Raw genomic sequence first — 144,179 nt, 5'->3', positions numbered from 1 at the left:
TTCAAGTCATGTCAGTAGATATTTATTTATATAAATAGTTACATATTTAAAGCTGGCAATGACTTGATGTCTCCTAATATTTCTTGAAGCTACGTTGGTGCAGTGGAACAGAGCTGCAGTGATGAGAAAGCACACAGTCTACTAATATTTACAGGAGAAAAGCAACACTTAACTGCATAGTCTTACAAAATTTTTTTTTGCTGCAGCTGACTAGCATTTCTTCCAGAACAACAGCAATTCCAGAAATGGCCTTGTAGCTGAAAAGTTAGATACTACATTGATTGCTACTGCCTCTCAATTTAGACCCCAAGTAACCATTCAAACATCTGTTAAATGTTTGACATTACACTCCTTATGGGAGCTATTCCCAAGGCCTAGATTAAGTCATAACACGAAGCATTGCCTTGTTTCTTTGGAGCCTAGGATTTGCAGTAATTTCAGCAGAACAAAACAATTTAGCTGGACTTTTTAAAAGCATTCTCTTCATGCAGTGCTGCTCTTTATATGGAAAAAGGAATATGTTTCAGAAGGATAAGATTCCAGTGAGGAGGAAAAAAGTAATGGAAAATGCTTTGTGTTTTTAGAACAACAGTATGGCAAAGAACAGGAAGCAAGAAAAGATTAACCCCAAACAGAGAACAGACTAAAGACTTGTGAAAAAAATCTGTGATTGGAAGGGTAGGAAACAAGTTCAGGAAATAAAATGGACTGGGACAGGGAGCTCCCACCAGAAGTTAGCCAAACAATGAAAAACTGGAATCTCAGTTTCCAGAGACATGGATGATATTCCTCTGGAGCAGGAAAGCAAGTAACTGGGTGCACAATACCTCCTAACTCAGGTCTTACTCTTGCTGTATTCTCTTTCCACCCACATTGTAAGCTAAAGAGCCTCCTTTTCACCTGGAGAGAATAAATTGATGTATAACTCATGAGATAAGAATCAAGACAGAAGAGCCTGGCAAAAATTGGTATTTCCTTGAGTTCATTTTTCTACACTGGGTGAAAGCTGAGCCTGGACACTTTCTTGCATACAAGTATTTCTTTGAGCAGTGTAGTCATGTAGCAGGTCAGCTGCAGGTTTGCATTCCAAGCCTGAAGTGATTATGCACGATTTAAAAGCCTTCTGTGGAACTGAGCTTGCATTGTCTTCCAGTGCTGTTACAATATCTGCCTGTAGGCTAACGCACAAAATCCATACTCACAAAGCAAGTAAAGTCTTCAAATGTTTTAAAGCCTGCATTCACTCCTATACCTCCTTAGTTTCACAGCTGCACATATACAAAAATAGCCCTGAAGTAGTTTACCTAATGAATCAGTCCAGTGAAAGAATACTTGACAAAGGCACATACAAAATGTATACTATCCATTTTTTTCCTAACGAAGGAAAAACAAATCTTTCGGAAACATCTGGCTTCCCAGAATCTGTAGGAAGTCTATGGTTAACTCCCTCTTCAGTAGCTTACTGAAATACCTTACTTCAGTACCTTACTGAAATAGCAGTATTTTAATAAAGCAGTAGACATCATCGTGACCAGGGAAATGGCAGTGACAGATAAAGTATTTGTGGAAAAAAAAAATGCATATGTGCCTAAAGCTGCTGCAGTGGAGAAAACAGAAGTGCTATATAAGTTTGATGATCCTGAACATCAGCGTGAGCTGATTCTGAATGCAAGACTGAAACTTTAACACAGCTCATCACATCTGTTTACAACTGATTTTATCAAAAGATAACATCTGATTTCAGTCCTACTTAATTATATATAAGTAATACAAAATTAAGTAGAGGTATATGAGGGAGAGGAAACTGGGAGGAGGAAACTAGGGAGGCTGGAAAAGAATTGTTTTTAAATTTTCATCCAGAAAGCAGTATCAACAAATCTCCCACTTTGAACTGCATTTGAGAGAACACTGGCATTTTAGTTAGACAGTCCTTTAGCAGCTAATCCTAGGAACTACAGGTTGGTGAGCCTCCCATCTTTGCCTGGGAAGATCACGCATCAAACCCTCCTGGAAGATATGTTAAATCACATACTAGAAATGGAGGTGATTAGACAGCACAGTTTCACAAAGAGCAGATTGTGCCTAACCAATCTGTAGGCCTCCTACAGACAATGGCACTGGTGGACAATGTAAAGGCAACTGATGTTGTCTACCTGGAGTTGTGCAAGCCCTTTGACGTGGTCTTACACTACATCCTTATTTCTAAATTGGTGAGAGATGGATTTGAAGGCTGGACTGTTTGGTGGATAAAAGTTGTTTGGTTGGATGGTGGTAGGCAGAGGATTGTGGGCAACAATTCTATGTCCAGTGGAGGCCAGTCATTAGTGGTATCACCCAGGGACACCACTATGTCATCACTACTGGTTTTGGAACCAGTGCTTTTCAACATCTTTATCAATGTCATAGACAGTAGGATTGAGTGTACCCTCAGCAAGTTTGCTGATGACACCAGGTTAAATGGTGCAGCTGACATGAGAGGAGGAAGGGATGCCATCCACAGGGACCTGGCCAGGCTTGTAAAGTGAACCAATGTGAACCTGCCTGTCCAGAAAAGCTGTGGGTGCCCCATCCCTGTAGGTGCACAAGGCCATGATAGATGGGGCTCAGGGCAGCCTGAATTGGTGGGGGGCAGCCCTGCCCTTGACAGCGGGATGGGACCTGGTGGGCTTTGAGGTCTCTTCCAACCCAATCCACTCTAATTTGACGATCTGTCAGATTCAGGACAGACTACAGACAAAACTCATTTTTAAGATATTTGCTGCCACCTAGTGTCTGAATTCCTGTTTCCCGTCTTTTAAAATCATAGAATGGCCTGGGTTGAAAAGGACCACAATGATCATCTAGTTCCAACCCCCTGCTGTGTGCAGGGTCGACAACCAGCAGACCAGGCTGCCCAGAGCCACATCCAGCCTGGCCTTGAATGCCTGCAGGGATGGGGCATCCACAGCCTCCTTGGGCAACCTGTTCCAGTGCCTCACCACCCTCTGGGTGAAAAACTTCCTCCTAATATCCAACCTAAACCTCCCTGTCTCAGTTTAAAACCATTCTGCCCTCATAAACAGCTGTCCCCCCTCCTGTTTATATGCTCCGTTCAAATATTGTGAAAGGTCACAATGAGGTCTCCCCAGAGCTTCTCTTCTCCAAGCTAAACAAGCCCAGTTCCCTCAACCTTTCTTCATAAGAAAAAGGCCATCTTAACTGTCAGATTACTTTGGAAGATAAGGCAGGGACATATCAGTATGCTATTTTTCAGCTGACACTGTGGAGGAAGATTAACTTCATGTTTCTTGTTGTGCTATCATGATTCAGGATCTTTTGAAAGTAGTTATCATCAGAATCCAACAATAAAATTTGGTTTATTTCAGTGCATGAAAAAGAAATAACATTAAATGTAAGCTGGAAAGGGATGTTAGAATGTGGTTTTTTTTTTTTTTTTTTTTTCATTTGTTCATTTGGTTTTAATGTATTATCTTATCCCTCCTCTCTATTCTATACAATTACTGGAAAAAATATCCAAGTTGCATCATTTGGCAGCTTCTCAAGATCCGGGGATACGCAAACAACAAACACCAAAAGTCTACTAGTTAAACTAAAATGAAGCTTCTCACAAAATACTTTTAATTTTCAAGTTCATCTCCTAATGTGACTGTTTTTTGGTCATAAAACTTGAGGTGAATTCCTCTCATTCTGCACTGCAATTTGCTGTCCCTGCCTGTTGAATGACCAGTAGCCACTCAGTCATATTAAAGAGCACTCAGGGTTGGAAAATGCCTGACATTTCTCCTGCAACATCAAGTCTTTCCAGTACATCTGTGAATGGATATTTTTTGAAATTATGAACAGTCTAATATGTGGAAGAGAACATCTTTTACCTCTGGAATAGTTTTTGTCTCAGGTGCCTACCTAAAAATATGTAGCAGAGACAATTAAAAAATATGTAAAAGAAATATCTAACCTAATTTTTAGCAGTATTTGACTACCTCTGCACAGGAGATCAGTGAGAATAGATGTAATGAGTAATGAAATAGTAAATGCTTCCCTGCTACAGTATAACACCAGACTATATGAACTGAAATTCTAAAAGCAGGAATTCTAAGTCCTAAATCCTTCCAGACTCAGATTTTATACAAAGCATTCCTGTTATGGCAATTGTTAAGTCTAATCAAGACAAGGTAATACAGGTAATCCATTTCAACAGCGCAAAACTAAAATATTTGGACAAAGAATCTTTCCATGAGGTATTCTGGTACATCATAAAATGATGGATAATTTCAGATTCTCATGGCAGGATGTTTACAACAGGAAAATGAAAGGCGAGACAACTGATGAACCCTGGAGGGCTATTGTTAAAATGTGAGACTAACACAGATCAGCATAGCTCTTCAACAGAGACCAGTCATCAAATAAAGATGCTATAAAACAACTTTTCTTTAATGGGATAATCTGCATAGTAAGATGTGTACTCAATATTTTACTCAGAAACACAACCAGAGGCATGGAAACAGTGCTGTCTACTATGTTAGAGTGATGTTGCTTGGGCAGACTGAGCCATAAAATGGTCTTGCTGAATAGGAGTAATTTGTCCTAAATCCAGTGATCATTATTACGTTGCATCATTAATGCAGTTAATGTCTGTTCTGAGAGCACATTTGTGTAGGCTTAAAATTAGGGATTAATTGCTCATATTATAGATTTCTATTTTTGCAAATCAAAGCTGTTCTAGAGTCAAGACATGCAAAACTAAATATTAATTTGTATTCATTTGCAAATAAAGTTATTTTAAAAGAGAAAAAAAAGATCATGTACCTTAACTACTTCAAATAATCAGCTAACAACATATGCATTGATTTTTATGGTTTGGTAAAGTTGGTTATTGAAAATTTTCAATGCATTTTAATTGAAAGCTATATTCACAAATACCACTGTAGCCTAATCTCCATTTAAGAAACACTTCTAAGGTTTGCACATGCTTCAAGTATACTTCTGAAGCTTTACTACTGAGCTATCAACGTTTGCATCTCACCAGTCACACTGAGCCAGGGCTTGGACTGCTTTACAACTAATGTTCTTGCAAGTTAGCATCAGAACAGACTTGGCTCTAAGCTGCTCAGGTCAGCTGGTCACCTTACTGCTTTGCAGTTTTGGTACAAAGTCACATAAATAATAGTTTAAAACTGTAGCCAGATTGAGTTCTCCTGCAAACTCCCATCATTTCTGTTAAGATTAGGTATGTAGAATCATAACAACCCAGCCCTTATGCAAGTTCCCAGCACAGAAGGTGAGGCTGCATACAGGAGAGGCTGTTTTGGAGATAGTGGGCTGACCCAGGTGCTAACACAAGTTAGAGGTCGGATTCTGCATTTTTTCTTGGTTTCTAGGAGAAAGACAAGGCACGAGTTTTGACAGCCTGCCTGGCATAATTGCTTGCTAAATATAGTTCATTACAATTCTCAAGCGTCTGCTCCTAATCAGCTGTGAACACCAACATGCCCCTTTATGTTAGGCTCTCTTTAGGGTATTTAAGCCTACAAAAATTAAAAAAAGAAAAAAGAAAAGAAAAGGCCTTCAAATCACAGATACTTCTTCCTACAATGAGAAACACTTAAATGCTGAGGAAAGTTCCAAAATTCCAGTTCCAAAACCTACCACTACCAGTTATCAATACTGAACTTCACCATTTTGCTTTCAATCTTTTTGGCAGATTTTCAGAGAGAAAAGTAATTGTTAACTCATTTCCTGCAGGACATGTCATAATATTACAAAATACTTCTGCAAATACAAACTGCAGAGAAAGACTGGAGATTGACAACACATTTAATGGGTCTTCTCATCCTTTCTTTGTCCCTGGAGTATAGGTACTTACTGTCTTCTCTGACCTCCTTTTTTTTAGTTATATCCTTGTGTATTCTTCTTTCTCTGTCATCTCCTCCCTTCTCCTGTTTGTTACTGGATGCATCTCACTTACCTGAATTTCCTTGACTTTGTGGTGGGCAGTCAGATGGTCCACATCTGGAAGAGAATGAAAAAGATATGAGGGCTATTGTTCTCCAGACCCTTTATGTAACATTTAGCTCACCTGACAACTTCTCTGAAAAAGATGCCTTCTTGACTAAAAAAAAATATGCAGTGCTGATTCTCCCAGTTAAATTTAATTTCTTGTAATATATTGCTTTATGCATCCAGCTCTTTGCAACATCTGATGGAAGCTTGAAATCGAATTCCTTCAGTTTATTGAACAAAACCCCTACCAACCCAAGATTTTTTAACCTAGTCAGGTGTTTGTTTTGAGCTGCTCTGGACTTACAGTCTCTCTCACTTGTTTTTAGGAAAGCATCTGCGCTCGTTTAGGTGGAATTTATTAAATCTCTGCACTGGAAACACATAATAAGCACATAACACGTTGGAAATTGACTTGCTCTCTAGCTTTCTCACTCATTCCTAATCAAGATTTTCCATTAAAATAGCAGGCAGCCACTTACGTTCACAAAAACACTTCTACTACACAATCCTTGAACAACAGTACATATCCCACTATTAATACTTTTGGTAGAGGAACACTCTGACATCTTTTGGAATGTCATTGAAATGATAACAATTTACCTCAGTTAGCTTGTTTATTATGGAAAGCATTTCAAGCATCAAAAGTGATGCCCTGGAAAAGAAAATGCATTGCAAGCTGGGGAGTACGGCCCTGCAGCAAATCACTGAGACAGCCATATCCATTAGGCAGACACAGAATTATCTTGTCTCTGATGCAGATGGATTGAAAACGAGTGTCCTGTAGCCTCTGGTGCAGGTTTCCAGTGAGGAGGAATCACTGAGGCTGGAAAAGACCACTCTCTCCATGAAGAAATCCTTCCTAGCATACAATTTAAACTTTCCATGGTGCAACCTGAGGCTGCTGCCTTGCATCCTAACACTTCTGAAGAAACAGATTAGCCCCCTCCTCATTGCAGCCTCCTGTCAGGTAACTGCAGAGAGCGAGAAGGTCTCAGCCTCCTTTTCTCCAGACTAAACAGCCCCAGTTCCTCAGTATCTCCTTGTTTTCAGACTCTTCATCAGCTCTGTTGCTCTTCTCTGCGCACACTAGAGCAATATAGCATACTTCTTGAAGTGAGGGGCCCAAAACTAAACCATATTTCTGAGAGTAGTTCCTCTGGCTGGACTAAATCAATAGCAACACAGGGAAACGGTAGCTAGATATAGCTGCTGTATTTCTATTATTCTTTGAAACCCAAGTAAGAATTTCACTGAAGCACGATGAAGAATTCCTTCTCATTGCAAGACATAAAATGGTGTCTGTATTTTGGATTCCTGGTAATGGCAGCCACGCCATTTTCTCCGAGCACTGGAGGGCACTGCAGCATCAGGAAGGAGCGTGCTTCTGTTGGACTTTCCAGAAAATAATGAATGTTTGCAAATATGAGGCAGGGCTGGGGGATCTGGAGGCAGCAGAGCACTGATCATTCATTACTGCGTGGCTCAGTCCACCACCTTCAGCTGGAAGGGTTACAGCTTTATACAGCCCTGTGAATGTCTCAGCAAACCTCTACGTAGGCAGGTTCTGTAGCAGCAGATCTGTGTTCAGTGCTTCCTTGTAAGTGCATACATTTCCCTTCAATAGTTTTTTTTAATTATTATTATTTTTTTAACGTCTTACACTATGGTTGAAACACATCAGCAGTCCTACCCACTCAAAATACTGCATCCAGGTAGGCTGGAGAATGGGGTCTCCATTTTCAGCCAGTCCACAATAAACACCTCATTAAGTCATTTTTTTGCTTAGCTCAGTAATGATTTCCTTAAACCGAACCAAGCAAACAGAAACCCCCTGCAATCACACTAGTTTTTCTTCCCTCCTGAAGCCAGGTCTTTCAGCCCTGTATGAGCAGCTCCATCTCCCTACAGTGAAAAGGGAGAGACTCTCACTAGGGGGTGATTCGCTTTTAAGAAACAAGAAAAGAAAGAGAAACCAAGAAAAGCTTATCTGTAGTAGAAACGGAATAACATAAAATCATCTTAAATGTCCCCTTTTAAGAGAGATCCTTGCTGTGATTCTCACAAGTGAATCAGTAAGAGTGGAGCAGATGAGATGGTATTCCTACATTTGCAGTCAGAACATGTATCAAAAAATAGCTTTCTTTTTCTTCCTCTTTTGATTTTCTTCCCACTCGTAGCATTTACCCTTCTTTGCATCAACAGTCTCTGATTGTCTTCTGCTCAGGCACTTTAATATATTGGTATTCTGTCATTTTCCATGTTATTACACCAAGACTTGTTATATCTTTTCCCCCTTGCACTACAGTTCTGTTCTTTCATCCTCCATTGTGCTGGGGGTGTTTAAAGCCCCCCAAACCTTTTGTTTGCTATCATTTTTCATCACCTCACCTATTCCTAATCCTACAACTACATTAAGACATTTCTTTTGATTTCACCTTCATGCCTTCCACCACCCTTTTTTCAAGGTCAGACACATCTTCCTTTGTTTAGGAGCTGCTTGGCTGCAGCCCTCCCCTGGTAGCTCAGTGCTAAGATCTCTCATCAGTTAATCAGGAAAGGATAGCTGAGAGTGAGAGAAGTCATAATCACTGAGAAGTGCTTGGGATCGTGGAGCAAAGCAGAATGCAATGCTAATATGAGGAGCAGGCAGGCAGACTTTCCAGGGTGTCTGCAAAATTGCTTCCAAATGCCCATTTTACCCAAGGATCAGGTTTTAATTTCTAGGTTGCAATGACCTCAGGGCATGCACAGCCCTGATTCTGGTCTGTCCCAGGGTGCCAAGCAGTGATTTTGCTGAGCAGAAAGTTTTGCCCCCTCCTGAGAAAAAAAATGATGGCAAGTACAATTATTGACAGCAGACAGCATTAGCTCCCAGAGCCTGGAATGAGCTATCCAGAATAAAAAAGTGCAGGTGTCTTACAAACCTATGATCCCACTCACGCTGGCCTGCATACCAAGCTAAGAAAGCAGCTACACGTGCTTTAAACTTATGGCAAAGACCAAACCAAACTCTTGCTATGAATCTAAAACATATTCAGTGCCAGGTCTCAGCAATATAAGCTATTTAGGCAGAACTGACTGTGTGAAAAAAAAAAAAAAAATAGCAGAGTCGTCATTTTGATTCAGTAGTATTTATATGAATATGAACTAAAATTTCATATTCGAAGCCTCATGAAATTATTTATCGGGATAAGTAAAGCTTTTAAAATACCAGAAGGAAATCTCTGTTAGAACCTCATCCTAGAGGGAAACGAATTCTCTAGTACTTCCATTTGCTTTCTTTCACCATAGACCTAAGTTACATCCAAATGACAAAAATGTACTCAAGCTTATAAAATCTAAATAAAAATAGATTTCTTGCTGTCTGTCTGCTAGCGTCTGAGCTAATCAGTAATGGGAGGGGAGAAGAGAAGAAAAAAGCCAGAGCTATTTTTGTACTTGGAATCACAGACTCTGTCTTGTGATAACATTACGTTGGAGCCATTCACTCATTGCCCAATCAAACTCATTTGGACTAAAAAGGTCAACTAAAGACACAGAAGGAAGATTTCCTCATACTGAAGAGATGTAGCATCAGGAAAATGTAAAGTTCCACTCAGATAAAATAGTCTTCAAGAAGATGGCATGTCTGCACATAGGACTAGAAAATGAAAAACTTGTTCTGACAGAATTTTGATATGAAATTAAGAAGCTTTTCACGCTCTAACTTGCTTGATTGTGCAGGGGCCAAAGATGACCTATGCCATCCCTCTTCAAGCTAGGGTGAATAACACTGCAGGGCACAGAACAAGCAGGAGATAACACCCTTCAGAGTCTGTAGTACTCCTCGCATGTAAACATGACAGGATAGGCAGAAGGCATGCCTTGCTTCCACCTCTGAAACACACTGCAGTAAATGCAGCTTGACAGTGCAAGTTTTCCCTTCAGAGCAAAGCAATCCTATGAACCAGAGACCAAGCTATGGACTGTTTCTGTAGATGTTTGCTCAATTACTACAACACGGACTCATTTCCTGCCTAGGGAATATTGTAACATCGATGTGCTTATAAGGCAGTTCTCTGTATGCCAGATTTCTAAGGTAATGAAAAATCATCCAGGTGATAAGGCACTCCAAAATGGTGTCTTCAGTCTCATTAAGGTGTCAGATTATTCAACCAACTCATCTTGACTCTCTGGTTCAAGAGCTGTTTTTTTTTTTGTTTTGGACCCACCAAAATGTCTCCAGACAAACAAGTTTCCAGTTTGAAATGAATGCCCATATATGTGAAATATTTCTAATTGTCTCCAACTTGAAGTGTTAATACTGCAGATAGCATAACAAGCTGATCTGATTATGCCTAACATTATTCAGCAAGGGAAATGCATTCACTCAATGTTGCTAGGCTACAAGCCTTATTTACAGATAGAAGCTTTCAGGGCAGAGAGATCCAAAAAGCTTCAAGAGCAGATGTAGGAAGGAGAAATCATAAATGCCACTGATGATGCATTAGAATTAACTTCAATTTGTTTTGTACTTTGGAATCCCAGTGAGAGATGGTTAAGCAGCACACACCTCAGCATTTAAATAACCTATTGTGCTGCAAGCAATTCAGAGTTTAAGAAAGCAGAGAGCAAAAGGAACAATAACCACTGGAATCTCACAGAAGTTAAGCCTATCAACAGATACAGTTTTATGTTTTTTCTTTTCTCTTCAATTTTAGAAGTCAGCAGTTGTAATATAGATCACCAATAACATATACAAGAGCAGAAAAGGGTATCTGTGGAAGATACTATTAAGAGGCAGATCTACTTTCAAAACACAGTTAGCTGGGCTAGCTTAATGAAAGTGATCCATTTTACTTGAACTTTGTTTTCATTATTTCAGTTGAACACAGAATTTGGGCATTCTGGGGTATGACAGAATGACAGAGATAGGAAGGGACCTCAAAAGATCATCCATTCCAATCCCCCTGCTGGAGCAGGAACACCTAAATCCGGGTGGATTTTGAATGTCTCCAGAGGAGGAGATCCCACAAGCTCTCTGGGTAGCCTGTTCCAGTATGCTGTTACCCTTAACATTAAGAAGCTTTCTCTCATATTTATGTGGAACCTCTTACATTCCAGCTTGCACCCTTTGCCCCTTGTCTGCCATTAGACATCACTTTGTTTAGGTAGCTAGCTACTTAAAAAGAAAAGCTTTTCCTCCAACAAGCTTCATACAGCTCATTTTGGAGGTCAAACAAACAAAGCAAACCTACCTGCAGTAGCTAACAGCCTGTTCCTATAGTCATTTGCCAGCTTGTCTTTGCAAGGGTGCAGCAAGGGTGCAGCTGTTTCCAAAGGACCCAGGAACTGAGAACCTTCACTGTGGCACTATCCCACATATCTGGGTTCATAACAGGGTCTCTGACAAGAAAAATAGACTACACACAGACTCCAGCCACGAGCAGCAGCAGATTAGAGATAAAACCACCCACACTACAACTCAGACAGGAGAAGTGCTCAGGGTCTGAGCTTAAATGGTGCCTAGGGCCTGTGGGCAGAGGGTGTGTGGATGGGGAGCACAGGTGAGGCAGCTCAGGGCAATTAGGGCCTCTTGCTGATCTCTGTGAATTGTGTTCATCGATTCCCTAACAAATCAACCATATATGAGAGAGAGCAAATGGACTGAGGCCTGAGACTAGGTGACTGTGTGTTGGGGTGTCATTTAAGTGCACAGTTGGAACCTGAAACAAGGGAGCTTCTCTGTGCTCCTGATTTAAGAACACCTAATATGTTTTTTTTTACAGAGGGAACAATTTACATAAAAAAGAACTCAAATTTCTAGAATAGAATCACATCAAATAGAGAGCGGAAAATAATTTTTTTGCTAAGACAGCTTAAATTGTTTCCTTTTGAGGAAACAGGTACCTGAATTTTCAGAACAAACTGCTTCCACAGATAGGACTGCTTCAGATCAAACCGTTTTGGAAACACATTTCTCTTGCCATTGTTACTGAAAGATACCTAAACTTACAAGGGGTCTTAATGAAAAAATCCTGCAGATACACAAGAGTGGCTTGTTCCAGCTGAAGGAATAGCTGAGAACGTTTGCAATGGATTAAATGCTGCAGTCTGGGTGCTCACCATAGCTGCACTGTAAGCCTGATGATTAAAACATGCTGAACACTGTGAGTCATATTAGGCTGCACCTCCGTACTCTGCCTGGCTGGGCCTGTTTGTGTCAGTGTGATACAATGCTGGGGAGGAGGCAGGTTCACAGCTGAGAAAAAGCACATTAAAAAAACAAAGAGAGAAACAAGTGAAATGTGTTTACAGCCTGCTCTGTTGGCTTGCAGCTGGCACGCACCAACATCTATCACTTAAATGTTTAAAGCTCTATTACTCAAGCAGATGAGTGGCAGTAGCTACAGGCACAGATGAGGGTTTTACTCTGTTAACCCTCCAAAACCACCTGGAGTAACTTCTCAATGTCTCTGCAGTTCCTTTGTTTTAACTTAGTGTACCAAAGAACAGAGCTTGTCTCACCTAATTCAGACACACGGAAAAGAGGCAAAATGTGTAGGTATCATCATGGAGGCCATTAGTAATGGAGGGAGACATGGGGCTGTGCTTCCTTGACAAGCTCCTGCAAGCATGCTCATGAATAGCAAATCCCACAAGACTGTGGACAGTCATGGACTTGACCCAAGCATGAGCTCGGCAGCCTGTCCTCTTGGATGACTAATTTGCAGCCTCCCACTGCCAATGGTGCCCAGATAACCACTGGCATCTGTCAGCATTGGGTCCTCGTGCTACACATCCACATGGAAGGAAAATTCAATAAGTTTGAAAGGATGCAATCTTTCATAATCTCACTCAGAATCAGGGCTTAAATTTTTGGGAGAAGTGGGACTTAAACTACACGTGCCCCAACAGCATTTTGTGTAGCTTAGGCAGCTCTCTTATGAGGACTGGTTTGTCCTGCACAATTAGTGATATTCTATGGGACCTCATCCTTCCCGTGCACAGTGGTGGTAAAGCAGCTGCCCCTTCAGGGTTGTGCATGGTGTGAGTTCCTGCAAAAAAGCTGAGGAAAGCTGAAAGGTACAGGAGCCTTCCAGACCCATGCTGATTAAGGATTTTTCTGTTTAAAAAAAACCCCACACTGATCGCTGCAGACCCTTCTAATATCTGATCTGAAGAGTTTGAATGAGTGACTTTTGAAGGTTGTTTACAGCTTATCTGTGCTAATGCAGACCTTAATTTGTATGGTTGTTTCTACTGTGGTGACTAATAGGAACCCCAGGCACTACTTCTTTCTATTAGATATGCATTCTCCTTATTCAAGTCTAATGCTTGATATCACGTGCTTGAGGAAAAATGTTATTTTCTGGATACCTATGGGGAATCTTTGCTCTGTCATGTTTATAATGATATTAAAATTTAGTCAAAGATGAGAAATACGGGAAGGAAATGAATGCTTCAACCTTCATTTTCTATATGTATGGTATAAATGCCTCCAAAGAAACTAAATGTACTTGGTGAGACCTAGAGGTGTTTTCCTCTTTTTTTGATCTCTGAAGAACAACTCTGGAAGGAAGACTTTTTTCTTTACTCAATAATGACTGAAACATCTAGAAAAACTTCAGGGTTTCTGAATTTACTTAGAAGAAGCAAATTGTAAATTGATCTATTGAGTTGAGCCAAATATATTTGATTGGAAATTTATTACTTCTTAGGCCGCTTATTACGGAAAGTGTCAAAAATTTTACATCATAAAGTCTTTGATTTAAATATAGTTTTTTAAATTTTTTATAAAACTGCTTTCTTTAAGGTAAATCTTATTTTTAAGTGGCAAAGTAGAAAAAAAAAGAAAGCAAAAAGCCTGAACATTTACATTCTTTATTGGCTGTGATTAAACTTTTAACAGGGATCTGGTTTCCTGATTCAAAAGTATCAATTGATCAATTTCATCTTTTTTATCAAAACAACAGAAATCCATAATATCTGTATTCATGGGTAAAAATATCTAGTTTGGCTTTGATTCATCACTTGAATAAAGGAAGCAAATCCTTTGAACCTTTAGTGGATGTGATCTGTGAACTATCCGAAACACTGAAAGATCTGGACAATGTGCCCATAATAAACTGTTTCCCCAGAGTCCCTGTACAATCCATGCTCTTGTTGCATCCACTCACCATCTTAAACTGATTCTTGCACCTCAACTTATTTCAGGACTGATAAATCAACAAATCACTGTGAAAATACAGTTGTCTAGCAGTGAGAAATTTTAGAAACATTCAGAATAAATTGTTTTTCCTCTCTCCACTGGTGCTGCTCATCAGTAATCTTAGTGATAACAGGGTAGTAAGACTTTTTGGCACCATACAAAATGCATGTTTATCTCTTAGGTGATTTTTCAACAATTAAGACTCAGTGTTTTGAAGAAGAAAAATGCTGTTATTCCTGTGGCCTTCTTGAAGAAAAACTAGCATGATGGGATAAATCCTATTTCTAGTAGATTTTCAATGTAGTTTCATATAATTTTAAGACTATCAGCTTTCATGTAAATTCGATGTGCAGTTATCATTTCTGAAGTTTCAGGTTTTATCAATATTTTCTCTGGAATCTCTTGCATTTATTTCCCTACACCTGGCACAGATGAAGTTGTTGGACTGAGAGAAGAAATGGAAGACTTGCAGAAATTCTAGAATCCAGGTACATTTTCTTGTGTATTTCAGGCTTATGTTCTTTTGTGTTTTTGTTGTTGTTGTTTTTTTGTTTTTTTTCTGCCTGCATCTGGACAGCTTTTCCAGGGAAGAGATTCCCTTTTCTTACTTGGTCCTTTTTCTTTTTTTTTTTTCTTTTTTTGCTTCACTTTGTGCTATTTTAGAAAAGTAATAAGATGCAACTAGGCTACCCTTATCTGAAGTGGCTTTATAACTAGGACGAAGTTGGAATGAATCACTTAGCACAAACTTGCACAAATACAGATATTAATTTCTTGTTCTTTTTTTTTTTTTTTTGGTGAAATATATTGGTATTATATAATATAGGGCTAAATTTAAACAACTTCAAAAAAGAAAGGTAGTAATTATTGTTTTATACTTCACTTGATTTCAGAATAAACAGTTATCATGTTTGATTCTTATTTTTTTCTTTATGTTTTGATGTTTGCTCTGAACACTGTGGCTTTGTAATAGGCTTGGAAATATCATTGGACAAAACTCTTTTTTTGACAACAGGAATGTCTTATTAAAAGCAGACTGTCTTATGGTGTCAGTTTTACTTCTGTTCAGAAACAGCAGATGCACAGCTGTATAGGTACACAGGAGTGGGAAGAGCAAGAAGTGAACTGAAATTTTAACCTCAGGGAAAGATTATCCTGTATTTTCCGGATGCAGTCAGTGTCATCAGGCTAGGTGCCTTCCCTGTTTTCCTTAAACAGCTTTTCTTGTTCAGTCTGGTATCTCACTAACGATATCACCCTATCTGTAGGAGAGACACCCTCTTATTTTCCTCATGCTTTTGTTGTACTTCTAGGCTACAAGAAAGTAGAGCACTGGGCATACTTTGTTCCATTTTTTTCCCCCCACAACCTTGTGTTAGTGATTATCATCATCTTGTCTGTCAAAAACCCCCACAATTTGGTGGGAAAATGTGATCCAACTGGGTCAAAAGGAAGAGAGGTGATTTAAACAGGGCACTATGACAGGTCTCCATCTGTGCATTTCAGCTGTCACATGCGGCCTCCCTGGATGGAAACTAAAAGTGTGCTAATAGGCTGCAACTTCCCCAAAGTATGTAAATAGCAAATGCTCTTTTTGATACATGACTTGCAAAATATTATAAAATGTCATGACACAACAACAATAAAAAAGAGAATTTTGATGTAAATTCACGAGGGAAATTATCGAAGGGAAGTAAAGAGAACCTTAGGGAGAAAGGGAGGTGTCAAATTTGGCAGCCATCAAAGCTTCAGATGCAAATCAAATGGTCACATCTTCTAAGGAATCATCTGGAATTCCATTTGTTTATCTTCTTTATCTGTTTCGTAAGCTTGTCATCAGGAATCCTGTGCACTGCTTGAAGGAGATGTGTTCTTGTCAGTGTTCAGAATGAGCCAAATGAAAATAGATCTACTAAGGAGTTACATACTACCTCGGGTTCAAAGCCAAGTAAAAGTTTTGTGTTTCTGGACCCTGAGACATCTTTAGAGAACTCTGGAACTACTGTACTTGTCCTGCCAAGCCCAAAGGACTAGGAGAAATTTTGTACTGTTACAGGTTATGTTCTTGTAAATTTTCCTTCATAGGCATGAAACAGAACTTTTTCTCTCAGTGTAGCTAATAGCTCTCATATTCTACGATTCTGTGGTTCTGTATCTTCTGCTAGGCATCAAGGCTCAGTTGCAAAATTGATGCTCTAGCCTTTGAAGGAAGCTGAAGTGTCATATGTGACCATGCTCCTATGGGAGGTTTATATGAGGACTGTCAAAGCACATGAGGATCACTAGAATATGACAGACACCCTCGTGTTTTTGAGGTACAATGATTAACTGAAGTATTTATAAAAATGTAGGAGATAAATGTTCTCTTTCCTATCTCAGGAGATACCTAAATACAGCTTTATTTGTTTAGTCTTCGAGAGACAGATTATATTGTTTGATATTTGCTCAACCAAAAGAACATTGATAAGAACTGCTTGACAAATAGGCAGTTCATTCTTAGAAGAAGGAAACTGTGGCTGATATGGAAAGATTAGTGTCTGAATCTGAGATCTAAAGTTGCTCCTAATGAGGCACACAAACTATCTTGTGCATGCATCACCAGCAGTACTGCTGCAGGCAGAATGGGCTTCAAAAGGCAATAGAAAATGGCTTGAGATTTTGTAGTGGAACATTTGACAGCTATTGAGGCAGCTTAACTGCTTTTTTAGAAGAGATCACATTTTATTTAGAATTTTATTTAGCTGTTTTCTTATGCAAGTAAACAACTACTATATTTCTAGAGTTGCTTAAACATTCCTCTGATGATAAAAAAACTTATGAAAATCTATGAGCCTGGCAAGATCTTGCAAAGTCTTGCAACTTATATATTTCATGTTCATTAACAAGGACAGGCTGATACACTTTTCAACACTGTTCAAATCTGAATCCCAAGCTGAAGTGCCTTTATACCAATGCACACAGCCTGGGAAATAAGCAGGACGAGTTGGAAATCGTGATGCACTTGGAAAGGTATGACCTTGCTGCTAACACGGAAACATGGTGGGATGACTCCCGTAACTGGAATACCACCACTGAGAGTTATTGGCTCTTTAAAAGGGATAGGCAAGGTAGGAAGGGTGGAGGAGTTGCCGTCTATGTCAGAAGGTGGATAGACTATGAGGAACTGACTGACCAGAGGTGAAGCATTGCTGGACCTGCTGCTCACTAATGCAGAGGAGATCATTAAAGACGTTAAGGTTGGAGGCAGCCTGGGCTGCAGTGACCATGCCATGGTCGAGTTTGTGATCTCAAGGAATGTGGGCCTGGAAAAGTGTGGGGTCGGGACCCAGAGCTTTGGAAGAGCAAACATTAGGCAGTTCAAGGAATTGTTGGCCAAGATTTCCTGGGATGCTGTCCTTAAACACAAAGATGTTGAGGAGAGCTGGTTACTCTTCAAGGTGCCTTCCTGAGAGCACAGAGCTCTCCATCCCTCTGAATAAGAAAGCAGGCAGGGGAGGCAGGAAACCAGTGTGGCTCAGCAAGGACCTGCTGGGCAAGCTGAGGGCAAAGAAAAGTGCATACAAACTTTGGAAACAAGGGCATGTCACCTGGAAAGAATATAGGGATGCCATCTGGAGTTGCAGATGTGGGATCAGGAAAGCCAAGGCACAGGCAGAACTGAAATTGGCAAGGGACGTGAAAATCAATAGGAAGACATTCTACAGGTGTACTGGCCAGAAGAGACAGGCCAAAGCAAGTGTACCTCCTTTGGCTTCAACGGATGAAGAGAAGGCTGAGGTACTGAATGAGTTCTTTGTCTTGGTCTTCACTGGTGGCCAGTATTCTACTATTTCTTAGATCCCTGAGCACTGCATCCCTAAATGTCTAGGTGGGGATCAGGGGAGTAAATCCCCTCCCACTATAAGGGCAGAGCAAGTCTGAGACCACCTCATGAGACTGAATGTGTACAAGTCTATGGGGCCAGATGGCATGCATCCCAGGGTTCTGAAGGAGCTGGCTGAGGTGGTTGCTGAGCCACTCTCCACCATATTTGAAAAGTCATGGCTGTCAGGTGAGGTCCCGGGTGACTGGAAGAAGAGTCACGTTATTCACACTTATAAGAAAAGGAACAAGGAGGACCCAGGGAACTACAGGCTGGTGAGTCTCACCTCTGTGCCTGGGAAGATCATGGGACAGATCCTCCTGGATGACATGCTTGATCACATGAGGAATGTGTGTGTGATCTGAGACAGCCAGCATGGCTTCAGCAGGGGAAGACCATGTCTAACCGATCTGGTGGCCTTCTATGATGGAGTGACAGCATTGGTGGACAAAGGGAAGGCAACTGATGTCATTTACCTGGACTTGAGCAAGGCCTTTGACATGGTCCCCCACCACATCCTTATCTCCAAATTGGAGGGATGTGGATTTGATGGGTTGGCCACCTGGTAGATAAGAAATTGGTTGAAAGGCCACAGACAGAGGGTGGTCATCAATGGCTCCATGTCCAGGTGGAGGCTGGTAACGAGCGGCGTCCCCCAAGGATCTGTCTTGGGACCGGTGCTCTTTAACATCTTTATCAATGACATAAATGACGGAATAAACTGCACCCTCAGCAAGTTTGCTGATAACACCAAGCTGAGTGGTGCAGTTGACACAGTGGAAGGAAGGGATGCCATTCAGAGAGACCTCAACAGGCTAGAAAGGTGGGCCCGGGTGAATCTAATGAGGTTTCAACACAGCAGAGTGCAGAGTTTTGCACTTGGGCCAGAGGAATCCCAGGCATCCATACAGACTGGAAGGAGCGGTCCTTGAGAGCAGCCCTGCAGAGGAGGACCTGGGGGTCCTGGTGGATGAAAAACTTAACATGAGCCAGCAGTGTGCTCTTGCAGCTCGGAAAGCAAATGGGATCCTGGGCTCCATCAGAAGAGGGGTGGCCAGCAGGGACAGAGAGGTGATTGTCCCTGTTACTCTGCCCTTGTGAGGCCCCATCTGCAGTACTGTGTCCAGGTCTGGAGCCCCAGTACAAGAAAGACAGAGAGCTGTTGGAGAGGGTCCAGAGGAGGGCCACAAAGATGATCAGGGGACTTGAGCACCTCCCCTATGAGGACAGGCTGAGGGAGCTGGGCTTGTTCGACCTAGAGAAGAGAAGGCTGCGGGGTGACCTCATTGCAGCCTTTCAGTACCTAAAGGGAGCCTACAAACAGGAGGGGAGTCAGCTCTTTGAAAGGGTAGATAACAGCAGGACGAGGGGAAATGGTTTTAAGCTGAGGGAGGGAAGATTTAGGTTAGATGTCAGGGGGAAGTTCTTTGATATGAGAGTGGTGAGGTGCTGGAACAGCTGCCCAGAGAGGCTGTGGATGCCCCATCCCTGGAGGTGTTCAAGGCCAGGTTGGATGGGGCCCTGGGCAGCCTGGTCTGGTATGAAATGTGGAGGTTGGTGTGACTCTGCATGTCGTGGCGAGGAGATCCATGATCTGTGAGGTCCCTTCCAACCCTGGGCCATTCTGTGATTCTGTGAACAAAAATGTTTTTATACCCGCTATCAAAATGCGCTGTAAATGCTGCACTAAAGTCTCTGCAGTGTTGTTGCTGAAGGTGTAAGCTAACTGTGGAATAACTGCTTCGAGGCAAATCTAGCAACCTATCCAGAAAATAAAGAGAAAAAAAAAAAATAGAGAAAAAATCCTTATTCCCAGGAGATTCACTCTGAGAAAGAAATAGAACTTTGAAAGTGATATCTCTATGTAAACAAGTAAACTTTCATTCTGTTAAAGCCTCTGAACACAGGTACAGGGAATGATGAAAAATTATCCTAATTAGAAGTTGGATAGACTTCAAATCGTATAGTTTAAGATGAATGTGGATTCTAAATTTTGGGCATCATGGCAACACTTCTTTGCACTCCTTATGTTTCATAAATGATTGAATCAAGCATCAGCAGTTTACTCTGCTGAATTTTGTATGCATGGTTAAAATGCCTTCCATCTATAGTCAAAGAAAATGAAGTAACATTTTAATAATTGCATGAGCTTTAAAACAGACTTGTCTTTTAAATACAATTAGTGTTAATAGGGTGCTCCTCCACAAATATCAATGCTCTTTTTTTTAAAAAAGAAAACTGCATTATAAGGAATTACAAGCTGTAAATAGCAATCATTTTTTTCTGAAAGAAAGAAAAACAAGCTGAAAGACTGCTGCTGTATGTATGTACATATATAAATATATAAAATATAGCGAAACTTGGAGATAAAGAGATATAAGGAGTTTGAAAGTGGAACAAAACTGGAGTATGACAATGCAAACAGGAAAGATTTGAACTCTGGAAGCCAGGAGCATTTTCCCACATTGGCTGTGTTGTAATGGTAAGCAAGGGACAGTTACATCTGTATCTTGGATACAGCCCTGGATCTAACATCCAAGCTACTGCAACACTCGACTACTCCAGTCTACAGCACAGAAGACAGTTTTGACTAGCTGCCAGAAAAATATCAGTTTTTATTTCTCTGCAACATGACCAGGTTGTAATTGTGAAATTGGATCAATAACAAGAAAGATACCACAAATACATGCTTTACATGGAAAACTTTGGAAAAAAAGTTTCTTTTTGTCTCGTTCCACTGAGCAAAGAGTGAAAAAAAAATAATCAAACCACAAAACCAAAAAAAACCCCAACCCCACAAAACAAACAAACAAACAAAAATCCCATCAAGAGTACATCAAACTCAATATAAGCAGGCAGTGTGTGCTTTTAGACCAGCAAGCCATGTGTACCTTGGGCTGCATCAAAAGAGGGGTGGCCAGCAGGTTAAAGGAGTGGTTTTTCCCCCTCTACTCCATCCTCATGAGGTCCCACCTGCACTACTGTGTCCAGGCCTGGAGCCCTCAGCAGAAGAAAGATGTGGAGCTATTGGAGAAGGCCCAGCAGAGTGCCATGAGGATAATCAGAGGGTTGGAGCATCTCTCTTATGATGCCAGTCTGAGTCAGCCTTATTCAGCTTGGAGAAAAGAAGGCTCCGGATGATAATTAAGGTCTCTTCCAACCAAAACCATTCTGCAATTCTATGATTTTCTTATTCCGTGCTATAATGAATAATATTTCTATAATTTTATGATTTGGTGCAGTATTATTTTATTTTGTATCTTCTTACGTCGTATTTTTGACTGGTGATTTTTACAGCTTCTAAGATCATTTTCCCCAAGATGCTTTAAAAAAAAAAAAAAACACTTTTTTTTTTTCTTTAACTGCAATTATGCCACTAAAGCTCTATAAGCTTTTACAAAAGACATCAGCAAATTGCTGATGCCTGTGCTGCCGTGAAAGTCTTGTTCTGCAGTGGGTTGTTGGCCTGAATCACACAGGATGACGCACAATTGCCCAAATGTTTTTCACATTTATCTCAAGAACTAGAGTTTTATCAAAAGTAAACAAGTGTTGTCAGTGGTGAATAAGCTGTTCTCTGAGCTGCACTGGTGTACTTCTGGAACAGGCTATGCTTACAAAGCATTGTGTTTTCTTTCACATTACCTGTTATTCAGTAATGTTTGGGGGATAAACGAGAGGTTAAATAAAACTATTTGAATCTTTTGAAGTGCAGTACACTGACCTATTATCTAAAAATCAAATGAGATGAATAAATGTTTTCTTCTGACATTAAATGCTGTGAAACTATGAAGTGAATAACATATACAGTCTGATAATGTTGTGTGCATCATGATAGCTGTTGGAGCTGTCTTTGCCCATGGTAGCTTTCATATAATAATCACTAAAAGCAATTATCTCAAATGTAATCTCAGTTTTAAAAAAAAATTCATTATACAGATTTTCCAGCCTGATGCTTAGAAAGAAGAGCTTTAGAATAATTTCTCTATTCAACATGAATTAATATTCATCTAATGCCAAAAGATCAACATGGTAAATACCCACGCTTCAGATAACTGTCTGCAATCTACCTTATTACAAGCTGATCTGGCAAAATGAAAGGATTTCTTTATTTTTCAGTATCAGTTTATTCTTTGCAGCAGAGCTGATTACCCTGTCCAAGCAAGAATTTTGACTTGTCATGAGCATAGAGGATCTTAGGATAACTTCATGGGACTGAGGATTGACTGTGAATCTAAAATGTGCTGCTTAATTTCACTGCTAGAACAAAATAGCCACATTTTTGCACACAGTCAGAGGAGTTGCATGACAGACTCTTGAGATGGTAATTGGAGGCCGCAGCCCCAGGTTGTTTTATTCCCATCTTTTTGACTCTTGGGAGTGGGTATTTCTCTCTCCATAGCAACATTCAAAGTTAAAAACTTTTCAATGCCCTGTACAGGTATGTAATTTCTTACGGCTAAAAAGAAGCATTTGAGTGAGAGATTTTGTAGGACTACTGCAAGCTGAATGTTTTTATACAAAGAATAAATTATACACATAGGTCATTGCATCTCTTCCAGCTACCGTGCATTACTGTCTTTCTGTATCTGAAATACAAGTAATCAGTCACACCTTGAAACTGTGATCAGTCTCTGCAAATTTCACTAGAGGGTTTTGCATACAGCACTTTAAATAATGGGAGCAAAGGATAAAGTTGGAAAGCTGATGTTTCCACATTCTACTTTCCACCATGGGACAAAGCTACTAACTGGAGTGAAGTAGGTATTCACATCATTTTAACCAGTACTGTGAAATCCCAAAGGTTTTCTCAAGAGCTCTACCTCCTGTAACTCTAATTGCACAAGAACTTCAGTTTTCTAGGCCAGCATTGCAGAGAAAATAGAAATTACAGTGTGGACATATCCCTGGAGGAATTTTCTAATTACCCTCAAACTAGGACCACCTCCTTGCTTTTGAAACATTTATTTTGGTATCATTGCAGGGTATTAGGATAACTGCATACCTGTGCTACACCAAATGGTTTGAAATTGTTATATCACCCTTCCAATCTCAATATATTCAGTTGAAACCAACTGCAAGTGATCAGAATAACTCAGCATTGAAATGCTTGGTTCGTGGAATAATCTACGTAGTTCCTGATTTCAGTCAAACAGAAATGGAAATTCAACCAGTTGTTTTAATTTGTTTTATTTATCTATTGAATCTACCTGGCCCCTCCAAATCTGTTTTTCTCTAATTGGATAAAATTATTTGTACAAGCCTACAAATACTCCCCAACCTCACTAGGGTAGATATCATTATTTTCCATAACATAAACATTGTTTTATCTGTGCTCTATACTATCATAGAACTCTATGCATTTACCTCTCCTCTTTTTAAAAGTATGATCTATATACACACCATCTTTATGGAACTTGCTTAAAACAGCAAAAATATTGTGTTTTAAATGGAGTGTTCTTTTTCATAGTTATGGACTGACATGTCAAATTTAGCAGACATTTACTATATCCTTTCAAGGGAACGAAAATAAAAATCTTCATCTCTGTCTCTCTCTTTTTTATTGCTCTCCTCACCTGGTTCTGAAGATCTTAATTTCTTTGAATTATTCTTGCTTTGAGATTCTCCAGTTAGTAATGCATTTTACATTTGAATTTTCCATTACTGCTGATTAATTAATGCTGAAACATAGCCAGAAAAGCTTGCAGTAGGTGGGCTGTACAACGTTTAAATGCTCTGCATAAATCTTCCTGACATGATGCCCACTCCTTCTAAGTACATCTTCTTCTGAAGCTGCTGAACAAGGGAGGCCCTGGCCATCTGTGATGCTGATGTCAGAGGTGAATTCTAAGAAATAAAGTTAACCTTTTAAAAATTGGTCTTGATAGAATTTGAGGTTTTTTTACTGCCTACCAGATGTTAGTGTAGACTTTTTGCAATGTACAGAATTTATGGTCTCGATTCACCTGGACTGTTGAAAAGGTAATAATCACTATCTTCTATTGCTTTCTTCCTTCTCTCCTGCTAGCTTGTTTTGATTTAGAGACAATCCCAGTGATCTTAGTTGAAAATAATGTAAAATATGATGAATGGGTATTCTGAATCAAATAGGTTTGTTTTCCTCGAGACCAATAATGTATCTGCTGGCACGTTCAAGGATTTGCTAACCCCCATTAAAATACCTGATAGACTTTATGACATTTTGGTTTAAAATACATTTACTGAGTACAAAAATCAGGAGACACTGGAAATTACGGAAAGTATTACATTAATAACACCACAAGTTTTGTAATTCTTATGTGATCATTATTTTAAAAATTGGGAATTTGTTCTTTAGTTTGACCAAAGTCAGTCTGAATTAGGCATGCTAGTTGGTGGATATGTACCCATCCACATAGGTGCTGTTCCCATGCTTTTCATCGCATATCACAAAACCAGGAATTGTTTTCAGAACCATAATTAACTGTTCTCTAAGTTCAGGTATTGGTCAAATTTGAAAGAAGTATTAAGTATATAAATTGCCTTAAAAATGTCACTCAGTTCTAACAGCACTAATTTCTTGCTTAATTACGTTCCTCTTCCTACAGTTCTGTCTTCCCACCACGTTACCTACTGTTAATGAAATTGCTGTGAGCATGCTGTAAGCACCTTGAAGGTACCTCTGATGGCAGTCTACACTCTAGTCCTCAGTAGTCTAAATGACTCTGACAAAAGACTCTTTGTTCTCAGACACTATTAAGCAATCTGATAACAGCAACAACAACTCCAAACTCAAAATATCGCATTGTGTGTAAGCAGCCAGCAGATTCTTCAACTATGTTTACAGATACATCAATAAAGCTGTTACTGTGCTATGTAACATTAGATCATCTATACCTACGACAAATTAGTGGTAGACCAAGACTGCAAAATTACTGAAATAAATAAATAAAGTTGCTCTGCAGCAACAGATGCAGTGTCAGTGAGTCTGGTTTAGCTTCCAAATAGAGACTGCTCAGTGGTAGCTTAAATTTAAATCACATTTTGGGGCAACATCTTAAGAAAGTGTGCCACTAAAGGGTGTTTTCACTTGCTTAAAGTAAAACTAAATTAAAGTTGTCTAGACCTCAACATTTCAAGTTACCACTTACACACAAGTAATTTAGGAGCATTGTGAGACACAGCATCCATCGTTTTCTTACATGTGCAAGCAAAGTTATCCATGGAGAAAAGATGGACTATAGTCACTGTCTCTCCAGCTCACGTTCACTATCTCTGATATTATCTCTGATATGTGGACCTTAAAACTACCTTGAAAGAAAGCTGCTGAGGCTCAAGTGGTTTCAACAGGCTGCAGTATCAAGCCTCCTGAAGTAATTTAAGCTATTCTCAGGAGAAAAAGTTAATTGTGCTGTTGGAGCAGCTTGCCCCATGACGTCTACTAGTATTTACAGAAGTTATGCTCGTGTGTGCCTAGCACTGAGTGTATCCTGTCACTCCTTCGACATCTGGTATGCTATCAAGCAGTGGTTTCTAAAACAGCCTGTCATTGGAAGAGGTTTAACTGTTACCACATTAAGAGAGTCACTGTGAGGTTTTGGCTGTAAGGAAAAAACAGCAAAGTGCCTTTCAAATGACACAGACCAGCTAAGTGACATATAATGTTATAATAATATAAGATATTATAAAGATAAGAGAGCAGACTTCAGCCATTCACAGTAGAAGGTGGAGCACCAGAGCATTTCAGTGAGAGGCAAAAACACAGTGATTTCATTGGAAATGCAATAGGTGTCATTAAGGATTTCTAATGTCTTCTGAGAATGTTATTGTCATCTTCATTGCAGTTTGAAGCCTCTAAAAACGATAAGTGAAAATGTGTGAAAAGCGGTATTAAATAAAATTCTTAAGATAACTACAGATTATTTTTCTATATTCCTGTCAGAGGGATTTGGCAGATGACTAGTCCTTTAAGGATGTCTCATATGTTCTTACAGCATGTGCCCCACACCTCTAAAAAAGGTGTCTTATATGATCCAAACCCACATATCATTATCTTCCTGGCTTAATTCAAATGAACCACACTTTGTGTTTAGTTTTATTTCATATAAGTCAAGATTGAGTAACTACGTGTGTGAAAAATAATCAGCATCTAATAAATAGGCTGCCTGCTTTTTCTAGAGAAACTTCCAGGGTACAGGTCAGCAGCATGCATTTCATAGTCTTTAGAATCTATTTAGAATCATATGAACTTTATCCTTGCACAATGGTCCTGCACAGATTTCTGTGACAGCTGTGTCTTTTTAGACCCCAGAAAAGCAACAAAACACATGGTTGTCTATCACTTAACATCCTTTCTGTACTTCTCCCCAGCTGTGTCAGAACAAGTGCTTGTTTCATTGGGTATATGGGAAAATAACTCCAGGTGTTATATGGGAAAATAACTCCAGGTGTGCATTATTCTGGAAAAGGAAACATGCTCAGGTATACAGCTTATAAGAAAAAGGAATGACAACCTTTAAACAGTTAAAACAATTGAACCTCCCTTTGTAGTTTTCTTTGCAAATGTTCAAAATCTGTACTTTGAAGTAAAGAAACTTCAAGTTGCTGTGATTGGTTGTCAGTATAAGAAGGGAAAAGAAACACAACAAGTTCACACTACAAAAGGATGCACGGATTTTAAGATGGTTGAGATTTAGTTGAGCACACTGCTTATTGAAAGCATCTCACTGTTGTTACGGAGTGTTCTTATTAAAAAAAAAAAAAAGTTTTAAAAAACACCAAGTCGGTGTAAAGGACCCTTAGCCCTTCAGATTTGAAAGATCAACTCTCTTCCTATACTTGCAACTCTCACATGAATCCCATAGTATCAAATATCTCTGCTATTGTACCAACGTGTCTTACACTGCTGAATATTTAAACATTAGAAACTGCTTTGCATATTTCACAATAACTTTGGAATGTCACCAGAAGGCATTCCAAAACCAAACCATTCCTCCAAAATTAAGCCATATGTCCTGATGTTTTTCTTCCTTTTTTTTTTTTTTTTTTTTTACTAATAGGCACAAGTTCCTTTGAAGTTTTTTAAAAGCTTCAAAAGCTATCAGTATCTGTATCCAATGTCAATAAAAATAGCTAAAGATATAATGTAAAAAAATATCCGGAAATTCTTAGTGGGCATTGTCCATCAGAATTTTTGTTCTGATTTACATAGCTGAAGATTGTTCCTTTTTGCTTTAATTCAGTGACTAAAAGCAGACCACATTTCTGCTCATTTATAGAAAGTGAAGATAAGTACTGCACCTTCCACAAACAAGGTTTACAAAGGATTTTGTAAATGCATTCACATCAATTTTTTAGTATGATTAAAAGGTGTTAATCAGGAGAAGATAAGGTTATGCAAAAATCACAGTAGCCTTCTCTGTCCATCTCTTCCTAATGATTCCACAGCTCGTGTGGTCACCTGATCCTTTTCACTTTATATTTCAGCCATCACTTAAAAGGCTATTCTACACATTACTTATCTCTGGGAAAGTCACTCTTGGAAAATATTAAAGCACCTTGCTGATAAATTGTTTGAGCAGCTGAAGCCAGCATTCAATATATCTTGAAACACTGAAAAATTCCTAATAAGTAAATCTGCAGTGGGGGCTAAAAGTGAAGAGGGTGACCTGAGCAGCTGTAGGATGTTCAGCCTGATATCAAGGTCAAGCAAAAATAATTAGAAATACTGCTGAGGGATGTGAAGATTACTAGCTGAAGAGTGTTAGTACAATTAATGCTGGTCAGTGTGCTTGTTTCTTTTAATTGAGAATCACTCATGTCAAATAAACCAGTCTATCATATAATCATGAGTCCACTAGGAGTCTGAATAATCCCTTTAGTCTAACAAAAGGTCTTGCACTGTATATTGTAACTACAAATGGGTGAATCTTGTCTTCATGTATTCATTAAAAATATTACAACTCAGCTTCACAGTGATCTATTACCCCACAGGGTGATTAGCTTGCAGTAGCTTGTGTGATGGTGTTCCAGCTAACAAATGTCAATGTGACTTTCAAAATACCTAACTTTTGAAAATAAACTTCTCTCCTTGACATCTGTTGGCATCTAGCTTATGAGCACACAGAGATCTACTGTGTTTTTGGCGATCACTTTGCACTCTGCAGAGTTGTTTTTCATCTACTACCAACTTAATTTCCCTTAACTATTACTTCAAAACAGCAATGGTTCCTTCATATCTATTAGGCTGAACAGAATTTTATTTTTCCTGGTAGACTGAAACAGAGGTTTCATAATATTAAGTAAACAATCCAGGGAACACTGCAAAGTGACTGCAAGTCAGGGTGCATCTACGTGAGCATAGATCTGACTGAGAAGTGCAATTTGAAGGGAATTTCCGGACCCTTCCTGTTTATTGCTCTTCAATTCACATCATGAAGTGGTTTTAGAGCGTATAAAACATTTTCTTCCTGATGCAAGAGAAATGAAAGGATGCGTATTCACTCATTTACTGCGTGGATGTCAGGTTGTCAGCACCAGCTACTTTGCTCTGAAGATCTGCTGCCCTGATAGAGTTATAGTACATCATTTTGGGAAAGTGTGAAGGCTATGTTATCAAAAATTCGTTCCAACATAGGCTGTCACGGCTGCATTTTTCTATCTTACCCCTCTTTAGAGATGATGGCGTAAGATATATGTAGTTGCTTCAATGCAACAAATTAATTTAGCTGATAAGACAATTGTGTGCAAAAGGTACTGCCTTATCTGAAAAGGACAGTTAGATCAATAGTTTTGTTAATAAGGGACATTATACTGGGAATAAGAAATTAATTAATAATAGTCACAAAAGCTGCATGACCTTGTTGGCCACAAAAGACCCTTATCAGAAAATGAGATCTATGAACAATTCATAAGACTATTTGCATGTTTGTCTAAGTAGGTGGTCTTTGGATGGAGCACTGCAGAGTTTCCAGGAGAAAGGAACTTTTCCCTTGAAAATAATGGTGAGTGCATATCTCTAACTCCACAGAAGTGACTTTGGTTGGCAGTCTGAGGCTATTTCTTAGAAGGCAGCCTTGTATAAGGTAATGCAAGCATTCAAAATATAATTGTTTCAGCTGGTTTCTCATTTCAAGACAACATCTTGTCTTGAATGTCTTTTGAATCTCTTGGAAATGGACAGTACCTTCTACTGGAGTCATGTATAAATATATACAGATGGATTTTATAATTTCAGGCATACTGAAAAAGATTTTTTTTCCTTGTTCTGTGAATTTTTGTGTAAATGCCAAGAAACAATATTTTGAATGGGAGATTTTGGACTGAGGAAATCAGGTGCAGAACCTTATATGAGAGAGCGACTTGTTTCATTTTATTAAAACAATATTTACATCGGCTGTAGGTCTGGCCATTCATCTTTGATATTAAATCTGTGGGGATTTTCAGGTTTCTGAGCACCCATCTCTGCTTTATCATGACAGAGAAGAGCTGTCCTGGGTATGGACAGCCCACTTCTTCCTGGACTATCAGCTTTCCAATCGGCATCTACAATTTCAGTGGAAATTTAAACCACCATTATTTGGAAACGTGGGAAAAAAACACTGCTGTTCCAATAACCTCTTTTAAGAATCTTCATGCTTAAGTAAGTGGCTTTGTTGAATTAGATTATCAAGAGTTCAATTCTAAGCTGGCATTATATGAACTTGCAGTTTAAAAACAGATTTGCAGTGTCAGAAAAACACTATAAAAAGATACATTCAAAGTCAATTATTGTACCAACCAGAGAAGATTGCCTTTAGCTGACCTAGCTTCCCAACTCTTTCTGAGGCTGCCTAATGACTTCTGTGACTTCATTCCTAATCTGGTTCCTGAGGAGCTGCTTTTTATTGTAGCACTGAGAGTGCTTCTGCTCTGAAGTTTTATTTACTTGCACCTTTTCCCTATGGCCTGGAGCTCTATATATCTAAGAGTGGTGACTATGTACTTCTGTTTCATCATTTCCCCTCCATTACTGGACACATTTTCAGCTTCAGAGTTTTCTCCCTCTCCTACTGTTTTGTATCTGTTTTCAGAGCAATAATTCTGCTGTAGGCTCATTGTTTTTATGTTATAGTTGATTGGTCTCCGTGGGTCTGAATAGGCTCCATAGGTATGTATATCTTTCCAGGGAGACCTGAAAGTAGTCCTGGGCTTGTTCAGCCTGGAGAAGAGAAGGTTGTGGGATGAGCTCATTGCAGCCTTTCAGTACCTAAAGGGAGCCCATAAACAGGAGGGGAGTCAACTCTTTGAAAGGGTAGATAACAGCAGCACAGGGGGAAATGGTTTTAAGTTGAGGGAGGGAAGATTTAGGTTGAATATCAGAGGGAAGTTCTTTGATATGAGAGTGGTGAGGTGCTGGAACAGCTGCCCAGAGAGGTTGTGAATACCCTGTCCATCCCTGGAGGTGTTCAAGGCCAGGTCGGATGGGGCCCTGGGCAGCCTAGTCTAGTAATAGATACAGAGGTTGGAAGCCCTGCCTGCAGCAGGGGGTTGGAACTTGGTGATCCTTGAGGTCTTTTCCCACTCAAGCCATTCTGTGGTCCTATGACTCTATGATTTCCTTGATTCTATGATTCTATAATTCTAAAGTGGGGCTAGAAGAAGGGGTCAGACTCTTTAGCAGGGTCTGTTGCAATCTTATATGAGCTTTCAGCATATCTAAAAGTATGACAATTTTATTTACCCTCAATAATTATTTGGAGACATCCCGTGAACCAAAATAATCTGTTTCTTCCACAAGCCTTGTGTCCAGTATGCTAGACTGGTAGATGGACTTCATTTGAAATGATTGTATCTCTAAGATTTTCCAGGACTAGAAGCTGGGATTTAGTAGACAGCTACTGTCTTGTGGAATTTAATCTCCTTGGCAGACCTGAAATCCAGATTTTCTGTGTGGGTGTGTGGCTTTCATCTGTAGCTTTTATTTTAGTTACTTGCACAGCCCATCAGTATTCATGTCTGAATACTGCAATTTTTAAAAATCAGCTCCTGCCTACATCTCCAGTAGTCTCCATCTTTTTGATGATAGCACTACCACTCTAATGGAACTCTTTTGTCTAGTGTATTTTAATATTTGTAGTTTTGTTATAAGAAAGTTTGTATTAATAGACTCCAAATAGATTAAAATCTGCAGAATTAATCTAAGAAATAAAACTTTTCTATAATCTCTAGAAATATATTTTTGTTCCCTCCAAAAATTACACAGCATAATCATTTTTATTTTTCAAAAGCTGCCAGTTATACTGGCATATAAAAGATTTCAGATACACATAATAAAGCTTTGTAATGTAGAAGACTACAGAAGAGTGTAGCAGTGCCATTAAAGAGTATTACTGCAATCTTCTATGTTTTTGCATTTGCATTTTTCTTTTCCATTATCCCTCTCCTTCCCCAGTCAGCATAAGATGACACATACATACAGTTTAATAAGAGAAAAATGAGTGAAAAATTCCACTAGCAAGGTACTGCAAATCCAAAAGCATAAAATACTGGTTAGCTAACTAAAACCTCTTTGGAGAACATAAGAACAATTCATTGCAAGAATTCGTATATTTCATTCTCCTGTTCCCAGAAGGTTGAGTTCAGAGTCCAACAATTTGATGTTAAAAGAGTGTGTGTGTTTATCAGTTCCTTGCCTCCTTAATTCTGTGTCCTGTAGCACATTCTATGTCCTTTGGGTACAACCTCCTTTTCTGGCAAGTTTTTTTTTTTTTTTAAAAACAGCTTTCTTGAAGGTTACACCTGTGCTTCAGGATGTTACACATAGAGTTGGGTTAACCTTACCACTAGCCTCTGGAAACTACATTTATCAAGGACAAAGTTATTATTGCCTGTGGAGAAAGTCATTCCAGCTTGTCAGTCTCCATTGGAGCAGATGGGTATTGTTGCATTGTAGCTATCCACTATTAGCATCATTTTTTTCTCGTTCCTCTTTCTTTGCACTACCCTTTATCTTACACCATCTATAACATAAGTAGGCCTTCATTTCTGTAAATTGATTATACCTTTATAAAAACAATGCCCTGCCAAGGCATCAGATGCCCTTGACAAACAATACACAAGTAATCAAAATGGAACTGTGGCACCCACCCAAAAGCAGCACAGTAAATAATCATAACTCGCACGTACTGTAAAGTGAAGTACAACATGTGATATGAAAAAAGGGCTACTGGTGAGGCATACACAGCGAGTGATCATGCCATGATGTTAGCTGAGCAGAAACATTCACCTTTAGGAATATGAATTCTATAGCTGCCTAAGATAGATAAGGTTGGTATTCTAAGAAATAGCTAATTTTTTATTTCTACCAGAAATAGGGACAGACTATTGTACCAGAGGTCTCAAGATTTTTTTGCTTTTGCTTAAAAGTTGTTTAAAAAAAGCTGAGACCCTGTGTATAAATATACAGTGTTGTTGCTATCTGGTCCTGGAAAAATTAAATGCACCTAACATATTACAAATATAAACTGAGTTAAGCCATTTGTAACCTTAAAATGGCAGTGAAGGACTTAGTATGAGTTGGAGAGAATTCCAAACACTTCATGCATTTCCTTTTCTTGGTGTCAAATCTGACAATTCAAAAGGCTTTCAGGAGAACAGATATGACTCTAATGGACCTTGAAGCGGTCATACCATTAATTCTGCTTCTTGTTCTGAGCTGTGACAGGTTTCATACCAGTTACAGAATGATCTATTTCATTGCACTGGCAACAAATTCTGGTTAGAATAAGCAAAATAAAAATCTGAAGATTTTTGCATGTGCTGTTAAATTCTCTGGCTAAAAGAGAAGAATATCAGAGCTGGGGGTTCTATTCCCACTAAATAATGGCATCAACTGCTCAGCTGTGGGATTTTACACAGCAAGTAGTCACATAGAAGCAGAACTTGGCATGGAGGCAGAACAATTTTAGATTTGGCACGCTGCATGCGTTGCTAGGAAGTCAGCACTGCTGAAGAAGCCAGGGTTTGGGGCCTAGAGAGAGATTTTGGCTCTGGAGCATCACCTGTCCCTGTTCTTCAGAGTGTTACCTTCATTTGGAAGCACGAGAAGCAATGCACTGAGCAGTTGTGCAGGGCAGGGCTCTCCTCTCGCATTGATAAATTCCAGTGATTGGCCTGGTGGGGAATAGAAGCCTGTCTTTAGGATTTCAGGACATATCCAAACCAGGTTTGAACTACACTGAGTGCTGTAATATCTAGCTTTTGAATTCTCCTCATCGGGAGGCTTTTATCCCATCTGGACAAACTTTACTTTCTCTTCACATGGTCAACACAGTAAAATCCTCAAAGTGTGGCCAAATGTACTTAAAATATGCATTTCTTTTGTCACATAAAATAATGTTTGCAACTGCAGATTTTCTCCGTGTAAAATCAGAACAGCAAACTCAGTCTTGCCTATTAGAAGCTGTTGGCCTCTTTCCATGTTGCACATTATCACTTGTCATAAAAATGCTGCAAGTGAAATGATGCCCTTTTGTTAGGTCCATGATGCAATTACCTTAGTGCATTTGGCACTGACATGATTAAATAGATTAATCACCTCTATTGATGTAGGATAGGGAACGGTACTGCAGCTCATTCAGACTTAATTGTGTTGGTTTTGCCAAGGCTATACAGCGTAAAACTTTTCACCAACAGGAGCTGACATGATTCACAGTGCACAGCAGGACTGGGTTTAGTGTACTGGCACAGGCAGGGACTTCACAGATCAGAGCTGTGCATTAGAGTCTGCCTCCTGCACCTGCTAAATCATATTTATCTAGAAATGGATTCTGAAAGAACGTCTATCTCTGTCTGTGTGACATCTGCAGACCCTCTTGGCCCTTTGTCCTTGCCAAACCTGTCAGTTTGTGTAGCTTCTTTCAAAGGTTCAGCGGGACTTTTCTGTTCAATTGAATGGCTTGAAGCACACAACACAAGCACTGCATGTAATTCACAGTTCAGAACTTGGGTACAAATTAGAAGACTTGCTTTTAAAATCCAAGTGGTTGTAGACAAAAGAACTCATCAAACCGGGTCAAGAGAGGAAGATTTTGCTATTTCTCAGATAAGAAGCTAAGCAGTTCACATTTTCCACTCCCAGGAAAAGAGCAGCTTGGGCCTGATTCTTGCAGCCCCAGGCCACAGCCTGGCTCCCAGCAGGGATGGTAGGGGATTCAGAAGGAGAGAAATGTCAGGCAGATTCCTCCCCCAGATGTTGTCTGCAGCACATCGAGCAGTTGATCTGCCAATATTCTCATCTTTTTTTCCCCTCAAAAGAGATTCTAGCTGGCTTAGGGCAGGGAATACAGGTCAAATGCAATCAAGCTCAGATTGTGTTCAGATGGTTTTTTTGTTGTTGTTTTTTCCTCTCTTCTTATATTTCAAGTTTATTCCATGTTATCTTTATGATGCTGTTATGCTGCCAGGAATTGTTTTCCCAGTGTGTGTTCCTGACTAATCTGTCCAGCCTGAATTTAAAAGGAGTAGAGGGATGTATCTTTCATTTCAGAAGAAACTGAATTCTTTAGGAGATTCCTATCAAAAAAAAGCCCCCTGCTCTCTGCTCTGCTGGAAATTTGCTTGTTTTAGAATCATAGAATTGCTCAGATTGGAAAAGATCTTAAAGATCACCAAGTCCAACTGCAACCTAACCATTCTGTGACAAAATGATACACTTTATGATGGTCTTTGAGCAGAGTTAAAAAGGAAGAATTTCAACTAATTATAGCTACCAAACACAGGAAAAAAAGCTAGGGGAATGAAAATTTAAATTTATGTTAATCATGCCCTCAAACACTCCAGTGAAAGCACAGTAGCGTAGCCTACAAGTTGAAGATTCATAGTTAAATTAACCATTCTTTGGGCATCACATTAATACATGCTTTAGGAATAAATATTGAGGAAAATATTGAAGCATAACCTAAATCTTCCTTTAATTGTAATGCAGTCAAAACGCAGTTGTGACTAAGTATATTTTAGATTTAAAAATACGCCTTTAAGTGAAGGTAGAAATTTCTGTAGTTAAGCACTTCACACATTCAGTTAATAGAAGCAGAAAAGGAAATTTTTTGAAACTCATTTTCCAGGTAACGTCACAGCAGAACAACCTAGGAAATAAAAATTGCTTGCAAGATGGGCGGAATATTATTTTGATTATTTCACAAAATGAAAAGGAGCAGTACAAGATCTGCATATAAATTAATTTATGCCAAGATCTGCAGAAGGCTCCCTTACCCATTTGTGGTCTCTCTGTAGTTGTAGGTGTGCTTGTTCTCTGCTGAAATACCTAGAAGCTCTTTGTTGCAGGAATTTCTCTGGCATGATTACTGAACTTCTGACACTACATCTAGTGACAAGTGCATTTGATTGAGATAGATGCGACTGAAAAATGCTGCAAAGGATATTAGTTGCCTGAGGTTGAAATAGGAAGAGAGACTACAACCAAAAAATCCTCAGGACTTTGCACTAGCAGATAAGTCTTGCTGTGGAATAACTGATAGAAAGCTGTGAATTATTTGACAATTGTATTTTTTTTTCAAAGGGAACCTCCCAAACATTCTGAACCTGAAAGAATCAATCATGTTTTCTTCCTGTCAGGCATTACATTTATTACTGATTACTGTGCTACGCTAATCCAAGCAGGTGTCAATGTGCAGCCCAGACTAGGAAATCTATGATAAAATAACACTCCTACAGTGTGTTAGTTAATGATAGACTACGGTAGAATTCTTAAAGGAGCTAATATAATTAGATATCCATATTACTGTTAAGTGAATTGGCTATGATTAGTAGTATATGGGCAGCCTGAGAAAAATTCATGCTTACACTCTCCAAAAATATTTAGGGTAGAACTTCAATAGATAGTAGATAAATCTTCATAAACAGTGTAGTATTCTGTTGAATAGGTGAATAGCCAATGCTCAAGACTTGAGTTCTTGTGTGGCCTTTGAACTATTTTCTAAAGTGTTTTTATAGCTGTACCAAAATTTTTTTTATGGACCATTATGAGATTGAGTATTTAACAGATACTAAATATCAGTTCGTGATGCCTATGATCTTACGTTTGTTCCTACAGGACAAAGTAGGGAAAAAAGGATTTGGATGATGACAGCATGATTGAACAATAACTGAAAAGCTGAAAGACAATGCATTTTGCCTTCCTCTAGTCCTCTCAGAGGGCTAGAATTTCTCTTGTGTTCATTTAAATAACTTTTTAGAAAGATCAGTGCTAAGTAAAAACTCAAACATGTGGGCAAATACTTGAGGTTGTTCACTTGATTCAAGTTGCACGTACCATCCTACTGTTCTGCTTTCAGGATTGCTTTCTAGTGGCAGCGGTGGGTTCTTGCCTATTCATTGCTTACATTGAAGATGATTTAGAACACTGCAGTGGCTGAATTGCTACCCACAGCATACTGACTCTGCATACTCTCAAGAAACAAAACAACCAACAAAAGCAAATCTGTAACATTCATTCTGAAGGAGGTGACAAAATGACAGTAGTTTATTAGTGGTTTATATCAAGCCATAACTTTCAACTGTTAGATTTATATATGTATTCTTTCTTTCCCCTTTCATGGCTCGTGATTATTCAAGTAGTCAATTTGTTAGACTTACAACAGTGGGTATATTTAATCTCACTTAATGTGCAAAAGCTTAATGTGTCTAACCATATCTTCGCTTTTTCCTGTGACATACATTTGTTTATATACAATGCAGAGACTGAATACCCACATTAAAATATGTTTCCACTGCATATAACTATCCTTTATAGTGAATACACATTGTTTAAATTGTTCAGATCCCTGTAAATTGTGCATTCCTCCAAGGAGGTATGATAGAGCAGACAAGCCAGTTTAACTGCTCAAAACTGAAGAAAGGGGATGTGTTTCAGAATCATAGAATCACAGGATTGGAAAGAACCTCTAAGATCTAGTCCAACCATCCTTGTATCACCCTTACTACCACTAAGCTATTAAACCATATCTTGCAGCTCCTCATCCAGACGCCTCTTGAACACTGCCAGGGATGGCGACTCCACCACCTCCCTGTGCAGCCATTCCAGTGCCTGACCACTCTCTGAGAGAAAAAGTTCTTCCTCATGTCTAACCTAAACCTCCTCTGGTACAACTTGCAGCCATTTCCTTGGGTCCATTCACCCCAGCCCAGCGATCCAGCTTATCTAGATCCCTGTGAAGGGCCTCCCTACTCTCAGGCAGATCAACACTGCCTTCCAACTTGACATCATCTGCAAACTTACTGAGGGTACACTCAATGCCCTCATCTAGGTCATCAATAAAGATATTAAACAAGATGGGCCCCAGCACCGACCCCTGCAGGACACCACTTGAAACAGGTAGCCAGCTGGACTTAACTCCATTAGCCACTACCCTCTGGGCAATGTCCTCTAATTGTCATGACACGTATGTTACGTATCACTGTAAAGAATATCACCTTATCTTTGGGAACTCAGATACTGTGACATTACACTAATGCAATAATTAAAGCTCAGATGGCATTTTCACCATGCCCCTATATGAGTTCTTTAAAGGCACTCATGCTTGTTCTTTAGTACACAGAAATTATTTTGAAGACTTCTGGTAAAATTGCATTTTATTTTATGATATTTCAGCAGTACTGTTTTGGGGATCCTTACAGTAATTCTGCAATACAAATACAGTAATGAAACAAGGGTTTCTGAGAGGTGTAACCTTTTAAAAAAAGACACTGAAAAGCATTTCAGATTTAGTCACTGAGTTACAAGCACTGAAGAAAGGCATCTGGACTACGAGTGATCAAATCTGAAACGCTAAACAAGTTAACTGTGTGTATAATCAATGGAAATTATATAAAAGAATATTATATAATCAAATAATATTAAGATGTTATAATAATGAAATAAACAAGAGAGTTAGGCACAGCAAGACAAAGAGAATAAACAGGAGGCTTACCCATATCATGGGCTCACTCAGGAAACTCCAGTGGAGTGGATCTTCCAAAGAGAGAGAGAGATCCTTCCCCACTGGTAGTCAGCTCTTAAATGGGTCTAGGAGAGGTGCAGCCAGGCTCCACCCCTTCCTGCAGGTGAATTGCTTTCACCTGTGCTCCCAGGGCTGACTCATTGCTCGCCTCAGGTGACTAATCAGAGGTTCAGGCCGTGACTCAGCAGTTCCCATACACTGTGCTAATTCTTTTTGCCAATAGGCACTGGAATTTGGGTACCAACAATACTTAAACTGGTGTCAGAGTAATTTGAATCAACTCTAAGCGTTCATGGAACCTTGTTTTAGGATGTTGATTAGCTCTGAAAGTACCATAAGGAGTTTCTCAGCACCTCTGATCTTCTAACCTTTCAAATTGTCGCTTTCCCCAGAAAAGCCTTTTGAAATTAGTATTTAGGTTTCCTAAGGGATAGCATGCAAAGAAGGCTGTTATTCACCAGCTCCTCCACGTGAATGACTGTTGCATGCCACAGTCTTCTGCATGTGATTCAGTTTGCTCCTTCTGCAATTTACTTAAGCTAACCTCCGGAATGGGTGCTCTTGCTATGGAGTGCTCCTACAGAGAACAGATCTGCAATCATTGTACACTGAGTATTTGTCTTAACGTATTTAATGAAGAAAGCTTTTGTGACACGGCTCTTGAAATTTTTTCCCTGTGTGTTATTTTCTTATCTGAAGCAGAGATTCACAATTTTTAAGTTACATAACATGCATGTACGAATAATAACCTCTATAAACTGTCAGAAGTCAATGTGTGTTGAGTGACAGTAGGACTAACACTACAACCTCCTTAGCTATTTTTGATAGGAACATAATACCTCTTTATTTTCTGACAAATTAATTTAAGCTATGTTGTTTTAGATAGATTACATCTAAAGCTTATCTGATTGATGCTATTTTTCAAAAGGCAGATAACTTTATTATCAAATTAAGACTCGATAAAAATTCCATCGCGCTGCCTCCTTCATTACTTCAAAACACTGATATTATCTTTTGTCAGCTATTAGAAATTGTTGGTTCTGAATCCAAAACAAAATTGATTTGTTGTCAGTACGCTGCATGTACTGGACAGATCTGTTTTATCTTGAGAGCACAGAATCTGATTTCACTCTATTTTCCTTAGTCTGACTGCATTTCCAACAAGGAACCTCATGAACTCAGCACCCTGCCAAATAATTGGACTCTCCTGGAGCAGTTGGCATATAATTTATACATGAAGAATAGGAATATCTCAGCAGCGCAGCAGTAATCATTATTTGCGCTGGGGCTGTGATTAAAAATGCTGGGTTTTTATTTGTACACCCACATCTTTCCTTCAATTCTGCTACCAATGCTAATCAAAAAGTCAGTATTATTCGGAACTAAAAAAAAATCTGAATTTTAGTCATGGCCAGTTTATTACATAATACCTTTTAACTTCAATTTTCTTTCATAGATAACGGCTCTACTCAGGAAGAAATCTCGGACAGACATAACATTTCTTCCATCCCCCTCTGCAGTAATTTAGAACATGGTTTTGATAAAACTAGTGCGAATGAGATCAGAACAAGTTTCTATTTATACCTTTGAGGTTTTTGGTATAGTTGAACAGGCATTAAACTTGTTTTACTGAGATTATCAATTCAAATTACAGGCAGGATTTCCTTTAGCAGAGGCAATGGAAAATTAGCTATAAGCAGTCCTATATAAACATCTCTGAAAATCCGCTTAGATGCCTTCTGTTTAGTTCATTATTCACAACTTGGGTGATGTACCAGTGACAGTGCAGAGGAAGGAAGCCCCCTCACAGCGTTTTTATGCCATGGTGTTTAAGCTGTGGGTTTAAGTTATGAGAGCTTAAACTCTATCTATAGAGTGAGAGGAGGAAGAATTTACCAAGTGTCTTTTATGTTGGCTATTTAGGTTCCTCATCTTTCTTAGAAACAGTACTGGAAATCTTAAATTTCTGCAGTAAGAGAATTTTGCAGCAGCATGTTCGTTCTGCTGTCTCCTCTTCTCAAAAGTCTTAACAAAATTGTGTTTTGATAATGCTTTCCTTGGCAAGTTAGCATGAAATAGTGCTTGATTTAGTGTGTCAAGGCTGATTCAACAACATAATGAATAGTAAAATATGAGACACTGATCTAAGAGAAAAAGTGATGTCAGATCACTTCAGTTTAATGTTTTCTTTTGGACACTCACATAAGATGTAAAGCTTATTCCCAAGGAGATGAGGATGAACGAAACATGTCTTTAAACAAAATGAAAAAATGCATGACCAACACATTGATGGGGATTAGTGAAAAAAATGAAGGGCGGTACGTTAGATTTTGAAGAAAAAAAGGCTTCTAAATAAGCATTTTCTCTCTGGCTAGAGGAAATCTAGATAAAAGGACAGTATGGGAGCCACTTAAAGAATAGAAGGAGCCAGAAGTGGAGATTTAGATGTTTCTGGCTGAGTAGCCCCTATCATGTGGATGGCAATTACAGACTTATGATGTGGAATTATTTTGTCTGCTTTTCTGGAATGATGCGAAAGAAGTAAGAGTGCATGCAGAAAGATAGAGTACTGAGGTAGAGCTAAAGAAATAGAAGAGAGGGGCTACTGACCCCACTGTTAAAAGTGAGAGAAGGGAAATTTCTATGACTTGATGAATAAACTGAGAGGATTAAAGAACTGTCCCAAGGATAGCGGACGAACTACACTGTGCTCCCAACTGGAAAATCTTGATGCAGGTCACAAAGAGTGCAAACACGGGAAATGTTCCTTTCCACTCAAAGTTTTGTCTGTTATATATCTTAGATGAAGATAAATTTGGTGACATTTCAGATCCATTGGACTTTCTATTATGGGAATTCTTTTTTGAAACTGTTGGACTAAAATGCTTTATGTTCATTGGCCAGGTTCTCCAAATGCCCCTTTGCTGCACAAAACAATGCGCGTTGTCAAAAATCTCTTCTTAAGTCAGACAACAAGACATGAATCTGTCCTGACAGCCTCTGATGGTCAGGTCTTTTTTATATTTAACTGAATATCTGAATTCTCCTTTTCCGGAATACAGTGCTAAGTTTAGAAGAAAAAGCTCAGTATTGGCCATCTTCTTGCAAGTTAAGTTTTCAAGGTATCCAGTTTCAATTAAAGATAGTAGAAAATAAAGATATTAGATTGGGATAATTGCCCATTCCATTCAGATTTTGACATTTGTAATTTTAATAAAGCTGTTATCATGGAAAACAGCTGTAGTTAGTGTGCAGGTATATCTGAAATCTGAGACTTGACAGAATAATACAAAAAAAAAAAAAAAAGCATTGAGGAAAACTTCTTTATATTTTAAAAACATACTAAGAAAATTTCTCCTGCTTTGTTTTGATCTAAACGAATACATTAACTTCAGTTGAAAAGCATTTTTTATCAACGTAAAATTAAACATAAAATGTTTGTAATAAGTTTTTTCTTATTGTCACTGTTTCCTACTATTTCAAAGTCTGCAGTGATGTACAAAATTTAAAGGCATGAGGCAACAAAGAATTTGTTGTTACAGTACCTGTAATATTTGTCCTAATGTTTCATTTACTAGCGTTGTAAATAAATTACGTATTTGTAATACAAAAGGGGAACAGACTTTTTAGCAGAGTCTGTTGTGATATGACAACTGGAAATGGTTTCAAACTAAAAGGGGGAAGATTTAGATGGTATATAAGGAAGAGGGTTTTTACAGTAGGAGTAGTAAGGCACTGGCACAGGTTGCCCAGAGAGCTGGTGGATGCCCCATCCCTGGAGACACTCAGAGTCAGGTTGGACGGAGCTCTGAGCACCTGATGGAGCTGTAGGTGTTCCTATTCATTGCAGGGGATTTGGACCAGATGGTCTTTACAGGTCCATTCCAACTCAAATGATTTTGATTCTATGATTCCATGACCAACATGAAACAAATATGAAAGACAAATGTGAATCTCTTATTTGAACGCACTTTCTGAAACCCTTGGAATGAGCAAATTCATCCTGCAGCAACAACAACAGCAACAAAAAACAACCAATCAAAAAACCCCCAAACACAAAAACTAAATCAAAAAAGCAAAATAAATAAATAATAATAATAAAATCAACCAAACAACTCTTTCCCTGAAAGCCCCAATCCCCAATGACAAAATTATCTTTTAACAAGCTACCAGACTACATCCTTTAAAGAATTAATTCGTTGAAAGATGTAGGTTGTGAAAAGTAGTTCAGTAGGCCATATTATTTTTATATATGTCCTCAAATGAAATTGTTGTGTAATTTGATTTCTATTAGGTTCAGTGAAAATTGTGCTAAGAACCTGACTGTGACTAGAACAAAGTCTATTATTAATCATGTGTAACTGGAAACAAGAGAATATGAGAAATGAGAACACTGGAAGATATATTGTAATGAATCTTCCAGAAATTTTGAAGTTCCCAAACATTCCCACCCACTTTTACCTTGTATTCAATGCTTCTGTCTCCACAGAAGATGTAGCACAATGAAGCATCCGGGTGCTTCTCAACTGCTTCAGGCATGGGTGAGAAAAAAAAGGTGTTCTGCTTTACTACTATGGGCAGGTAGGGAGGCAGGGAAAAGAAGGAAAAGGAAGATAACAAATGTCTTTTAAAAACTGAAGATAGGAAGGAAATAAATGCCAGCATCCTTGAATGTTTAATGTGGAGCTTGCACTTTAGGTTTTAAAACACTGAGATTTTTTCTTTTCATTACATAATTTTATTTCCAACATTGTTATGATTTTTATTCGCTGATAAACTTTGCAGGATGATATACGGGTGATCATTTTTTGGTGGATTCGTGTTCTTCTGTGGTTCTTTCTATGCAAATGTGAGAGAATTTCGGCACAGCTTCAGATGTGTTCCTCACTTTCACTTGCTATTTCCTGTGCTTCCAAATCAGGTTGTTGGGGCGACCACATATTTAATAAATTAAGTGATGTATTCACATAGTTACTGCTCACATATTGAAATCTTTAAAAGCATACCATTTAGAAGTGGACAATAACAAGTCTAAGGTGCATTTATGCATGTGGTGATAACTAAAGCCAGACCTACTTCTCAAGTGAAAAGCTTCATCTTGAGCTTCACCTGTTAGGCACTGGATTTGTACCAGTATGGCTTGACAAAACTTCTTGCCCTTGAGCATGAAGAGTAAATTTTCTCCACTTGCTTGCAGGATTGAGTTGAATTTTTTCAGTCTCCTTACTCTCTCAAGTTTTGTTGACAAAGAAAGAAAGAAATCTTCAGCAGGGCAAACAAAATATCAGCTTCTGATTGCTTATGCTTTCTAACCGTGCTAGTCAAGTAGTTCTGTAAGATTTCTGAACATTCAAAATGGTAGTTAAATGCACACATTTACAGCACTTCACAACAGAGGGCAACAACTTCTCATATTGCTCTTCCATTTTGAGTTTGATAGTGAAAATATCTTTCCAAAGACAGGCAAGGATAAGAAGCCATCTAATAAATAACTTTGGATTGCAGAGCAAAAAGGTTTGAGTGAACAAAATCATCCGAGCACCTCCAAAGAAAAACCTTTTGCATAGGTTTGCTCTAAAAAAGACAGATGATCAGAGACAGGAGGGACATGGCCTATGTTGGACAGTGGCAGAGGAAACATCCCTTCTGTTCAAGACCATGTCCTCTTTTTATCATTTTTTGGATTGCCTTCGCTCCCATTTCAGGCAAATTTCCCTCTGCCAACTATCAAGTTTCTTTAAGGATGGCCTGAGAAGTCAATACCTGTTTCTATCTTTGTATCCATGAAGTTGGTCGTGGGTGTTCAGTTTTGTTGTTGTTTTTATAAAACCTTAAATATTGCCTTAAATAAATCAAATTCTAAAAAAAGGGAAAAGGCAATTTCATAATTCCTTGCAACTTTTATTTTTCCCTTGTCTTCACCACACTAGTGTACTTTAACAAGCTATTTTTGTGCAACTCTTTGTTTGTCATGCAGTTTCTTGACACGGATTTTCTCAGGAGAAAGGAGAGCTTTATTTTGTTGATTTTTTGGGGGGTGTGTTGACCTCCCTTTGATTCTAAATATGAGCAGATTTCTCTATGCTAACTGTTCTGCAGTCTTTCCTACTACATTCTGGACCTTTAAGGCAAACAGAATGACTGAGTAAAGCCACGAGTACCCTTTGGAGGATTTTAGGATGCTAATGGGAAGGAAGTGAGTAGAAAGCAGAGAAGAAAAGCCACCACCTTAGTGCCAGAGACACAAAAGACAAGTGCCCTGAGAGAATCATTCTGTTGTACAGAACAGAGATGGCTGAAGCTGCAGGCATAGTGCTCTCTTGTTCCAAAGACTTCTGCAGCATGTACAGCTGATGCAGCAAGTTTCTAGTGTAGTTAAAAACTGTTCCTGCTCACTTAACTAGCTCTGGCCCATACACTTTCAAGCTGTACCTTTGATAATATCTTGTTATTAAAAAAAAATATCCTGCCAAATAAACAGGTAAAACTGTTATTGAAAATAGTTATCTAGGTTGATCCTGAGTTTCATGGAATAAATTGAAATTAGGTACTGTTGTTTAGCTGGCGACTCAGAGTAGAACAGTAACACTGACTGACCCAAAAACCCATCATTTTGGGTTTTGTTAGATTTGCTTCTCCATGCCCTTACACTGAACTGCAAAAGTGAGATCTGAGGCTATGTTCCCATGGTGTCCACCTTTACTTTGTACAAGTTTCATTTTTCCCCCTTCATGGAAATAATCCCTCATAAAACAACAGCTAACTGCTGCCAGCTCAGTGTGGTAACGCGCACAGCAGCAACCCATCAAATACTCATATCAAAGGATGTAATGAGAACAAGCTGAGTAATTGGACTAGCCTGAATAGAAGGAATCTAGCAAATTTTGAAATGCCATTTCAATTTGCTGTAGCTCTATGTCATGCTCACCAGCGTCCCTTCTGCAATTGGATTTTATTCAGTGTAATTGCTAGGGGGCATGCAGACTTACTAGTGAGGTAAGTGTTTGTGACAACATCACAGAATGTGATAATGGTAATTATCATCTACATCAGCTGTAATGATTTAGAGATGCGAGCATAAATAAGAATCAGAAATGGTGTTGTGTGGTTTTTTTTTGTTTTTTGTTTTAATTTTATCAAGGACACCTTCTAATTTTTGTTTTCCTTAGCTTAAGAATATACTTTAACTATTATTTGACTGTATGACTGCCTTGCTAAAGATAAGTTAGAAGAATTTGTAAGATTGAAATTAAGATCTACTGATTTCATCCCACAGCTGGTGGTTGTAAACAGAAATCATACACATACACGGGCTTGTTAGAGATTGTTCCTGAATTTAGCAGCAATGTCTGTTGAACAAATGAATAAAGTATGTTCCTTCTGTTATCTCTTGTTGATCTCCTTGTACTGTCTTACTAAAAGGCATTTTAATGATCTTATCTGCAGTGTGATAAATTCCTGAATCTGTTGCTGAAAAACGAAAAGCAAAGCAATGCAAAAAAGAAAGGATGTCAGAGAAAAGCACAGGACCAAATGAACAGAAATAAAAAAAAAAAAGTAGAAAGTCTACAATAACAATCTGGAGACAAGAATAATAAGCAAATCTAATTTCAGAAAGAATAATATCATATTGCAGAAATCTTCCAGTGAGGAATGCATGAGGCTGATGTACATAGTTTAGACAAATTATCTGAAATTTAGGAGCTGTTCAGTATGCGTTGTAACCATAAGGTAGATTGCTTAGATGTTCAACATGAACTGCATTCTCCAGGGTGCTTGAGTAGCTAACTGGAAAGTGGCACACCTCTGCAATTCAAACCAACTTTTAATGTCGATTTTCCAGACAGGGAAAGGTTAGGGATTGGGGTGACACTGAAAACATCAGGTCCTGAAGGGCTCATTGCCTAGACAGAGCCCAGGCAGCTGGTCCCAAAAGCTACTGCTTTCTGCCCCATGGTCCTGCGCAAAGTCTTGTAGCCCATGGATGCAAAGGCACATGTGGACAAGCCTCAACCCATTACTGAGTTTCTTCTGTCTGCTTGGACACAGAAGTAGATGGTCACCCTCAGCTTCATAGCCCTAATGAGCTATTGCTGATACAGTGCTTAAAAACACCAAACACATAAAGCTGGTATCTTGTACAAGCCGATCGCTGTTTTATTCTTCCATAGTTCAGATTCGTGCAAGTCTCAGGAAAATATTCTCCCCAACTACTTTTGCAGTCACCCATAAAATGACAGTCAAAAGACATGTAGGTACCCCTAATACCTTTGTCGTGGCAGCCAGGTAAGCTGTATCCTGTAAGCTAGATCAGATTTATGTTGAGCTGATTCAGACTGACTTTGTTGCTCCCCTTTCTGCAGATTTATGAAATACAGAAAATGGCTCCTCTACTCTCTTTTCAAATTCAACAAGTGAGATTTTCTTAAAGGAAAAGAAAGGAACATCTGAAAAAAAAATTGTCCTCACATCTCATCAGCAAGAGTGTAAAATAAAACGAAAAAAAAAAAAAACCAGAAACAAGGAGGCAGAATGCTGGAAGGAATATAGCTCTCAAAGATACAAGCTCAGAAAGAAATTAAATTCACAGACACCAAAAAAGGGGACAAGACTGGAATAATAGTTGTTATGACTCTTGATAGTTATCAGAGGGAAAAAAAAGCCTCAGGAGAGGAAAAGACATATTAAAGCAAGACAGTAACAGTGTTTTAAGGAAACTTAATTGGAAAACTCAAAGCAACTTTGATGCTAGTGAAAAGAAAAAGAGAGGGGTCTGAGGCACAGCACTCAGATTTGATCTGAAAATACCTCTTTTCATGCTTGCTTCCCCAAAAAGTCTATTTGGGAAGTAAATCTGTCGTGTATTATTTCTATCTATCTAATTTATCTAAAACATTGTTTATAAACTTCTTTTAAAATATCACATCTGAGGTTTATTTATTTGCAGAAAAGAAAAAGTTACTAATGGAAGAAGAATTTCAAAGTTGATAATTCTCATATATTAATAATATCTTTCTCATAGCAAAGACAGAAAGAGTAATTTCAAAAACCAGAATAATTGTTGTGAATACTGAAAGATGCATATATAGTGTTACTTAAAATATTTAAATATATAAATTAATAAATGAGACCCTTAGATATTTCAGGTAAAACTTCCCAAACCTGCTAAAATCTATAATTATAAAAAGAGATAGGCAACATTTAACTCTGAAATTTAACTCCCGTTGTCTTATAACAAATAGAGGGAGATCTAAGCACTTTAAAAGGAGATGTATGTAAACAACCACAAAATCATAAGTAGATAACATGAGGTTATATACTTATATTTGCAATGGATCAGGTCTTTTCTTCTAGAGAAACATTTTTCTGTTATCAAATTTCAAATCTCTAATTTGCAGTAGAAATTTAAGTCAGTATCTTCCCAAGTACTGAGAATCTGTCTATGACATTGGGAAATTTTAATCTAAATTAAATTCTTTAATGAGGACAAAAGACCACGGAATGCTGTCAGTAAATCTGGCAGAGAAGAAAGTTAGAAATCCCACTGAAGACTATTGCACTGTCTGTTGCACATGAGCCAACATATGTACATAGGACACACAACCAAAAAGCTGTTGGTGTTATTGGGGACAGAATACTGAAAGAGTTGAACCATTCCGTTAAATCAATAAACAAATTAAAACGTTTTTTGAAAAAGACTTGAACAAAGTTATGCTGCATATCAAACAGGAATGAAATGCCAGGATGGCACCCTTGCAGAAAAGATTACATTCTTGTATTTGGTAACAGATGGCAGAAAGGGATTTGTCCTTCCTAGATTCTGCTGAAGACATTCTGCAATGTAAAGAGTCTGTGAGTTGAGGAGGCGTGGGGAAAAACTGAAGAGGATGAAAGGAGGATGCAGATGTATCTGGAATCTTTGTCTTTCTGCTGACCACCTTTCCTTGGCAAGTCTTGAATATTTTTCTATAAGAAAGGAAGAAGAAATAGGACTAATATTCATCTGTTTCGGAACTTGAGAAATTCATAAATGAAAGCCAGTTTTTTCCTTCAAAATGGTATAACTACTTAATCAGACAATTACTTCAGCTCCAGCAGGTGCACTGAACCTGAGCTTGCCTCACGCAGAGAGCTCTTCTGCTATTTTTATTTGGGACTGGATAATTGGATTGAAGTTTCTTGTACATTTTTTTTTGTTCCCAGGCTTTGGATAGTTGGGAGCCTCTCAGATCTCTCTCCATTTCCAGTACCACTGCAGCTCTTGCTTAAGCATGAATTGAATATTTCTGCAGGTCAAAGTTTAGGGATTCTTTCAACACGTCTGTGGCAGCGGGGCTGGAATTCACTCCTATTTCAAATAGGGAAGCTGGTGGTCTGTGATCCCTTAGCATCTAATGCAAAGTGTTTGTGGCATCAGGAAGAGGTCCATACACTTAGGATACTTAAGCAATGGTGTTTTGTGGTGGTGGTTTTTTTTCCTTCTTTCTTTTTTCTTTTTCTTTTTTTTTTTGGGAAAATATTTGTTATAGAGCAGAAGCCTGATCATTTACTATTACTGTTAATGAAATTTCAGTAGGAATAATCGTTCTGCTTGTAAGATTAAGAGCTTTAGGGGATGATTTATTTAGACTTGTCTCCTCAAGAAATCTGCAAAACAGGAAGTAATGTGTTTTTCCATGAAGGAGAAAACATAGTGAATTAATAAATTCACTAGAAGATTCATCTGTTAAAAAATGCATCTACAATATACCCTTGCCTTCAGTGGTGTAAAATAGAATCCTTTATTTTTATTTCTTCATGAACTCTGATTCTTTTTTTTTTTCCTGTTCCTGTCAAGTTTAGCTTCTTAAATGTGAGAAACGACACCATTCTACACGATTTTAAATCAACTCCAGCTTTTTAATTACTGAACTCATTTTAACTGGGGGGCTTATTATCTTGTGTAGTGCTACTTTGGGAGGAAAAAATAGTGGCATTCCAAATTGCCATAACAACAGGCTGCACCACTTAAAAGAGGATAAGCTGTGTGTCAAAGTAAAACTGTTGCTGTGGTAACCGGTTGCGTATTTAAAGTGCAGCCTGGTTTAATCAGCCAAATTGCCCCTTTTCAAAAAGGAAAACATGTAGGCATTCCTACACAAGAAATACTAAAAAGAGAGTAGAACGCACAAATTAATCAAGTATCAGCCCTTTAATTTCTTTCCTGAGTGATACCTTTTAGTTCAGAAATGTCACTTGCTCTGCTTTTTTTTATGGAAGTGTGAGAATGCCCAATCCTGTTGCACTGGAGAACCCTCAGAAATTCCTCTCATCTGCTCATGCTACGCTTCCTTTGAACAGATTAATAAGATACTAGCATCTAAGCATGTAGATGCAACTTCATACAATCACCTAGTGACAATAATACATATTTATATCCTCTCTGGGAAGACTTAGAAAATGGCAGGTGAGCTTAAATCAACATCTCCTTAACATGAGCTTACATCAGCATCTGCTGTTTCTATGAACCTCGTGATTAGAAGGTCGAAGCTAAAAGCTGTTCAACTTTCTTCTTTCTTTTTCCTTCTTCTTTTTTTTTTATTCTTACTTTCTTTTGAGAACATATTTGTGTGCTGAAAAATAGCTTGTTTCTGTTTGGAAGAGTTTTAATGCAGAGGTGTATTTTCTATTACACTTAGCCATATTGTGTCATATCAAATTCCTGTACTTTTGGCTATGAATGTTGATGAACCAAAAGAAAAGTAACATTTAAATCACATAAGAATACAGAAAAGCAAGTAAACATAGCATTTCACAGTCTATACAAATGACCCACAATTACTGAACAGTTCTTTTGAGATACATTCTGATATGGTAGAAGATGAGTAGAGTACACAACCTATAAACAGCAATTGCACAAATATCACCTAACCTCCCAGTACGTTTAGGAAGTACCAATAGCTTACTTTTCCTAATAACATTTTGAGTAAGGGAGTCCAGCTCTCAGTCTCAGTGGTGTAGTTGCCTGTTCTATTTCTTTCAAAGCCTAGAGAACAAAGTGGTTGATACAGAAAAAAAGGAGTTCTGTAGATATGGAATGGCTTCCTTCTCCTTGTGAGTGATGTTAGATCAGGAATTGCAAAAGAGGTCTTGGAATGACAATGGCCTCTTTCAAGACCAGATTTCATAATTTTAATAGACAAGTAGAATATAACAGATGTCTTACTGCTTTTTAAGAAAAAGGTTAAAAAAACACGAAATGTAAAGCACTTTATTTGTTTTTGCATTCCCTGCAGAGAATATAAACTCTTTCTATTACATTATTGTTCTTCTATCAGAACTATTAATGTTTCCTGAAAAAGGAAAAGCAGAATTTCAAAGGGATTTTGCCATTTCCTAATGCAGTATCTCTATGCAAGATGGTACATATCTCAGAAAAACGGGGAAATCTTCCTCTGAAAGCTGCCAGAAAGTTATTAATTTCTAACACAGGACAAATGCAGAACACAAATAATGTAAGTCCAGAAATGGTTTGATTGTACTTTAAGCTTGCATATCTCATTGCTGCTGTGTTACGGTTATTTGAGGGTGACGTCACAACTGAGACTTTCAGAAATTAAATATAGCTATCTGCTCTCTTTTCTAAGTGGCTGTCAGAACTTTTTTTTTTCTTGCTCGTGGTGATAAGCCTCCCTTCTGACACTTCTATAGCACTGCTAAGACATTGTTTTAGTTTTGATATATTATGGAAACTGCTAATGCTAGCTAACCAAAAGCAAATGAAAAATATCAGAGTTACTTTGTGGTATAACTAGACCTGAAGCTTCAAAGGTCTTTGAGATACAAGACCTGGAATCCCAGGCACAAAGAGCATTCCTCCATTTGCTTTCTTGAGTGACTGTCAGTGTTATTGTCTGAATGAATCACAGCACCGTCTGCTACACCACAGCACATCATGGCTTGTGAGTTAGCAGTTTTGTTGAACGAGAAACAGGAGGAAAAAAAAAAAAAATCAAGCTTTTTTTCAAAAGGGCAAGAAATCTAACAGCAGCCCACAAACTTAAGTAGTGAAGAGAAGTAATGACCACTGCGTGAAAATAACTACTCTCAAGAATCCGGATCCCAAACACTCATTCTCTACTGCAGGAAGCAGATGGCTTCTGAAAGCTGACACTGAGGATATTTTTATATCGCAGCCAAGATGCAAGTGCAGCTCACAAAGACAACAAGTGAATCTGAGGGAATGCAGAGCTCAGCGCAGGCTCTGGGCTGTGGAAGGGATCCTTGATAAGGATGCACACAGGTATTTTATCTTGAGCTCTACGGCACAGATAATTTGCCTGAAGCTGAATGTCACCCCATGCTATCTTTGCATTAATCTTGAAGCAGAAATTTTAAACTAGCTTGGAAGTCCTGAAACAACTAAAGGAATGATTTAGCTAGAGTGTAAATGCGTCTTGAGATGGAAAGCAAACTTACAATAACATTCACAAACAGGGAGAAGAACCAACACCACAGCATTGCTTCAGACTGAATAGTGTTCATGTACACCTGCTCTAAAATTATGCACAAAAGACAAAAGTCTTGGCACGACACCTACAAATAAACGTACTGCAACCTAGCAATAAGATTCAGTCACTGCAGTTTGCAAGAAGCCAGACACTGAGGCTGCTCTGTTGTGAGCAGAAATACATGGCCTCAGGAAAAGAGTCTTCCAGATGTGCCCACTGCTACACTGACTACCCATAGTTCAGCCATTTAATATGGATGGCCTAAAGACTATGCAGGCTGAAGGCCACAGGGAGAAGTTGCCCCCCACCATGGCAGAAGGCCATGGAACTGTCTGTAACTCTTGGGCTATCTCCACTGCCCTGCACAATGTTGGGTGCCCCTTTCAAATGGGAGAGCTACTGCTCAGTTTTGCATATGGGAAAAAGCAAAAATTTAGGCTGGGAGGAGCCCTCAATGGGCACTACCCTTCAGTGCTCCTACCTGGCCCAAGAAGTCCACAGCAGGCATGGATGGGAAGAAACAGAGGAAAGGTCTCAGCATCAGGAGCTCTGGGCTTAGGCATGGGAGATGCATTCTTGTCTTGATCTCTCTCTTTGTATTGTTTTATCCCTAGCAGTTTCCCATTGTGTGCTTACGTTATTCATAGTTTAAAAGATGAAGGTTAAATAGCACAACAGTTTAGTCTGATGTTTAACATATGCTACTCTTTTTGTATCTATATATTGAAATATTATTGCTGCAATAGCTGTATGGACATTATCTCTCCTTGTTTATGGAGAGAAGTTTTTACCAGTGTGATCAGAAATACATATTTGGGCCTGTATGCTCATAATTATAACATACTTCAATAAAATATGCTCTTGCTCAGACGAAAGAACCTTTGTGATTAGTGTTCTGCTTAAGTCTCAATTAGCAGACAAGCTTTGAAAAAATAATGAGCAACAACAACAAAAAAAACCAACAACAGTAGGGAGGATCTTATCAATATGTACAAATATCTGAAAGGTGAATGGAAAGAAAACAGATGCAGCTCTTTTTGGACATGTCCAGGGCTAGGACAAGAGGCAGTGGACACAAGATGTTATTTATGAACACCTGCCAATTTTATCTGGAGCTTCACTTCTGGTTTACCAAACTGCAGATGCATCTGGGCAGGTTGGATCTGACCTGATCTTACTGTGGTCTTCTTGTGTTCTTTCCATTGCAAATTCTAGTCCAAGCAGAGCCTGTTTTGGGATTATCTCAGTGGGTAATCTTTGATGTTCATGAAAGTGCTTTCTAATGTACCAATAAAAATTTATATGGTACGTTAGCATTTTGTTGGTTTTTTTATATGTATATTTTTTAACATTTTTAATCTCTGCAGCAATATTCAAATCTTTGCTTTTAATGCAGAGCCATTTCTTTAGGATGCACATGAGGATTCCAGGCTTTTACTTTAGTGTGTTTGATCTTTCTGTAGCTGTTGCAGGCACCTTCTTACACATACTAGTAGCAGCCAGGCACTAAAAGAAAGTGTCAGTCTCAACTTAAATGACTGGTACGACTCACACAGATTGCTGCTGTATGGCTTCCTCCTCATCACAAAGCTAAAGACACACTACAAGTGAAAAAAAAAAACTTTATATCCCAGGCACAAAGCTAACTGTGTATGTGGAGGAGCTTGGGTGTTTGTGATGGCAGGCCTGGCATAAGTCAATAGAGAAAATAAAATGGAAATCTACTCCACACTCCTAAATTCATATCAAAATCCTCGTCTCCTCAAGGCAGACAGCACCATTTGTTCTGAGTAAGGCACTCTGCTAGCTAGATGAATACATGCCATTAAATCTGGCATGCAGTGTTTAACGTCGCTACAATTGCAGAATAAATTCAGCTGCAGTGTTTTTCCTCCTCCTCTTCTGCTCTTTCCCTTGGGCATTAATTAAATACAGCATTCACAAGCAAGGCCCCTTTAGGAATGATTGTTCTTTATATATTACAAATCTCAAGCTGTGAATGCATGGGATAGCTATATTAATTTCTAATCACCATTTTTAACAGGGAGCAGCTGGGCTGCATCAAGCCAGCAACAGATATCTGTAGGAATTTAAATACTTTTGTGCATTAGTATGCAAATGGAGAATCAGATAGAGTCTTACTGCTAGAATAGTGAATTTTAGTTTTTTTGAAAATATGAATAACTACAAAGAAGTTAAAATTAGACCCTAGTCCTCCTAGATACAGTTATTTGTCATTTATATGTTATCTGAATGTCTCAGGTGTTTGTGGAAACGTGAGAAATCCGTATGGTAAAAAATACACATCCAAGTGTGCCTGAAGAGCATACAGAAAGTGGGAAATCCATCAGAAATACTTCACATCTCTATCAGAATGACTGGGTTACAAATCTGAAAGAAAGGAGACATTCTACTTATTATCTACTTATGATTTACAATCTACTTATTAATCATAAAATAAGACTTAAAAATCATATAAATTGTATTTATATATAATATGCATGTGCAATATAGATTGTATTTTCCATTGCACATTGTCAAGCTGAATTGCCTTGTTTGTGCTTTCTCCATTATTTTGCCTTTATTGGTATTTGAAAGCACATTATTTATTTAGGAAAAAGCATACTCAGTTATGTCAGTACTTTCTGTTGCAGTCAGCCCTTGACCTAGATCCACGCAGTTCTCAGAAATTATGTTCCTTAAGTTTCTCAGATATTCTACTTCAAAGCAGAGTGAGCTATTAAAATGTTGTATTTAGTCAAAACTCAATGTGTTAATCAATATTGGACAAAACTCATATTGTCCTACTCTCAAGAGCCATTTTTAGTGTATTCAATAATTGCTTCACAGCTGGCTTTAATAAAAACGAGTGCTGGAAAGAAGCCAGGCTCCCTGTATTTAAATACATGTTTAGCTGGAAAATAAAATGTTACTGCAGTCTGATATTTAGAGATGTCAGACAGACTGATTTTTTTTTTGTGTAGTCGTAGAGAGCTCAATTTAATATACATCCCATATTTTAAGCATACAAATAACATCGCACAAATTGAGGATTACCAACATACCATCTCCATAAACAGAGGCAAAAAAAAATACTTTCGTGCAAGGTAGTAGCTTTTGCTCTTTCTTCAGGGTTATGATCAACTCAGAAGGGAGGTGCACAATCTGGCTCAAAGGTATGCATGAAGTCCTAGATCAGAACAGAAGTTGTCCTTGTTCCCCAAGTGAACTATGATAAAAAGTAGGAAATGCTGTAAACATGACAGTCCAAAGGAAGGACAGACTTTAATCCAAAATTGATGTAATGTCATTATCTCAGTGTATCTCTACCTACCCAGAGGTGTGCAAAGGTAAAAATTTTATGCCCATAAGAGGAAGGATTGGAAATTGCTGAGGAGAGGGCTCTCTGGATAAGAGAGTGTAATAGCTTTAATTTGATTTTCCATAAATGCTTTATGTGGCATTTGTTAATAGCACTGCTAAGGTAGAGCTCTTAATTAAAACATTCTACTTACATGTCACTCACAGATTTCAAACAAACTGGAAGGATAATCTGTATTTCTCAGTTCAGTTTTGAATTGTGACACAGCACTTCCTTCGTCTGGCTTCACAGCAGAAAAGAAAAGTTGTCAAAACAATGCTCTAATATCTAGATTGAATAATTGTTACAGCACAGCTTTGAAGATCCAGCAGTATTCTTTGTGAGGTTTTCCAGACGAATATGTAAACACATTTTATATTCTGTTGAAATCCCAGTTCTTGGGGAAGAGACATGTTTGACATTCCAACTTTCACCATCTCCTTCAGACAAAGGGCTGTGAACTGCGTGTCTCTCTGGAAAATACATTCCTATTGCTTCTATTTATTTGCAAACTGGTTGTGGTTCCTCACCTATGCGATCTATCATCCTGGTTATTGTGTTCTACAGCAGGAACTGTATGCTTTGGGTAAAGGACATGAACGTATTATGCATTTCAGACTAAGCACAGATAGCTCTGAAAGTAGAGAGGACGTTTTTAGCAAACAACATCCCCAAGTGATAATCTTCATGTATTTTAGTTTAAATGGCTATAATTTAATCACACATTACCCAAGATGTAAAGCTTGTCTATCATCCATTTTTACAGTTTACATACATTTGAAAAGCAGAAACAGCGCAAGAATTCTAATGAGTCTTTGCTGCCATGTATTAAAAGAACTGTAAACTGTCCTGTGTTTTAAGTTTGCTCTCTGGCATCACTTATCCAACAAGCTTGGGAACATGGATTATGCTTATTCTACTAATTATACTTATTCTACTAATTTCCTTGAATAAATATGTAAAAACTGTCATTCACACTTGTGTTTCTTGGAACAAACAGCTTTCAGGAAATGCAACAGAAGCAGATGGCCGTCATGGGAGTCTCAAGTGCTAAAAAAAATATAACAAAACATATCAGCAAGTTTATATAGCTAGTTTGATGTTGAGTAATGTTGAGACTTTACTACTACTGCTTTCATTTTCTGTTTTTCCCTTTTCTCTCCAAAGTTGGTATATTACCTGACCTTTCTGTGCAGGCCATGGAAACCTCAAGTTGTAAACAGTAGAGATGTTTTAAACATAGGATCTTATCTTATAGGATAGCAAGTATGTTCGTTCTGCATCTGAAGAACAGAATTAGATGCTCAAGGTTTCTCCATAAGAGGAGACTTAGAGAACTGAGAATAGAAGGAATGCAATCACCCACGTGCTTGAGAGGCTGCAAGCAGCCCGATGGCAAAGTGCAGCAGACAGCATACTCCTGCCAACTTTGGCACAAGGCATTCTCTCTACCTCCTGCTTGGCTTTCAAATGGAATAATTAAAATCACTGGACCAGAGAGAATCTATAGTGTAATGGTTAGGGCACTCATCTGAGATCAGACCACATTTCCTTCTTGGCTCCAGTCAGTGCTGATGCAATTTATGTTACTTGCTCCTTGTGACAAAGGCTGGGAGGGAGCTTTCTTCACACCCTGAGCTGAATGCAGGTAAAGGAAGCTGAAGAGTCTATCTGTTCAAACTTCAGCAATAACTAGCCAGGCCCTGAAGCAGAATTTTACATAGAAGCATTTCTGGTGAAAATGTAGGTAACTCTTTTTTTCTGGTTTTGTAATTTCAATTTGGGTGCGTATTTTCCATCTGAAGCCTTAGAATCTGAGAAAGGAAAGAAAGAAACCAAATTAAATATTTACCCCAGGAAAATATGAGACAAATTTCTGCATACTCAGCATGCTGATCAGCAAATACTCAAATTAAATATTAAATATATTAACTAAGCATTAAACATTAAGTATTTATAAATATTTAAATTAGATATCTAATACAGTATTGTAAATGCTAACATTTTAATACAAATATTTTAAATATCTTGAACAGTTTGAGAAGCAATGATTGTTTCTTTACTGTATTATTTTTCTTTTGATTGCTTTGAATTATTGCCACTATCAATTTCTCCTATAGTAGATTAACATAGGATTTACCTAGTACAGGAATAGGCAAAAAGGAAATTTTAATCTTAGAATGACGAATTTGAGAAAGACTATATTTAATATATAACCCCTCTGTATATATATTACATATAGTTCATATACAATTTTACATACTTCTATAATCTGTATATCACAGTATGATATAGCAATCTTATGAAAATGAAGAACTCAATTTCATTAAGAAACAGGATAGAACTAGTATTTTTAATCAAGAAAGAATAATTAAGAAAAATAAAGGAAAGCAAGTCTTCACTACGTTATCAAATTATTGCAACACATGTAATCTCATCTACTTTTTGTTTCAAATGTGATGAAAATGAACAAAAATCATTTCAACAATAAATATGTTATCAATTAGTACTCAGGGACTTATTTCAGTAGACAATTATTGTAGAACTAGAAATAGAAAGTGGTTACCTGGTTTATCCTTTCAACTCGTCTCTCCTCAGTACAGTTCCTGAGTGGTATCAGTTCAGCTAGCACTTCAGTACTGAACACTCCTCACAGTTAAAACATAGCTCTAGCTTTACTCCATCACTGTAGCCAGATCCAGTTTTAACTCAGATATGCATGTTTCAATTAATCTAAGAAATCAGGAGGTAAAAGATGAGTGAATTTCTACTTACACGTCATTGACTTTTGTTGCACCTAATCCACTGAGTAGGGTAGAATTCAAGGTGCAATAGATCACTCAGGTGGAGCAAGAGAAGCCTCTATGGCCTCACAGTTCAAAGCAATCAACCTGGCAAAGTACTATCTTCCATGCCTGTTCTGAGAACAGCTTTTAAGTATTATCCTGTATCTCCCACAGCAAAATATATCGATTGTCTTTGTAATAAAGGCTAGAACTGACAAAGGCAGCAGAGAAATCTAATTTTTGATTCTGATTAAATTTAGATATGAGACAGATGCCTGTAGTCAGCCTGGTCAATACTAAGATGCTGTAGTATGTAGAAAAAAATAAAAACTGTGGATATAAAGCGCTTTGATGAAGAATCGTAGAGTTTAGGGATTTCCAGAGTTAGGAAACAGCTTGCATGAATATTTTTAGGGTGAAGCCTTTTCTGCCCAAGTAGGTGCAGAAGTAGGCTTTGCTTAGATTTGACACTACAATCATTGAAGTCAATGATACAACTCTCTGGTCTGAAGACCAGAAATCAAGTGCTAAAAGCCTCTGGGGAACCATCAGTAGTGTAATTCCCCAGTGATCTAAGAAGATTGGGATATCTGTTGAAATAACCAGCAAGGTATATTGCACACATTTATTTGTCAGGCTTATGTAAAACTTTTTGGAGAGTATTGAAAAGGAAAAAAGTTGGAAAAAAGCTATTTGGTCTACCAAGTATGAATACATACACTGTATTCTCCAAGAAGGTGATATTACTTGAGAAGAATTCTTGAAAGCATTAGACATGTTAAATGCTTAACTGAAAGCAAGAAGAGGGAATGTGAAATTGCAGACAGATACATCACAGAAGAGGTATCTGCACAGTTAAAATGGAAAATTATGTGACTGAAATTAAATCAAACAACATCACTAACTTGTTTTTCACTAGAAACAAATTTCTGACTGTACTGGTCAAAGATGCATATAAGAATTGAAATCAATACATTGGTCAACACTTGCATTTTTTATTTCTTTTGACACAAGTCTCTGCGTGAACTTCACTTTTGAAATGAGTACACAAGATTCACTAAGCAGATCCCTTAGCTGTATTCAGAGTAATAACAAGAGGCAATAAACTGGATACTTGTAAAAATTTCCAGGGAGTAAAAATCTAAAACTGAAAAATCGTAACAATCATGAATTTATTTTTCTTGTCTAGGTATGAATCTTTTTGCCATATGTATCTGAAGTATTTCTGAGTAACCTAGAGACATGTCAAAGGGGCTCCAAGAGTCCTTTCATTGCAGTTTTGTGTGAAATACTAAAAAATGGATTTGAATTAGAAGCTTCTTGTTGTATTTTTGCTTAGAAATATTAGAAGAAAATTAAGTGATAAATAAGTCAGCAAACCGAATGTACAAAAACCTGATCCTTACTTATTGTGTTCACATCAGTACCAGTATAGTGAACACCTAAATGCAGATAGCATTTTGTTTTCTCTTCCCTTAAAAGAACAATAATCATGAGTGTCATTTACTTCTTCAGCTGATAAGTCAGGTTTTATACCAACTGTGCTCTGATTCCCCAAGCTGTCACTGAAATACTGCTATGAGCTTTTTGGTTTCTGCTTTGCTGAAATTCAAGAGATGCTAACATTTGTATTTGTATCCTGGCTTCAGCTCTAGTTATGGAATTTACACAGCTCTTCAGCGTATCTTCATTTTTATGTTTTGCTGTTTCACTCACACTGACAACACTGAAGTTATTTGTAGACCTCATATGGACCTACCTTTACACTAAAGACAAGTGCACAAATAAGAGTAGTACTGTGACACTGTGTGACAGTGTTTTCAGTGCAGCACTTTTCCATTTCTTTCTCAAAGTCATAGAAGGCCACTTATTCAAATTTTGTGACTAACTGGAAAGATCCTGATCTAGAATGAGTTGGATCAATTGGATACTGAATTAAGAGAGAGAAGATGTGATGAGTCCTACTGTGCAATCTGTTGATATTCAAGATTTCCACTGATTAACTAAGTGAAAAAATCAAGACAAAACACAACAGGATAAACCGTATATTGACTTTTAAATTTAACAGCATTCTGCAACATTCAAGCTATTATTTGGCATAGGAATGCTAGAAGGGAAATACATGTTTGGTAACAGTACTACTTATTTCCTTTAATTATTTTTTCCTCTTAATTTTTCTGTCTCCTATTCACTACTAAGCTCATTTCTCTCAGCTCCCATTTCTCAGTTTAAATTTATTTTTATCTTATTGATGAGTCACTCGTCGGTCTCTAGTTTAAACACATCCTGTGTCTCTCTGGATGTTCTCAAATGCTTTTTATATAAAGGAAGAGGAGGACTATGTAATGGTATCGTGACTATTCTGTTTCACTCAAAAAGGAAGTTAAGATGGTACTTATTTATAGTCTGAAATATTCTTTTTTTTTTTTTTCCCCTATTGAAATTTCCTTCAGGTTCCTATGAGTGTATTTACCCAGCTCTGCTACTACTTTCTTCTCACTCACTGCTGGTGGTTGTTTGCTTACACTCTCAATCAGTTCAGCTAAAGCTGAAATCATTAAATTCTCATAATTATAAATGATGTCATTCAAAAAAACTAGAGTTAAGGTTGTGTCAGCAATTCCATTATAAATCCTTAATTCAAATGATCTGCAATAACTCAACCATAAAATATATTTTGAAACGAACCTTAGCATGTAAGGTCTCAGGCCACTAACAACTTCCTTTTTGAAACTGGAAAAAAAAAAAAAAGGAAAAAACTCGCTCTGCATTTCAAACATGAGTTTCAAACATTCATGTTTCAAAATTCATTTTTGAACATTTCAAAAATGAATTTAATGCTTGTGAAATTATAGGTGTATTGGCCTCTGAATTCAGGTATGGGGAAGTCTGCAATGATACAAGAGGTGCATTACAAGTTTCTTCTGTTTTGCTTCAGTTTGACTGACAAGATTCTTATGCCATGTTAAGGGAATTGCTTAAACGCTGTGTAAGCTGATCTCTGCTTTAAGACTGATAGTAGGAGAGTTATTTTATGACAGTTTTGATATTAAATTAAGGGAGCGGTTAAAAGCATCTACACCAGCCAGCACCACCAAATTGCACCTCACACCTCTCTCAGACACAAACGAATCATCTGGAATAACGAAGGCTGAATCTAAACCATGATCTTGTTGAGATGAAAGATTTTCTTTCTTTTTTTTTTTTTTATAGAATAATCTGGTTCCTCTGCCGCTTGAAATGCAATATGGAAATAGTGAAAGGGATGCAAAGTAGGTAGAAGCAACGCAACTATAGAAGTATGAGAGTTCAGATGCTTTTCACATTCTTGTTCCTACCCATTTTAAATGGTTTCATTTTTTTTCTGTATTTTGCAGCTGATTAAACCTAAGCAGAGCCTCGGTCTCTATTGTCACAGTTCCCAGTGCACTATTCCTAGGTGGTATCTCACAAAACTCCACTTAGTAAATGGAAAACAAATAGCTCATTAAATTCTATTTGTATTTACATAGCATAACCCTGTATAGATCGACATAAAGTATAACTGGCACAGATCAAACTTCATTTAGAAAATAATGGATTGAGAATTTTCCTATTGATTTACTCATACCTATGCATTTCAAGAAGTCTCCACTGATTGCCATTCACCTTTAAACAGAAACTTTCTGTCTGTATTGCTACCATTATCAGTGGGTTTTGGTCTTTATGTATTTAAGGCTGAAATACAACATGATATTTAGTCTTCAGATTTATTATTTATTGCAATATTCTCTGGATAGAACCTATAAAGTAAATGCTGTGCTATACGTAATACTGATTATCAGATTATAACTGTTTCATACAAGTTGTTCTCACATCAAATCTCATGGAGGCGTGGGTGTTTTCTTTATTTTTATTTTCCTTCTAATTCAAATAACTAAATTTTATAATTAATCTGATTTCATTTAAACTTGCAGCACTATCATCTTGGTTCTACATGCTGCGTTTGAGTATTATTAGAAGAGTCTATAACTTCAAAGGAGAAATATATCAGCTCTAAAAGTTATTAGCATCATGAAAAAAATATTTTAACACTTCTAAAGTAGATATTCCATAAAATGTTCACCTTCTGATATCTAATGTCTAATTCTTATTTTATGCTGTGTAAGTCCTACCGACAATACCTATAATAATATCTAGAACTAGATCTCATTACATTCAAAAACTGAAATTCCTGATCTTTTTCCTTACTCAGCTACCGAAGACGACATTCAGATCTTCATACCACATGAAGAGCTTTTGATCAGCAATTTTCTACATTCTTTTATGTTGGTTAGCCTGCTTGTATGTTCAGTGGGAATTTTATCTCCATCCATGTTATCTAGAATGTAATACAACCATATTTAGAATGTCATAGAAAATGGGGAATGTTACTGTGATGCTATCTACTAGAAGAGGAAGACAGCACTTCGGTTGTTAACAGTTCACTCCTTGTTGTAGTTTTACAACATGAAAAAGTCCTGATAACCCTACCCAAGGCAGACAACCCACCACAGATCTCCCACAGTCAGAAGTGACAAGCCATGCCAACCAAGGACAAAAAATATCTTAGTTACACCCATGGAGTACACTGCCAGTGTATGGCACTGCTCTAGAGTAGCTTTTCTTTTAGGACTCAGGACAATATTTCATCTCAGCATCAAACTGAGTTTTCCTATGCTGTCTGAAGGTAGTTTGGGAATCTCTGGAATTCAGGTGCCTTGCACATGTGTTTCCAAAGGAAAGAATATGTGACTGAAGTCTAGAAAAAGCAGTCAAGCCTTCCATCTTTAAAATTCCCCTAGAATTTTAGAGTAAACTGTTCAAGTAAATTTCAAGATCTCTATGTAAGAGATACTGTGCTAAAACTATGAGTTGTATTTTTGCCGTTTCAAAATTTGCCTTTCAAATCCTTTCCTGTGTCAGTAGAGATGACAGTAAAAGATTGGCAACACTGCAACCATTCAGTGCTTTCTTCCATCTTCATCAAGATTTCTATTCTTAACAGTTTTGCAATGATGTAATTACTTGGGTAGGACAGCCACTTGATTGCACTTAATGAGCAGTTTTGGTGCTTGTCTTAATGATATCATAAGAAAAAACAAATGACATCTCACTGACGTGGACAACATCATTTTGTTCTATGAATTTTAGGATCACTGGTCTCAATGAAGGATCCTATATTCATAGGAGAATTGCTCCTTCCTTTCTGAAGGTGTGAGAAGTATAATCATTTTATGACATGGTGCATGAATAAGCAGCAGCTTGTGCATTAACATATTAACTATTGTGACTCACTACTTCAGGGGACAACTGTATTTGAAGTTGGAAAGAAAACCCATTATATTAAACTTCTATTCTTTCTTACCAGCAAACAAAGATGAAGGAAAAGTGACAGTACTTGAAAACAGGACAAGTAAAATGTTCAGCTCAGATGACCTGTAATACTTTACTGTGAATTAGATTTTTTTTTCTTTAATCATGTGCTCCATCCACATACTTGCAGCATTTCCCAGTAGACATTGTTCCCAAACACAATAAGCTTGAAGACTTGGCTGGGTCTCATAATCAGAAAAACTCTTCAGCTTCTATGATTCAGAACTCTTAAGGTTATTTTTGATGGAACGATAGCCTTGATTTCAGTATGAATAAATAAGTACAAACTATTCCTGTGCATAGCTGTGAGTATTGCAGTTTGTATTATTTCTTCTTTCCCACTTTCGCTGCTCTTTACTACTTGATCAGACTTTGAAATATTACCTCATGCAATAAGATCTCAAGTTGTCAGACTTCTCCCCCATCCATAAAATTTGCCTGGACAAGGTAGCATGAATGACTTTTATTCCCTTATGTAATGTAATATTCCCTTATGTAAGAATGTTCACTCTTCAAGACATTAAGTAAAAACAACAAGAAGAGTAAGAATATTCTGGAGTCTTGTCCAGTCCACATATTCCTTCCAACAACCTCCTTGAAAGAGTTTGTTTTTTTTTTTTAATCCAAAGTTACTTATCTCCCTCAGATTCATATTTTCTACTTTTTGCAAAAGAATCACTAGGAAATTTTTACTGCTAATTTGATGTGATAAGAGTAAGCTGGAAGTTATCTTAGCCTAAATGTTTGCCTATGCCTTAGAGATGCAGTCTATAGCATTAGCATCTGAGTCATTGTCAGTAATCACCCATTTCATCAGCATAGGTCTGTTGTGTTACGTTACGAAACTATTTTTAAACTTGCTGGTATCAAGAGCTTTATCTGTTTCCTTCCAGGTGTTCCAGAACAGTGAGGATTGTCATTCCCTGTTTTATTCAGAGCTACAGACTGGAGTAATACTTTTTTCCCTTGGGCTGGTACTTCAATGTCCAGGTTGTGTTCTCTTCTAGAAAGCCTCATTGCCATACTCATATTTATATAGATATTTAGCATACTGTTTTGGTATTTTCCTTTTTAGGAAATGGCAAATGAAAAATAACATGTAAATAAAAGTCTTATTGTTTAAATGAAGGCAAATATCTTCAATCTTCGTATCATACCATACCAGTCTAAGCAACCTAATTCACTCTGTGCAATATAACTGACTAATTCATTGAATAGTGGAGCACTTACTTCCTTGTTTTGACTCTCTTCCATTATTAAAGAAAGTTTTGCTAACTTAAATGTAGATATAGGGGACCTTGTCCAGGGTTTCTGAGTCTCTCAAATTGTGACGATGTTGCATAACATGAACGCAGAGCTGGAGAAGAAGCTGAATCCTTAGAAACTCATTCAAATGGATTAATATGAAAGAATTCTCTAGACTGCTCTCAAATTCTTTAAGTGTGATTGTGCCAGCCTTGGGACAAAGTAAACTTTCAAAAATGACAGTGATATTGGTAATTGCCTTTCAGCTTGCAGGAAGAAGTAAACACCTCCTCTCTATAGTTAATTCCCCAACCACTCCTCTCTCCTTACATGACTGCATATACTTGTTTATTTTTTCAGGGAAAAACATACAAACTGAACTTCATTCAAAGTTTGAATTTCATGCTATTTATCCTTCGCTGCTGATTGTTTGATCTGAGATCTTGTTGCTCTGAGACAGTGAGAAGGCCTGATGGTTTGTATTCTTGCTCTACATGAGGTTCCAGCTTACTGACACAAAGAACACTGCCATCAACTGGTATAAGACCCACTTTCATTGTCTTTCCTTCAAGAGACCTTTCCAACTCATGCCTTCTATCACTGATAGCATCAGTCAAGTACCTTATTGTCACAGGTGGAAACAAATTATGCTATACTGCATTCCTAAGAGAGAAGCTAGAATGTATTTATTGACATAATATAGATATAACAGAGATTTAACAGCAATTGAAGATTAAGGATGGCTGGATGCACTTCATCATTCACTGCTTGGAAAGTAAGGCAAACATACATAGGAGGCCCTCCCATAGACTCATACTATTCAGAGTAGACCCCCTTGCTTTCTGAACAGCTTGAACCACAAAGGTAAGAGCTGAATCTACTCCTGGCCCTAGACTTTGCCAGTGTTTACATCTAAGAGATTATACATGCACCATCAGTTTAAGATATAATCTTAGCAAAGCCAACAAAGCATACAGTCAAAATCTTAACAAGGCTAACAAAGCCTAAAACAATTAGTCACTTTCTGCAGATCGGTAGAGCAAAGCATCTTGACATCAAGACATAAGGGATTCCTATAGAGGTGTACTTACAAGAGGTGTCCGTGCTCAAGAGAAGCTGCTACCACACAACTAGCTGCTACACAGGGAAGCTCAAAGGGGGATCACCTGCTGCTCCCTATTTATGGGGTAAGGTGATTGACTCATAGTCACAGGTTGCTTTTCAGGCACATGCTCAGTTGATCTTCAGATGTTGAACCAGGTGTCTGCTATCAGTTCTTTTAGACCCCCAAGTTTGAGCTGCTAATCTGTCTTAGCAAGAATGTTATCAGTCCTGTTGCTCGTTGTCCACCTGTGCAAGGCCTTGTCTGCAAGGCCAGGTCAAAGGAGATTGTTGATAGGGAAGGAAGGTGGTGTAGCAGGGAGGACATACCGTCACAACCTTCACTTTGCCTCACTCAATCTGAATTCACTCCCTCAAATCAATTTAACAAATCAACCTAAACAATACTCATCTCCACAAAGCTTTATAAGGGCCTTGCTGTCCAAAAGTTTTAAAAATCTTAGAAGTCTGTAATCAAGCACTGTAAATCCGATCTGCCCTATGCTTTGACTCAGATGCATTCTTGTTAAGACTCTGTGTGCTTCTGTAATCCATGAGTGGTTCCCAGTAATTTGGAGCTCCTGTAGATGAGCGTATTGCTTTTTCTTGTAATTTTCTTCGTATTTTGAAAATAGATTATGGAGATCAAAATTATTCCAATTACACTTATATGTAGTATTGATAATTTCTGGGAATATTTTTACTTACATTTAGGATGTTCACACTGAATGTTCTGGACTTAAAAATGTACTAACTTCTGGAAGATGTAGCAAAAATCAAGCTGTACATAAATAATACTAATAAGCAAATATGACAGTAAAGATTTCAATGTTAGATGGGAATAAAGTTGTAGGTGTAGGTATTGGGAATTCTGGATTTAGCTTTGCCCATAAGATTTTTTTGTGTATTGCCTTGAAAAGTTGTCTAGACATCTGTACGTGAGTATAAATTGTGCCTTTCTTTGTAAGACATCCGTGCAATTGTAATCAGCGGAGTCACCTTGGCTGAAATCCCACCAGAAAAAGAATGAAAGGAAGCACTTGTAGGACCTGAAGTTTTGTGATCTCTTTCCTTGAGGTTGTAGCAATAACACATTCAAAGTTCTTAACAAATCTAAGTTCTGACCCACGCACAGGTAGTTGAGCAAAGAGGGATGTAGAGAAAGTGATGGTAGGAGTTTTAATGTTTACAAAACTTTCGCTGCATTTACAGGGTAATGGTCTTTGTTAGGCCTGTTGTCAAGCTCTGTTATGAAAGAACTGAATTTCTGAGGGGCTGCTGAAGATCAAGAGACCGTGAGGGATATTCTGCTTTTGCCATTACTCCCAATAAATAAATCTTCTTGCTTTATAGTTGGGCTAGGATTTGTAGAATTTGTATATTTGGCTTCTGCACCTAGTCTCTATGGGCCCAAAGAAAATGCAAACTTTTTGTTTCTGTCCCAGTTTCTCCCTCTTCTTTCCAACCAGGGTTGGGTCCTTCTTTTTTTTCTGTTCTGGTATTAAAAGGCACTTACCCTATTTTTCTTGACCACATACAGGCTGTCAACCATGTTGTTTTTCAGAGATGGGAATTTCTAAAGAGTCCCCTCAGCTGTAATACAAAGATAAAAATAAATATGTCGTCAAAAATGAATTAAAAATTACTTAACTAGCTTAAGCCCTGGCAAGCAGACAGAGTGCAGTTAACATTCTCCATTAAATTTCAAGCACTTGACATAATGTGAAGTTTGAGAACTACAGGATGGGCACATGTTTTATTCAGAAACCAGTGAGAGTTTACTGCTGTGCCAAGTGACTGTCAGAAAATTGGCATAAGATGTCCTCTGTGTTCTATTCTGGGATATTGAAAACAATTAAATACAAGAACAGATTTTTATTTTAATTTTTTTAATACTGTTTCAGCAAGTACTGGAGAATCCTGAAAAAGTAAAGACCTAAAATGTAAGCTCTCTTTTTATGCTATTCTAAGATCAACATATTTGGTTTAGCGTTACGATTTTAAGATTTTAAAATCAGCCTTCCTTTACAATTCCAGTTCACTTTTTAAAGGCCAGGCCTCTTGCCATAATCAATAAAGCACGTAATACAAATCTTTCATTTCCACATAATGATTCTAAACAGAGAAACTCAATGTTTATATCAATGTCTTCAGTCAACTTACTCCATATGTCTAATTTCTCCTTTTATGTTCACTATTTCTTTACTTGTCTCTCAGATCTGCTACTTATTGCCTAACTTTCTACATTTTCTCATGGCTTGGGGTGTGTAAACTGACTCTCAGTGTGTAAACTGAAGTTGTCTGGACCAAATTCAGCTAGTATGTGAGTGAGCTGTGAAGGTCTCATAAGGTTAATCTCTTGTCCCAGCATATTTAGGCAAGACACAGGAGTAATTTAGACGACTTTGCCTCTGAAAACAGGAAAAAAAAGGTCAAATATCCAGTCTGGCTCATAATGCGATCAAGGGAAAATAGAACAGATCTTGGTTATTGCCCATCAGGTCTGTGCAGGGGAGAATATGAATGGAAACTGGGAACTCCAGTGCGTTGATTGTATTCAAGGCTGGGGACCTGGGGTAAAAACCTAGGGGTAAAAAATGGTGAAATTTATATTTTATATCCAATACAAAGTAAAAATCTACCCAGTATTTCTACAAGAAGTTTGAATTGTTGGACTTCTGCTTCTGGTTTCACTGTCTTTATGTTCTCTACTTACTTCTTTCTCCATCCCTACAACTCCTGCAAGAAGCTAACTTTGGCATTTATTAGATACTGCAAGAGTACAGACTTGCTAAACTGATGAAGCTTTTCTACTGCTGTGTTTCAAGTAAACTGATTTTTATGTAAACCCAACAACCTAACGAGTAGCATACAGTATTCACTCATCTCAATCTGGATGGACTCTTTGGCAGGCAAGTAGAGGAAAGTAAAGAAGGACAGGATTGGGATTTGAAAATCCTTGTTCTAGATATGTTTCAAGCATTCCTTTACCATGTAATATTTGTAACCCTTATTTTATAGCACCTTTGTAGAACTGAAAGCAGATGTAGTATAGGCAAATTCAAAATTCATTAAGAGGTATGTAAATTGTGCATTGTCTTCTCTTCTGCAGTAGGACTCAAAATATAGCTTGCCATTTCTTAAGATTTTTTTTTGTAGTTATAAAGAATAAGTTTACTATAAAAATTTGAAGTGTTTTGCAATTTGCCATTAGTCTTGATTATACACGTACTGTTTATGTTTCTTGGTAGGACTCTGTTTCCTAAACTGAAACTCTCATAATGGGAAAGCACACCAGTATAAAGGGGGGAAAAAAAAAAAAAAAGGCAGCAATAGAGAGGAGGGAGAAAGAAAAAAACTCTTAAAATTTGTTATTTTTTACAAATTGATTTTTCTGTGGATTATCTCTGAGGGATGAAAGATTAATTTTAAAGAATATGGCCTACAGAGGAGTTTAAAACTAAATCAGAAACGAACATCCACGAATTTAAATCAATATTCTTCACGACTTAATTATAGTATCCGTAATTATATTCAGAACCTGACCTTCAATCTGCTTAGTCTCAGATTTGCATTACAAAAGTTAAATTCTACAATCTGTATTTAGAAAAGAGCATTTCTTTCTGACAATGGTTCCTCAATTTAAATGCCTGTATTCTATGAACTGAGGATGTAGGAGATTCATACTTATTAATAAGAGCTATAGATTAGCTACATACTAAATTAATTTGCATGAAATTACAACAGGAGTGTAAAAGTTGCATTGCACTATATAAAGGCTGATAATTTCTTTTTTTTTTTTCAGTGAAACTTGGTTTCTTTTGAAAATTAGGGCCATCATTTATTGAGATTTTTGAAAATTCTGCCTTCTGTTTAACTTCCACTGATGTGAAAACAAAATATTTGAAGAAAAGCATATGGCAACATCCTTTTCTGATTTGAAGTAACAGGCAAGTGGCCTGATGCTCTTTTTTTTTCTCAAAAAGCACTAAGACCCACCAGCATCCACTGAAATCCACCTGAAACAGACTCTGATGAACGTAACGATACATAATAAAAGAAATTCCACTTAAACATGTGAATATTTTGTTGTATTTTGAGCTTGGCTGAACTCTGCAATGGGTTGACCAGAGAGTGTGGAGTGTCCACCTTTGAAGATAACTCAAAGTCTGACTGGACACAGGTCTGAGCAATTTGCTCTAACTAACCTTGTTGAAATGGACAGTCTGTAGATGTCTCTTTCCACCTCAAGCATTCTAATCTATGATACTCACAGTAGAAAGTTCATTAAAGGGGCTAGATGTAATCCTCTCTGAATAAGATGAAAGCTAGCCAAAGAAGTCTGGCATTCAAAAAGCTGCCTGAGAAGCTGTCCTGGATAGTTTTAAGAGAGAGGTTTTAAGCTACTTCAAGCTGTACCAGTGTATCCACATTTGAGCAGATAGGCAACTGGAAGCCTGTGGGCAATATTTCTGTAGAACTGTACTTCAGGAAGCGTTTGCTAGCAGAAATCTATCACTATTTGCTTTTTCTTAGGCCAAATTCAATCAGGCTTACAGCTTCAGTAAATATAGAAGCATGAACAGAAATAACTGCTGTGGTGACTAGATAATGAATGGGCAGTTGAGTTTAGGAGTTAAATATAGCTGAATAAAACAGCACAACATAGATGCACAGGAAATAATTCTGACTAATTTACGTTGAAAAGGGGATAGAAGTGTTGACAAGGGGTCATGAGATCACAGAGTTTAATCAGTTTATAATCACAGAGTATGTTGTCAATTAGAAATGTCAGCTGAGAGGTTTTTAAGCACTTCTAATTAAAAGAAGGGTAAATTAAGTACAGCTGTTGATGAAGCAGCCAGGATCCTTGGTAGTCATTACTTTTTCCTGTATCTTAATGCTGCTGCAAGATATTCAGAAGCTCTTTCATCCTTTCTTTTTTATCATAAACATGGTCTTTGCAGTTCTATTGAGACAGGACCACAAGTAAAACCTTATGATGCAGCTAGATGTAAATACTCAGCACCCTGCCCCTGCTGGTAGCACTGTTTCTGATATAAGTCAGCATACCATTGGCCTTCTTGGCTACCGGGGCACACAGGGCAAATGTTTTTATATGGGTGGGTACTTAGTATTTATTTTTATAAAAACATTACCTTGATAAATAACGTTAAAAGAAGATTAAGGCTGCAGAGGCCAGAATTCACACAGTAGGCAATGTCAACTTAAAAGAAGCTTAAATGCTGCCCTTAGAATTTAATTAATTTGTTATTTTGTGCATGTTGTATACTGTGCAGTGCCATGCTTTGTTGATTGCACACTGTCCTAATACTCCCTGAAGGGAGAACTGAAGATTATTCCGGTGTTCTTCTTTATTACCATAGTATTGGTGTACAAGAAAGCAGTTAATTCACCATGGCGCCTTGTGCATGAGGACCAGGATTATATTAATTCCATTACATAGATGCAGGCCCTAAGTCATAAGTATGATATCTGTTTGTGTGGAGCAGAAGCTTCCTGATGATTGTCTCAAAGCCAGATTTAACTCTTGAACTTTTAAGCAGCTGGAGAATTCTAGGCATTGACCTGTAGAGAGAATGAATACTTAGATTAAAAGTTTCAGATGCCTCTCATGCTTTAAAAGGCAAATGTTCTACTTTTGAAGTTTTTGAAGATAGGAAGCAATAATACTTCACATCTAGTCTGATTACTTAGGTTATTTTTCTTTTCCCCCATGCATAATGTCATACAACCTTTTATAAGGATCCCAGTGTTGCTTGCTACAACGGTAAAAGGGGTTTTTGCAGAGGGCACACATGAGCAAAATGTTAGTGCATGGAACTGCTTCACAGTGAGGCTTATGAATAAAAACAATTATTGAAATCAAATTTACTTCAATCCCCTTGAGCCTTATAGCACTACATAGTGTATCTAACTTTTCAAAAAATAATCTACCAAACTGATGTTATGCAGAAACCCTGTGGCAGAAGTGAAGTTAGGATTCAGTTCAACAGAAATTTGTTGTCTTAAGCATGAAATAATATTTTATCTTCCTGCTTGATTACTTTGCTCTTCCTAGAATTTGCAACTAGGAAAAAAAGTCCTATAAGCAGGTCTACTTTCTCTCCTGATTAAAATGTCTCATAGATAAAAAAAAACGAGCTTGCAGTTAATGACTCCTGCATTGTTCAGATGGCAAAATCAGGGTTACATGCGCCATGATACTTCTGAGCCTTTAACTTTTCTTCCTCAACAACTTTATTTTAACATAGAAGTCAGAGACCTCTTGTGGAATTCTGGCATTCAAATTGAAAGATATGTCCTAGAGGGAAAAATTTTGCCCATGGATTTCACATGCATTTAGTTTTGATGAATACATGGCAAGGGTCAGGAGTCTTGGATATAGCTCTAAGTTCTGGAGGGAAAAATTGCTACCAGCAGTTGCCAACTCATCTCTAACTTCTCCTTATAACCTGGTCTGTTGGTTCAATCTCTAACACCAGCCTATAGTTTCATCCTATATATTTTTGCCTCGTCTACTACAATTGTTACTCTCCTACTCTAAATATTTCAACTTCAATTCTCCCTAGCTCTGGTTTAGGCTCTTCTCTGACACTGCACCATTCTTTCCTCCAGTCTTATGCTTCTTTTTCCACATACAAAATATGAACTGTATCATCCTTGAGCACTTTGCTATTCTTATCACTGACCATCCTAGCAGTAAATTCTTTCCTTTCATCAAAATCATGTCAAAAGAAGTTTCTCTGAGGTTTTAATAATGAACAAAATCATTACTGTATGGTATTTTTGCTGAAATACTCAAGAAGCGTGTGTCTAAGAAACAGAACAAAGAAAGCTGAGTTCAAAATTGTCTGAGTTTATCACAGAAGACCAAACTTTCAAGTATTTATACCTTGGAAGAAGTATTGTGTAAGTATCACAGTAAATGGCTGTGCCAGAAATATCTTGTAAATTACTCAATAATTGATTTTTAACTCAAAATCTTTTTTGAAGGATTTTGACAAGAGTCGTCCAAAGAATTCTGAAGTTACATCAGCAATTAACCTGCTTTATTTAGCTGCTCTAAATAAACAGGATTACCACCTATCATTTATTCAAATTATATGTGGTACGTTACCTTTTTATAATTATTTTAAGATAGTCGCCTTTCTTTCCCTCTTTTATTATTTTGTTTGCTCACCTGCTAGACATTCCATATGCCTGTAGCACCAAAGTAGGATAGGAAGAGCTGATACACGCTGTTTTATGGCAAGGAGATGTTTTATGTCAAATCACATGTTCTCATAGTGGTCTCTGATGGGTTGATGGCCATTTGGTGCCACCATAGGGTGTTCTCAGGCAGCCCTGTGCCTCTGACCCAGCAAGTGTTCAGATATAAAAGTATATGTGGTCTGTATATTAAATATATATACGAAGTACATAAATATATGTAAATGTATACTTTATTTAAATATAGATACCCTATTTATACACTGTCATATAAATATAAATTTATAAATACATGGCAAATGCATTTAGCCATTAGGTATAGAGTGGATGACACATTCTTTAATAAGAGCTAATAAAATGAATAATTTAAGTTTAAATGTGGAAAAAAAGTAATGAAACGGAAGTCAGGGACTGGTTTACAGCCCACAGATTTACCATGCCCAGAACAAAACCTGATGCAACATCATTATGGATCTTCCAGAGGGTAAAGGGGCCCTAAAACAGTGTGTGGGATGCAGACAAACTGAGACGTGCCTAAGTGTCGTGGACTTCTTCAGGAAGGTTAAGGAGTGCCCTGCAACATGCAAGAAAGAGATATACTGTGAGAGGCTTCAAGAGACCCTCGTGCCTAGGGCTAGCCTATGGTGCCATAGGAGAACTGAGGCAGGCACGAGCCTTTTTATAGAGCTGTAGAACACAAGAAATTGCCACTTCTTGCATTCAAAACAGTGGGATATTTTTTCTGATTAAAGTGAATCGAGGTTAGCAGTTTTGCACTTAGCAAAACTAAAATTTTTCCAGTGGTAGCGGGATACTCTCTTCATTTTGTCCATCTAAGACAATGAATTCACTTACTTCATTAAAAATCTATTTAACCAGAATTGAAACAACATAATAATTGGTAGTATGCTTAAATTCTGAGTTACGTAGATTCCGTTTCAACTGATATCAATCCTTCAGTTTAGACCTTAGTGACCTTAAGTCCTTGATTACAGCAGAATGCTTGACAAGGACACAATCCTACCTAAAAATTAGGATATGCATGGGTTTTCTGCTGGTGAATTCATCAGTATAATAGGAGATGCTAAATTCAAATTGCTCACAAAATTTGGCTTTAAATCAGGTACGTATGACTGTTTCACAAAAGCTGAAAATGATGACTGAAATTAGACCAGACACCATGCAGGGTAATGAATTTGGTTGAACAAACCAATCAAGCTTTTTGTTACCGCTGATGCGTAGCATTGTGTGCATAAAAGAAATGTGAATGTCTAATTTCAGCAGAAATGTGATGTCTAGTAGGAAGATAAAATTCAAAGCAGTGCATACTTCTGTGGAAATCCATGTTAAAGTGAGAACTTTTCTAGTCCTAAAGCTTGTTGTGGTTGAACATGCCCTAACCACAGTAGGTAGGTACACCATGGTATAGAAGGGCAGGTGCTCCTTGTTTTTTCATTGCAATTTTTGCAGTTTTTTTATACTAAATATTAACTGAACAAGAGAGAATCTCTGAAAGAGATTGGCTTTATACCTTGTTAACCTAGTTAGCAGGTTATTCATGGATGAATGTCATCCAAGTGCCTGCTAAAATTCAGATCATAGAATCACTCAGGTTGGAAAAGACATTCAGGATCATCGAGTCCAACCACAACCTAACCATCCTACCCTAACTCTAACAACCCTCCACCAAATCCTGTCCCTGAGCACCACATCCAAAGGGTTTTTAAACACATCCAGGGATGGTGACTCAACCACCTCCCTGGGGACCCTACTCCAGATGTATTTAAATACGTTGAAACATATTCAGTAGGAGAGATGGAACATAATTAAGCTTAGATTGTACATGTCTATTCTGGTTTTAGTTTTTCAGGTATCTCATGCTATCCAGCAAGGGGCCTATGGGAAAACAAGGAGATGAGAGGGGATGGAACCAGGATAGCTAACCTAAACTATTCAAAAATATATTTCATACCATATGACATCATGTGAAAAAAAAAAATAACACTATAAAACTGAGGGGAATTGGCCAGAGGGGCAGCTGCTGCTCAGGAGCTGGCTGGGCATCCTTGGTGGGGGATGAGCAATTGAATTGTACATCACTCAGTTTGTGAATACGTACAATATATAATTACTAATATTTCTGCTTTCCTTTTCTGTTTTAGCAAATAGTTTTTATCTCAACACACAAGTTTTACATTTTTTTTCCCAATTCTCCCCCCATCCCATAAGGAGGGAGTGAAAGGCTGTGTATTTCTGTGCATACATAATATCAATTTTAATAAAAGTTATGTCTTTTTTTCATTAAATTCTCTAGACATTACTCAGATCCACCTTTAAGCAATGAAATAAAGTGAAGTCCAGGAGATGATTTGGATTTCTCTGGAAACGTGGAGAACTGTTAGAAAAAGTCCTAGAATGGTGCTGTTTCCATCCACCCAAGCACATACAGCCTCCATCAGAAGCGGTTCTTCCCACAATAGACCCATCAGCATAATGTTTATGCCAGTGAGATTTTTTTTAAGAGCACTAAATACACGGAGTACTGTATTGTGCTCTTTAATTAGGAATGTAATATACTCCATCTGGAGTGACTCATATTTGCAGTCTTCTGTGGAAGACTGAATTTCCAACTTTCCCCTAAAAGCCAAACACATGGCAGTATATTCATTCAATGCATTTGTATTTTAGAAGATAAACAGGGTTGTCTGAAGCTTTATTTCTGAATGTAGGATGCCTTAATATAAGCTTCAGAAAACAAATATAAATCTATAATTTTCTTTCATGAGAGCTGTGTATAAGTATAAGAAGTAACAAAAATAGACAACTGCACTCATCACAGTCTTTGGTTCTGGGTTTTACAGGGAATGAAGAGTGAGTGAATCTACTGCTTTATCCTTATTCACAAATCACACTGAAATCCCCTATCTCCACAGGTAATAAAACACTGACTTGGCATGCAGGTTAGCAGCACGTGACAAAGAGCAGAATCTGTCAGAAAAACGTCTGGTTGATTTTGTGAAAAAGATAGATTTTAGTTACAAGGGAATCACCAGATGACTTGGGGGTAAGTAATGACTCTTTCTCAAAAGTTATCAATATTTCTGATTGCCATTAATGCTTAGCATTAAATAATCTGGTAGTTTTGCTGCTCCTGGATGGCTGTGCAGAATAGAGCATATTTGGAGCATGGCTGGCAGTCTATCTATCTACACATATGAGTGGTAGATATACATAAATAACTATATACTTACAGATTTGTGCCTGTTTTCTTTTGGAAGATTTGACAGATTCATCCTTTTTTCTTCTCGTGAGCTGCATTTGCTCAGTTTTAATAAATGTTTCCTGAATTTGATCATTTTTCTGTTTTTTGTTTTTCAGACAATGCAAATTACTGTTCCCTTATGTAGACTTCTTTTTTTCCAAAAATATTTTTATCTTCAATCTCATGAAAGTCAGTGCAAGTCTTTCATTGGCTAACGTATAATTTCCTTAAAATACAAGTCATCTGTTACGTTAGTGGCACATGGAGGAAGGTGTATTTACATTGCTCAACTCGAAGCACTTCACTGAGGGAGCCCAGCCTTCAGCTGTAACACTAATGAAAAAGAGAGGCCTCTTCACACACAGCCTGAGGGGGGAGTGTGTTTTCCCCATTATCAGCACTAATGCCTGGGGAAAATTCCCTAGTTGCAGCACTGCAAGCTGGATGACTGCAAAGAAAGATATTTCATGCTACCTCTGATGATGGCGAGTAGCTTAGCTTCTCTGACTAGACTGGGTAAACCTAAAATGGGCTTTCCATTTGTAATTTTTTTTTTTTTTAGTAATTCCTTTAACTCATACCACTAATATATTCCAATACAAGCTAGAAGAGGTATTTAAGGCTTTGAAAAAACCTCCAAAGAATAGAAACAGCACAAGTACCAATGTTTTACATCTCAGAATCACAGAAATACCAAGGTTGGAAAAGACCTACAAGGTCATCCAGTCCAATATATTCCAGAACATGCACTCAGAATGACACACAAGCACCCTGGACTTTATCTGTAACAGCAATGATCAATTCTCACACATCTACCATTTGCCTTGAATTAGCTCCAGATAAAGCTCAAGTACAAAACAGTAGTCCTGTTGTTTATACTGCCTCACTTTTATTAGCTACTTCTTTACTAATCTTCCCACCTCTAAAACTAAGAGCAGACTACATCTGCCTATTTTGTCATACAATATGTAAGATTTTTGCAAGATTCTACTTTCTGATACAATCTGTTGACTCCTGCAATATTTTATTAGAAAACTTGGATGGAATTTTAAAAATCATGTATGTTTTGACACTATTCAATCAGTGCAAATCCATAATTTACCTGTACTTATGGAGAACAAAAATTAGGGGACATAAGCATAACTCACCCTGTACATCCTGGTATAATCTTATGGAACTAAGTTTCATTCTAACTGAAAACTTGGCTCAAAGACTACAAATATGCAAACTTTTTTTTTTTTTTTAATTTGGCTTCTTTGAATTCAGTACTACTCTATCTTTTAGCATCAACTCTCTCATCCCATTTCAATATTTTAACCAGAAGAACATGGCAGAAGAAGGGAGGTGAAGGAAATAGCATGAATGTGTTTTAAACTTCTATTTGCCCTGGATTGCAGTTTAGAAATCAGGAAATCTGGAAGTTCATGGGAGAGTTCACTGAAACGGAAGTTCACTGGAATGAATTATGGAAAAGTTGCCATTTTCAGTTCTGAAGATTTTGAGAGCGCCTCTGGAATGAGAAAGCTTTCAGTTATCTTCAGGTGACAGTCAAAATCTGTTGCTGACTCCTCAGATAGGGATGAAGTGTTATGTCAGAGGTTGATAACATTCTTTCCAGTTTGCTAATAATTGATCACAGACATCACCTTGCACTCCCTTTTCAAGAGAGAAACAATGTGAAAAGGTTCATTGAAGAGGCAGGAAGAGTAAGAAGTAAAAGGAGTGAAATTCAAAGGTCAAACATTCTCTTGTCCACAAGCCAGACAAAGTCTAGAGATAAAAACTTTTCAGAACCGTAAGAAAAATAACAAAACACATAGGTCAGCATTAGAAACGTTGACCAGGTCTTTCTTAAGTCTTGTGTCAAAGGAAGAACTGAAATCTCTGAGACTTAAAGATGCACTGCAGCTGTGCAGAACATCGTTTGCAACGGCCCTGAAATGAAATTCACCCCTTTAGAAAAAGTCAGAAAGGCGGATCTCATCATCACTGATGGCCTTTCGCTGACTGTTTGCAGAGCATGGATTTAAATCTTAAAGTAGGTTTTGCTGTATTTCCAGGTCAGTTTTTGTAATGTATAATGCTTCTGTATTCGTACATTTCTGTAGCATTCATTTTTTCACTGCTGTTTTGCTTGTAGGATTTGTTTTACGATCTTTTAAGGTTATGAGATCACCAAAACAGGATTTCAGGTCACAGAGTAAGAGCAGTGATAGCAGGGCATATGTGACAAAAATGGGGCAATGATTGTTCAATTAACAGATCAATACGTCGTCTCTCACATAAATGGTTGTCAATGACAGATGCCCAAGGGTTGCTTACATTGCATTTCCAAAGGCTTCAATGTAAAAATCGATATTGAAAATGCACAGTGCTGAGCAGATAGAACAGCCTCTCAAATCTATAACCGTGACAATGACATGAGCCCGGAAATCATAAGACCTACAAATAGGATCAAGATATGTTTTATGTCTTGCTGTGGGCCATTCCTGTTTACCCAGCCACACGAACTGCAGAACCTTGTGCTAAATAAACAGCAACAATCTGCATGAAGAAACAAAACGGTCTTTCAAATTTCTGTTTTTCTCTTATGCTGCCAGCGCAGTGACTGCTGAAAAGGCAAAGGAAATTAGGTTGAGTGCTCAGTGAGGAGTGAGCAAGACCCGCAGTTGTGTCATTTGAATGCAAAGGATGTTGATGGGAGCCTAGCATGAATTCAGAAAGGAAGGAGAGGGCTGCAGAGCACCTTCTGTCACTGCAGTCTGTTTAAAAACGTGCTCGTGAAATTTTGCTGCTGTTAGCACCACAATGAACAAATCATGGATGATTATTTTTTCCAGATTTTACTTTACATTTAATGCATGTATATACAGGCACGCCACGAAAGCTTTCCCTCTGCATGGTATCGTTAAGTGAATGTATCTATTGCAGTCATCTTTTCAAATTTATGTAGCTGCCTGAAAATACCTTCTCCCTCTATTCCCATAATTCTGAGGGTAGGAAAGCTTATTTTAATTACATTGATGTTTATATATTTCTGCATTTTTATTACTTGGGAGTCGTATTTTACAGACTATGAGTTCCTCTGAAAGTTTGGAAGTGTTTTTACAGTTACAAGCAAATGTTAGATTAAAAGCTATGCATATTTATATGATTTCCCAGAACTTCTATATGTAGTAAAAGTAGTTTCCAGCAGCTACCTTTCAGCTCCACAACAAAGGCATTGTGTGGGCACCCTTCTGATGATGGCTTCTACTGGCATGGCTTTTTTTTTTTTTTCCCCTGATTTCAACAAAAGGTTTGAAAGGATAAGCAAATACCTGCATTTGAAGATCATTTTCATCAGAAAATTCTTTAAGACCGCATTTATTATGGATAGAGGCCATTCTGTCTTCAAGACCACACTGAGATGATCTGATCTCTGCTATTTCTGTCCAAATGCTAAAATCAAGGGAAATAAATGGAAAAATAGAAGCCATCCAGTCCAATCAGTCTTAAGAAGGCAGTTTCTACTGTCATTTGTACTTTGGTAGTTTTGGTGTTCCAAAATCATCCAGGACACTTTTAGTACTGTTTTCTCATGTGAACAAAGAACTTGCATGGGATTTATAAGTACATGAACTGAGATCTAAAAATCTCTGAGAGAGAAAACATAGCAAAAATGGTATTACAGAAAAATCAGATTACGTTAAAGGTTTTCTCCAATAAATAAATAAACAAATTTTCAATAAGAAAATACCTACATGTAATCAAGGCTTTGAGTAATAGCTATTAGGTTGTTTCATGCTGTGATTATCATTGTCTTAGACATGAATTATTTAATAAGATTGCAGCATTTATACCTTCCAATTAGAGAAGAAAAATCCAAGTTCACGCTTTCACCAATCTCCTTTGATATAGAACAACATGAATTTCTTTTTAATCTTCAGAAAAGGAGGGAAAAGTGTCTATGTAACAGATTTAAGAAACAGAGCACTTAAGAGAATGTACCAAAGCCCTTTACTGTTCTGATATATGCAGTACTCTCTCCTTACTGCTACACTGTAACTAAAAAAAAAAAGAAGAGGAAAACACAAAACATCAAAAATATCAATATGAATAAAATATATAAATAATAAAATAGTAAAAATAACAATAAAAATGTCAATATACCACTTATGCTGCCACTCATGCATTTGTCTATCATATTGGTAAGATGGAGTGGTTCAGTTAAAAACAATAGTAGCCCAGCCCATTGATAGAGATGGTTTTATTGAATTGAAAATGTTACTCTTACCTGTCAAAAATGCGTATCTCCTTTGCAGTGATGGCATGCCAAATGGCTCTCTATATAATTGTTCCCATGATTCACTTCACTGCAACAGCAGATTCATGACATGAATCCAGTGGAAGTCTCTTACAGATTGTCTGTTCTTGATTCTGTGTGAACACAGCAAAAATTTCAAGTTTTAAGAACTCTACAATCATCTCAAATGTCTAATCAAAGCTTAGGATGTGAACTTCATTTATCAAGAACATATTTTGCAGCTTCTGAACTGCATTTAATTAGGCTATGTCAAATATTATTTTCCAATAACTTTAAGTGTTACTATAATTTTAAAAAATAGCAGAACTTAGAGAAAATTCACTATTAAAACAAACTATGCCTATAGATACATTTCCTTAGATGCACAAAATAATTAGCATTATAATGTATTAGTTTCCTTGTGATGTCATTTATACTTAAGGAATTTGGCTTCTAGTGCTAAGCATGAAGAATCAAGAGCTAAACTGGTGCTAAGATCCTATTAGAAACAATGGATCCATGGAAACTTTATTCTTTTATCTTTCTGGCACATGCTGCTACAGAACCACAGATGGAACAGAAAACAAAATAGACAGTATGAGAAAACCTTAAAGACACGAAGAAACTCACTCTGACCACGTACTCCCAAATCTTCCTGATGAGGAAAGTGGGAAAAACACGTAGGAATTTCTTTAAGTTCTTGTAAAATTTTAGTGTTTGTAATTATCCATCGTTTCTAATAATAGACTTAGTGCACACAATTGGCTGTCAAAGGATTTGAGAATATAGTTGGAACATGTACTTGAATTTACTTAAAATAGAAACTTCAACTTAAGCAATGTGACAAACTCTGAGTCCAGAGGAAAGATGACTTCTGAAGGGGATGCTCTAGATTACTGCAGTTTTGTCCCAGCTGCTTTGAAAACGGGGCAGCCAAATTTAAGAGAGCTGACTACCCCACACCTCCAACACAAAGCTTTCTGTTTTTCTGCAGTACTGTGAATCTCCAGACCCAGGCAACACGTTTCTCTAGGCATAGCACAAGGAGTAGGTTTCTGTGGCTTACAGTTATTGCACAGTGCTGGGACATCATGCAGACTATTAGCTACGTAAACTTCAAATGAGGTGATGCTGAACCATGTTTCTGAATACCACTATTCCATCCCACTCATCACTCCCATTCAGTACCAGCTGTTTGGAAGGGAAATAAATGTTCAGCTACTTGGTTGTCCTACAATCCTAGCTAATTACAGGAGAAAGGAAAAACACCTACCTAAAACACGTCATTTACAGATAGCAACTTCTGTTGCAGTTTTCAACACTTATTTCTATTACATCTTATCAGTTTCAGCATTATCCCCAGAAGTCTGGAATATGACTCATTTACTTCATTAAATCTAAAATACTCTTTCTGATACTGTCTGGCCTTTTGGAATACCCTACTGAATGCACAGGGAGAACAGTTTTCAACAAGGCACTATCACCATAGCATCTTGGCACTACTCACCTTTTCCTTCTGGCTGGTGCTAAGGAATATTTATATTTCTTCTGCAATGGCTGAGGAAAAAAAAAAAAAATCCAGTGGAGGAACAAAAAGATGCTTTAAATGGTCAACAGACAAGCCAGTATTCGATTGATGGCAAATTGGCATCACTGGTAGGTGAACATCAGTAATAAAATTGGGAAAATGTTTTTAATGGCATTTTTTTCCCTAACCTTATTACTTTTAAACTACTAAGATAAATAATTTGAAAATTAAAAAAACGCAGATGATCTTTAAGGTAGTTTTTGAAAAAAGATGTACTACTTTCTGTCCTGATGGCAAAAAAAACCCCTCAAAGTAGACCTATCTAGAAGGCTGAACGTGTTTGACACCCCATTTAAACAGAAGAAATGGAAATGCAGCCAAATTTTCAAACCTGTTGTATAGCCCATAAGATAATTTCAAATAAATAGGCAACAAGATTCATCAGTTTAACCTTGCGTTTTGTAGGAGTGCATTTATTTTTTAAGTCCTACTATAGAGAAAATATAAAATCTCTATGTATTTATTTCCCCTCTCCGTTTGATATATCAAACATACAAAGTCACAAGGCAAGGAAGTTCTGCATATATTTAATGTTAACTATAAGGTTAAGCTCTTAATTGGATCAAATCTGCCATACATAATTTTCTTCTTACAACATTTAGCCTTAGTGACCCAGCGTGAGCTCTAGGAATCAAGCTGACTTCTTTCTATCTTATTCATCCTCATCATTACTGGAAGCCAAATTAGAGCATCACTGACAGCTGTGCAACAAACTTTGCTATCCAGTCATGCCCTGTCAGCTGATGTAAGTGGCTAGGTGCAGAAAAAAACTCTTGAAGATGCACATAAGGAATAAAATCTAGTTCAGTCTCATAACCATGATGCAGTTGCAGGGCAAATGGGAACACAAAGCATCAAACAGCTATTTTTATTTCCAGACTCAGCATTTTCAGAATATGCATAGAGACAGGTTGTTTTTGTTTTTGTTTTCCAGATCCAGTTTTTACCAAATCATTTTTTCAGAATAGGACGTTTCTTTTACATTTCCTCTAAGATAGCTTTGAGAAATTTCTGCCCTTTCTTCTTACAATCAGAGTTACTGTCAAACATGTCCAAGTTGCTACATTATCACGTGGAGCCATTTCAGAGCTGTCAGCCCTAGACTCTGTCTTCAGCTACATGGCCCATCCAATCTCCCTGGCTGTCAATCAGGTTGGGAAGAAACCAACCCTACTGGGTTGAAGACTGGGAAGATGGGCTACAGGGCCAGTGCACAATTCTCATAGATGTCAGTCAAGCCGGGCAGTTTGAGCCTCTTCATCTGAGGTGATGGGGGAGGTATCTGAAAGCCATGTTTGGGAACAGCAAGGGCAAGCTGCTGCCTCAGGAGTAGGGTGCAGTGGGGACTTCCCATAGTAGCAGCCAAGGGCATCAGGGATGGTGGTTGTGAAGAGAGAGATCTGAGGTCAATCTGCTGCTCAGGATCTGGGCAGTAAGGGTAATTAGGGTCAGACACAGCCTGCTCATCAACAGACAGGTTCACAGGGATAAAGATCAAACTAGGACACCAGCTGACAAAGCTGGAAACCAGCATCCTATCTTGTCCCTAAGGATAACTATATTCAGTGAACTCTAGACATGCATAAACAGGTATCATTTATGTTGCTGAAATGAATCCGAAGAAGAGATGTTAGTGACACAGCGAAGCAGGTTTACAGTACCAATGAGGAACAATTTATATGCATACTGACTGAAAATTATAACTGTTTTATTTACGTATCTGCCTCCCAGTATGCTTCAGCTACCTAAAATCTCTCTTTTAACAGCAATCATGTGATACAGACTTATTTTTCTTAGATTATGTCTGCTAAATAAACTTTTTTCTTTAAACTCAGTAGCAATAACAAAGCAGTTTTACATGTTCAGTTGATGCCAAGATTATATTTATAAGGAAAAGCAGCAATCTAAAAACATTTCAGAAATGCAAACATTATAAAACAGCTACTTGAATGATGGAATTTGCGTCCAGCTAAACATTTTTATGTAATCAAATATCTTTATTCTGCAATTCTTTTCTATTTGTTTACTTCAGGAGCACCACTCACATCTATACACCTGATGAACCTCGTGTACCTGAATGCATCTTAGAGGGATGGAATCCTCCAGTGTGCTTTGTCCATCCTTATTCTCAACAGATGGAGGTCAAGTCCTGGTAGACAAAAATGGCAAAAAAAAAAAAATAAAATAAAAAAAAGCCACATGGATATTATTTTATTCTAAGAGGAACATAATGCCTACATTATTTTCAAGTTTTGTTTATATGACTTATGTGCCTTTAGCATTCTGATTTATGGAAATACCTTTTGATATGTCTCTAGTTTTATTTTCTTTTTATTTTCCCATCATTTTACAGAACTTACAATTAATTCTTGTGTTTGTGTTGTGTTTTTTCTTACCACGAATTAACATGTAGCCAAATAATTATGATGGCACTGAATATTTTTTTTTGCTCTGATTTCTTCTTTTTTTTTTTTTTACATTTTCTTCTAATCAGGATTTCTGTTGAAAAGTTTGACCTACATTTTGCAAACATCTATTTTTAATGCACCAGGCGCAGACAAACCTTTGTCACACGTACTTCTCTACCTTTGAGGGGTGAACTAAGAACAGATGACAACTCGCTGCACCACAACAAGGAGCTGAGGGAGTCTGTGAGAACTGTATTTGATAGAATGGAATCAGCCCTTCAGCATTTTCTGCAGTCTCTGCAATGTTCTTATTTAGCTTTCTTTACATTCAAAGAGTCAAAAGTAGTTTTGCTTCTGGAATTGTATTGGAAAAATAAAAGCAGTTGTGTCAAAGGTCTTCTGTGATAGGAAACATTCTTTTTCATATTTTAAAACTGAAAATAGAAGGAATTTGTGAAGAGAGTTAAAAGCACTAGCTTAGCCTTGAAAACACTAGTTTGAATGACTAATACTTCAACACAATTAAAGTTTTACATTCTTGAGAGAGTTGAGATATATATATTCAGCTGTCAACACTATAGACTGTCACAGACTGTTTTTCACAGGTGATGGAAATAAATCTTTCAGCAGTGGTCTACAGCCAGTATGTGCCCTACAGGACTTTATACATTATTGAATAGAGGACGAAAGAAGAAGTGGGTGGGAGATAACAAGATAAAGGACATATGACAGTCACTTTTGGTGCTTATTTTCCCTGTTCTACATTAAAAACTTCTAAAAACAATACGTTGTTCCCAAGTACACTGGCAGGCTACTTTTTGCAGATCTATGGTTCAGTATATCTGCCCTAGATCATCAATCTTATGCTGAAAAAGTAGGAGACAGAAAACAAATTAGAGCAGAAAGCTATCCTATTCCAGTACCTGGTGATTTTATGTCATTCCTAAAGCTGTGGTGCATCTTCCCATGGGAGTTTTGTTAAGAATGAAAGCAAGGTATCCAGTAAGGCAAGTAATTGGAGCTTCCTGACAGATCAAGGAAAGAGGCTGATGTAAAGACCGAAACGTGATTATCTCAGCCTTGAAATTAAGAGCATAGGACCTATGTGTTTTGGGATTACTTACTGACTGCTTTCAGCACAGTGCATGATTAACTCCTGATGTGCATTCTCTGTAGTTGGAAGCTTTATTGAGAATAGAATGTGTGCTTTCGATTATCTGAATGCAATCAGTCTTTTTTTTTTCCCCTCTAAGATGGATAGTGAAAGAATTCTTAAAATTAAAAAGCTGAGAAAAAATGAGAGGTTCAAGCTCTGTATGGGCACATATGTTACTCTGAGATCAATACTACTTTTATTCTTAAAAGAACACCTCGTGACACATTTTATTTGCAATAACATATGTTCCTGGATGTGTTTACCTTCAATTTCTGTCCACTTGGGATGATAAGCCTCTAGAGTGAAATTCTGCAAGGCTAAAGAAAAATTTACATGACACAGTCCTGTTCCCAAACATTGATACCTTTGGGATTCCTTGAGATTAATTTTCAGATTAAGTCCCAGGAGAATTCACGAAGGTTAATAACAATATTGACAGAAAATAGCATATTTTCAAAGAGGCAGCAACAGATGGGTTCACTGTCCCTGTTTTTTTACTTGGATCACTGGAGAAGAATAGTAAGCAATTCTTTTATATGTAGTCATTTCTTTCTAGTTTGAACACTCTCATTTTACATGGCTGTCTTATTTCGTAACAGAGTGATTTATTCCTTCGCAGAGAAATGAAGTGTACATTTTAAAATGTTTCCTTTTAAAACATAAATTTAAACAGATATTTTTCTTCTCTTTCACTTATGTATGAAACTCCTTTACTGTCTGGTGCAAGTTTCTCACGTACTTATTCAGTGTTTTCCTTGTGAAGAATGCCCTCAATACATGTGCTGCTGTGTACTACACTTAATGTGGAATTGTAAAGCGCTCTGAATGTCTTCCAGTCAAGCACAGTGCCTTTATGGTTGTTTTAGGAAAGTAGTCTTGTTTAAAAGTATGCCAATCAAAAAGAGCTATAAAAAGATTATCCTGCTCTTCTGAATGTCTACCAACAAGTTTTTGGCTCAGGATCATGCCTGAGGTTGGGAAATAAGAGATCCTGAGAGCTTCTCTGACTGGCACTGATAATAATTAATACTTACCTTCGTAGGTGACTATAGCACTACCAAACCAGTTAGAAAGCCTCAGAAATTGACAGAGGAATAGGATTAATGAGCTTATCAGTTAAGGCATCAAATACATAGAGAGGGATTTGTTTATACTAGAAATTTATCATCAAAGCTGAGAAAACCCACCGCTTTTCAATCCCAGGCTACTTCTCCATAACTTATATTCCTTTTTATGAATATATTAGCCAAATTCTTAAGCAATATTTTTTGAGGGCAAAAAAGGCACGGCGTGACTCATTCCAGGAAGACTGATGAATACTCCAGAAGTTCAGATTTCTTAAATAACTGGAGTTTCATCTTCTTGTTGAAGCTTTCTTGTTGCACAAGTGATTTCATGCCTCGGTAGCAACTTTGCAGCAATACGCCTGGAAGGCTCTATAATAACTGCACTATGAAGAACATGGAGGGTTACAGCTTCCTGTATCTCTTTCTCCGTTTTCAAATGGTTGCCAAGGCAGGTTTCTGCTGTATTATCATACAGTATTTTGTTTTCATTAATCCTTTCTACTCTTTCCTCAGACAGCATGGAGATATTTGTATCCTAATAATACAACACTTTCAATGTCAAGTAAAAACGCTCAATATGGACACAAATACAGTAAGCACTCTAATGCTTAATGGTGTACCTTCATTCAGATGTTTGTGTCATGTAACTCGGTGAAAATAAGCAAAGCACAAAGAGCAGACCCTTTCGTTTCCTTGTAAAACGGCAATTTGATGTGTGGACTTACAACTCAGAAGCAGATCCTGTAGTAGGACAATAGGATCCAGTTAGTATATCCATCTGTCTCTCCTATACTGCACTGAGGAGCCAGTCAGAAAAAAATAGGTGAACTACTCATCTAGATTATCACATGGAAATATCACTTTCGAACATACTGCTCTTGGCCTGTGGTGATGTGCTTTATAGACCAACTCAATTCACTGTAATTTCTGCTAACTTCATTTTAATGTCTCTTCATATTCAGTCCCTTTATTCCATTTTTTTTTCCTTTCCTTCTTTTCTACTCCTAAATAATGCAACTGACATTAATCAATGACTGATGTTCTTCCATCCCTTCTTTTCAAGTGAGTTGCAGTCAGAGAATATTATACCTAATTTTCAGCTCCTGTGCGTGAATTAAGAGGCTAAACTACTGATTGCAACATCATGCTTATCTTGTACCCAGCCAGTCAATGATCACAAATGTAACATTTGCATATTAGTGTAAATAAGCAGTAAGATTTGATAAGCTAAAAATAATTGGTTACTCTTCCTTTTTGAAAGATGTGGATGATTAGAAAACGTTTCAGCACGTTGTCACATAGCAATGGTAGCAGAAACATGTTCAATCTCTTACAAAATTGGGCAGCTTCCCAGATTAACTAAGTCAGTGATACACCTAACTCGGTTTTTCCTTGATCTCAAAATCATGTATTCTCCAAACACATGAAATTTCAACTGCTCTGATAAAGATTCACTTTTTTGCACTTGTTAACGTATGTGAACTATTATCCAGGCTGTGTTTTTTTTTTTTTTTTTAATTATTCATTACCATAAAAGTATCTACTTCTTTGCTTTTATTAACTCTGAAGTAATAAACCTAATCAGCAATTAGAAGTAAGATATTGCCATTTATATTTTAGGAACAAATTTGTGTGATTAATTTTAACACTTTCGCATTTAGACATAGTAAATAGCTGCTTAAAAAAATATTCTTTTATGAATGACCAAAACTACATACAAAGTAGGAAAAGAAACACACCATGAAAGTAGAGCTATATTTACTCACCTAAAACCTCTACCATCATATCTCATTATACTGATTAGCAACATATAAAACACAAAGAATTTTGGTTGTCACACCTTATTACATTACCCTGACCTCTCAGTCCAGTAAGTATAGTAGTAGAGCAAGGAAAGCAACAACTCACAATCACTACATCAGCCTGGTAGCCATTCCAGAAAGCCACAGTTCCCAAACAATTTTAAGTATATTTAACTCTCTGCCAAATAGAAGTATTTGCTAATTCAGTTTTAGCATACAACTTCTAGTTAAAAATAATATACATTTGTAAAAATCACATACAACCTTTTTTTTCTCCACCATTTACAAGGGAGATTCAATAACCTTGGTTACTTTAAATAAGTACGTTTATATTTAACAGAAAATATAGCAGTAAATAGATTTCAGGGAATAAAATATTAAAACTTCACTAAATAATAATGAGGCTGAAATCATAGAATTAGAAAGAGCACAGGTACAGAGTTTGTGTTGATATGTATTTACCATAATAATTAGTGACAGATAAGTAAATGATTTCTAATCATGAACAGCTACAAGTGTTAGCAACATGGTCAGAGATCATTGGGTGACTCAATCAGTTAGGTAATAATGTTGTCTTGGTTATGTGGTAAATAAAAGGAATTCTGAAGCACTGTGATTTTTATTTTAATGAAACATTGAAAGACAAAATGCAAATGGAGAGGAATTATTATGTTGTGAATTATTTCACCCTAAATTAAACACCAATCTCTGAACATCAGCCAGAGCTGGATTAATGCAAGGGAAATTGTTTGGGTGGCAGAAACAAGCAATCTCCTCAACCATACAGCTATTTACCATTTGCTTTCTCCTCTAGCACTGAAAAATAGGACTCTTTCTTTCTCTCCCTCTCCATATGGCAAGGCAACAGTGATCTGTATTAATGGTTTCTTGACGCAATTAATAAGCCACATATATATGACATGGACATTCAGATAAGATCAATATAGTAAACCAGCTGTTAACCTACATGCATTACAACGAAAAGAATAATTCCTTTCCTCGTCTCTAAATACTGCAAAAGTAATTTCCTTTCTGTGAAACTGCACAAATGTCCACAAATTTTGTTACAGAAACAATCAAGGCAAATTATCCCTGGAGCCAAATCATTTTCCACAGTCAATATTTAGATAGTATATTTCTACTACTGAATCTTAACCTTATTTTGTGTTATCTCTAGTAGGCACAGGTACGTTTTCTTTTAATTAATTTAATGTTATCAATATAGAGATTTTCAGTTCTGGTGCTGTAATTGATTCTGAAACTTGCACTAAATGTATTATGGGAAGGCCACTTACAGAAATGCTGTTCCAATACAGTACATATGGTGATAATGGCAGATGTTGTCTATTTCCTTGAATCCTAAAGTAATTGAATTTGCTTACTGTATTGGTTCTCTTTCTTAAAGTACCTCCGAATGGCAAACTGCAGTGTAGAGCTGATAGATTCTAACTAGCTGTGGTCCAGACAGCAGACAAAACACAGACGACCGAAGCTAAAAATCACTTTATCTGTTTCTTGAAAGTTCAGCATTTACTTGGATAATTCTGCACTATGCTCAAAGCTATGAGTGATCCTGCCCTAAAAGGCTAAGAAAAAATTATTGTTTGGGTGCGGTCCGCAGTGGAGAGAAAAATTCTGCTCTACAAAATCAGCTTCAGACCATTAGGATGTCAAAAGGGTTGAATGATCCTGTTGGATGTGTATTGAGGAGATGGAACCTAGAGCAAATTCCCAGAAGTTCACGTGGAGGCACAAGCAGCCATACAAAACACTACTAAAACAATAGCCAAGTATTCTGACTGAGATATTTAGCATCATACGCACTGAATTTACTTAAAAAAAAAAAAAAAAAAAAGGATCATGGGAGCTGAAGATCTTGACAGGTAATCAATCCTTTGTTGTAAGTGTGTAGTTAATTAATACAGCATAATCCTCATTAAGAATGAGATTCTTCATTTTGCATGCTTAACTAAGATTGATTGGATGATGACGCAGGAAAATGCCAGCATATGTGGTCCCATCTGTGTCTTTCACTCGGATTTTCTTGTGCAAGTATGTGACACCAATATATACCTTTTAAGCGATGCAAGTGATAAATCTGGCTGTTAAAAAGACAGCATCTGTGGACAGAAAGTTTGTCTCCTGTGATCTATGTAGGTCAGGAAAAAATTCTTCTCCTGTCAGTGTTCAAAAAATAGATATACTGAATGCAACTGTGTTAAAAATAAATAAAACAACGCAAGGTTTAGGGCACTAGAGGTGGCAGAAAGATAAGAACAATAAATAGACTTTTTTTGTCTGTTGCAGACTTGATCAGAAAACCAGGATACCTTTCAGCTCTAGGTCTACTTTGCTGCTTAAGGAACAATTTTGCTGAGCACAGAAATTACAGGGGAGCTCACCAGTTCTTAACTTCAATTCTTCAGTAATTGAAAGGGCAAAAATAAGTACTTCTGTCTCTAAGTACCTGTGTCTCAATAGATAGAGATTTTTTTTTTTTTTTTTTTACAATTGCCTAAAATTCTGATAAAGGAATGGTCGTTACTGTTTGTTCTTGCCTACTTGATAGAGTTGAGAAGACTCTAAATGGCAGCTGTTGTCTTCAGTGCATATAATGCCAATCTGGCAACATTAGAACATCACCAGGGGCCAGAGATGTCATTGGTATTTAACGCAGTTTCACTGCCTTACATTAAAAACATCTAGATCTCCCAGTTCACAAAGTCACACGTAGTTCTATATGTGTTTGCTGAGCACTGTATCAGAAGAATTAAGTACATTGAGAATGCTTTCAGCTCTAAGAGTAATCAGTACTAGGGTCTATTTTCAATAGTGGTTATAACAGGGTCTTGACTGAGATAGACAAAGTCATCTCCACCTGAGGTCTAACCAGTTTCTAGCTATTTTGATAGGTGACTAGATTCAAGAAATTTGCACATCATCCTTATGGTAAAGACCTTTATTCTCAGGGGAAGGTCACTCTGCTTCTTTCTAGCAGTGACTCTTCCTGATTTATGCTGAGAGCAGACTCTCTCGACATTCCTGGATGATACTGTAAAGCGCATGGGCATATTCTACTATTCTTTGACAGGAGACAGATGGAAGAAAATTTTCAGTCTCAAGTTGCTAGACATATCCCCCAGGCAACATCCAAACTAACATAATGTCCTTGAATGCTAAAACTTGAATTTTGACCTTTGTGGCCAACCACAAGCTGTGAATACGTCCTACCTGTTACCCTATATCCAAGGAAACTGACAAGTTCCTTGTGAAAAAGGAATAGCCTTTGGCTTGAACCAGTATTGACAGAATCTCTGTTAGGATCCCAAAATATGATACAGGGCACTGTAGGTCTAAAAGCAGTATTATTTGTCACTTGTTATTTCATTATAACGGGGCTGGTAATTCAGCTATTGAACAGCAATTTAGACCAGAAGGAAGATCAATAAAAACATAAAAATTACCAAGCCTTGCCAAAAATGTAATATCTATCACAGCTGACCTGACCAATACAGAACATTGCCTTCTCATTAAGATCAATACTCGTGTTATCTTCTAAATGTAACTTAACATTATTAAAACAGAGAACATCCTTTGGGCATGAACTCCAGCAGAGCATTAAGAGCTAAGAAAAAATCCTGTATAACATCTACCTAAAATAATCGTGGGAGAACAAAGTCTCATTGACTCTCTTAAAGGCAAGATAGTATGTTAACTTAAAAGTGAATCCCCCATCTCACATCTTGTCACACTGAGTACCACTGAAGTTAAGGTAAACTTTAAAAAGAAAAATACAAGAAAAAATACAAGAAAAGAAAAAACAAACAACCCACATCCTAACAGGAGAAAACACAAAGATTACATTTCTAAAAGTTGTTGCTAATCTATAACAAAAATTATAATTTCAGAATTTAATCTGTTATGCTACAAAGGCACCCCATGTAAACAAAGCTGAGTGGACCTTCTAATGCTTGAAGGTTCAGTCTGCATAGCTTTTTTGTCATAAAGCATGACTGATTGGTTTAAAATATAAAAATCTGAGGAATTCAAGATATTTTTTCCTTTTCTAATTGATATTAGTACTTGTGTGTACAACTTTTAGAGCCTGATTTACATACTGGTATAAATATTTTGTGTGATTTCTCGTGACAGTATTTAAAAATAATTATGAATACCAAGTAATACAAGTAGTTCCTACCTGAAACAGAATTAGGTGTTAATGTGTCTTACTTCTCTTTTTATGTGACGTTAAGTACAAGCATCAAAACTGAAGTCTTTCAATAGAATGGAAACTGTTGGAATATGATATTTGTATACATTCAGCTGAAGTGCAGCAGCACACCTGAATCTCCTTTCTTACCAAGTCACAATTAAGAGACTGATTTTCTTCCTGAGGTTGGTAACCTTCAACTTTCCCTTTGAGGATCCTTCCTTTCTTTGGCTGCAGTCACCAGTGTAGTGTTTGTGACTACTAATCTTGGCATGCTCATTTTGTGATTTCTGTGCATTTTTCAGCATACTTAGTGCTTAAAGAACTGTTGACAATTGTGTACACCATTCCCATTGCCAAGATAGTACCTTGTAAGGACACCAGAGAGAGCAGGCTTGGAAAATAAAAGGAACATTTAAAACCCCTAAAAATCCACCCATCAGAAATCTGCCCGTCTCTTTAAAGGTTAATAAGTAATTTATATATCTTGCATCAGGAAAGCAAACAGGAAGAAAAATACAAAGGTTTGAAATGGAAGCTGTAACACAGCAGGTTATTGAGAGCTGTGAGTTCATTCTGACTAAGCAGTGTGCACCAGAGACCTCGGCACAAGAAGGACTAGAGAGGCAAGAATAATAATTGAACTGACAAGGCATCCCCAGACTGCTAAGGCATTGAGTGGCAATGGCAGCTAAGTTCATGATCGAATTTCTTGACATGTTGTTAAGGATTGTCAGTTCTCAATATTCATCGTTATTTTTTCAGTACCTTTCCACTTCATTATTTCATCTTCTTCCCTTTCTCTTCTGCCACAGAGAACGGGGAAAGAAGCACAGACCTGAATAACAGAACTTCAACTCTGAATTAAGCATTCAAGGAACGATACGGTCTTTTTCAAGGATCTGATGGGAAAGGATCATCAGAGGAAGGCTCCATAGATAGTTCCCTGATCACTCATTGCAAACAGCTGTGACATCATTAGGGTGGAGATATTGGGATCCTTCTAGAAACCCTAATTTATCAGGAGGAAAGCTCAGCTATTTGTACAAAGGTTTAGCTCTTTTTTTCCATTTTTCCTGTGGCTCCCTTATGGCGCATTCCTTTCCTCAGGACTGTTTCATCAAAGGTTTTTTCATTGACAAAGTATCTTGAAATTATAAAGTATCTTGTATAAAAAGCACACTGCCCTCCCCCTTTTTTACCTAAAAAAAACCCAGAAATCTGTTGTGAAAGTAAAATAACTGCAGGAATGGATTACTTGTTAGAAGTAAACAAAATTACATTGTGAGCTGGAAAAATGCTTAAGACTTATACAGTTCTGCTTTATATGTAATTAGACAGTGTTAGGTATCACACAGAAAAGGTTTCTAATATTTATGAAGTTAGCACAGATCCTTTGCTTTTCAGTAACAACAAATCTAGTTGCTATTAGAGATGGAGATATTCAGCATAGGAAATATGTATGAATATGTATTAACCAATTGCATTTCTCTAACTAAAGGAGAAAATGAAATGGCTGGAAATGCAATACCAGAATTGTTGAGTTGTAAATAAAAGGGTTTTTTCTCCATATGTCTCAGAATTAAGATGCAAACATGCACCCAACAATTCAAGTGCAGAATTTAAAGTGTTAGTAAGCTGGGAGAATGAACAAGGTATGGATTGGAATAATGAGCTGGAGAACTAGAGAAACTAATATAAGGATTGTAACCTGCTACGAGTGTAAGTTTATGAAATTAAGCAATTCTATTTCCTGTTCTCATTAGATGCTGGAGGACTAAATAGCAACAATAACACTATTACTAATATCTTTAAGCTTTTTCTACATTTTTTCCTTTTGAACCCTAAATATGAATTAAAGCAAAAATTATTATTATTTTTTTTTTTTAAGACAAATTTTCACCTTTCCTAATGGTTATATTGGCTGATAGCAGAAAACTTCTGGAACAGCAGGGGGAAATATATCAAGCAGAGCCTTTTAAAGAACTGACGGATTGAATAAGGAGGCCTGAAAAAGGATCTGGTAGGCGATGGATCGTCAGGATGTGTGTGCAGAATCGATGCGACGTGTTCTGTTCCCTGCATCGGTGGGAGGGAAGAGACTGCAGCAACACATCTTGAAGAGGACAGACTGCAAGCCCATGGTGTCTTGGTCCACAGCCAGAAGGAACAGAGAGCAGCATGTTTTTTTAGTCAGATGGAAGTAATAACTCTTCAGTTTCATAGATTTTCCTATTGCACCAATGTTTACTAACACAACTCTTAATTTTAAGCCAAAAATTCTGAAAGGTAAAGCTGAGGGACTCAACTAAGCAAAACAGAGAGTTGGCCACAGGACTCTGGAAGGAAGGCTTCTGCTGATACCAAGAGTAGGCATAACTCTTGCAGTTGCTCTGCCAGGGGCAAATCTACTAGGAAATCTTGTCACCACCAGGTAACGTGCTGTATTTAGTGTAGTTAGACTTCAGGTTTAGTTGGATCTGTCAGCCTGAAACAAGGAGAAATCAATGTTTTCTCCCAAGTTTTCAGCCTTCATTTGCTGTCCTCCTCCTTACCTTGTATTCTTACAGCCACAGTGGGATGCGGGCTCAGAAGTTTGCTTTCATAGTGAAGACTACCAAAGTATTGCTGCTTTTCAGCTGTGGAAAAACCATTCCATCTTTCCTCTGCCCTCTCTACATAAGAAAACAATCTATATCTTACTTCTCACCAAAAGGAAGCTAACAACCACGTATAGCTTCTACATTTGCTGCCCATCAAAAATTATTTTCAGTTCTTGAGCATGACATTTCAAAATCACGTATATATATGTTCCAGCACGCTTCTGTGCATGGGAAAAAAAAATAAATGTGAGAAAAGATCAGAAATAAAGCTCTCTTGTGTTCAGAGAACCAGAATTCAGCAATGACAGGGGCTGCTGAGAGAACGCAGTTTTTAATAGCTCTGTGGATGTAATAGAATTCACTTTCATCCCTATAAACAAACATTAAATATATGCTTAATGACATTACAAAATGACAGAACAAAGTCAAACTCTATAAATGAGAAATGCGTTCCAGCTACAGGCAAAACTGAAGGAAAACTTTAATCAACACAATCACAAGTAATTTGACGGAAAATAATTATAAAGAAGTAGAAAGATGTCAGAACTCATCCTTATATTTTTGTTGCTTCAGATTAGGTATGAATCAGAAGACTGCACAATAAAATGAAACTATATCTTAGGGGTTGTTTCAAATCTTTATGTTGTAGCATGAGATATCATTTACTCCTTGTGCTTGTGAACTCCAAAGAACCCTCTCTTTCACTAAAAGAAATTTAGATGTATCAGACACAATCCCTGCAAACCAAATTCATTGCTGGACATTAGAATAAAGAATAACCTGCTTTGGAGACATCATAAATACAAACAATTCCTGTCTCTTCAAAAAGGAGACAAGATCACTCAACAAATACAGAATTTGTCATTTATGTGTTTAAGCATGGCTTATGCTGTATCAAGTCACCCAGGGCTAAGTTTATGACCTTTTCCTGCCCTTGCTGGTGTAAAATTGTGCTGAATCAGTAGAGATCAGGATTTGGACTGATTCAGACTTCAGAGCTATAGGGAAAATTAATGTGGTGTTTAATAATCAGTTTGGGACAGGGTCATATTTGTGCTTTGCTTGGTGCCAGGTTTTACTACATCTGCTTTACATATCCTAAGGCTCCGTGTTGCATAACGGGACCTTCTGCAATGCTTCCCTGAAGTAGCAACAAAAACTGGATCTAGAGACATGGCCTGGCAACAGCTGCTATGCTTTACTATTCATATTTTTTCTCCATCTTGTGTTCCCTTCGTGTGCATCACTGCAGCAGCTGAACGTAGTTTGTCACATGGAGCAATTAGCTTTCACACGCAAGGCAAGAAATTAATAACTCAAACTAGGGAACTGAGCCACTGATGGACTGCAGCAGAGGAGTGACCAGAGGGATGTCTCCTACTCTGACAGTATTGACTGCCTTTCAGCAAGGTCACTGCCCTTTCTGGAGTGAAAGATTACGGGAAGAACTTCTCAGTTTTAATTGCTGTCAGTGTCAATTATGTTGCAGAAGGACTGTGTGATTTTGTAACTTGGCAGAGACCTGAGAAGAGGAAGCTCTCAGAAATTATTGCAGCTAGTTACTGTGAGTTGTCACAAATCTGAGCAGGGTTGACAAGGTTTGCTCCTTGAAGATAGCCCAAGAGTAATTCATACCAGTTCCAGCAAAGTGTGTGTAGGAGTTGTGAAAGAGGACATAGTATTTCAGGAGAATGTGTTCATTGAGATCTAGTTATCTTGAGAAAAGGATATTTAAGGGTAAACTAACACTGATAATTTCAGTGAGTAATTGGATACTACTGCGGTGAATCCAAGGTAAGATATCACTCTATAAATGCTTCTAAGAAATAATTTGATTAAAAATGTATTCTAAATTATGTCATCTAATAGCACCTTCTCTTAGCTTCTACAAAAGGCACAACTAGGTTATGATTAAGTCATAGAAATGCCATACAAATACAAAGCAAACGAGCCTTGTATTGATTAGTCACAAAATTCTCCCAGTCGGTTCCCCATGCAGCACACAGTAAATACCTCTGCTTCTGATGTGCTCTTAAAGGCTGCTTTCCTAACTGTCCAAAAGCATCTCTGTTTTGACGTGGTTGTGTCTTCCCTTTGCCATACCCACAGTGCAGCCAGGATTCACGTGCTGAGCAGACCAGCAGGCTGTTGGCTTCTTCAGGCTCACCCATATAGACATTGTTCTTTTAGTATTTAGGATCAAATGGTGACCAGGTGAGATGAATGAACAAATACAGTTCCTGGAGCCCATCTCTCCTCCCCAATGAGTATCCTGCCAGCAGCATGACACGCTGTTCCTGCCCAAAGCAACCTGATGGAAAGCACAGAAAGCTGCACCCAGCAAAGTGCTTAAGCCCAAGAGCTAGCATTTATTAAACACATTTTAATTATTTTCCTGTTAAACAGAGCACTGACATCAGTGGATTCTCTTCTAATTCAGGAAATTTATCATGTCTCCAGAACTCATCTTTTCTTTTTTTCCCCTGACTGCTCAGAGCTGCAGAAAAAATAATATGGATTGAAGTTAACCCTGGTATATTTCTCTGGTATATATCCTCTATCACAGTCCACATCTATTCCGTGTGGAATTCAGAGATTCATTACTAAGAAAAAAAGAAAAAAAAAAAAATCAAATAAGGTAAAATTAGGGTTTCCAGAAAGCAAGAAATTTGTTTTCAAGTATTAAAAAAGCAAAGCGATGTATCAGAAAATTCTGATGAATCCTTGCATGTCTTTATATGTCAGTTGCCTCTGTATCTTTACTAGTGGTTTCTCAAGTTAATTGAAAAAGTTTACAGAAAAGGACTGAAATCACCACTTTTTCATCTATTTGTCCTGAATTTTCTCTTTACTACCTTCAGTTGTTGTTTTTACGCCCTCCATTAATAAGCTAAGTAACAAATTTCTTTCCAGGAGCAGAGCTTCATGCTTCTGTTTTTCTTCCAAAAACCCCACTCTTTTTTTCCTCAGGGGAACTGTAATAATTCTAAAGATCTGTCTGTATTTCTGCATAATTTCTGCTCTATCTTGAGCAGGAAAAAATACATTCACTTAAATATTTTTGACTGGAAGCTGAATTACACATTTTGTCTCTTCTTGATGCAGCCCCTGACTCATGTAACATACTCCTAGTTAGCTGTCATATACTTTTGCACATCATTTTGTCCCAACCGTTTGTAGCTCAGTGTGTGACTGTTCCTACAAAAGGATCATAGTCCCCTGCTGAGCAGAAAAATCAAAGCTCTTACCTCAACCGAACAATGCATGGGAAACTGAAGCCTTGTATTGAAGGTAATAGTAAGGACTCTAGAGAAATGTTCTGCAGCCAGTGGTTTGTCACGTGGAAATATATGGGATTCCTTATAGCAAACTAAGTCTGTGCACTAACTGTAGATAAGCAGGTGGAGTGGCTGCAGTGCAGCTGTGCAGTGCATACAGTGCTTGTATATATCTACATCACTCAGAAACTGACCTACTCTTCCAGAAAGTGGGAAAAAAAGGCACAGTAATTCTAGTTCCTATTGATTATGCTTTCAGTCTGGAGCTGGAGATCAAAAAATACTTGCACCTACTACTGAAGCCAATGTTACAGCCTTCCTTGATGTGAGAAAAAGGATTTCTCTAAAGCACTCAGTTTGGCAGAATTGTCCTTCCCATAGTAGCACCCCAAGGGAGGGCAAAGCTCAGTAAATATTAAAGTTTAAGTGTTCAAAGGTTATCTAAATTCCTAATAACACTTCAGAAATTTGATCTGCCATGAGGGATGTAATTTCCAAGTTTGCCTCCAAATTTCAGTCTCAGAAAGCTTTGACATATTTCCTTTTGCCTTCAAAAAACTGAAAAGAAGCAAAATCAAAACACCAGAAGATAAACTAGTAATAAGTGTCACAACATGGTATTTTAGGAACGTTTTTGTTCAGATTATGTGCTTTTCTCAATGTATATCTAAATAGCTTTTTGTCCGAGGCAGAAGGATTATTCTACAAATGCTGGTAACAGGAAGCTTGTGGTTAATTTTGTGCCTTAAATTGCAACTCCTATTTTGACTTGAACAGTTTGTAACCTGTTTGGATTAGGATTTCTGCTGTGCTGTTTTAACTCAGGCTTGGTGATATTAGTAATGTAGAAGCATATGCATAATATAAGTACAAGAAAGAAGAGTATCTCAATTACAAGAGAATCAAGGAACTGGTCAACAGAAACATCTCTGTTTCGTGAGGACGGTCAAACACTGGAATAGGCTTCCTAGAGAAGTAGCTGATGCCTGATGCCAGTCAGTGTTCACGAGGCATTTGGAAAATGCCCTCAGTACAATGTTTGATCTTTTGGGTAGCTCTGAAGTTCTCAAGCAGTTGGTCTTGGTGACCTTTGAAGGTCCCTTCCGACAGAACTACATTATTCTGTTCTAAGATGTCTGCAAAGAATTAAAAAAATGACTGCATACATAGAAAAGCCTGGTGATGGAATATCTTAAAGGAAAGGCAGAGTGGGACAAAATCACAATTAGCTCAAGAAGTGACTGGCACAAATTCATTTTAATTTGTAGTACCTTCTGGCTTGTCAGCTTGCATAGGCTCACTGGCCCTGTGCTGAACCAGGGCTCTTTACGATCCATTTTAATTCAGGACACCACAGGCAAGATCACATATATGTTGAAGGACTATCACAGCTGGCAGACAGTGATAAATATGAATTGCAAAAAGCTTACTAATTTTGCAGACAGTCTTGCATTCTGCTTGTTTGGCTTGCATTACTGCACTGTGATACAACAAGTGGCAGCACAATTAATCACGAGCATCACAGGGTAATTTGTTATGACAGAGAGCCATGTGTGCTCATTGAAGACAGTTTCTCTTCTATCCCTTCATATTCTGTGCCTCCCTTCGAGATTCTTATCAAGGAACTGGATTATACAATGCTGTGAAGTATTTCTAGAACATTTGAGATAAGGGCTCATGGGTGATGGTTCAAGCTACTCTGAAGTAGAAGTGGAGTTTTAGAGCACCTATCTGGCTTTGCATGCAGTGATGGAGGGCCCAGAGAAATTGTGCCCTGTCCTGCAAAGGAAGAATTAAAGAGCCAAGCAGTCCTGTGCTGATTCCTTCATATTCATCAGAGAGAGCACCTCCTCACTCCTGCCCATATCGCCTCCCAGAGGAGTTTATTTGCAGACAATATGGGAGATATGAGCACTGAATATGTAATTTCCCAAATCATTACCCTACTGATAATAACCCCCTACCCTGTGGCAGGGGGGTTGGAGATTCATGATTCTTGAAGTCCCTTCCAACCAGGGCCATTCTGCAATTCTGTGATAAACTACTGCACCTATTGGATGGCTTTTGTGTCCTCTATAAGGAAGTTTTCTGGTGATGTTTTCTTGCTGGCACTGCAGCACTAAGGCTAATGTTAAGGTTTTAACTTTTTCTTATAACTTTTATGGCAAAACTTGTCTTGTGCACTGATCCCCCTTTAGCTACTTAATTTTCTAATCAAGATAAATCTTTGTTAGGCATAAACTGTTGAAGTCCAACCACTCCCTTCAAGCATCACAGTACCCACAGACAAAAGGCACATTCATAGCTCTTCACCCTGCTATGCAAACTTTTTTTTTTTTTGCAAGCTTCTTCAGCATTAAATTTTGAGTGTCTAAGATACAAACGTATATGCCAGTGATAAAGACTGTATCTGTGATGCAGATGCAGTATCATAGACTACTTCATGTAATGTATTTCTTGAGCTCAAACAAAATTGGAAGTTGTTTCATTGATTCGGTCTTCATTTAATTTACTTGTATTTGGTAGAAACTGAGAAGAGCTACCTAAGGTCTTGAATGAGCCAATAATATTTTCTTTTTTCCCAATTTATGAAGGACTACATTTAGGCAGAGCTGATAAATAATAATACCCTAAATCTGTTTCACGCTAATGGGTCATAAAGAACATCATATCATTTGTGACATATGATTCCATACTTGGAATTTCTGGAAGATATTAGGGCAGTGTTAGAATCTCTCTCAATTCATACTCTAAGAAATTCTGATATTAATTATATATGGATAAATATGTTTAAGGGAAAGCTTGAAAAAATAACTGAAAATATCTACTCTTTTGTAAGAATTCTTCACCAAAATCTTGCTCTTGCATAATCCACCATAAATAGGAGAACATTTGAAAAGAGCAGAGTTTTCAAAGCCAATTTGTACCTTATTATCCTGTGTTTTTTTGTGATAAGTGACAGATCTCTAACTGCCTTTCTTGTGTACATATTCCCTACTATTTGTTCTTTCACCACTAACCCACCTCTTTGCAGTTTATTTTAGCATTCAAAATGTTTGACACACACAATAAACAAGAAAGAAAAAAAATCACATCAAACTGAGAGACCTCCCAAATGTCCTCTGAGTATTAATATGCCCTTTCAAAAAAAGTTTCTTTGACTAGGCTGCTACCTATGGTGAGTAATATACTCAACCCTGTTCCAGTAATGGGTTCAAGAGAGTAGGATATAAAACATCATGTTCTGCTGGGCTACCTGGGAGAACCTGATCCCACCAAACCACCCTTCCCTTGCCTGCCAGGTCTTTAGACATTGAAATTCTTACCACTTTGACAGACTCTGCAGCAATATGCATTTGCAAGCAATTTGAAGAACTCAAAGCCTTACTAGTTGTAATTTTCTGTAGCGAAATGGTTACGATTGCCTGGAGGGAACACTGTATGTTTTAACCCTTCTAATTCCTACTTGTCTTTTAAAAGTGAGAAAAATGGGTTATATTTTCGAATAATGGTCAGAATGATATCAGGCTCCTTTCCTTTAGAAGCTTGGTCAGATATGCTATTTTGAAGCTGGTAATTAATCAAGATAGCAACCATTCAGTTGCTACAGAACAGCCAGGTTTTCTCCTCTTATTAATAGTGCTAGCACCTCATAGAAGAGTCTGTTTCTGTTCTCTGTCTGGTCTTTGACTTCAATGCTGATTAAACTCAAGGAAAAGACAGAGAATCACAAAGACGGTCTTGAATTTTTCAGAGTGGATTTATGTATGTTTACACTGAAATGAACAGGTGGAACCCTGAAGTCAGAGGCAGTTCTTCCAATGGGACCAGAAAATTCATCCTCTCCATCAAATATCACTTGTAAGTTTTTGTCCTGGCTTTATACCACAGGTGATGCAACACAACCAAAGTCTTACAATATGCATACAAACATTACAACTAAGACTGATAATTTCTTGTTCAAAGAAAAACAATTAAAAAAAATAAACAACTTCAATTCCTCCCACCTTTTAACTGCTATAACTCCTCAGTCAGGAGCATTTACATGCACCTTCTTTAGGGTTTCATTGACTGCTCTATGCTCTTAGAGACTGGCACTTCACATCTCAGCTTAAGCTTGAAAAGAATTTTACCAAAAAAAATGTATGAGAACTTTTCCTGGTTTAAAGACATTTTTCATTTTTTCCATTTACCATAACAAATAAACACTATCTCTTCCAAGAATTACCTTAATAACCCACAGCAGTTCTCAAATCAGAAATTCTATTGTTTAAAGAAGAAATTAGAAAATTAATGCCTTCAGTGCTTCGATATGAATGATGCATATATTTTATTTTATTTATCCACGGAGAAACCTTACATGGAAAGGATTACTATCCTAGAATGGCCTGGGTTGAAAGTGACCACAATGCTCATCCAGTTCCAACCCCCTGCTATGTGCAGGGTCACCAACCAGCAGACCAGCCTGCCCAGAGCCACATCCAGCCTTGCCTTGAATGCCTGCAGGGATGGAGGACCCGCTCCAAGAGCTCCACGTCCTTCCTGTGCTGGGGGCCCCAGGCCTGGACGCAGTGCTGCAGATGGGGCCTCACAAGAGCCGAGCAGAGGGGGACAATCACCTCCCTCTCCCTGCTGGCCACCCCTTTTTTCATGCAGCCCAGCACACAGTTGGCCTTCTGGGCTGCAAGCGCACACTGCTGGCTCATGTCCAGCTTCTCGTCCACCAGGACCCCCAAGTCCTTCTCTGCAGGGCTGCTCTCAAGGGGTTCTTCCCCCAGTCTGTATAAATACCTGGGATTGCCCCAACCCAAGTGCAGCACCTTGCTCTTGGCCTTGTTGAACCTTGTTAAGTTCACATAGCCCCACTTCTCTAGCCTGTCCAGGTCCCTCTGGATGGCTTCCCTTCCCTCCATTGTATCAACCGCACAACTCAGCCTGGATTAGTTTAGATTATCTCTTTAATCTCAGTATTCCTGCCATAAATTACATCTACTTAAAGGCAGTTCCATAATATTTTTTGTCAGAGAATCTCACAGCTCTTTAAGTTTTTCTCAGTAACACCAATATATTAAAATACTCTAGCACACAAATAGAAGAAACACGGATGTACAAACATGGAACTCACTTATCCTTTACATTTCTCATACCAAGCTATAATACTTGCAGCAAAATACTGCTAGGTAAGCAAAAACTAAAACTGATATCTACACTGATTATACAAGGGAGGGTGTATCAACAGTAATCAATGGGAATATTGTGTTCGGATCTGAGCACGGTCCTTCAATATAAGCCATGTTTCACCAAAAAGGCAGGAATCTTTGAGAAATCATAGCTGACAAATGAGAATCTATTAAATAAATTTACTTAATATTTATATAACACTGTCATATGAATAGTGAGAACTAACCAGTTAGGAAAAACCATTACTGGAAGATGGTTATTTACATCCAGAAAACTTTATCTTTTTCCACTGTGCTTTAATTTCAGTTGTGTGAGATAGAAGCATGTTTGGATATACAGGATCATAGGAAAAATGTGCCATTATAACACTGTAACACCACAGAAAGCACAGCAATTACAGCAGAATAGCAAAGTCCTAGGTTGCAGCAAGAGAAAACTTGCTCAAATGCAACAGACTCGGGCACAGAAGAAAAAAAAAAAAACAAAAAAAACAAAAAAAAACACAACAAGCTATTTACCTTCAGAAAGCCTCAGGTAGGCAAGGAACTCCAGCAAGGTATCCTTGTCTCCACTGCCAACCCTTAAATGAGGTCTGGGAAGGGGTGGGACCTGTCTCCACCCCTTCTATCAGAAAGGTGCACTGCATGCACCTGAGCTCCCCTGGGTTGGCCCTGTCTTCCCACCAGGTGCTCAATCACTGGTTCAGACCATGACTTAGCATTTCTGCTACACTCATCTTCCAGTCCTAATTATTGTCATCAGAGTAACCAATGTAAATGTCCAAGTGAATGTAAATGTCCAAGTGCTTCTTCATCTTCTCATACCAGTCTTTGCATCCTTCTGAGTGTTTGATAGAATTCTACTTGAACAAGATTAAATTCTCTCTTACAACAACTGAAAAAAAATAGGTCATTATTTGAAAACTTGAATTAAGCAAAGGGCATTTTGGCAATGAATAGCAAGTGTACCTATTCATGCAGATGTCTGTGTAGAAGGGAAAGATACATTCTCACTAGTGTCTTTTCTCTTGCTGTGGTGTAGCTCCCCAACATGTCATTGAGGAATCACAGAAGTAATGAATAATGGGATAGGAGGGAAGTGTTTGGCTATGGCAATGATAAAAGAGAGAAATACTAATTTGTATTGACTTTGATCCGTGCTGGTTGAAAAATAGTCATATATTTTTTATTGCTTTTTTTTTTTTTAATTGGGTTTCAATTTTTTTTTTTTTTTTTTTTTGAAATATTTTCTTTCTATGTGCATTAAAAATGTTGACATTTAACACCTGTTCTGTAAGTTTGCTTCGCCATGGGAACATACGCCAGGCTGCAAGGGACTTGTGCCAGAGCATTCACTGTGGTGCCCCACACTCCCTACAGGTATTTTACCAGCTGGTCACCCTGCTGGTAAAATCCTTCCCCATGAAAACAATATATCTTTGCAAAATTTTGGAAAAAATCCGAAGTTCAGGGTGCACACACCCTGGTTCTTCAAATTGTGATTATTAACAGGGAATTACTGCATAGAAGTTATCACTCCATTCCTGTTTTGGCTTTTTCAACAGCTTCCAGGAGTTTTTTCTGCCAAAAAGTAGCTCCAAACTGATTAATATACTATAGGATATTGTTCACAACATCTCAAAGAAAAAGCTCATTAGCCCAATATCTTCATCAGCAGCGCTTTTTAACTTCTGAGAATTTAATCCTGGCACAAGTTTTAGCTAGGGAAAATAGTTTTAGCCCTTTGTGATAGCTTAGGTTTGCATTGCCTAGTATTTTTTTCCCCTTTTGCACACTTTTTTATCATAGCATTTTTGAAGATTGAGTTTATTGTTTGAGAACACTCAATTAGTTTTCTGTACATAAAAATAGACCTATTCTGCTGAAGGCAATACTCAAAATGCAGTGCATTGAGAACTAACTCTCATAGAGCAAAAATGTGCTGTAGGAACAACATGCAAACCAGAACAATCTCCCATTTGAAGGGTGATTTGATATCCCTGAATAGGTTGAATCAAATTTCCTTTTAATGGTCTGTGACTGATTATTGGAGAATAAACCTTTGAAGCCTTTCATTTTTGTTTGTCTGAGATAACAGCACCTAATCGATGTCTTGCCACACCCACTGTTGACCATGCACTATTTGTAGCTTCAGTACAGGGCATTCAATCAAGTGAGCTAACAACTGGCTTAACTGTGATAATCATCTAAAAAGAGCTTATGAACTCGCATGTTGACTTCCATCCACAAGATGCTGGCTCTAGGCTGAAACCCAAAACAGTAAAACTTCCTGAGGTCCTCAGAAAATCTACACAAAACTTACAATTCCTGACTTTTCAACCCTAGCTGTCTTTTGAAATTAATGCTAAAGAGCTTTATTTGTAAAACATTTGATAGTGTGCTGATAATTTATAACATTGTAAGAAAACAGCGTTTGCTTTTCGTAGTAAAGGAGAGGAGGTTCCTTTTTACTTGGTAATATCTATTTGGTAACCAAAGATGTCTACATTTTTTGTCGTGGCCCCGGTTGCCTTCAGTGTTGACAATGATCTGAATTCAGCTGTATAACAAGTTATATCTTTGAAGCATCAAGCAAAGAAGGCTCTGCCCTTTTAGAATCTTATATGTTCTCTGACATATAATTAAGCTTTCCTATATGAGGGTTATGAAAAGGAAAATCAGGTCTGAGGACAGAGAAGTCAGCAAATATGCATACTCATCATATGAACCAATTTACAGGATTACCAGAGGCTTCAGGGACAGGATCACTGGAGGCTGAGATAAGGGAACGGCTGTAAAATGCTTCCTGGCCTAACATCAAAGATGTTCCTTCCTCTTTCTTTTCTGTTAAGTCAGCAATTCAATATGGCATTTGTTCAGGAAGTATCACCCATCTTCCCCTCAATTGTAACAAAGAATTAAAAAAAATCTTTCTAGGGTACATAAAACAGAATTGGAAACAAAACCAACCTGAGAGGATTTTGAAATTGAGAATTTTGCTGTGGAAAAAAACCAGAAGGCTGAGGATTATGAGTCCACTGTTATGATGTGTATTTGCTACCATCTCAGTTTCTAACCTCCTAACGGTGGATTATTATATATTGGAGCTGAAGTCATATATAAATATATACAGTTAATTAAGTTCTTCATCTTTCTTCAAGATTGACAGTGTTATCCAGCTATATAATACCATGTTCTTTATTGCTCACCATCCTCTCTTAGCTGGTCATAACTACAGGTAACAAAACACTATAGAGAAAATTGGCATTCATTTGTTCTGTATAACTACTTAACACACAGCTTTTCTTCATGAGTATGCTCTGCTTCAGTTCTTACTTCAGTCTATATTTAAATGAAACCTCTAACAGGAAAAATACATGACTTATTGATATAAATTGTTTATGGCAATTTTAGTTTTAACTTGGTAGGCTGCTTTGCAAACCCTGAACTTGACTGAGTGGCCTATAAAGCAATTAAGATTTCCTAACAGGTTCCTGGCAATGCATAACCTACCTCAATTACTTAGGCATTAAACACTATCATTTTTATGAGGTAACATTAAAGATTACTTGTGAAAAGAAGGTAGACATTTTAAAGTGTATCTATCTTTATTCACCACTCTTCAGAGACTATAGAGAATTGATTTGTCTGTGGCATTTTCACACCTTCCTTTTGCAGGAAGAGTTTTAGATGCTGTTCCTACTTCTAATATATATATCAGTTGCACATTTTATCTACTGATTCAACTCTGAAGTTTACAGCTGCAGTGGAAGTTCTTTTTTCAGTTCTCTTTACGAAAGAAAATACCAATTTACTTAAATATCAATTCACTTTTCTATTTGTGACATGACTGTGATTTTTAGGTTTGAAAGTGGACTGTAACATTTTCAGACTGTGAAATTTCTCACTGATGAAGTGATATAATAGCAAGCAGAGTTTTCTGTTTCAATGGTGTGAGGGGATGAAGTTTTCTGGTTGGTCCAAACCTCAGTATGTTGCATCTACGCAGTGGTCGTGACAGTTTTTGAATAGCAAAGGTTGACATAAAGACACTCATAAAGAAGGCAGAATGTAATTCACATAAGCCTAATTTTCAGACTTTACAGAGGAGGATTATCTGGACACAGTGTTGTGAATGGATTGTTTGTAGTCTGACTTGACTTTTTACCAACATGCCACGTTATCTTAAACCATTGCCTATATGTTTAACAAGAGGAAGCTTCTAGACAGTGTTTTAAAAGTCTCTTCAGAAAGAAATTCTCCAATATATTTATACATTTACCAAATGCTTTTGAAAGTCTTAATTTCTCTTCCCAAGATGCTGAGGTGGCACAGCAGCGAACTTAAACCCAAACAGTAGATCTTGTGCTCTAACAGCTTTCTGATCATTTAACGTAGCAGCGATCTGGACTTGCCTGGACTATAAAGTTCCCAGAGCACTTTCCATAAAAATAAGAACTTGTCCCAGATATTTCTTTTTCCCCATGAATAGTGTGCATTGTGCAGGAGTTGCCTTTTCTTCTTTCTGGGCAAGAGGCATATGTGACAGTGGTATTAGAAACTGTCTGCAAATAGGTGGTGAGTAGCGGTAAGCCTACAAGAACACAGTGATGATTTTCACCACAGAATGAATGTTGGGGGTATATAGCCTGAAAAATATCTGAAATCCCTGAAAACAAATCAAAACATCTACTTGTTCTAATGGGAAAATACGCATACATAAACAAATCAAGTTTTCTGTAAATTAGAGCTTTTTGCTGGGTAACATTTACAAGGACAAAAAAAAGCATTCATATAGTTAAGGTAACAGAAGCTGTTGGGCTCTGCTGTAAGTTTTTTATGTCTGTGGCAAATCTGAACACTTCCAACATAAAGCTGTACGAATAATTCTATTTGAAAGAAAAAAAAGTTTCTATTTGTGTTTTAACCCCTAGAATGGTTAAAAATATTTCTCTTGCATACAGAGATAGAACTTAATTGAAGCAGTCACTGATTTCAAATCTCACATCAAGATTTGGTAATTCTGAGGTGCACGCAAGTGAGTACTGCCACAGTATTGAGAATACTGACAAATACAGTATGGGATTTTTAATGATCTGAGTACGTGAGGACTTTTATTAATAACACTGTAATATTCACCAGTGATTTACACAGATACAAATCAAATGCTCAGTGAACTATCTATTATACAGGCCTACAAGCAACTGAATAGTGAATGCTTCATTTCTCTGGTAACTGTATGCTCTACTTGTTATCGTTGATTCTCCCAGAGGAACCATGTTACACTTTTACATCAGTCAAATGTGAAAGCACTTAAGAATACATGAGGCTCAGTGGTTAAAACAAAAGAGAAAGCATCACTGGGACTATTTAAAAATCTAATAAAGATCAACATCTCTAAGCAAAGTGCAGCTGTTTTTGGATGGTGATTCATTCAAAGGACTACCTAGTTTTACCAAAAGGATTAACACAGGCACATTTAAGGACAACTAAGGGCTGAGTTCTTAATGGTAGTTGTGGAAAAGAACATGGACATAACAGTTATCCATCCTAGATCCACAGACAAAGGACACGAGTTCTGTCCTGCCCACAAACCTGTTGACTTGGGCTTCCAATTCCTGGGTGGACACAATGTGCCTTAACTTGTCCTTAGGCGGATTAATGGGACAAATGAGTAGCACCCCAGTGCTGAAACTGGTTATAAAACCAACATGCTGAACAACATGCACAAATTCTTTTCTTGGAAAATGGAAATCAGTCTCTTGAACTAGCTTTACTTCTATGACTTTGTTTTTCTGTGACACGAAGTAATGAGTTATTTTTAATTTATTATAAGAACAGTTATAAGAACAGAGAGATTTTCAGCTTTTTCTCAAGCGTGTATTTTCCTCAAGAGTGCATTTAAGAGGAAAAAGTTGATTTTAGTGAAACTAAATCTGAGTCTTCTATGGAAACTGTATGGAACTGTACCTCTACAAGGGATATTCACATCTTTTCTTAGAGAAATACTGAAGTTATTCTCCCATTGCCTATTAGATCAGTTATCTACTTGTCCATTTTTGTCACTGATGTAATTGGATGTAAAGAAGAGGAAAGAAAGTTATCCTAGAAAGGAAGCTAGATTCCAAAACTGGGTAAATACAGCTCAGTGATTTTTAAAGTTGATATAGAACTTAAGTGTAGTTAAGTTAGACCAAGATTTATTCTTTGAAGCAGGGGAGATTACAACTGTAAGCAGTAAATTTTACTTTCTATAACCTTCAGATACATCATTTTTTAATATATTTTTTATTACACCAATCGCTTAGCTTTAAAACAATAAATCCTACAATATGTTGTACTCTAGAAGTTGTATACTGAGTAACTGTGAGTTGCCCTGAATATTCACCCAACTCCATTGTGGTTTAACATAATCGATAGGTGAAAATAATTTCTATTGGCATGGTAGCTCTCTAATCACTAAAGGTGGATGAAACATTTTATTAAAAAGAAAAAAAAAAACCAATTAAAAAACCCTTCTTTTAAACACTCTGCTAGACATTTTGTTTACAGGCAATGAAAAACCTGTTCAGTGGACTTCTATGAGCGGCTTGGTCTGGTCTGAACCCTCCTTATGAAGATGCCCTTCCTTCCAAGTAGCAGACAAGGAATGTTACTAAAGGAACTCTTTGTAACTCTTCATAGGAAGAGATAGTACAGCCACAGAGTCTGACACTTCTTCATTTAGATCGCTGGAGAGGAATCTTTCTGTGCTGGCAGATAAGCAATGAGTGATTGAAAGCACCTCTATGGCCTGGACTACAGCACGTGTGTTCGTGTACCTATGGGATTTTCTCAATATCTACAGACCCTGTCTTGAAAGACTGATAAGCTGTAAGCCTTGTCACATGGATTATTCTGGTTAAACACAGGGAAAGGGAAAAAAATAGCACAGCCCATTAGTGCTCAAAGCAACAGAAGTGGGTCACAATATCTTCAAGACAAAGGAGAAGAACCCATTCAAAGACAGCCTTGGCTTTCTGCATCTCCCAGGATCTACAGTGTGGACCAGAAATGTAGTCTCATTAAGGTACAGTGTTCACAATGCAGGAAAAAACCCTGAGAACGTTTTACTGGAAAATATTTTTTCTTGGATTTTTCATAGAAAATTTAATTCATAGGAAAAGGATAAAACGGCCACAGTGTCATTCTGTTTTCAGTTGAAAAGATTTTGGAAAAAAAGTAAAGGGCATTAAGAATGAGATCAATCAGTAGAATAGGACTCAGTACTTGGGAATTGCATAGGTATTGTGTATACCTATTTGTTACTGTTCAGAATTTAAGTGGGCAATTGGGTTTTCTCATGTGAAGTAAATAATTCTTGAATTTTTCTCATTATCTCTTTTAGATTTATATGAGAAATTGAGAGAGTTAAGTTTGTCTCAAAACCCTTTATAAGTTATTCAGCCAAGACCGATGTTTTAATTAAAAGGTGCATGGCCTTTGACTTCAGTGCTACAATTTATTTTCTAATAGCAGAATTTTAAAAAATCTCTGCAGAGGAGAACAGTAGAATCCGGTAAACAATACACTAAGGAATTCCTCATCACCAAAGTAAATCCTTCTTCTTCCAAATCTACTCTGGGTTTTACTTTTCAACCTTTCAGCTGTTTTTTCAACTCTAAAAGTAACTGTGTCTTGTAATTCTGTGTAAATCATCTCAGGCATTCCTCAAACCATCATCTGAATGCAGAGCATGCAGGTCAGAGAAACATGCTGCAGGTAGAGGGGACAACAGGTACCAGAGTAGTACAAGGATAAATAAATTCTAAAGAGAAACAGAGAGATGTTAAGAAAGAGGCAATTGTATTGGTGTATTATAAACATTTTTCCACCAAATGCTTACACAAAACTTTGTTTCCAATGGATTCGTAGCATGAAGTGAGGAATAGAATTTGCACCCAAAAATTGCCCACTCAGCTTAATAGCTCTTAAAGGTCTGCAATCAAAGTACATCATGGAAACCAAGCTGCCAATTATAACACTTGTGTATCATACTGTGCTTATTCCAAGTAAGAGACAGTTGAACGAAACTGGAATGGGAGCATCTTGGAGCAAAAGATTTTAATAAACCATTGTTTGAGTAATTTACATATTTATATTTACATATACATACATATTTACATATACTCTGATAAATCATTTCAAAACAATTTATGAACAGAAATCAGTAAAAATCTTTAATGGAAATAATTTAACTAGAAAAAGCACCTTTGTTCTACGTAGCTTAAGTGCACTGGTGAATGCAAGGAGAATGTCTGTCATAAAGCAGCCTGTGGCCAAGCCTGGGGGGTTCCTTTTGTCATTAAGACAGACACTCAGTGCTCTCAGACTGGCAGGTGTCCATTCTCTACATCTGCTGTAGTAGCAGTTCTACATAAGCATTCCTGGTTGTTTCAAATACATCAGAACATGTGGTGTATTCATTAGATATTGAAAATGATAAAAAATATCCTTCAGCTGAAGCAGATACAAATGTGAAGAGATTTTTCTGAAGCTAATAAGAATACTGAGGATTTCCTTGGAATTGTAAAGAAAACAAAGAATTGTCTCTGTATCTATAAAGAATTCTACCTACTCCTTTAAAGATTTCTCTCAAATAGGATGAGGAATTGCTAGTCAAACCTAATCTAAACACAATCTTCTTCCCAAAGTAAGAGGGTAAATCTGCCCTCTCACATCCAACTTCACCTACAGGATTTTGAAATGTCTGGTTGTAGCCAAACAAGAAATGTTGCATGAAATTTCCACTTAGATAAGGATTTAGTTTAGATACCATGTCTTAGATAGACTGTCCAAAAGATAACCTGACTATTTATTTTCAAGAATACTAGAGCAGAAGCCCAAGTATTTCATCAGTTATTATATAGCTCAAAGTAAGTTTTGTGAAACTTATGAGATGCAAGTGCAAACATGAGCAAAAATTAGCAGGGAATCACTGCACTTTTTAAGACCTATATCTACCTGCTGCCTAACTTTCATTTTCCAATAGTTCTTTTTACTAGTTTTTTTTTTTTTAAATGACAGGTTGAAGTCAATTCAGAACTGTAGTGTCTTTGGGCTTCCATCAGTGTGATTTAGCATGTACTGAGTGTATGTTTACTTCCTTTATATTAAGGTACTGAAAGACTGAAATTCTAATGTGCCTGATTTCTATTAAGTTTTTCTTCACTAATTAGATTATTAGTATGTATTTAGCAGCCCAGATAGTTTCAAAAGATACTTAAGATAAGCTAATAAATTAAAAACATCCCCATTTACTAGAACTAACTGGAGGAAATACCTTAATTTACATTCAGCTGGTGCTTGAAAAACATCAGAAAAAATAATTTCACTTCAGGTTATCTGTAGGGTTCAAAACACTGAACCATATTTAACTGTCCACTCTGATGTCACATAAAATTCCAGATAGTTCATGTAAGAATAATTGCTATTTCAGGAAAGGAGACACATCTTTCTAATAATGGTGTTAGCTGAAAGCTCTCACTGCAGGTGAAGAACAGAGCTGGTGTATGCTTGTCTCTGTTGAGCAAGTTTAAAGATATGTTTAAAGTTATGTACATTTAAAGTTACATACATTTAAAGTTAGATAGGCCTGCTCAGCTGGTGACTAGTCACAATTCCCAACCCTCAGCTGAAGGCTTGAACTGAGCAGTGCTCATATAGCAAAGATTTCCATCCTTTTTTTGATCTCCTTGCTTTTTTGGGCTCTATTTTGCTCATCCTTAATTTGTATTTTCAGAGGAAATTAATCTTTGAGAAAGAGCGCAGAGCTTCAAAGCTCTCCACACAGCCCAGCTCTGCCAGCAGCCGCATGGCAGGCATCACCTCTCACACCTCCCACCCTGCAACTGATCTCTGAGCTACAAAAGCTGTGTCTAAGAGAGAGGAGATGGAGAAGGGTGTTTAATTTCTGTGCATATTTACGCTTCTAACTTTCAATGTTATCAAGGATGACTGCTTAATGTTATTGGTGCACATTTGTTTGCTAGAAACTGGGAAGCATGATACTCTTTGCAAACCTTTAACAATGCAAACTTGTTTATTGTGGTGAAATTCTGTCACATTCTTGCCTGTAATCTGAATGGTCATCAAGTCTTTGGATTTTTACATATTTTATCTGTGATGTACCATCTATGCATGTCTGTGCCAATATATCCCTGGAGAAACTCTTCATGACAACTGTTGGATTAAGAACAAAGAAAATACTGCAGCAGAAGCTACTCTGCAACATTAACTTCTGCTTCAGTCCCCTACTCAGGTGACCACTAAAAAAATAATTAATACAGTCAAGTGCATTTGGCTGCTTGTGATTAACAGGACTTTGTTTCCAAAAGCAATGAGAAACCTTCATGACAGCAAGCATTTTTCACTGATGCTTCTCAACTTCTGCATTTCAGGAGGTCTCCTTTTCCTAAGGGAAAGCATCACAACAAAAAAGTGAAACAGAGTAAGAAATGTCTCATCTGGTAGAATTAGCCAAGGAAAATAGAGTGGAAAGAGACAGTTCAAACACTGCTGAGTACATTACATCTGGAAGCATTCTTACAAAATACACTGGGAAGATGAGGTGGTACAGTAATGAAGGCTGATTAGCTATACTTAGCTTTTTCTTTTTTTTTACCATGGAAGCAACAATTTAAATCAGTTAAATTCATTTTTGTCAGATGAACCCCAATGAAGTTTTTATTTGTATTAATTTATTATTATAATAGATAAGAAATTTATCTAAAAATCAGTAATGTGAAAAAGTAAGAATGCATGGGTAAACTTGAGAGTTTTTTTTTTAAAGGCACTCTATAAACAAAAGAGAGAGTTTGTTCAATATACCACTACATTAGTGCTTCTATTCTATAATCATCTTAAGCATGTCTTCTGCCACTCTTTCACACATGAAAAAGTGCTTCCCCTTCACCTTTCAACAGGGCAATTTTATATTTATCTTGTCTCTTAAAAAAACAAAAAAGGAAAAAAAAAGAAAAGAAATACTACTGTAGGTGGGTGTGCTTTTAGCCCATCACCAGGGTCTGGCAAACACTGTTCCACTTCTTCCACCATTTTTCTTATGATCTCTTATCCAAAGATATTTCCATACATGGTATAGTATTTCTAATAAGGTGCTTCTGGTATTTATCTGCAGATTCCAGAGGACCCAAAGGTCCTTTTTGGCTAAGGTCACTCATTTTCTGCCATTACACCTGGCAGACATGGAGTACTCTCACAAAAAAGCAGATTATTTCCAGTACCAGCCCTGCTCACAGAATTTGCTCTGTTGTCATCCACTCTTCCTAGGAGAATGCATCACTGCATTCATCTCTTTGCCCGGCCTGAAAAATTTTTATCTCTACTATGGTGTATATGAGGCAACTTACAGGCTGCTTTTCAGCTGTAGTCATCATATCCCATCAGTCAAAAGGATGCAGGAAGACCTTGCCTTTCAAATCAGGGTGCACTCATGTCTTCTTTCTCCTGAAGGGACTTTCAGACTGTGGTCCTTTAGAGTACTCATTGCTGGTTGGATAGGGTCAGCCAGCACAGCTGTGACTGGTAAAGAAAATTTTTACATTTATGTACAAAGCAAGTGCTTTAGCCATGAAGGAAAGTCATTTTACAATCCTGCAAGTCATAGGAAATGTTACGTACTACTGATTTCCCCCATTCAAATAATGAATATATTACTCTTGAGAGAGTTTGAGTTTCAAAAAATGAAAAGCTTTTCTTCTAATATCATCTAAGCTAATTATTTATATTTAGAACTACATATATATTGTTAAAATTAAAAAAGTGCATATATTTGTTTTTTTGTTGTTCCAACAATATATATTTATGCAATATGCTCTCAGAATTTAACATCATCACAAATCCTATATCATAACTTGGCTTCTTTGGGAAATTGACTTTATTATCCAAAGTGTAAGTCATCCAACACATCAGCATTTTCCTACTGGGAATAAAATGTTTATACATCAATTGATCTCTTTTATGGTGGTAATATTTCTCACATCAATCTACATACAGAGAAGAAAATGTAAATCCAATATGATCATGCTTCATTAAAAAATTTGGAGCTTCCTCTTAGTCTCTGAAGTCTGCAGAACACTGCTAAAACTGCAGAGTTGAAACATGAAAAACCTTCCCAGTCTATAATTTCCATATGTATTAAAGGATCTGTAAATTCAAAGACCAATCCACTTCCTTGAATACACAAACAAGATGAGTCAAGTGTGAAAGAAGTATCGTAATAAATGATGGCACTGACCCAAAGTAGTTAAGACCATAATTGAAAGACCTTTCTGGTTAGATTTTTACAGCATCACAGAATCACAGACTTTTTGCTATATGTTTTTCACAGTACTACCACAAGGTAGTTAATAATAAGAATAATATATTTAGACTGAGAACTTTTGGTATAAGAATCACAGATAAATACTAGCACTTCATTCAACATGAAAAACATTTCATATTTTAAATTATATGATTTTTTTTTTTTAAGCTGGTAGTATCAAATGTTGCATTCTTGGTAGTATTTCACCAGAAAAAATCTGCCCAGACCACACCTGACTAGACAGGAACTCATTCTTGTATCCTACTTCAACTTTTATTTTATTTTTACAGTACTTCCTTTTTTATCCTAACTTAATATTCCTAACTCAGAAGCAGTAGTGTGCTTCCAAGATCTGAATCTCAAGATTAAAACTAGAGCATAAAATGCATAGAAATTAATGGCATCCAATCTTGATGCTGTATTCTTCTGCAATTCCATTGCTTTTAGCCAGAATAGAGCTCTTTTATTCCACAGGCCCTGTTATTTGGTACTTATGAGTGTTTTTGGTTAATACACTCAATGGTGCTTTTATTTAGCCTTGCAGATACTTTTGGCATTGTGGATTATGGTCAAAAACATCCAGGGAAAAGGGGTGACGGTTATAATTATGAGGTTGTCCCCATGTAGGCTTCATTATTAGATATTTCCAAGAACTATGAGTAAAGCAATAAGAAGAGCTGTTCACATGGTCAAAGTGCTGCATCAGCATCCATCGGTTGAAACACAGAAAGATAAAGCCTGATTTTCATATAGATTGGCCACCTTCCATAGAAATGACTACACCTCTCGTCAAATGAAATCTGTTGTCCATAAGATATTTCATTGATCCAAGTTAATGAAAAGCATAGTTGATTTCCTACATAGCTGAATACTACGTAAGAAATGTCAACCTCTAAAAATCAGGCTTCAACCTAAGCCACCAGAATTTCTTACTGATAACATGGAAATAATTAACACAGTGCTTTTAGGCTGAATTCTTTGGAGGATGGTTCCACTTTGATGTACCTTTCACATGGCTTTGTATTTTGCAGAAATGGAAACTTGCAAGCCTTGTCTTGATAGATTTTTGTAGCTACAACTTTATCATCATATTCAGTCACCATGTAAACTTCTAAAAACCCAACAAAATTATCTGTTTGGTAATTAATGCCCTGCAGCTAAAAAAATTGTGTCTTGCTTTAAATTTACAAAGAAACTAAGAAGTCAAACTGAGATTTTTCGCTAAGGACTGCCTTGAAGCAGTGAGGCCAAAAGCTCCAAAAGGGAAAATTAAGAGAATATTCCCTGCCTCCTGCAGAATAACTGCAAGTTACATACATGAGGGTTTCTGGGCCAGGGGCAAGCACAAGCAGATTTGCTCCATGGAGCTGAGAGCAGAAGAACCACAAGCTAAGGGCAAACCTAGCACAGGCTGGACTCTGACTGACAATCCTACAGCATCCAAGTCTGGGGCCAGAAACAAGAGCGATTGTCAGCCCAAGGCACAGCACAGGGATGGGCCAGGGCTCTGTCAGGAGTTACACAGTGGATTACAGATTCAGTCAAACTAGAACTAAAGACAAACACACACAACGACTCAATAAATGAAGAGATAACAGGCTTGACCTTAATAGTGCCCACAGACCTCTGGGCAGAGAGTGTGTGGGATGAGGATCCCAGGTGATGCTGGTCAGGGCAATCAAGGTCTCTTGGTGACTTCAGTGGCCAGTATTTGCTGGGCTCTATTCCTGCAGCCAAAGCTGTGGCTTTGCCATGTGTCTTCTTCCCACCTCCAGAAAATAAACAGTGTTTTAGCTCAAAATGCAGTAACAAGCATCAAAACACAACCATTTGAGCATGTTCTTGTTCCAGATGCTTATCTGAATATATGATATTCCCCAGCTGTTAGTCACCTTCAACCACAAGAGGATGTCTGTGGCAGAGGAGGGGGATGAACCTGGAACACCTCGGGTGGTAGTTCAAACTCCTCAGACGTAAGCTATCTCCTTATTACATTGGGACATTTCATTATTTATTGCTGTGAGATAAAGACTCTCTTAGTAAGGCTGAATACATCACTAGATGCCTTATTGAAGCATTTTAGCTCCACCCCTTCCTGCAGCACAGGTGAATTGCTTTCACCTGTGCTCCCAGGGCTGACTCATTGCTCGCCTCAGGTGACTAATCAGAGGTTCAGGCCGGGACTCAGCAGTTCCCATACATATACCAAGAGAAAACTAAATGCTCCCTTTCTCATTATCTTTGGAAAAGGTAGACAACACTTCATTGGATATATTTTGATCTACGATGCATGAAAAATGAAGCTTACACGCAGTGTCCACGTCTTTCACCTCACTGCAAACGCACTGTGGACAAAACAGAAAGAGACTCGTGTGCTTCATACTTTTACTAAATACAGTTGGAAGGATCTGGTAGTTTGTAGCACTTCCTTTGTGCTACTAAACCTTGGTAATGTACAAATCAGTAAGCCTGTACTGTACAGAAGACCCTGTGTGAGGGGGATCAGCCCCCACTCAGGTGCTTGGATGGTAGCTGTGGTCTTGTGTTTGATGGTAAGGAAAGCAGTGCCTGTGTACTGTTACCCTCACACCATTCTTTCTTACACTCTATTTCCCAGGGAAAACACTCCCACTCTTCCAGTACAAGACCAATTTATTCAGGTTAATTTTAGATTTACAGAAGCTTGTATTCAGCTATAGTATGTGTCAATCAAAAGTTTGCCTGGCTGAAGGGCACTAGCTTTGCAACCACTTTGTAACCCATTTGGCTAGCACGGCATTCACTTCAGTGACCTAAGTCACTGTGAGCTAACAGAGCAATGCATTTTGTGGTTATGACATTCACGTTCAAATTTTAGGGTAGATAGGGGAATAGTGCAATTTTCTGTATCATCTTATGTGAACATCTGTCCTCTTCTAATTTCTTTTGAATATATTAGCTAATTGCAGCCAAATCTGACTTGGGGATGGAAGTTGCAGCAGGATATTATTCCTGGTCTACTGAGAGACTGGAAAAAAATATAGTCATATATTTCCACTCAGATATCAGCAGATGACTAAAACCTTCATGTATTCCCACCACACATAACTCTAACCCAACCTTGGCAAAGCCAGGGCAAATTAAAATAAGCAACCTAAAGAGGAAGTGGAGACTCCTAGGAAGTGTAGAGAAGGTGTCAAAAGGCATCAGGAGGCAACCAGAAATTTATTTTTAAATGGATGAAAGTAACAAGTCACAAATCCACCAGAAACCCAGTTCTATTAGTTCTGCTTACAAAACAGCTTGTTTTCTGTGAAACGACTTATGAGTCTTCTCATCACAATTAACAATAAAATTTCAATTAAGTATTGAAAAATTGCCCTTTCCTGAAACGTAGCTGCATGAAGATAATTTTATTGAGACTGATTAGCTTGTGCTGGAAATGCAAGGGAATTTGATAGCACTATTCATTTGTGCAGCTGTACTAATATATGCATTTTTTGTACATTCATGATAAGCCTCCTTCCTATTAGTTTCTTCCCCTATAAAGATGGATGGCAAGAGTCAGAATGACAAATCCTGATTCTCTGACTCATTGCAAATAAGAATTGCAGTCAGTTATCTGCTGCAACCTTGTTGTGGCAAAAATTGTCTCTCTCAGAGTTACACAGATCCTTCTGGATACAGTGCTTCAAACAGAGTCTGCTGAAATAAATGAGGAGAGTCTCAAAGGTTTTGATTTGAGTCTGTTTTATCAGTTCACTACCCTTAAGGCTAAAGAAATTTTCTACTATTTCCTTGCTTTTGATAATGTTAAGAATATGGAAACAGAATAAGGAAGAGATCTAATAAGAGTGCATTTTTAATATCAGTAATGCAGATGTTTTTCAAAATGGAAACAGAAGCTGGTGGGAAGACTGAAAGACTCCATTATATCCCATAAATTAATGAGTAGTTATTAGACTTAGCCAGTAGGACATGATAATCTACAATTTTCTCAGGAAAGTTAGAGATCTAAAAACCAGTTAAAAAGCATAAATGAAAAAATCCCCAACCCTACTTTACCTAATCTGCTTATATTTGGAATTAATTGCCCCATTATGTCTGTCCAGAACAGCACATATCTGCATAATTTCTTTACAGAAAACAAAAAATCAAGTATAGTCATGTCTGCAGAATTATCTTTCCTTTTTCTTAATATCTCATTTAATGTTTTTTGGTTTTTTTTTTTTAATGTCTCCCACTCCATTGTATTTTTATAATTCCATAGACATTTATTGTTCAGAAGCCTAATAATATGTAAGAAGAAATATAATTTTCAGGCACAGTTCTATACTTCATCTTTTGTAGGCATAAGTAACAAAGTGAATGAAAGGAAGCTAAAAGCCTACCTGGATTAGAAGTACCTCATTTTCCCAATTTTCTTCAAGTCTGAGTGATAAGCTACCACTAATCCAGGGGAATGGTGGTGCACCTCTGAATTGTTTCCAACTTTATTTAAAATTTCAGGTCTTGATATTAGGAGATTTATCTTCCTATATTTCACGTAGTTTTCTTCTTCCTCTCTGTCTCTCTTTGGGTATCCGGATTGCCTTTTCTCTTGTATGAGATGTAATTGCACAGTAGATGCTACCTGTAAAACACAGTCAGTTTTAGCTCTCCTGCTGTTAATGACAGCAGACAAACGGCAAAAAAGTTCTCTAACAATGCTCAGACATCTGAAATGGTTTACTATGCTCTTAACTTTCAGACCTTTGTAAGGAAAGATCTTTACCCCATTTACTTCTGCAGCTGGGGGACACAGGGAAGACCTTTTGTGACTTCACTTTTCATACTTGGTATGTAAACACTAGCCAGGTTGCAAAGCTTTGTAGGCTTAATTTCTCTCCTGTCTGGGATTCTTACAATTTTACTCACTTTTTCATGTGGTTTAAAGCTTTGCCACAGATCCATGGGATAGACTTATTTCTTGAAGAACAGTAACAATAACATTTTCTGTGCAATAAAAGCCCAAAGCACTTTTGCAGAGGTCATTGGGCATCATTATCCCCCTTTTATATATTAGAAGATTATAGCACAGGTATTAAAGACTTGCCTCAAACCATAAAAAATTCAGAAGCTGACTTGAAATAAAGTCCAGTTCTTCTTGTTTCCAAAAGCCTGCCCTTGGCAGCGAGCAGTTATCTACAAGAATTTAGGTTTAGAGATCTTTTTACTGCTCATGTGATCAGTTGCATGGGTGTGATACAATAGTAAATTCCGTGTATTATGTACAGAAACTAATTACAAGAAATTTTATTGTTGTTCATGGAAAGAGCTATCTAGATTCAGCCATGCATTATGCATGGATTGCATATAATAGATTCATTTCCAATAGAGGAGTGATATTTAAATGAATTGTTGTACATTTAATGTAGCTTTGGTAAGTCTGGTGCACAATTACAGCAGATTCCATGGGAATTTTGAGATACAGAAAGAGAACAAGAGGAACAGATGCTGTGTGTAGCTTCAGAAAGATACTGAAATAAAATATAATTCTCGTTTAACAATGGTAAGGCTCATGACTGAAAAAAAGAGGCTTTTTTTTTTGACTTGTTGACAGGTAATATATGTAAGTATCAAATATGAACATTAGTTCAGGACAGTGCTGAGTATGCTCTTACATACTTCATTTCAAGGAAAGAGGGAAATGAGAATTTTTGACTCAGCAAGAAGCAGAGCTAAAAATTATAATGTTATTCTCTTTTGCCTTTGTCTCCATTTAGATATGTAAGCAATACAGGAAAGAAAAGCAAAACATTTGATACATGTCTTAGTCATTAAATAAATTTGGGCTGAAATCAACTGTCCTCTGCTATGCCTGATCTTTACTTTCTGGTTTTAGCACCCCAAAAAATTGTAGCAGAAGAACAGAAAAGGTCAAATCCCAAATTATGGACCTTTTTGGACCAACATGACAGATTGCTTTTATTTCTGTATTTAAAATTTATAACTAAAATTCAGCATGAGTCTCAAAGTCTATCAGTAGTGGTCACTGACTTCAGTGCGGTGTAGTAGATAACCTGCTTTTCTTAGGCTGCTGCCTTGAAAAGCATCACTTCTTCCAGCTGAAAAAGAGAGAAGTTGCTAGCAATCAGTCAGAATCATAGAATGATCATAGATAGAATCATAGAATCATAGCCAACAATTTGACTTTCCCATTTTGAATATTTGATCCTTATGAAGACGATCAAAGCAAAAAAAGAAACAAAATTGTCCAAATGTTAGATCGATTATTTCTTTCAGTCCTTATTAAAATAGATGAGTTTTGAAGAAGGCCTGTATCTCTGAGATCTTTAAACAGCGGACTGCACTTGCTAAAGTGTTTTTTCATTTTGTTTGGTTAAGAGAAATAAGAATCAGCCAGACTATAAACACATTTCCAAGCTCATAAACTTCATCTGGTGCACTGGCAATAGTTTAAAATGTGTCTTATTTTTATGAGTATGACTTGCTGCTGTGTGGAAAGCTAAATTGTTACTGGAACTGAATAAACACCACATGAATCTTTAAATATAGTTTCAAACATACTATGGTGAGGTAAATAAATTTCATAATTACCGTGACAGATTAACCATAATACCCTGTTAGGATACCATTTTACACCCTTGCATAAAGCAACACAGCCAAGTGCAGTTATCGTGGGCTCTATGAGAAATCTCAGCTTCAAATAAAAATTTGCATTCTGAACAATGGGTTGAAAGTGGGTGAAAATAATTTTACATTAGAACAATTTCTAGATCAGGTAGTCTCCAAGGGCTGTCAAGTACAAACCTCTCCATAGTTACAAACTGCAGTGGGATGCAGGCACCCATACAGACCTCTCAATAGTAAGTGGCTCTAAAAAAACTAGCTAATAGTTATAGCTGTGGATTAAGAATCATGCATAAACGTATCTTTCAATGTTTGCTAGATTATTGTGGCAGCTGACTTTGATGTTGCAATAGCTTTTGTTCTAAGACAAAACAGGGGCAAATGGAGAAGCTCGCAAAGATTAGAGGATGATATGTGAGAAGACAAGTGCAAAAGTCAAAGCTGAACACTGAACTCCACTGAGTGTAAACAAATACAACCATTTGATTCTGACCTGTTTTTCAGCACGTGAGGCCACCTAATCCAAACACTTTGCAATATCCCGTTGTGGATGTGCCTATCACCCCCAGAACGAGAAACTCAGCTGGTAGCTTGACATCTCACACCCCATGGGCCCACTAGAGTGGTGTGAGGTTGTTCACCTATTTAAGTTCTCAAGACTGAGGCGGTTCAGCATAGAGACTCTGATTCCCACATATAGTCTGATGCTTGCTTCTATTAGAAGTCACCTCACTGGCTAGTCATTTAAGTCTTGCAGTAGATGCAGCCCCTCAGTGTCCTCCAGCATTCTGAACACCTATGCACATTCTGACAATGATTTATCTTCCTCAGTAGAACGCAAGACAAATCAACACAGACATAAATAAAGTATTAACCGAATTTCAAGCACAGAGGCACTTCTTCAGAAGGTATGTCAGAGTCAAAAAGACTTTAAAAAGGAAAATATCTCACTCTAGCTCATCATTTCTGTAGAGGTCTCAAGACAATATCCTCATTTGGGAAGATAGGCTTCCTTACTATGCCCCCCTCACCTTGAAAAAGTACAGGGGAATCTGCTGTTCTTTTAATAATTTTTGTACCTTGTCAGTGATCTCCTGCTTATTCTCAAATGTGGCTAAGGAATTAATTTTTTCAATTGGAATGGACCTAGGTTGGCTGCTTCATAGGTACTTGCAGAACAAAAGGTATGCAAAAGGTGAGCACGGTAATTCCACTGACTTTTGAAGAGGCATACAGATCCCCAGAGAGAATGAGGGGCTGAGGGCAATTGCAACCAGGTGAGACAGAGAAGATGAACAATCTGAGCGGATGAGGATCACAGAATCACAGAATGATTTGGGTTGGAAGGGACCCCAGGGACCAACAAGTTTCAACCACTCTGCCACACGCAGGGCCACCAACCTGCAGACCTGTTATTATATCCAGTTGCCCAGGGCCCCATCCAACCTGGCCTTGAACAGCTCCAGGGATGGGGCATCCACAGCCTCCCTGGGCAGCTGTTCCAGCACCTCACCTCTCTCTGTGAAGAACTTCCCCCTGACATCCAATCTAAACCTTCTCTCCTGGAGCTTAAAACCATTAGCCCTTGTCCTATCATTATCTACCCGAGTGAAAAGTTGATTCTCCAATAATTGCATGAATTCTGAACAGCTGTAAAACCTCTGCTGAGCTCTCTGTATCTGAGAATTAGGAAGAAGTTTCAGTTCTCTTTTGAGAACACATGAGAAAATGGTACTGAGAGAAGTAATGATTAAAAACCCTCGTAAGTCTGTGCCTTATTATTAAATAGGGGGGAAAAAAGGAAAATAAGGGAAGGGAAGGGGAAGAAAAAGCAGGAAAGAAAAGAAAGATTTGGTACTCTTGGTGCTTATGAAATGTGGATGCAGGTTTTTATCTGGGCTTTGAAATCAAAGATCAATTGATTTTGGAATGGATTTGTGCCAAGTTTTTCTCCCATGTGACTTCTGTGTGCAGGTTTTACCATTTTCCTTTGAGACATGTAATTCCCACACAGACTTGATAGTGACTTAATTTTCCCTGTAAAGGAAAAGGAGAGACAGGTGTCTAAAATATGGTTGTTATTCAAGTTTGTGTTAGCTGAGGTCCCAGCAGACCGTGTGCTACTTTCAAAATAAGTCATAAGCTCCAACATCCCTCTGCATCAGTTCCTTAATTAGTCGTAAGTACAATTTATTCTGAAATGTGCTATAAGTGCCAAATGCTGCTATGGTATTTGTATATCAGAAAGGATTATGTGAATCATTATATTCTGCATTGTGACATTGCTAAAACATTGTATTGAGTATCTCAGTTAAATCTCTGTATGCTGTTTACTTTATTATCATTTTAATTTCACTACTTTCAAGACCATTAAGTAAAAACAATTTTAGAGTAGATAAGGTAAGGTTGTTAAGACTCATTGACTCAACTTGAAAAGAAGCATATATCTGGATCTAAAGTTGTAGAAATGTGAGGACTGAGCTCTTAAACATGAGGAGAGATCCTTGCAAAATATCTTTAGAACATAAATATGAAAGTTAAGCTTCTTGAGCTTCACAGACAGCAAGAGCTCAGATGCTCTTGTAAGGGTTTCTCATCACCAGACAGACAGAAGTATTTTGACATCCGACACTGAATAACATGAACACGTGACATATCATAGAATTACAGAATTGCTAAGGTTGGAGAAGACCTTAAAGATCATCAAGTCCAACCACAACCTAACCATACTATCCTAACTCTAACAACCCTCCCCAAAATCATGTCCCTGAGCACCACATCCAAACGGATTTTAAACACATGTTGGTGATAGTGACTCAACCACCTCCTGCTCACCACTCCATTCCTGATCCAAGCCAGGATGCCATTGGCTTTCTTGGCCACCTGGGCACGCTGCTGGCTCATATTCAGCCGACTGTCCATCAGTACACCAAGGTCCCTTTCCATCAGGCAGCTTTCCAGCCACTCCTTCCCAAACCTGTAGGGTTTCCTGGGGTTGCTGTGATCAACATGCAGGACCCGACACTTGGCCCTATTGAAACTCATGCGGTTTACCTTAGCCCATCAATCCAGTCTATCCAGTCTATCTACAACCATAGTGGAGAGCCCTCCATTATATACAGTGACTATACAGTGACACAAAAATAATTTAAAAAAAAATGATGCAAAAAAGTATACTTGCTTCACCTTGGAGTCCTACATTTTAGGCAAAGAGGGTCCTCTGATGGTAGTGCAAAATGGGGGCAAAGGTGGTCAGGTTTCCAAGGATGCTGCTGAAACTGCTATGATAGAAGAGGGGTCACCTATCCCCAGTGGTGGCTGGAAGGTTCTCAAGTAAATCAAAATGAATAGAGTAGTGATTGAGAGACAGCAAAGATGTTGCTTTAAGTGTCTGTCATTAGAAACAAATATTTTCCTTGTAGTTACCATTCTTTTCCTGTGACAGAGATGTGATGTGATAATATGCATTGGACAAAAGACATTTTAAGAAACATTTTCAGGACATCTGTATCACCTGATGTGCATATACAAACACTCACATGTGCTGTCCTTACTACACACTCAAATGTTATCCTTACATTTTTTCCTAACCCTCATGTTCCTCTTCCAACGCTGTTACGCAAGTTGTGATCAAGGTAAGACAAAGCCTACTGTTTAACTTGAAGAGAAACTCTGCCAGCTGCAGCCCAAAAATTAATTGAAGGGTTCTCTCTCTTGCAATTGTTCCCTTTAGGCCACTTTATTCTTTTTATCCCCACAGAATTACAGAAAGGGAACAGTATTATCATTTCTCCTAAAACAATCCCAATGCAAATACTGATACTATAAAAAGACTATTCCCTAGACAGTAATTACAGCAATATTACTAGAAAATATTGCCTCCTAGTTTGGCAATGATGCTGAATAGTATTGTCTTTGGCTGAGGATACCATGAAGACAGAAAAGGAGGATGATCACAGAATGGCTGAATGACTTCAGGTATCTAAAGGACGGCTGAAAGGAAGTAAAAGGTAATTAATCCCTCCTCTGTCTCCAGAGAGGGTAGAAAAAAAAGTAATGAAGCAAGGGAGATTTAGATTAGACATTTAGGAAAAACTCCAAAGGAAAATATATAATAACATCAGAACAAAGTGCCTGGGGATGCTGTAGAGTCACTGTCACTGGGGGATTGAAGAGGAAGAGATAAACATCTGTCATGAATGACATGGGGTATAGCTGCTCTTGCTTTGGGGTAAAGGGGGTAGACCTGAGGGCTTCCTGAAGGTCCAGTCATGATACAGTATTCAGTGATGCTTAAATGAAAGCAAAAAAAATGTGATGGGTTTAAAATCTATCTCAAGGTATTTGAACAGAGGTCAAATGAAGACTGGGTTTCTTACTTTAGTTTGGACTTTAAATGTCCCTAAATCATAAAAGAAAACATAAATATAGCACCTCCTGTCATCTACAAAGAGATTTAAAACATTAAATTCATTATCTCTTTTGGTGGACTGTGATTTTAATACAAGTTTTCTAGATCTGAATAAATGAAACAAAACATGTTAAATACGTGTACTATACTAAGTGAATTCATAACTTTAAAAGCATATTTGCAGTCAATAGGGCAAAAAAGAGGCATTTTCTTTGTTTCATGTAAGGCACTATGGAAGGTAGACACTACAAAAGCTGTTAAAAGTTTTTCACCTGTAGACGGCTGACCTCTTAGTTAATGATGGTGGTTCACTGACTCATTTGAAATTGCTTGACTGTTTTATTCCAACACACAGGTAAAAGTGTTTCATTAACACCTGAATTTTTCATTACAGAATCACAGAATCACTGAGGTTGGAAAAGACCTTCAAGATCATCCAGTCCAACCATCCACCTGTCACCAATAGTGACTAAACCATGTCCCTCAATACAAAATCCAAACATTCTTTGAACACCTCCAGGGTCGGTGACTCCACCACCTTCCTGGGCAGCCCATTCCAGTGCTTGACTGGAAAAGTAGTATTTCCTAATGTCCAGCCTAAATCCCCCCTGGCACAGCTTGAAGCCATTCCCTCTAGTTCTATTTCTAGTTCTCTAGTTCCAGTTTCTTCGAAATCCATGCAGTAAGCAGTAAATAAAATTATTTGCTAGCTTTCTCTCAAGTAGAAAGGTGTTCACTATGTTTTTTATTTCCCTTGGTAACAAAGGAGTACAATATAGCTCTCAGCTGTCTCTCTCTCTCTCTTTTTTTTTTTTTTTTTGGAGTGCTCTGTGCACAAAAACTATCTTTGACCTTTGGTGTGTTATGGTAATTACACTAAAATTATTGTTTTTCCATTTGCATACTCAAGAAAATTTCCCATGACCTCACCAAGACAGTCTTTGGGATAAGGAAAGGCCACAAAACTGCTAGAAAACGTACATGAACTGTTACAGATATTTGTTGCCTGTCTCCTATCTTGGGTATACATATAAAGAAGACTAGCTTTTTTCACGTCACTGAAAAATTATTTAGAGTCTACCTCAGTCCCTTTCTTAACAAATATCTGAAAAAAAACCTTCATAAGCAGTGCCAGATTTGATATCTTAATTACAGCAGTAGTAGAACAACTCTGAAGATCTCTAACCACAAGTGATACAGTCTTTCTTTTGCCAAGAGGATAATGAGACAAATGAGGGTTATTCAATTACACTGATTTCATCCAAGCCTTGGATTCTTTCTTCCTCTGTGAGGAATACCGAAAAAGAAACAAATAATGGAATGAATAGAAGACAGAAAGAAGAAAGAAGGACAAAGAGAAAGAAAAAAGCAAAGAAATAAGCTGAAGGAAGGAAGGGAGAGAGCGAGGGAGGAAGGGAGAGAGGGAGGGAGGGAGAGAAGGAGGGAAGAACAGAGAGAGGGAGGGAGAGAAGAAAGTAGGAAGGAAGGAAGGAAAAAGAAGAAATGAAAGGTATGGTAGGAGAAAAGAGAGACAGAAAGTGCATAACAGGGAGATAAGAAGGTAGGAAGAGAAGAACAAGAAAAGAACAGGATGTAAAGGAAGGCCAAGGGAAAGACGTATAGAAGGAACTCATTTCCAGATCTTCCCTTGTGAGAAACAGAAAAGATTCTTTATGCCATATGTAACACAGGAGGTAAAACAGAAGCTAATTCTTGAATGCATTCATACATGAGCAAGGAAGTGTGACGTAGTATCTTTGAAGAATACTCCCGAGAGTATAAAATATTTGACTATTTAGCAGCTGAAAGTTGTGCTGTAGGTGTGTAAAAGGAATGTTTTCTCAGGAGGTAAATCAGAGTATCAGCAACCATTTCAGAAAAGCTCTGCTCAGTAATATTAGCTATGAACAAGCTTTTAGTGTGTAGTAATTTTTTTTTGAGGAGGTGTGGCAGAAAAAAATTCTGCCGTGACTATGAGTAATTTCCAGCCTCAGATCTGTGTTAGATCATTCTCACAACAGACACACACACACTAGCTCAAGGACATTTCCAGTTATACTGCATCTTTGCAGGAGAGAATAAGCACCAGCAAAGGGCTTCTTCAGAATAAATACATTCCAAATATGAGACCATGAATATACATGATTTCAGAATGAATTTTTCAGATTTGTCTAATGCTGTAAGGCTATCTCTGGTATCTGGCACTTCCTTTGTGTCAGCTTTGCTAAAATTATTATTCCTACCATCCATCTGCCCTGCATCATTTGAGTCTTTCCCAAACGTGTTTCTGAAAGCTGATATACTATGAAGACATCTCAGTTTTACTATTTTTCTAGAAAGCTACCTCACTGAATATTTGAGGTGCATAGAATATATTGCGTTTTGGTAGATTCTAATACTCAAGTCATTTCCAATGTGATAGTACCTTAGCACACAAATCTCAGAAATAATTCAAGATATCTGGTAGCACCCAAACTTTATGAAATCCTGAAGCTATTTGGATAGAGAAAGCACAGATGCTCATAAAATAACTACAGAACAGCTTCTGTCCTGACAGTAATGCATAATGGTGAAAACAGTCTTTTTCTCATCTTAAATAAAACAAAATATTATTGCTATAGGAAATACTATTGCCCCATGCAAATTTTATGTTGCTATATGTCTATATTTCGATGAGGATATGTTTCTAGGTCATAAACAAAAAAGAATACTTCTTTATGTATGTTTATCTTTTTTACAGTAGATAAATAACAAACCTCTTTATATTTTCATAGTCATTAATTAGCTCAGAAATGTAGCCTTGGCTTGGAAATTAGGTAATATAGCAGTGCTCATTTAAGCACTGTCAATGTTCAATGAAGCAAAACTTTCCAAGAGTCGATTGTTTTCAGTGTAGCTGTTGTACTACTTTGAACATACAGTTCATTATCTTTTCAGGGCGATTTCAAAAATTGTTATTGCATCAAAATAAAATGCTGATGCTAACATTATGCTTTGATGCATGAAGCAGGCCTCAGATGACACATGAAGCTGGCCCTCAGATTACTATCTCCTATTGTTGTTTCAGGTAGGCAGCAATGGTATGGGAAGAACTTCCCTAAGGACTATGAAAAAGGATTTCAGAGCCTTGAAGCGACAGGTCAAGGGTTCAGGAGCACAAGTCATGTTCTCTTCTATCCCTCCAGTTATAGGGAATGATGAGGGGCTAAACATGATGGGCCAATGGATTAATACCAGGTTCCAAGCCTGGTGTGCCCAGCAGGGGTTTGGGTTTTTTGACCTCTACTCGACTTACATGAGACCAGGCCTTCTGGCAACCAATAGGAGTAGCTTATCCCACCACTGGAAAGGGGTCTTACGATGGGAGTTGGGAAGGTTCATTGGTAGAGCTTCAAACTAGGTACAAAGGGGTGGGGGTGTAACTGGGGTCACTAGAACAAAGCCTGTATGTAATGTGCCAGTGCCTGTAGGAGGGGGATGTGCTAATAAGGTCCCACAGTCTTGTGCCCTGGTGAAGGAGGAGGACTACTCAACTTTTTGTAGGAAAAACACAAGGGTTGGTGTGGACTATAGAAACACCTGAGTATGGTCATGAGGGTATTAGGACTACTTCCACTCAAAAGGTGGCCCAGCTCAGGTGCTTTTAAGAAAACTATGATAAAAAATGCAGATGTATGGAAACTAATGATGGTGATGATAGGATTGAGAGCTTATAGGTCAGAATCAAGGGGAAGGCCAATAGACTGAAATTATCATGGGAGCCTGCTACAGGCCACCCAACCAGAATGAAGAGGTGGACAAGACACTTTAAAGACAGTTGGATGAAGTCTTGAGGTCTCTACCCCTTGTTCTTGTGGGGGACTTCAACTTCCCAGACATCATCTGGATTTATAATACAGCAGGTAGGGAACAATCCTGGAGGTTCCTAGAGTGTGTGGGAGATAACTTCCTGACACAGCTGGTGAAGGGGCCAACAAGGAGAAGCAAAATCCTGGACCTGCTGTTTGTTAACAGGGAAAGTCTTGAGGGGAATGTAAAGATAGGAGGCCATCTGGGGCATAGTGATCATCATCCTTCAACAGTCCTGGCTACCCAGGAATGTCCTGGCGAACTGGAGACTGGCAAATGTGATGACCATCTTCAAAAAGGACTGGAAAGATGATCCTGGCAGCTACAGACCTATCAGTGTCACCTCGGTGCCAGGGAAGGTTATGGAATGGATCATCTCAGGAGCCATCATGGACCAATTAAAAGCTAACCAGGGGATCAGGCCCAGTCAGCAGGTGTTTACAAATGGTAGATCCTGTTTGACAAACTTGATTTCATTCTATGACAAGGTGACCCACTCAGTGGATAAAGGTAAGGCTGTCGATGTGGTTCGCCTTTGACACTGTCCTCCACAGCATCCTCATGGAGAAGCTGGCTGCCCACGGTTTGGATGGGCATATGCTCTGCTGGGTGAAACACTGGCTGGATGGCTGGGCCCAAAGAGTTGTGGTCAATGGAATTAAATCCAGTTGGCTGCCGATCATGAGTGGTGTCCCCCAGGCTTGGTACTGGGGCCACTTCCCACCTCAAGTACTGTATTCACTTTTGGCACCTCAGTACAGAAAGGACATGGAAGTTCTGGAACATGTCCAAAGAAGGGCAACAAGGCTGGTGAAGGGCTTGGAGAATATGGCCTGTGAGGAGAGACTGAAGGAACTGGGGTTGTTTAGTGTGGGGAAGAGGAGGCTGAGGGGAGACCTTATTGCTCTCTTCAAATACCTGAAAGGTGCTTAGAGCAAGAGCAGGGCTGGTCTCTTCTCACTGGTGACAGGTGACAGGACGAGGGGAAATGGCCTCAAGTTGCACCAGGAGAAGTTTAGGTTGGATATCAGGAAACACTTCTTTACAGAAAGGGTTGTTAAGCACTGGAATGGGCTCCCCAGGGAGGTGACTGAGTCACCATCACCAACATGTGTTTAAAATCCATTTGGATGCAGTGCTCAGGGACATGATTTAGGGGAGGGTTGTTAGAGTTAGGGTAGTATGGTTAGGTTGTGGTTGGACTTGATGATCTTTAAGGTCTTTTCCAACCTTAGCAATCATATAATTCTGTGATTCTTTTCAGGACATACTTTTGCACTCCCGTATATAGATACTGTAGTTATTACTGTAATTTGGGCAATTGTATTTAAAACAACATCAAACTCCTGAGATTAGTAAATAGCATGCTAAGATAGCAAAGTGGTTCATGTAATAGATATAAACCCCTTTACTGCCCTTCCAGTTTTTTACTCTGTGCTTATTTCCATAGAGTGAAAGAGTTGCTACTATTAGTAAATAGTAATTTTATCTGTTCATTTTCAGAGTTAATACAGCAGTACATTTCATAAATATCTAGAAGAAAGAACTGAGAAAATAAAGAAATGCATTATTTTGCTATTTTACTTTAAAATGTTGATATTTTAAAGGGATATCTTTCAGTAATTTAGTACTGCTGTTCAGCTGCTTTTTCCATTTGCAAGGTTTTCTTATTTCAAGGTGAACATGACACACACTGTGCTTGCTGGGGATTCAGAGCAATCCTTTCCATCTGTACACCTCCTTCCCAAACCATTCTCATCATTTTTTTTCATGGAGGAAAAGCAGAAAAGGTGGTTTTGCCTGCTAAAAAATAAATATCTATTTGCTTCAGACTTCCATAAATACTGAAATTAGAGGAAAACAGCAGTTTTGTGGATCAAAGAGGCAAGATCTATAAACAGACATTAGATTGAGCTGTTGGATCAATCTAGTCAAAAAATGAGGTGAGGAACCTATTAAAAGTGTCTTCAAGCAGTCAAACAAATCCACCTGAGCTCACAGTGTGATATGAATACGAAACAGGAATCAGCTTAATTGTACAGAGAGGCTTTTTTTGATCCGCAGATGTCTTCTGAGCTTCTCTTCCTGCGAGCCATAAAAGAGGAGTAAGCAGTAGCATTCTCCCTATAAGCATTCTCTCTATGCATAGCTCCTTGGGTACCAGCATAACTGCAGGTGTAATCTTCAGTCCAGAAAGCTGACTTGCACAGCATTTGCATCATAAGAAATATTTTAGGATTAGGGCTAGGGTTAGGTTTTAATTCAACCTTTTGCTCCCTATGAGAGATATTTCTGCAGTAATACAAAATAATGTCAGTGATAGTCTTTGAATTATATTGAATTGACATCTAGCTATACAATGTACTTTTTAATTATTCCATGACATGAACATTTTATAAAGCACAATCGGCTCTTGATAAACAGAAATATCTATTACTCAGTGGGAATACTTTAGGCTACATAAATGACTTCTCTCAGTTCAATTCTAACTGTTTAGATAACAATATTTGAGAAATAAAATACCACTTTTGAGATAAACTGACCCCTAAGAAGTGAAAGCGCTTCACTGTCATGTTTGTGAATCATCGTATCATGCAAGTTCACTGTTTTTTTAATTTGTCCTTAGGCATCACTATGGTCACTGTTAGAGACAAGATATTGGATTAGAAGGGCACTGAATCTGATTCAACACTGCCTTACATTCTTACGACATTTTAACATTCCTAGCTTTGAAAGTTTCAAATGTAAAAAATGAAAAGAACATTTTTGAAGGAATGTAAAAATTTTTTTCCACTGCTTTTGAAACTACTTTGTCAAGAATTTTTTTTTTAAATTGTAGAGTATGCACATAATAAAAGATGATTATTCCCACATATTTTACGTCAAAACTAGAATTCTTACATCTTAATGGAATATAGAAAAAAATTCTTTTTGATTTTATTACTTTTTCATTAAGACATGTTATTGTAGGATGGACTGTTCGGTGCATTAAGAACTGATTGGCTGGATGCAGCAAAGGGGTTGTGATCAATGGCTCTGTGTCAGGGTGGAGGCCGGTCACAAGCGGTGTCCCTCAGGGGTCGGTCTTGGGACCGGTGCTCTTCAGCATCTTCATCAGTGACACAGATGATGGCATCGAGTGCACCCTCAGCAAGTTTGCAGATGACACCAAGCTGAGCGGTGCAGTCGATACGTTGGAGGGAAGGGAAGCCATCCAGAGGGACCTGGGCAGGATGAAGTGGGCCCATGTGAACCTGATGAGATTCAACAGGGCCAAGTGCAAGGTGTTGCACTTGGTCTGAAGCAATCCCAGGTATTTATACAGACTGGGGGAAGATCTCCTTGAAAGCAGCCCTGCAGAGAAGGACTTGGGGGTCCTGGTGGACGAGAAGCTGGACATGAGCCAGCAGTGTGCGCTTGCAGCCTGGAAGGCCAACTGTGTGCTGGGCTGCATGAAAAAAGGGGTGGCCAGCAGGGAGAGGGAGGTGATTGTCCCCCTCTGCTCGGCTCTTGTGAGGCCCCATCTGCAGCACTGCGTCCAGGCCTGGGGCCCCCAGCACAGGAAGGACGTGGAGCTCTTGGAGCGGGTCCAGAGGAGGGCACTGAGATGGTCAGAGGGCTGGAGCAGCTCTCCTGTGAGGAAAGGTTGAGGGAACTGGGCTTGTTTAGCTTGGAGAAGGCTCTGGGGTGACTTCATTGTGGCCTTCCAATATTTGAAGGGAGCATATAAAAAGGAAGAGGAACATCTGTTTATGAGGGTGAATAGTGATAAGACAAGGGGGAATGGTTTTAAACTGAGACAGGGAGGTTTAGGTTGGATATTAGGAGGAGGTTTTTCACTCAGAGGGTGGTGATGCACTGTTCACAGGTTACCCAAGGAGGCTGTGGATGCCCCATCCCTGCAGGCATTCAAGGCCAGGCTGGATGTGGCTCTGGGCAGCCTGGTCTGCTGGTTGGCGACCCTGCACATAGCAGTGGAGTTGAAACCAGATGATCTTTGTGTTCCTTTTCAACCCAGGCCATTCTATGCTTCTATGATTTGTTTCTAAACTATTAGTTCACTATTTAACTCAATAATTATTCTTCTTTGAACCATTACACATCATTGTAGTTTCACAGACTTCATTAGGTATGGTAGAAATGAGCCGAGAATAAGGCTTTCCAGTTTGGTCTCATCTCTAGAATTAGCCTGGTTTAGATTATTTTATGCAGTTCGTTGGTAGATAAGTTCTATATAAAAAATAGACATACTGTGGTCTTCTTCCATAAAAATAATATTTTTACATTCTCCCAGCTCTAAGATAGAATTTCTCCCGAGGTCCTTATGTATGTCCTAGTGCTGACACCTCCGTTACCGTCAAATCACATTAGCATAAAAATGGAACATTTCCAATGCAAACTCCTTTTTGGCAGATGATTATTGGGCCAGGCAAAGGCAATTTTTTCTTTAGCAGGGATACTGTCAATGAAGATTTTTCATCTCCCACACATTTTAGTAGGTAATTTTTTACAGTTGGACAGTGACATAAACACGAGTGATAATTACTTTTTAATAGACTGGAAATACTGCTCCAAATACAGAGAAGAACCTCTCCTACCCCATAGTCTAGCCAATCAATATCCTGTTTGGAATGAAACTCCATTTTTAAATCTTCAGGAAGTAAAACTCTCATGTCTTCTTACTTAACTCCTTCCACTTGCTGGCACCTGCTTTTCCCACCTTGAGTAACTTTGCAATTGCATGCTTTAACCTTTTCCCAGACTGTTTCCATGTCTTACCATTTTTTTCTCTAGTGACCACCAACGTTGCTTTTTTAGGGATTCCATTCTACTTTCTTACTTGGCAAAGAAGGAAAAAGGGTGGGCAGATCCTATATCTCAATATACTGTTCATCAGGATCTTGTCAAGGCTCAACATGCTCTGTGTCATTCCCATTACTGGAGGCTGGCAGACTATTGACATCAGTTTGACAGTGTCTTACTGTATTCCTTTTCCTTACTCCATATATACTCAGCCTTATGTGAACCTTCTGTGGTTGCTCTGGTGTTGTGGGAATCCTTCTGTCAGTCTCCGAGGTTGCTACACATCTAGGGACTGTGCCTCAAGGACCTCTCAGTGAGGTGTGAGACTCTGAAATGATCATAATCTTATGCCAGTAACAGGTAGTTCTTCAAAAAGCTCCAAAACGGATTATGAAATCAGTCGCTGACTCATTCTTTTCTTGTTTTTGTGAAACTGTGTTTGCTCAAAAATCACACTGCAGCAAGCATAAAATATTTATCTAGTCCTTCTTTACTGTGCCCAGCTTCATCCATGTAGCCAAGAGGCTTCTGGGCAGGACGATATCCTCTCTGGCAGGTCTTCATAGGCAGAGGATATTAACCATGAGGTTGACAATATAAAGGGGAAATGAGCATCAGAAGGAAACGCAGGCAAGCCCTAGTGAGGCTGATGAGGTTGATTTCTTCAGGCATACAACTGTGAAGCATATAGCATGTAGTGAGCACATCCTGATCCTTCTCGATGCAAGCTGAAGAAAGACCAGTGCATGCTATACTTCAAATCTGAAGTGTCCTTCACATTCTACAGTTTGGTTGGCAGATATCAGACCCTCGTGGGGGATCTTCTGGAAAATACTGGCTCAGATACACCCATCCTGTATCCTGATTGCTTGCACAGACACAAGGAAACAGCTTGCAGACGAAGAAGAAACGAGGAACCTTTCAGTGTCACCTCAGTGCCAGGGAAGGTTATGGAATGGATTATCTCAGGAGCCATCATGGACCAATCAAAGGTCAACCAGGGGATCAGGCCCCATCAGCAGGTGTTTACAAATGGTAGATCCTCTCTGACAAACCAGATTTCATTCTATGACAAGGTGACCCGCTCAGTGGATGAAGGTAAGGTTGTCAATGTGGTCCACGTGGACTTCAGGAAAGCCTTTGACACTGTCCTCCACAGCATCCTCGTGGAGAAGCTGGCTGCCCCCAGTTTGGATGGACATACACTCTGCTGGGTGGAACACTGGCTGATGTTCTTGAATGTCTTTTCCAACCTGAGCAACTCTACAATTCTCTGACAGCTGCTCTTCATGGGTGGCATGGCAAGAGAGATGTTGCTGCCAGTTTTAAAGCAATATTGAACACCAGCCAACACTTTTTGTGTTTCTTTACTGTTCTCTGTGTTCACTCTATCGTGCCGTACAGTGGGAAAAACATAATGGAAAAACTATAATATAATAAATATGATTAGTTTATAGTCCTACTTACTGCTCATTTAGAGCCTTCTGAAAAATCTCACAGTGCTTTAAAACCACTGATGTATGGAAAACATGTAACATCTGTTAGGATCATATTTTTACTCCACTCTTGGAACAAAATCTGACATTTGGGCCACCTTTTAAAAATAAGTGCTCATTTTTTAGACGTCTCATCTTTACCACCCAAACTTGAGACAGTGTTGGCCCAGTTTCCAGAAGATGCTGAGCTGCAGCTGAGATCAGATCTGCGGTTAGAGCTCAGCCTGGCAAAAATGCATCCACATCACCACACGCTTTGGAAAATGTTGACACTATGTAGTTAGTAGGTGATTTTTAACTCCATTGTGGACTTTTTCATAGTTTGAACTGCTTGTTTTTTCAGCTGTTTTTCAAAATCTCTGACGCAGATCAGACGTGACATAAACTTCAAAAATGTTCTGAAGAGCTACATTCAAAGAGATGGATTTTAAGTTTATGTATTAAAAATGCCCCTCCAGTGGCAATGAATTTTTTTTCACTCTAGTGCTGAAAAAGTATTATCTTAGACCATGCAGGCCTAAAGCAGAGGGAGCATATGTATTTCTTTGCCTTAGTGACAAAATGTAAAAGAACAAGTGGCAGTGTAAAAGTATTAATAAAAATTAATAAAAAATTAATAAATGAAAGTCTATCCACCTTTTCTTGGTGATAATACCTAAAAGACTGAAAATGTTATTTATTTCACATGGATCTTTTCGGAGGCTCTTCTTTGATTGCTGCCAGGATTTTCACTGCAACTTGGCTTGCAAAGTGAAATAACTGCTTTGCCAGCAGCAGTCATAAATAATGCTATATGAGGAGGTTAGAACCCAGTAGATATTATTGTCTATTACATGATTGCCTTGTAAGGGCTCCCAAGGCAGACAATCACAATTCCTTTATTAAGCAGACGTTACTCCATGTCATCATTATAATTATTTTATTATTTAATATATTATAATTATATATTATTATATTAATATAATAATATAATAATTAATGATATGTTAATATATTATATTATTTGTTATTTAATATATTATAATTATATTATTATTTAATGTAAAAGTGTACGTAAAACTTCTCCAGTGCACTGATGTAATCATTTAACTTTTTATTGCCAAGCACACATATTTTAATAATAACAATGAAGAGAATAGTTGCTCCTCTAACAGAAATGATATTTAACAATATTGCTAACAACAAGAATGATTAGAGAAGACTGATATAGCAATTAACTTGTGTGTTTTCCCAAAGCAAGGCATGCATAGACATCATGGGCAAGTGCAGCTGTCTCCTCTTTATTTTGACTTATAGAATACTTATTTTTGTCCAAGATTAAAATTTCATTTTAAAGCACGTGTAAATTTTCTGGCATGATCAAGGTATTCATATTCATCCTGTATGAGTTCTAATTTGTTTTACCAAATGCTCACTTCATTTCCATTCACCTCCCTGAAGGGCTTCCCAGGCTTCCTGGGAGAGAGTCAGCAGCCCACTGGCTTTCAGTCATGTGCTCTATCCCTGCAAAAAGTAACTTTCTCATATAAAATAATATTAAAAATTAAATAATATTGAAAATATTGAGAAAATATGAAAAGGTTAGAGTGAACCTAGCAGTGCTGGTATGTGCATGAGGCTAGTTTGTGTACTGATCCAATTACTAGCACCTAGGTATTGTAAAGTATGTTGTATGCAAGTAATTACTGAGATAAAAAACCAGGTCTTTATCTGAAAACAAACAAACAAACAAAAAAACTTTATTCTACTTCTCTTGTAACCATGTATAAAATGGGATCACAACTATTTTGCAAGATTAATCAAGAGAGAGCTGGGTGTAATTCAAAAAGAAAAAGGGACAAATAATATCAGTTTGATTTTTCTCTCAGCTCCATATCACTCTCTTGGGCAGCACATTTCACTTTTGCTGTACCCCAAGGAATTGCAAACAGCAGAGTTCAAGACTTAAATTTGCCTAAGCACTTTCTGAATGCTTTTCTATTTTAAAAAAGGTAAGAGTACCACGCTATGCTTACTTAATATAAAGGTATGCTAGTCACATCACTTCTGGCTTATGCCTTACATAGACAATCTGCAATTCTAATGAAAAAATGAAAATGTTGAATCAATTATAGAATCATAGAATCATTCAGGTTGGAAAAGACCTCCAAGGTCATCCAGTCCGACCATTCACCTACCATCAATATTTCCCACTAAAGCATGTCCCACAGCATAACATCTAAATGTTTCTTGAACACCTCTAGGAACAGTGATTTAACCACCTCCCTGGGCAGCCTGCTCCAGAGCCTGGTCACTCTTTTCAGAGAAGAATTTCTTTCCTAATATCCAATCTGATTTATTCTTTAAAAAGATTTAGCTACTACTAAATGATGTAATAAATAGAAAAAAAATGCAGCAGCAGCATAGTTGAAAAGCACTTAAAATGCTCAAGAATTGATGTATTTATATAAAAGAAATATTCTCTTCCAACCTCTGAGAGCTTAGAGAAGCACCTGACCCCAGCAGCACGAAGTCAACAATACTGCAACACAGTGTTATTGAGAGAATGATGAAGAAGGAAAAAAGAAATACCTCTCAACATCTGCAGGAACTTGTAGAAAGATTCAGAAATAATATATATATATATATGTATTTTTTTTTTCTAACATACTGAAAAGGAAGTTTACTGAGAGTACCACAGTGATATTTAGCAAGTGCATGCTAGATACAGACATGTAACATCTGCCAATTACCTCTACATCATGAAAGCACATTTTCACTCCTAAATAAAAAAATAATCAGGAATTTCCTATCATTTTTGAAACACCCCATTTTCATTCTCTTTCTTCCTCTGCTCCTCCTTGTCTGCCTTTCATTTCTCTGCACCAGAAGGAAATAAATAATTTATGAGAAAAAAAAAAAAAAGAATTGGAGTTTATTTATAAGGAACAATAGTTTAATTCATGAAGCAGTCCTTAAAACGGCTCAGCCTTGCAGTCAGTAGTCAGGCTGAAATCTTATCAGGGCTGGGAACAGAGCCAATATAATAAAGACCTCTTTCTTCAGTTAAAAAATATCTAGAAAAGGGGATTTTGACACAGACACTTGCTGGGCTCACTGTTTTCCTTCAGACAAGCTTCCCTTTTCTTGCCATTAGCTTGGCTCTCCCAGTATCTCAAGCCCCTGTACGTCCCTGCTCCAGCTCACTGCTCCCTGTGCTGCTAGTGCCTCACGCAGTGCATATGCCATTAGTGCTGCATTCTGCCAGTCAGCAAAACATCAGTCCTGTAACAAGGATGGTTCCTATTCCGTTGTGGATTGCTTTCAAATAACTGAGGAATAAATGGATGCCAAAAGTGTGCGTTTAGTGGATATGTTGAAAGGCTGACAATATTCCATGTGTCTCCAGCAAATTTCTTTGTTTCTCTCTGCATCAGCACTGCTTCGTCAATTGTGTATCAATGTAGTTGCCATCCCCTGTGAGGACTGCATCCCTCCTGTGATGGGAAGGGATGCTCTGCACCTCCAACCCTCAGCTCCTTGCACCCCACCTCCCACCTTCCCTCTCCCACTCCCAGCAACAGCTCTCTATTTATACAAACCAACCGAGAACGGTGTCAAGAATCAATTAGTGGGGAAGTTCCGAATGCAGAAAGTTAGTTGTTGCCTAGCAGCAGCCCAGCAAACCAGGGCTCGACTTTAATTCATTTAACCCCAAACGAACCATTGCTGCTGGATTTTTCTTCCTCATCACCCTCTGGCGTGGTGCTGGCCAAGCTGAAGTGCTCAAAGGCTTCCCTAGCCATGCAGGCGGGTCCTCACCACCCCTTGGCTGACCAAAATGTTCAGTTCATGGAATCTGTGGCATTTGGTTTCAAAGAAACCCCACAGGATGCTTTTTCAGGGTACGCTGCCTCTGCCTTGGAAGTGAGGAACATGAGGGAAGCCCCGCTTGGTTTTGGGAGGGGAAGTGCACAGTGGGGAGTCAGGATGGAGAGAAAGTGCTGCAGGAGGACAGGCAGAGTCCGCCAGGACTCCTTGAGGTACACGTTAGCTGAAAGTTCACGTCTCAGTCTCTGTTTTCTTCCTTAATAATTAATTCCACAGAGAGGAAAAGATTGATCATTTGCATAAGTAAATTTTTCAGTCTCAGTGATCAGCCTATTAATAGAAAGCCATCCATTTGTCTGTCTATCATCCTACACAAAGCACTCCGTTGTTTATAAGACATGATATTCTGAAGGACAGTAATTCGTAAGCAAAGAGTGTAGAGGCAGACACTATAGAGCTGACCCTAGTTCAGAATGCACTCAAACAGACCTTGTAAATGATCCCTGTCAGTCAAGGAAGTTGAATCTGTGCTTTACTCTTCAGCACTATAGGAAAGTTTCCAGGAAGATGCTGGGTATATTCACAATAAAATTCATATCAAAAGGGAAAAAAATTACAAGGAAATGTCAAACCACTACATAATGGCTGCACAGCAAAATCAGTGCTGTTCTGTCAAATTATGAAGCTGCCACACTAGAACATCTTACTAATCCAAGAAAAGGATTTACGAGGAAAATGCAGATATATCACTTCCATTCACGAGCTCCATGAACATGAAAAACATCACCTATTCCGTGCCCTGTCATCTTCACCCGTACTTGGACTTCAGACAGAAACGTTTCAATTACAGCTCCATTTTCAATTAGAGATTTTAATAGTCAGTTGTTCCATCAGAACATCCATGCTTATTATTTGTCTAATGATGATTTGTGGCAGGAGAAAAAGTCTGAGCACCATCTATTCAGATGTTTTAGGCAATTTCAGTACTGTTTAAATTGCTTTTTTTTTTTTTTTCCTCGTTATAAAATTGGATTCATCTGCTGAAGGATGGCAACCAATGTCTCTTTCTTCATTTTTATTTTTAACAATACCATTTATATTGTGTGCTGCATACTAGAAATGTGGCAATACACAAGGTATACCTAGTTTGATTAAATACCATGCTGAATTGAAGAGATGCTGCTCCAAGTTGGGAAGCATTTCTAGAAGCTCTCTGGCCTTTCTGCAGGATGTCAAGCCAGGTGATATCAGCCTCTTTCCTCACTCACAGCCTGTTTCCTTCACCCTCAAATGCCAAGAATCAATGATTTTCGTGGGGATATCCTGTGTTCAATCTGGTTTACATGCAAAGCAACAGGAAACAGGGACACTGGCAGAATATATATAGGAAGGCAGACCAGAGCCTAAGAGCCGAAGTCTGAAATGCATCATGAACACAGTCCTGCCTTGGGGAAATTTTAGTGGAAATAAGCACAGTGAAAAAAAAAAAAACAACACAAAAACAATTGAAAAAAATGACTACTGAGCCTGCCCTGAAGACCTCTAATATGATTTTAAATTAATAAAGCCTGAAAAGCCTTTATGTAAATACTTGATGACTGTCACTATTTAATACTCTTGCTTTAGAAGAGCAAAATCAATTTGCTGTTTCATGACAGTGGGCTGCAGTCACATAGAAGTAACAGAACGTAAGAAATGCAGAAGAAACAGACACAGCCTATTGGGTCCCAGCAGCAGAGAAATTATTAAGATGCTGAGCAGAGAAGCTTCAAATGACCTTTTAAAATCTGTATGATCACACTGATCAATCCAATTTCACACCAACGTGTGTAACAGTAAGACAGAGAGCATTGATGTAGTGCAGCCTTTTGCTTTTTAATAATGAGGAATGAAAACCTGCAGTCAGAATTCATTTTCTTGATCAAAAATGGCGACGCAATTCAGATGAAACAGTCTGGTGAGTAGTGAAAAGAAGCTAAGAGAAATCCACTTTTCTTCTGCCTTCTGCCATTTCTCTTAAGCAAGAGCTTTCAGAGCCGATTTCTAATTGTCAATATGTGGAAATACATCAGTACTGTGCTTTTCCCACCTAGCGGTGAGGTAAGAGACCTAAATTGTTTCCAGCATTGCCATGGACACACAGTGACTCAAGGCATTTCATTTTTCATACCTTTTTTTCCCTCCTTCATAAAATCAGGATAACAGCACTTAGGAGCATGGTGCTAGGAAGCTTTACTTGTCAGCATCTCCGTGTGGTTGGAGGATATGGGAGAATAATGCAAAATGCAAAGTACTACTCTGCAAATATCCAACCTCATTCTGCTGCCACAACTGCCACCAGCAATACAGAACAGAGCTCTCCAGGTCTTACTGCACACAAGTGTCTAGTGAATACTTTTTTTTCCCCAGAATCTTTTCCCATCCCAGCAGTGCTTCTCTCACCCTTTATCTGTGCATATTTCTCTAGATCTGTATTGCCATAATTTTTCTCCCACATACCTTTTCTATATTCCAGAGATGTTTTGATACTGAAACTCTGAATGAAACATTTTTATGAAAAAATTCTTGGTTTTGAACTTTAAAAAGAAAATCACGGAATCATAGAATAATGACATCATAAAGGTTGAAAAAGACATCTAAGATCATCAAATCCAACCGTACACCTACCACCTAATCAGCTCCATTTCTTTTTTGTTTTCTAACTTGGTTGTGGATTTGGCCACAGAAAGTGTCATGGAAGGAATTTATTATTGATGACAGTGAGATGCATGTGTTCTTATTCTGAGAAGGAATTAATTTGCTTCTTAGGTCCTATTAGCCTGAATAGCAGCTATTAAAGTAATAAAAGCTTCACTGCCAATACAAAATGTTGCATAAGTTGGATATCTCATTTAATTCTTTCCCAGTGTGATGTCAATGTTATATGTTGTTAAAAATACATATATATATAGAGAGAGAGGCAAAATAAGCCAATTTTGTGAATAAAATTACCAGAAATGACAGGAGTAGAAAGCCAACCAAAAAAAAAAAAAAAAAAAATTAGGTTCTGATATCCACTTCCATATCTTTGCAAAATCTTTCCTACAGATTTATATCTACAGCACACAGTTTTCTCTCATCAATTCATTTTTTCAATCCCGACATGTAGAATTACACCCACTCTTCCTGAGTCATCTTTACATCTAAGCGGCATTAATTTCAACCAACTTCAGGAGGACTTTTTCTTACTAACGCGGCCCAAATGTTATAAGTAACTAGCTAGGAGGAAATTTCATTCATTTCAAAAGCTCTGGGCTCCTGGTAGGCATTTCCTGCATATTTATAGTTAGTAACAAGATCTTCAATTAACACTA

General features: G+C 37.8%; 3 long non-coding RNA genes across 8 annotated transcripts; all 3 read right to left on the bottom strand.

Annotated features, from left to right (window-relative positions):
- Window positions 1-52,206: 52,206 nt before the first annotated feature.
- On the bottom strand, window positions 52,207-65,485 carry LOC116243170 (uncharacterized). 4 transcript variants are annotated; one of them, XR_004169901.2, is made up of 4 exons: window positions 65,400-65,485; window positions 57,450-57,616; window positions 54,588-56,697; window positions 52,207-53,913 (listed from the first exon to the last, which is right to left on the bottom strand). It is a non-coding gene; the product is annotated as an uncharacterized LOC116243170 (long non-coding RNA). The 4 variants fall into 4 exon arrangements; XR_016465721.1 differs by lacking the exon at window positions 52,207-53,913 and having other exon boundaries at window positions 53,988-55,933; window positions 56,063-56,697; XR_004169900.2 differs by lacking the exon at window positions 52,207-53,913 and having other exon boundaries at window positions 53,991-54,751; window positions 55,038-56,697.
- A 4,542-nt stretch (window positions 65,486-70,027) lies between these two features.
- On the bottom strand, window positions 70,028-104,072 carry LOC149918012 (uncharacterized). 3 transcript variants are annotated; one of them, XR_016466284.1, is made up of 5 exons: window positions 104,001-104,072; window positions 83,851-83,926; window positions 81,697-81,746; window positions 80,181-80,323; window positions 70,028-70,998 (listed from the first exon to the last, which is right to left on the bottom strand). It is a non-coding gene; the product is annotated as an uncharacterized LOC149918012 (long non-coding RNA). The 3 variants fall into 3 exon arrangements; XR_016466282.1 differs by lacking the exon at window positions 70,028-70,998 and adding an exon at window positions 72,929-73,216; XR_016466283.1 differs by lacking the exon at window positions 70,028-70,998 and adding an exon at window positions 79,233-79,345.
- Window positions 104,073-112,781: 8,709 nt separating this feature from the next.
- Window positions 112,782-117,823, bottom strand: LOC149918011 (uncharacterized). Its single transcript, XR_016466281.1, has 4 exons — window positions 117,738-117,823; window positions 117,451-117,614; window positions 114,893-115,064; window positions 112,782-113,934 (listed from the first exon to the last, which is right to left on the bottom strand). It is a non-coding gene; the product is annotated as an uncharacterized LOC149918011 (long non-coding RNA).
- Window positions 117,824-144,179: the final 26,356 nt, after the last annotated feature.

Source organism: Phasianus colchicus, chromosome 4 (genome assembly GCF_987193195.1).
Source record: "Phasianus colchicus chromosome 4, bPhaCol1.hap1.1, whole genome shotgun sequence".
In the NCBI taxonomy this organism is placed as follows: Eukaryota; Metazoa; Chordata; class Aves; order Galliformes; family Phasianidae; genus Phasianus; species Phasianus colchicus.
This window is presented reverse-complemented; position numbering and strand designations above follow the sequence as displayed.